General features: G+C 39.1%; 1 protein-coding gene across 1 annotated transcript; it reads right to left on the bottom strand.

The window, feature by feature from the left end:
* Positions 1–17,164: 17,164 nt before the first annotated feature.
* Positions 17,165–123,492, bottom strand: LOC124545681 (dnaJ homolog subfamily B member 13-like). The gene is made up of 6 exons (XM_047124627.1): positions 123,143–123,492; positions 107,995–108,219; positions 74,129–74,273; positions 50,230–50,404; positions 38,402–38,573; positions 17,165–17,423 (listed from the first exon to the last, which is right to left on the bottom strand). Exons 1-6 carry the CDS (start codon positions 123,490–123,492, stop codon positions 17,165–17,167), a joined length of 1,326 nt encoding a protein of 441 aa, XP_046980583.1.
* Between the last annotated feature and the right edge of the window lie 376 nt (positions 123,493–123,868).

The following is a 123,868-nucleotide window of genomic DNA, read 5'->3' as shown; positions in this document are numbered from 1 at the left end:
TATAGATTGAATTTAGTATATGAATTATTAATTTTAGATACTATACAGCTTTCTGAACTTTTTAATTAATTTAGATGGACAGAACAGTGCCTCTTGTACTATGAAATCTGTCTCACTTCCCTGTTTCTCCTACTTGTTTCATACCATTTTCTTGTCCTTGGGCTTGATATTTTGATTCCTTTTGTAATCCAGGACTTTGCTGATGATTCATTTATTAAACAAAGTACTGCATACTACAATGTAGTCCATTAAAATAAAATCATTAAAACAATGCTTGGTGTACTGACCAGAAAGATAGAAAAACACACACACATCCATAATTATTGTCTGTAGAAGAAATATGGGGGAGACAAATTGTAAGAACACATACTACAGTTTAGAAATGACATCATTTTCTGAAAAACCATTTAAATTAAGCATTTCTTTTCTGTTAACTCTAAATTTTTCTCAATAATTTCATGTTATTTGCGGTACAGACATATACAGTTTTGTAATCAAAGTGTTTATTAGTATTCACTTATTTTACTGAACTTCCGCTTACCCAAAGTTTATCCGTACCATTTTAACTATGACATCTTGTCACAAATTCCATGTTCTCTTGGACCAGTTGTAAATATCTGGTCCCATCAAAATAAGTTTTACCAATTCTATGATCAATGGGTAAGGAAGAGTGCAGCTCTTTGGTTGCAAACTGTTTGACTACAGAGCATACAATGCTGTATTAAGTCAAAGCAGATAATAGAGTATGTTGTGAAGTAGCAAAAAACTTCTGGTATTAGTAAAAATCCTGCCTGGAACAAAACTGCAGCAACTAAAGTAGGGAATTGATATTGGGCACTTGCTACTTCATTCTTTGTCTTCATATTTCCTCTTGGAGTCTCCTGAGTGTGGTGGCACAGTGGTTAGCTCACTGGACTTGCATTCTGGATGACGACAGTCCAAATCCGTGTCCGGCCATCCAGATTTTGATTTTCTGTGATTACTGTAAATTGCTCCAGGCAAATGCTGGGATGGTTCCTTTGAAAGGGCACAGGCAATTTCTTTCCTCGTCCTTGACATAATCCAAGCTTGAGCTCCGTCTCTAATGATTTCGATGTTGACAGGACATTAAACCCAAAATATATTTTTTCTTCTTCTCACACTTACAATAAAAAACTACAAATTAAAAAATTAAAGAATACTTATTAATTGTAACATTTTGTGTGAAGTATTTTGAAATTTTTTCCTTATCTCATTAGGACATCTTTTTTTGTGCTAATTAATTTTTATAAATAGTTAGTATGAAAAAGCATTTGAGCTTTTCTTGATTGTACTTTTTAATGGGCATTAGACCTCCAGTTTGTTGTTACAGAAAAATTGGTTTAAAATTTGTTTTTAATGTCAACAATACTTTATCTACACTGAAGCACCAAAGAAACTGGTGTAGGCATGAGTATTCAAATACAGAGATATGTAAACAGGCAGAATACGGCACTGCAGTCAGCAATGCCTGTATAAGACAACAAGTGTCTGGCATGGTTGTTAGATCGGTTACTGCTGCTACAATGGCAGGTTATGAAGATTTATGTGAGTTTGAACATGGTGTTATAGTCTGCACACAAGCAATGGGACAAAGCATCTTCGAGGTAGTGATGAAGAGTGGATCTTCCCATACGACCATTTTATAAGTGTACTGTGAGTATCAGGAATCTGGTAAAATGTCAGATCTCTGACATTGCGGCAGCCGGAGGAAGATCCTGTAAGAATGGGACTAATGATAACTGAAGAGAATCGTTCAACATGACAGAAGTGCAATCTTTCTGCAGGTTGATGCAGATTTCAATGCTGGGCCATCAACAAATGTCAACCTGCTACCATTCAACGAAACATCATCAATATAGGCTTTCAGAGCCGAAGGTCCACTCGTGTACCCTTGATGACTGCACAACACAAAGCTGTACACCTTGCCTGGGCCCATCAACACCAACATTGGACTGTTGATCATGTTGCCTAGTCAGGCGAGTCTCGTTTCAAATTGTATTGAGCGGATGGACATGTACGGGTATGGCGACAACCACATGAATGGACCTTGCATGTCAACGGGGGACTGTTCCAGCTGGTGGAGGCTCTGTAATGGTGTGGGGTGTATGCAGTTGGAGTGATACGGGTCCCGTGATATAATTAGATATGACTCTGACAGGTGACATGTACGTAAGCTTCCTGTCTGATCTCCTGCATCCATTCATTTCCATTGTGCATTTCGACAGACTTGGGCAATTGTAGCAGGACAATGCAACACCCCACATTTCCAGTCCAGAATTGCTACAGAGTGGCTCCAGGAACATTCTTCTGGGTTTAAACACTTCCGCTGGTCACCAAACTCCCCAGACATTAACATTATTGAGCATATCTAGGATGCCTTGCAACGTGCTGTTCAGAAGAGACGTCCATCCCCTCATACTCTTACGGATTTATGGACAGCCTTGCAGGGTTCATGGTGTGAGTTCCCTTTAGACATTAGTTGAGTCCATGCCACATCATGTGGCAGCACTTCTGTGTGCTCGCCGAGGACCTACATGATATTAGGCAGGTATACCAGCTTCTTTAGATCTTCAGTGTACATCTACAGGACTACTCTGCAGTTCACAATTAAGTGCCTGGATAGGGTTCATTGAACTGCCTTCAGACTATTGCAATACCCTTCAAACTATTTCAATGCCATTCCACTCTCAAACAGTGCACGGGAAAAATTAACAGTTGAATCTTTCTGTGCGAGCTCTGATTTCTTCTATTTTATTATGATGATCATTTCACCCTATACAGCTGGGCGTCAACAGAATATTTTTGCATTCAGAGGAGAAAGTTGGTGACTGAAATTTCATAAGAAGATCCTGCTGCAACAAATAAAGCCTTTGCTTTAATTATTGCCACCACAGTTCGTGTACCATATTTGTGGAACTCTCTCCCCTATTTCACATTAATACAAAATGAGCTGCCCTTCTTTCAACTTTTTCGATGTCCTCCGTCAATCCTGTCTTACGCGGATCCCACACTGTGCAGCAGTACTCCAGAAGAGGACAGACAAGTGTAGTACAGGTAGTCTCTTTAGTACACCCTTTACATTTTCTAAATTTTCTGCCCATAAACCTTAGTCTTTGGTTTGCTTTCCCCATAACATTAGCTATGTGATCATTCCAATTGAAGTTATTCGTAATTGTAATCCCCTAAGTTTCTATATGAATTCACAGCCATTAGATTTGTGTGATTTATCACGTAATTGAAATTTAGCAGATTTCTTTTGGTACTCATGTGAATGATTTACACTTTTCATTATTTAGAGACAACTGCCACTTTTTGCACCATACAGATATCTTGTCTAAATCATTTTGCAATTGGCTTTGATCATCTTATGACTTTACATGTAAATGACAGCATCATTGTTTAAGATGGCTACTCAGATTGTCTCCAAAATCGTTAATATAAATTGGGCAGAGCAGAGGGCCTATAACACTTCCTTGGAAAATTCCATATATTACTTCTGTTTTCTGTCTAAAATGAGTAATTCTTATTAAAACTATTTATAGTACTTTTGCTTTTACACATTGAACTTTGAGTACTGCTATCAGTCGCCTAAAAAATATAGTTTGTGACATTTCCGAAGCTCAGTTATCTTTTGTATGCTCCTCTACACTCAAAGGTATCCTGTTTATTAACAGTGTATGAACTACAGCTGATATTGACTGACTCTTCTTAAGAGCCCACTAGAGCAATTAATTAAATATAAGACCCACTGGAGCAGTGAGCTAAAACTTTAATTTTACTTTCTTTCTATAATTTGTTTTTAAACTTTGTAGTTGGCATGATGGTTTTGGTCTTGTTATTCTCCAGAGATCTCGTCATTAAGTAACATTTTGATGAATATGTGCTTTGTTATGAGTGTACCAAAGGCAGAGTAATTTGATTTGATATCATCTGTGATATTTGTGTCTTGTGAAGCTCCCCAGTTCTTTTTAACCATTTCATTTGGATTAATAATGTTGAGCAGTTTTTTCACTTGTTTATTTTTGTCCATTTTAAAAATGTGGCAATGGGATTTCAAGCACCACTTGTGCATAGTGCATAGTGTCAGTTAAACTTGGTATTAAGGTGAAGAGTTCATCCAACATCCATCTCCTTGTGAAGTACAGTATTTAAAAAAAAAATTCCACTCTTGATTTTCAGTGTCTGCAACTTTAGAGTCACTGTCAACAGCTGTGATCTCTGACCATATGCTTTAAGTAAAATAACTGTCTAGGAAAGTCACAATTTCATGCAATATGAATTTTTTGTACTGGTTTCCCATGATTCTTTTTTGCATTTTGAAGTTTGAGGACTCTTTGTTAGTCAGTGGTTCCCAGCCTTTAGGAGACCATTACCCCTGAGCACAATTAGATGTTAGCTATTTACTCCCCCTCTCCTCCCGCGACCATAATTAACATTAGCACCTAACCAAACTTTGGTATGAAAAAGAACTTTCTTTGGACACTCATTTTTAAAATGACGAAAGATGAATGATATTTAGTGTTTGTAGGCATTTTATTAAACAATGAACTAATAAGTCAATGAGAAAATTGATACTGCTTATTTTTAAGACCTATTTCTTCTGTAGAATGACTAGCTAACAAACCCAACATTGCCCTTTTACTCATTTTGACAATTTCGCACTATAAACAAAGCCTTATATGTACTTGTGCTGTAGACTCAGTGTGAGATGCTCCTGGACATTTTTTTGTATGCAGGGTGCAGCTGTTTCACATGCCTACAACACGATTTTATAAATGTCTCTCTGGCAATGCCTCTTCATAGCTCTATACATTGTTATTGTTTACACCTACAGCAGTTTGCACTTGTTGAAATATGTTAAAAATGCAGCTAGGTGTCAGGGATTTGCTTAAGCTGACTCGACTGTAGGAGAGTCTTAATAGTAGAAAACAAATGTATTACAACTTCATGCATGATGGTACAGTTCCTCATACATGTCAATGTTTATGACATCATATCTTCTAACCTACATGTCATACGATGATATACACTACTGGCCATTAAAATTGCTACACTGAGAAGAAATGCAGATGATAAACGTGTATTCATTGGACAAATATATTATACTAGAACTGACATGTGATTACATTTTCACGCAATTTGGGTGCGTAGATCCTGAGAAATCAGTACCTAGAACAACCACCTCTGGCCATAATAACGGCCTTGATATGCCTGGGCATTGAGTCAAACAGAGCTTGGATGGCATGTACAGGTACAGCTGCCCATGTAGCTTCAACACGATACCACAGTTCATCAAGAGTAGTGACTGACATATTGTGACGAGCCAGTTGCTTGGCCACCATTGACCAGATGTTTTCAATTGGTGAGAGATCTAGAGAATATGCTGGCCAGGGTAGCAGTCGAACATTTTCTGTATCCAGACAGGCAGGACCTGCAACATGCGATCATGCATTATCCTGCTGAAATGTAGGGTTTCGCAGGGATCGAATGAAGGGTAGAGCCATGGGTTGTAACACATCTGAAATGTAACGCCCACTGTTCAAAGTGCCGTCAATGCGAACAAGAGGTGACCAAGACATGTAACTAATGGCACCCCATACCATCACGCCGGGTGATACGCCAATATGGCGATGACGAATACACGCTTCCATTGTTCGTTCACTGCGATGTCACCAAACACGGATGCAACCATCATGATGCTGTAAGCAGAACCTGAATTCATCCGAAAAAATGACATTTTTCCATTCGTGCACCCAGATTTGTCATTGAGTACACCATCCAGGTGCTCCTGTCTGTGATGCAGTGTCAAGGGTAACCACAGCCATGGTCTCCGAGCTGATAGTCCATGCTGCTGCAAACATCGTCAAACTGTTCGTGCAGATGGTTGTTGTCTTGCAAACGTCCCCATCTGTTGACTCAGGGATCGAGACATGGCTGCACAATCTGTTACAGCCATGCGGATAAGATGCCTGTCATCTTGACTGCTAGTGATACGAGGCCGTTGGGATCCAACCCTCCTGAACCCACCGATTCCATATTCTGCTAGCAGTCATTGGATCTCGACCAACGCGAGTAGCAATGTCGTGATACGATAAATCACAATTGTGATAGGCTACAATCCGACCCTTATCAAAGTCGTAAACATGATGGTACGCATTTGTTCTCCTTACACGAGGCATCACAACAACGTTTCACCAGGCAACGCCGGTCAACTGCTGTTCATGTATGTGAAATCGGTTGGAAACTTTCCTCATGTCAGCACGTTGTAGGTGTCGCCACTGGCGCCAACCTTGTGTGAATGCTCTGGAGAGCTAATCATTTGCATATCACAGCATCATCTTCCTGTTGGTTAAATTTTGTGTCTGTAGCACGTCATCTTCATGGTATAGCAATTTTAATGGCCAGTAGTGTAACTTTGTAGCTCCGTTCAGTGGCGTATGTGGATACTGCCTGCAAAATGTGTTGTGAAGAGAGTTAGTAACAAAGAAAATTATGTGTGGTACAATGACATAGTTTTGATGGCACATTTAGGGGCATACATGGATACTGTCTACAAAATTTATTGGGTATAGAGTTAGTAGCACCAAAGTAATTCATTTAAATGTCATGCATGATGTGGCAGTTTTTCATACGTCTTATTGTTTATGGTGTATAACTCCTGAACTATGTTAGGTAGGTGGTTCTACCCAAACACTGACTGTTATGTGACAGTAACGGATATGTGTACCACGTTTGTTTGAAATCGCTCCAGTGATTTCGGAGATGTGGAACATATATACATGTTGTTGCTGTTGTTGTTGTGGTCTTCAGTCCTGAGGCTGGTGTGATTCAGCTCTCCGTGCTACTCTATCCTGTGCAAGCTTCTTCACCTCCCAGTACTTAGTGCAACCTACATCCTTCTGAATCTGCTTAGTGTATTCATCTCTTGGTCTCCCTCTACGATTTTTACCCTCCACGCTGCCCTCCAATGCTAAATTTGTGATCCCCTGATGCCTCAGAACATGTCCTACCAACCAGTCCCTTCTTCTTGTCAAGTTGTTCCACAAACTCCTCTTCTATCCAATTCTATTCAATACCTCCTCATTAGTTATGTGATCTACCCATCTAATCTTCAGCCTTCTTCTGTAGCACCACATTTTGAAAGCTTCTATTCTCTTCTTGTCCAAAGTACTTATCGTTCATGTTTCACTTCCATACATGGCTACACTCCACACAAATACTTTCAGAAACGACTTCCTGACACTTAAATCTATACTCAATGTTAACAAATTGCTTTTCTTCAGAAACGCTTTCCTTGCCATTGCCAATCTACATTTTATATCCTCTCTACTTCGACTATCATTAGTTATTTTGCTCCCCAAATAGCAAAACTCCTTTACTACTTTAAGTGTCTCATTTCCTAATCTAATTCCCTCAGCATCACCCGACTTAATTCGACTACATTCCATTATCCTCATTTTGCTTTTGTTGGTGTTAATCTTATATTCTCCTTTCAAGACACTGTCCATTCCGTTCAACTGCTCTTCCAAGTCCTTTGCTGTCTCTGACAGAATTACAATGCCATCGGCGAACCTCAAAGTTTTTATTTCTTCTCCATGGATTTTAATACCTATACCAAATTTTTCTTTTGTTTCCTTTACTGCTTGCTCAATATACAGATTGAATAACATCGGGGAGAGGCTACAACCCTGTCTCACTCCCTTCCTAACCACTGCTTCCCTTTCATGTCCCTCGACTCTTATAACTGCCATCTGGTTTCTGTACAAATTGCAAATAGCCTTTTGCTCCCTGTATTTTACCCCTGCCACCTTTAGAATTTGAAAGAGAGTATTCCAGTCAACATTGTCAAAAGCTTTCTCTAAGCCTACAAATGCTAGAAACGTAGTTTTGCCTTTTCTTAATCTTTCTTTTAAGATAAGTCGTAAGGTCAGTATTGCCTAACGTGTTCCAACATTTCTACGGAATCCAAACTGATCTTCCCCGAGGTCAGCTTCTACCAGTTTTTCCATTCGTCTGTAAAGAACTCGTGTTAGTATTTTGCAGCTGTACATACAGTTTTATAATACATATGGATGAAACAGTTCTGCACACACTATCATTTCTTTTTATTGTCATCTAGCATAGCATATTGGTTATGAATCAATGGTCCCTACTCATAAATGGAAACGCTTTTGCATGTGGTTAGGCATACTCTTTACAATACTGTCCAGGTAAGCCTGTGGGATATTGCTCCATTCCTGCACAGCAGCCTCTATGTGGTCTCTGGTGGGACAGGACGATTCCTAACCACTGGTTTTAGTATTGACAACACATTTTCAGTGCAGTTGAGATCTGGAGAATATGGGAGCCATTCCATCCAATCATTTGTATGCTCCATCCCAAAACATAAGTGAACTATCTTGATAAGAGTGGCAGTCTATGATACATTTGGGATGTAAATGTTGTCCCTGTTACATCCACACCAAATATCAGTACCGTCAGGATGGAGAATGATATGGGTCTCATCGCAAAAGACGCGCGTTGTATCCTGTTACTACCTAGCCCACAAAGACTGGTTTCCTGCTGATGTGACATGAGCCCCTCTCCAAACCCAGTTCAGAGGAGGAGCATTGAGAGGCTTTCTGGCACTTACTTCCTGCTCATGGAGCCTATTTCATAACATTTGTGTTGACACCTGCACTCCTGCAGCTGTTAAGAGGTGCCACTGTTGATGTGTTGCATTGTGTTAAGTGGCTGTTTTTTCCTTTCACTGCCAGCATTGTGATGGTATTCAACTGGCCCTGTCTCTAGAAACTTGTCAAATTCCAGAGACATTACTTTGATTCCCAGCAACATTTGCTGTGACGTCTGCCTCCCACGTTGGCTGTCCCCTTAGAGTGACAATACGGAGCCTCTGGTTGTGTGTTATTGTTGTCTGAACCATCTTGATGCAACACAACTCTTGTGATGATACACAGCACAAGTACTGCACTGCTTCCAGGAGGTAAGAACTGCATTACAAACAAACCAATTTAGTGATATCATAATGTGTTTCTGGATTGCAACATTCAGCTTTAAAGTTTCAGCAAGATGTAACATTTGTTTTGACCACTATAGTTTTGTGCTATCAACTAATTCATTTATTACTGTGAAGTGAATAATCAACAAATTTTTCATCTGTTGTGAGAACTATTTAGAACTAGGAGAAGACATGTAAGCATATGTGATGTGCATGTCCCAGTTTTGGTGTCATAATTGTAAGTTGTGTAGCATGTGTGTATTGGGTGGATTACATGAGAAAGATGATGTGCATACATTCATTGCACAACTTCTAAGCTCCACCACATCATGTCACGCATTAATGCTAGTATTTGAAAGTAATGTAATTAATAGTAACTTTAGTAATCAGTATAACAGTCATACAGAATAATGACAATGGAAATGATCTTCTGAAAATTAAATTAGTTTCATGACTGAAAGATAGCTGAACCCTTTGTTTTTACTCCTTGGGGAATTACATTTCACCCCCCAGGGGTAAGTACATCTGGTTGGGAAACACTGTTTTAAGTTTACACTGCTGTTCAACAGTGGTGCCTAGTGTCTTCAAGGTATAAGGAGGAGGAATACCAAGAAAAGCATCCTATATTCCATATTCCTATATTCCATATAAGCAAAGAAGGGAAAGCAGAAAGGTGGAAGGAGTATATAGAGGGTCTATACAAGGGCGATGTACTTGAGGACAATATTATGGAAAGGGAAGAGGATGTAGATGAAGATGAAATGGGAGATACGATACTGCGTGAAGAGTTTGACAGAGCACTGAAAGACCTGAGTCGAAACAAGGCCCCCGGAGTAGACAATATTCCATTGGAACTACTGACGGCCGTGGGAGAGCCAGTCCTGACAAAACTCTACCATCTGGTGAGCAAGATGTATGAAACAGGCGAAATACCCTCAGACTTCAAGAAGAATATAATAATTCCAATCCCAAAGAAAGCAGGTGTTGACAGATGTGAAAATTACCGAACTATCAGCTTTGTCACAGCTGCAAAATACTAACACGAATTCTTTACAGACGAATGGAAAAACTAGTAGAAGCCAACCTCGGGGAAGATCAGTTTGGATTCCGTAGAAACACTGGAACACGTGAGGCAATACTGACCTTACGACTTATTTTAGGAGAAAGATTAAGGAAAGGCAAACCTACGTTTCTAGCATTTGTAGACTTAGAGAAAGCTTTTGACAATGTTGACTGGAATACTCTCTTTCAAATTCTAAAGGTGGCAGGGGTAAAATACAGGGAGCGAAAGGCTATTTACAATTTGTACAGAAACCAGATGGCAGTTATAAGAGTCGAGGGACATGAAAGGGAAGCAGTGGTTGGGAAGGGAGTAAGACAGGGTTGTAGCCTCTCCCCGATGTTGTTCAATCTGTATATTGAGCAAGCAGTAAAGGAAACAAAAGAAAAATTCGGAGTAGGTATTAAAATTCATGGAGAAGAAATAAAAACTTTGAGGTTCGCCGATGACATTGTAATTCTGTCAGAGACAGCAAAGGACTTGGAAGAGCAGTTGAATGGAATGGACAGTGTCTTGAAAGGAGGATATAAGATGAACATCAACAAAAGCAAAACAAGGATAATGGAATGTAGTCGAATTAAGTCGGGTGATGCTGAGGGAATTAGATTAGGAAATGAGGCACTTAAAGTAGTAAAGGAGTTTTGCTATTTGGGGAGCAAAATAACTGATGATGGTCGAAGTAGAGAGGATATAAAATGTAGGCTGGCAATGGCAAGGAAAGCGCTTCTGAAGAAGAGAAATTTGTTAACATCCAGTATTGATTTAAGTGTCAGGAAGTCATTTCTGAAAGTATTCGTATGGAGTGTAGCCATGTATGGAAGTGAAACATGGACGATAAATAGTTTGGACAAGAAGAGAATAGAAGCTTTCGAAATGTGGTGCTACAGAAGAATGCTGAAGATTAGATGGGTAGATCACATAACTAATGAGGAAGTATTGAATAGGATTGGGGAGAAGAGAAGTTTGTGGCACAACTTGACCAGAAGAAGGGATCGGTTGGTAGGACATGTTCTGAGGCATCAAGGGATCACCAATTTAGTATTGGAGGGCAGCGTGGAGGGTAAAAATCGTAGGGGGAGACCAAGAGATGAATACACTAAGCAGATTCAGAAGGATGTAGGTTGCAGTAGGTACTGGGAGATGAAAAAGCTTGCGCAGGATAGAGTAGCATGGAGAGCTGCATCAAACCAGTCTCAGGACTGAAGACCACAACAACAACAATTCCATCTTCAGTGGAACTTTCCCACTGTTGTGCTGTAAATCACAAATGTAACTGAAGCTGTGCCTCTGATGTTCTCTTTATATAATTTTTTTGCAGCATATTTAGTTTCTTCTTCATTCTTAGTAATAAGTGGTAAATAATAAGTGATGGTGAAACATATAATGTTGATTTTTCTTCCAGAATATTTAGTTTAGATAAAACTTTACTTTATCTAAAACGAAGTTAAACACAATTAGTGGAGGAAATCATCTCCTTTTTCAACACTTGTACATATCTCACAAGACTCAGAGTGGAGTTTTACTTTTGACATTCTGATAATTTGGCAGAAGAGTTCTCTGGTCTTCTTGTCTATTCAGAACTCTTCTGTTGTATCAGAAACAGTCTGTCCTCAGTCACAAGTCTTCTTAAAGTACAAAAAGGTGACAACTGGGCTAGTCTACCAACAGATTCTTAATATCGTCTTTGGGTTCCATATCCGTTTCGCAAATGAACTACCCATCTTAAATTCTTATTGGTAAGTCACCAATGAGATGTTCAGTCTATTAGTATTAATATAATCAGTTTCAGACAGCTTTAAAATTTTGTGTATTTTCAACTAGCAAAGAGACATGTCTCTATAATTCAGGTGTGTCTATTCCGCTTTCTTATGCTGTGGGTGTGTCAGTACATTTTTCAGTTTTGTGGGATTGTTCCAGTTTGCCCAAATCTCTGTAGAACATACACGTATTCTCCTGCAGTGTTTATCTTCTTCTACCTTCCACACCTCTGCAGTAATTCCATCTTGACTTTGATGTTTGATTTGATTATCTCTGCTGTTTCCTGGATTGCTGGGAGCCCTGAATGTGGATTTGTCATGTATTTTTCAGAGGACATCATTACTTTGATGGGTCAAAGTTGAGTAGCTCTCAAAAGTAGACATCCAGAATTTCTCTTTAGTGTTCTTTTTCTGTGATGGAAACTTACAGTATCCAATCAAAAGTATCTAGACATCGCTGTAATAGATAATTGAGCACTAGATGTCATGAGGGGCGGACCCATAATTAAAAAGCAGGCAAGGACGATTGGGTTGTCATAGAGAAGCAGTAATAACACAATGGGTCAGTCAGGAGAGCTCAGTGACTCTGAATGAGGACTAGTCATTAGATTTCATCTGCATAATAATTCTAAATCTAGAATGAGATTTTCACTCTGCAGCGTAGTGTGCGCTGATATGAAACTTCGTGGCAGATTAAAACTGTGTGCCTGACCGAGACTCGAACTCGGGACCTTTGCCTTTCGCGGGCAAGTGCTCTACCATCTGAGCTACCGAAGCACGACTCGTGCCCGGTACTCACAGCTTTACTTCTGCCAGTATAGCACTTGCCTGCGAAAGGCAAAGGTCCCGAGTTCGAGTCTCGGTCGGGCACACAGTTTTAATCTGCCAGGAAGTTTCAATTCTAAATCTGCCTAAAGTGACTGATAATGATGATGTGACTGTGAAGGGGAAATGTGAAGAAACAATTACAGCTAAACCAAAACCAGGTGGACCTCATGTACTCGTGCAGAGGATGGTTGAAAAAAATTGGATGAAATCAGTGGAAGGAATTACTACTGAGTCTCAGAGTGATACAGCAGTATAGATATCACAAATGACTGTGAGTAGAGAGCTAAAAAGAAGAGGGTGCAATGGTCGAGCAGTTCTTCATAAGCCAGACATTTGTCATCAGTACTAAGCATTGCTTGGGGTGGTATGAAGAACAATGATAATGTACTTTTGATGTCTGGAAATGAGTGATTTGGAGTGATGAATCATGTTATACCTTATGGCAAATCTGATCAAAGGGTTTGGGTTTGGCGAACGCTTGGAAAACATTACCTGCCAGCATGTTTAGTGCCAACAGTGAAGTTTGAAGGAGGTGGTGTTACTGTATGGAAGTGTTTTTGTGTTTATGTTGTGGTCCCCTTATTGCGCTTGAAAAAATGTTAAATTACAAAGAATATAACCACATTTTATGGGGTAGTGTTCAGTAGAGGAACAGTTCAGAGGAATGATTTGTTGTATCAGCATGACAATGCATCCTTTCATAAAGTAGCATCTGTAAGGCTATAGTTCACGAACAAAAACTTTCCTGAAATGGACTAGCTTGTCAGGAGTTCTGTCCTGACCCCAACAGAACACCTTTTGGGTGAATTTGAATGTTGACTTTGCTCCAGACCCCAGTGTCCAACGTCACTACCTTCTCTGGTTCCTCCTTTTGAAAGAGAACAGACTGCAGTTTCTCCATGGACATTCAGGTGGTAAATTGAAAGTGTCTCCAGCAGAGGTCAAGCTGTCTTATAGACGAAGGGTGGGCACACAGTATATCATGTCCATTAACAGGTATTCAGATACTTTTTATCAGATAGTGTAGTGTTTGTAGCTGGTGACCGGATAGTTTCTCTTGGAAGGTCTCATAAAAATTTCTACTGGTGTTGTTGAGAAAGTCCAGTTCCATTTCAGTGTATCTGGATGTTTCATAATGAGTCCATGTGTCCTTCCTTCTCCATTATTTTGGAGGTTATTGTTTGCATCGCTAAACATGCCTTCCAGAACCATTCCTTTGAATACATAATTTGACTCTGTCATCTATATACAGTGACGTAGTAGGGGCTGGCCAGGTGAGTGGCAGCCAGGGAGCCAACTCCCAGCAGGGTGCACTTTCGAAGTTATCATGTATTTATCGCTAGTTGTGTTCTGCTACATAAGTTCGCATTCTGTTGCGATCCAGCTCATATGTCTACAGTAAGAGAAATTGATGGTCTGTTTGAGACATTCAGTGTCTACACATGGACCTCTGTTGTTTGTAGGAATGGTTTAACTGAGCTGGAACATCACTTTGATTTGTATTAGGTAACTGTCTGGATCAAAAAACTTTTCCATCCTTTTTTGCATGGTGTTTAGGCTTGTTGGTATATTGTTCCTAGAAAAGACCATGATCTATTTGGAATTCCCTCAGTATGGGACTAGCTGATTTCCAAGCTTTATTTTTATGTGTAGGTCTTGCAGAAAGTGCAAACATAATTTCAAATCAAAGACTATAGGTTATAAAGTTGCTCAGCATTTTAATTCATTTTTACTGTACTGGATGATCAGCTTATCTCTCTCCCCCCCCCACCCCCCCACCCCACCCCCACCCCCACCACCCATCTGTGCATTAAAATCACCCAATATCATCTTATATTTTGGGACTTTGCTCTTTGAAGAGTTCCCAGAAATTATCCACTTTTTGTGGATTTTTCTTATTATTAATTATGGGAGTGTGGATGTTGTTCAGGACATATTTTTGTTGATTTCACAGATAGTAGCTACATACATTCAGATGGAGAGTTAAAGATGCTTGATTTTTATTTTTTTATAATGTAACTGATTTTGTTGTTGTATAAAATTGTTTTGTATGAGTATTTATATTTTCGTTGATGCTTGTGGTGGTTGTATAACGCAATATAAGCAGCTGCACTGTACACAAAGTACCTAAAAAAGTACTTATTATATATTGGAAAAAGCTGTTATAGACTGTAGCTGAGATAATGACTAAACTCTTAAGATAACAGAAATTTCAATTGGAATTTTTTTAAAAAAAGGTGAGGATAGCAACTCTCACCACCAACTGATTAAGGTGCTACCTGACTGCTCCTTTACTGCCTCTTGAAATCTGCCTACCTCTTCATTGTCCTGTACTGCTTTCCCACTTACAGTTGTCACAAGCTCCCCCCCCCCCCCCCCCCCCCATGCACTGATCTGGAAAACTATTCATGAACAGTTGCAGGTGTGTGTGTGTGTGTGTGTGTGTGTGTGTGTGTGTGTGTGTCACTCAACATACACATAATTCTTCTGCTCTATTTTGTCTGACTAGGCTGCATCGAATTTGTGCCATTTTCATTACCTTTCTGTTAATTCTCCATCAGTCAATATCAACCATTATTGGCTTTCAGTTACTTGAGGTACATTGTTTATGAAACATTATTATAGCCTGGAGGACAGTAGTAATCTGCATAAGCTCTACTGCTAGAAACTGGAACAAAGTAAATTCACATTGCTACATTGCTTTTGTAGATTCAGTCCAACTGCCATGTGCATTGAAACTAATTACAGTTACTTTGCTTCATACCTAGTATACTTACCTAAGAAAAGAAAATATTCTCTTTACTTTTAGTTTCTGGAAGAAACATCAACAGGAAAAAAAAAAGAAAAATCAGGACACAGTTTAGCAGAGATCCTGATGTATGACTGGAATGGTTCCATGAGATGAGTGGTGAAGATCGTGAGAGTGATACTGCTGACTCAGAGAATGAGGGTTGTGTACATGAAAGTGGTCATGATTCAGTTATAGAACAAAAAGTGTCAGAAGAGATGAATTTTAATCACAGAAAGGAGTAACTCAATAGGGCATTTTTTTAGGAAAGCTGCAATAACTGAAAAGGGAAAAAACAAATGTATGACAGAGTTGTACTTCTATTACACATTAATCTGGACTCAAAAAGGAAGCCCTTATATCAAAGACAGAAACAGATATTCTGCAGTTATTGTTGGATGAAACATGGTAACTTACTGTTGCAACATCTAGTAATATTTATATCAATGATGTTTGTGATAACTTTTCTAGAGAAAGGAATGCTAAAGAAACAGATATTATAGAAATCAGAGCTTTCATTGTTTTGTTATATATGTGTGGATTTCTGAGATGTTCTAGAAATAATGATGTACTGAAGTTTTAGGGTAACTCAGAGGCCAATGAGGGACTTTAATCATGATATTCATGCATGAATGAAAACTGATTGTTCTCTCTTGAGATGTCTGAGGTTTAATAACATCTTTGGTAGAGGTGTTCACAGAGAGATTGACAAGTTTGCTGCTAACAGAGAGAAACTGGAACTGTTTACAAGTAACTGCGAACAATATTTCTCACACAGTGTATATCTTACTGTATATGTCTATGAAATGTGCTATGTATATTTAGATATAAATAAATCATTCATATACACTGTTAAAAGTATCCAAATGCACCCTTCATAAGTAACCATGTCATGAATTACCACACAAGTGATGGAGGATTAATTGGAAAGGGGTGGGGGAGGCAGTAGTTGCTGGAAAGCTAGTGAAATTCTGCGCTGTTATATGCTTTTGACTGGTGTGCATTAATGCCACTGGTGAATGGCTGCATATAATAATTTATATTTAACCTAAGTGAGGAACTGCTATACTGAAGGCAGTGACCTCAAGGTATTTGAGTTTCTTGTTCACATTAAATGTAAATGTTCAGTGTAATGGGCATGAATACATTTCTAGTGGTACAAAGTGATGTTTTGTCAGAGAGCATGGACCGTTTTTAAGAATTTGCATGTAGAGTCAAGTGATTCCTCTTCAAGTCGACTGATTCTTCAGAATAAGTGAAAATTTAGAAGGCTCGGAAAAGAATTTGGGATGGGGAGGGGGAGAGTATTTAGGATGTGCAGTCTAAGGGAAAATGGACTCAGATAAGAAGTAATACAGATATAATAAATTTTTTTGTCTTCTGAGGAAGAATAAAGCTGCAGGAATATCAAAAGATGTATAAAAACAGCATTTAAATATATGCTAATTATTCAGATTACTAATTAAGTTCAACCAACTGTAGTGTCATGCATGTGGAAGCTTCTTGCTATTTTTTCTGCCAACCACTTTAATTTCATTGTTATGAGTGATTGATTTGTGACTTACCAATTTTTGGAATCTGGACGCTCAGTTGTAGGAATTTTGTGTTGCTCTTGACATTGATACATCATTTATATAAAATAATAGATTCCAGTTATTTAATTTATTATTAATTATTTCCCAACAGCTCTTATATTTTACAGTATATACCCTCTATATTGTTGGAGGAAGCTTTTCCATAGGCCGCATACGTCTCATTTTGTCGTGCAGTATGAGTCTGTTAATATCTTCTGGTCCACCTTGGAGACCACCTTTAGTAATTGCATCCCATGCCTTGCGCAGGAGCACCTTACCAGGACGGGGTATATACTTTGGGAATTCAATGTCAAAATGGATCTGCAGATTTCCACGTTTGTCAGGATCTTCCATTAAAGGCATCCCCTCACTATCCACAATTTTGATGTAACCTGGTCTGTTAGAAATGAAAAGCATATCAGCTTGAGATCATGGTACGAGGTGCATTCAAGTTCTAAGGCCTCCGATTCTTTTTCTCCGGATTGGAAAGAGATAGAAACATGCGCATTGTTTTAAAATGGGGCAACGTTCTTTGTCAATATGTCCCAGAGATGGCAGCACTGTATGGCAGATGGAATTTTACCGCCAGCGGCGAGAATGAGAACTGTTTTAAATACTTAAAATGGCAACGTTTTCCTTACTTGAACAGCGTGCAATCATTCATTTTCTGAATTTGCGTGGTGTGAAACCAATTGAAATTCATTGACAGTTGAAGGAGACATGTGGTGATGGAGTTATGGATGTGTCGAAAGTGCCTTCGTGGGTGCGACAGTTTAATGAAGGCAGAACATCATGTGACAACAAACCGAAACAACCGCGGGCTTGCACAAGCCGGTCTGACAACATGATCGAGAAAGTGGAGAGAATTGTTTTGGGGGATCGCCGAATGACTGTTGAACAGATCCCCTCCAGAGTTGGCATTTCTGTGGGTTCTGTGCACACAATCCTGCATGACGACCTGAAAATGCGAAAAGTGTCATCCAGGTGGGTGCCACGAATGCTGACGGACGACCACATGGCTGCCCGTGTGGCATGTTGCCAAGCAATGTTGACGCGCAATGACAGCATGAATGGGACTTTCTTTTCATCGGTTGTGACAATGGATGAGACGTGGATGCCATTTTTCAATCCAGAAACAAAGCGCCAGTCAGCTCAATGGAAGCACACAGATTCACTGCCACCAAAAAAATTTCGGGTAACCGCCAGTGCTGAAAAAATGATGGTGTCCATGTTCTGGGACAGTGAGGGCGTAATCCTTACCCATTGCATTCCAAAGGGCACTACGGTAACAGGTGCATCCTACGAAAATGTTTTGAAGAACAAATTCCTTCCTGCACTGCAACAAAAACGTCCGGGAAGGGCTGCGCGTGTCCTGTTTCACCAAGACAACGCACCCACACATCGAGCTAACGTTACGCAACAGTTTCTTCATGATAACAACTTTGAAGTGATTCTTCATGCTCCCTACTCACCTGATCTGGCTCCTAGTGACTTTTGGCTTTTTCCAACAATGAAAGACACTATCCGTGGCCGCACATTCACCAGCTGTGCTGCTATTGCCTCAGTGATTTTCCAGTGGTCAAAACAGGCGCCTAAAGAAGCCTTCGCTGCTGCCATGGAATCATGACGTCAGCGTTGTGAAAAATGTGTACGTCTGCAGGGCGATTACGTCGAGAAGTAACGCCAGTTTCATCAATTTCGGGTGAGTAGTTAATTAGAAAAAAAATCGGAGGCCTTAGAACTTGAATGCACCTCGTACTGTGTCATGAGGATGACAAAATTTATGGCATAGTTATGTTTAAGTGTTTTTGTAGCCTGTCATGTGTATACTTTGATGTTGTTTTATTTTACCTAATACATCTCTTTCAGGAGTATATATTTTTTATATTCTTGAATGGAAGCGAAAACAATGAGAAGGGCATTAGGATGAAAAATTACTTCTCACCACAAGAGCAGGTTACAAACATATGAATGTATGAATGATATTTGCATCCTACATTATACCAAATGAATGATACAAAAATCATGCCTACATCCGTACTCTATAAACCAGTGCATGGCAGAGCTTATTTCCAGTTCTACCACTTATTGGACTTCTTGTCATTCCATTGGCATATGTAGTATGAGAAGAATGGTTGTATTTATGGATTCTTCATTCATTTCTTGGGTAGAACAGTTTCATATTTAAAGTCAGAAAACTAAACAAACTATGTTTCTGTTATATTAATAGTTGTTTATTTTGAACACTTTTTGTCTTATTGTGACATTGTCAGGAAACAACTGATTAGTGTCCACAAGAAATAATACTCTGAAGGAAACCTAACATGAGGAACAAAGATTTTTTTCAGTACACATAGGAACTTTGATCAAGATATTATGTGAGAAATGTCAAATCGAGCACTGATCTTTCATGTTATGCTTCAACCATGTCAAATTAAAATTAACAATATGGATAATGTGAAAGACAGACAATAATGAAAGCAAAAAATGTTAAAGTAAACAAATTGCAAAGGTATACTAGTAACGTCATGTTAAATAATGGAGTTTTTGCTGCTATCTCACTACAGTATTGTAGAATCTCAAAGGTTGGTGAGCAGGTGGTAAAACAAATATGCCGTTTGATGAAGGCTTCTGAGTTTTACCGATTTCTGCCAACTGATAACTGGTGTGGAACTCTTTAAGCTAAAGTGCTTGAAAATATTTGCTAGAATAGTAAGTCAAATGGGAACCAACTCTCACATGTAACACACCATTTCATCTCATTTAATTTCCTGTCAGTAACACCTTAGATGAGAGCTCTGTATCTTGTTTTGAAAAGTATTCAGCAGATTTTGGTGCCAAATATAGCAGAAGTATTGAGACAACTGAGTTAGTTATCAGAATACTGGCTTTCAAATTGCAGTGGAAAGAGCTGGTTGAGAGCACTGATGCCAGTTCCCATTTGGGTATTTTGAAGGTCTTTTTCTCCCCTTCTCCAAAATATGGTGTAAGAGATCTTTATCCAAACATTGAAATAGCTTTGAGGTCATTTATGATAATTCCATTGGCTTCAGCGTCTTATCATCTCAATTTCAGCAAATTAAAGATGGTACAAAGCTACTTAAGATCAAGTATAGGTGAAGAAGACTGTCAGATTGAGCTTTTGTGCTGACAGAATGTCACGACTGCTAAATTTTACTTCAGTGACATAATATATGAGTTTGCTTCACTCAAAGCAAAGAAATGAAGAGTAAAATTGTAATACAAACAGTTCTTAGAAAGAAATGTGCTATCAACACTTTTTTTTTTAATGGTTTCTGCGCTATTAATAATTTAAGGAGCAAATAAAATCTGTCCTTTGCTGTACATAATAATAAAATAAATGTACAGTAACTGTCATACACAATAAGACATACGTTTTCTTTTACTTTCAATTTTTTAGGATATTTATACAATTTGTAACTTATTTTTTGGAATTCCGGTCCCAGCTGCTGGAGATGGAGGTCATGTGTATGTGAGGTGTGCTTGCTTGTGTGAATGTTCATGTTTTATCTTTTCTGAAGAAGGCTTTGGCCAAATGCAAGATGTATAATAGTCTTTTCCTTCTGCTTCTCTGCACATGGTGAGTAGCACTCTATCCTTTTCTGAATTTATTGTTATTGCAACCTGCAGTTTCCATTGTTTTATATACTGGAATGACACACTTAATTTGTTGTGTGCAACATTTTTCATATATGTAGCTCATTTAAGTAATATTATTCAATAATGCTTTATTTTTATTAAATCAACGTTACAAGTTACAAAATTTCCAAAATCTGTATAGAAAAAATTGTAGAATGATAATTTTTCTGAGTAGAGGGGGGGGGGGGGGGGAGGGGACGACAGTTCTATTAGGGGTCCTGGGATTGTCTTGGTACGGCTCTGATTGGGGAAAAAAAGTCTGGGAGTGTGTAGGTGCTTGAAAGAATCATGTGAAGCTTAATTGTGGAGATGTGCTCAGTAGTAACTGATCATTCAGAACCAGTTGAGATATTGAGCTAAATATTTATTTATCTCAATTACTTCTAATTTCTAATAGGCTAAATTTCTTTCCCTTTGTTGGCTCTATGTAGTACTTCTGTGTGGACTTTATATCTATGACATTCCTTCAGCACATGTTCATAAAGAGTGGAGTCTGACTTACATAATCTCTAGCTGATATAGGCCTGCATGTTTGATCAATATACAATCTGTTACAGTCAATGCAAGTAATTTTATAAACACATCTATTAATAATATGTTCTATCATTGCTGCTGAATTAGATATGAGCTGTGGAGTCTCTTACATAAAACAAACTTTTAAAGTTGCAAGATTTGAGAGTTTTGGCTAACATCATTTATCTGTGTGACATAGAAGAATTATGGGCAAAGTTTAAACTGATTATAAACCACGCTCTGGGGAAATATGTGAAGTAAGTAGATAGATTAAGGACAGAAAGAACACACCGGAGTCTAATTACTAAATTCGGACATGCTGAGTAAACAAGATGGTTGCACTTTCAGATCAAAAGAGAATGTGGAAATGCTGACAGGCAAAAGTAGAAATCTGTGTGTCTATAAAAAAATTGTGTGTGTGTGTGTGTGTGTGTGTGTGTATGTGTGTGTGTGTGTGTGTGTGTGTGTGTGTGTATGTATGTGTGTGTGTGGGTGTGGGTGGTTTGGGAACTTATGGGCACCCAACGGTGAGGTTATCAGTGCCTTGACATCGATGAAAACAAACGAATGTGGATAAGAATGAAAACTGTCGTACACACATGCACACAAAATGACCACACAATGACTATCGCACAGGCACTCTCACATGCATTAAAACCAATGTGGAGGCAAGATAGCTAATCGATGTGCAAATCATGCAGCTACTTCCACCATCATACCTTAGTGAAGGATCTTGCTGAGAGTCTGAGAAAATTCTGGTCCTTTGTAAAATCACTAAGTAGGTGGAAGGCTTATATCCAGTCACTTGTCAACCAGTCTGGTGTGTCAACAAAGGACAGCAAAAAGAAGGCAAGAGGTTTTAAATTTTGTATTTAAAAAATCATTGCAGAATTGTATAGAAGTACCATCGTTTGACTGTTGCACAAATTCCAGTATGGAGGGCAGAGAAATAGGTATCTCTGGCATTGAGAAGCAACAGAAAGAGTTGAAAACAAATAAGTTGCCAGGTCTGGACAGAAACCCAAATCAGTTTTGCAAAGAGTACTCTGCAACACTGGCCCCTTATGTAGCCTGCATTTATCACAAATATCTCACCCAGGGTAAAGTCCCAAGTGACTGGAAACAGGTGCAGATGTAGAGGGTAAAAGAATGGACTTGCAAATTACAGACCCACATCCTTAATGTCAGTATCATGCGGAATTCTTGAGTATGTTTTAAGTTTAAAATAATAAACTTCCTTGAGACAGAAAAGCTCAAACTTCCTTGAGACAGAAAAGCTCCTGTCCAGTAATCAGCATGAATTTTGCTCGTGCAAAATACTGTTTGCCCCTTTCTCGCATGATATCCTGTGAACCATCGCTGAAGGGCAACAGGCAGATCCCATATTCATCGATTTACTTAAAGCATTTGACATGGTATCCTACTACAGATTGTTAACGGAGGTCCAAGCATACAGAATAGGTTCCCAGATATACAACCTGCCCAAATATTTTTTAACTAACAGAACCCAGTATATTGTCCTCAATGGTGAGTGTTCATCAGAGACAAGAGTGTCATTAGGAATGCCCCAGGAAGTGTGAATAAGACTGCTCTTGTTATCTATATATGCATATGATCTGACAGATAGGGTGAACAGAAAATTGCAAGTCTTTGTTGATAATAATACAGGAATGTATCATCATTGAGTGATTGTAGGAGGATACAGAATGACTTAGGCAGAATTTCTATTTAGTGTGATGAATGGTGGCTTGCTCTGAATACAGAAAAATAAGTTAATGCAAGTGAGTAGGGAAAACAAGTCTGTAATGTTCAATTATGGTATTAGTGGTGTGCTGTTTGAAACAGTTAGGTTGATTAAATATCTAGGAATAACACTGCAGAGCGTAATGAAATGGAACAAGCGTGTAAGGATGGTAGTGGAGAAAACGAATGGTCAACTTCGGTTTATTGGGAGAATTTTAGGGGAAGTGTAGCTCATCTGTGAAGGAGATATCATATAAAATAGTTGCACAATCTATTCTTGAGTGCTACTCAATTGTTTGGAATCTGCACCAGTTTGTTTTAAAGGAATACATTAAAGAAATTCAGAGGTGTGTTGCTAAATTTGTTACTGGTAGGTTTGATGAACATATGAGTATTACAGAGGTGTTTCACAAACTCAAATGGGAATCCCTGGAGGGAAGACGGCATTCTTTTAGTATGACACTAGTGAGAAAATTTAGAGAACAAGCATTTGCACCTGAATGTAGTATGTTTCTACTGACACTAAATGAATTTTTCATGGACTGCAAAGTTAAGACAAGAAAATTAGGGTTTGTATGGAGGAATATAGACAGTCATATTCCCTCGCTCAATTTGTTAGAGGAATAGGAAAGCAAATGACTAGTAGTGTACATGGCACCCTCCACCATACACCATATGATGGCTTGTGGAGTATGTACACAGATGTAGATGTAGATGTAGATGAAAGGGGTGCACTGCACTCTTGAGTGCCAACTAAAGGGCGGGGGGGGGGGGGGGGGGGGCTGAAGGCTGAGCACACGATCAATCACTACGTTAATTTTTGATTTGTACTTAAAGTTACTGTATTACTGTTTTATTTGGTGTATAAACATGAGCAACAGATTCAAACAACAGAAAATCTGGGATGTAATACAACAGTATAAAGTATGGTGGCTGCTACAAATTACATAGAGTTGTGCTGAGTGGCAGGCAGGCACACTGAAAGAAGTCTGCTTTATACTAAGTTCCTCATTGGATGTAGACAAAAAAAACACACATGCACACACATTCACAACATTCACGCATTTACATTATTATGAACACTCAAACTGCCATTGATTACATAATTACAAATATTCAGTCTGGCAGATATAATTGCCTTATAGAAGACATGAATTTATTGGATCACAACTCACAGACAGTAATAATAAAAGAAGTAGGGAAATTAGATTCACTCAGCTTTATCCCTTACAGGGATATGAGACGTTCTAACATAACAGACCTAAAGGTAAAACTACAAAATGAAAAGTGGCCAGATAGGTACTTATCTAATAGTGTTAATAATAAATATAACAGTTTCCTCGATATCTATTTAAAAATCATTGAAGAGTGTTTGCCAACCAAAACCAAACCAATAAAGAAAAAGTGAGGAAATCTGCCATGGCTAACAAAAGGTCTATTAGTATCCTGAAAAATGTTGAAACTTCTTCATGCAATTTGGAAAGCTCCAGATAGGCCTATTCATTTTGTTGATTATAGAGCCTATAAAAAGATTTACAATAAAACTTTAATAGCTGCAAAAAACTGTATAATGGAAATGTTATTAAACAAGCACCCAACAAAGTCAGAAGCCCTTGGAAGATATGAATAGAGAAACAGGAAAGTCATCAGGAGATAACAATAAAAGCTTAAGCCTACAAATCAATAATGTTGTAACAGAAGATCCAATAATCATTAGCAACACTTTCAACCAATATTTTACCAGCATTTGCCAACAACTTACACAGGGTAACAATAGTGATTCTCTGCAAGCCCAAAAACTAGTTTAGAATAAACAAAAGTCGCCCAGTAACTCATGTTACCTGTATCCTGCAACTGAACAAGAGATAATAAAAATTATAGAGAAACTAAAAAATAAAGCACCCACAGACATAAATGGCCTGTCAAATAAAATTTTGAAGCTAACTACTAGTGAAATTGCTAAACCCCTCTGTCACTTAGTCAACTTGTGTCAAAAAAGGAATCTTCCCAGATAGAATGAAGATTGCTAGAGTACTACCACTATTCGGAAAAGGTGATCACATGTGACCAGATAATTACATACCAGTTAGCCTCCTTCCCATTTTGTCAAAGATCCTAGAAAGAATAATATTTGTTAGGTTAGATAAAAACTGTATCATAAATGGTAGACAGTTTGGGCTCCAGAAGGAAAAATTTACAGTGTCACCTGCATTTGAACTTATTGATATAATCTCTGCAGGCCTAGATGAAGGCCAAATCCAAGTTGGTGCTTTTTGTGACTTATCTAAAGCTTTTGATCTTGTCTATCACCACATATTAATAATGAAGCTACACCACTATGGATTAGAGGAACTGCTCTTGATATCATAAAGTCATTTCTGCAGAACAGAAAACAAGCAGTGTAAGTGTCACACAATCAAGGGAAACAACTATCAGAACTAAAAGATATAAAACATGGGGTGCCACAGGGTAGTATTCTAGGACCCCCTCCTTTTCCTTACATACGTAAATGATTTACCTTGTAACGTAGAAAGTGAATTGATACTCTTCGCAGATGACACAACAAGCATAACTGTGAGACTGAGCTTACAGGAGGCCATAAGTAAAAGTAATCAAATAGTTGAAATGATCACCCACTGGCTTGAAGTGAATAGGTTAATTCTCAATTATGAGAAAACTAACACTGAAGGTGACCACTGAAGGTAAGAAACTAGCACTTCTGTAAATATTTTTGTTGTTTTTAAAATTAAATGACTAATTCTATGTTTTGGTGTTGTAAATGTGATAAAAACTACAGATTCCAAAAACAGTATCCAGACAATTTTTGAAACCTAGGTCTGGATTAGCTAGTCAGGCTAACTTCAACATTAGATGGGGGTGCCAAGGCAGTGCTTGCATCGTGGTGACATATCAGCTTGGGTGCTCTCTGGGGAGATTTATACAAATTCCTAGATTATCCTGTGTAAAGAAACATCTGAGATCAGTTCAGCATTTCTGCTTTTACTTTGCTACCATAGGTTTCTGTCTCATCCTTGAATGCCTGGGCACTAATTTTGGTGCCACCCACCGACAATTTTCACATATGAGTTTTTTGAGAGGTCTTTTGAAAAGATTCTGCTAAAGTAGTAATTGAAGCTTTCACACATTGCCATTTTGACAGTCAAACTTATTTCATTTCGCATTTCTTTATCTACAACCCTATGCTTTGTTTTACACCTGTTGTGCAGAAGTCACTGTTTCTGTAGATGTTTTTTTTTACGGAGGTTGTGCACCATGTGGTCTGTGTCCCTCCCATCATGAACTACTAGATATATATGGATCCAGTTCTTGGTCATCTGTTCTTCTAAACTTCAGCCACAATTCCTCTACATGCTCCTGCCCAGAGTTAAATGTTACACAGTTGCTCCCAGAGATGTGACACTATTTCTTCTTTATGTGGTTTACTAAAAATGTGCAACTTTAGTACTTATTTTAGTTCATCTTTGTACTTTGATGATAACTGTTGTTACAATTACCTCACAGTCGTAAATGCCAGTTTGAGTATGTGGCCTTTTGAAGAGATCAGGTCTATTTATTACCATCAGATCTAACACATTTCTGTCATGAGGAGATTTCCCAATTATCTAGGTTAGGCACTTATCAAAGAATGCTTTTAGTATTGTTTTTCAGGATGTCTTGTAGTGCCCACGACTTACAAAACTGTGATTATTCCAGTCAACTGTTGGATTATTAAAGTCTGCTCTATTCACTTCCCTTGATGATGCTAAGTTCCCTCCAGACAATTTTGCATGGTGCTTTAACTCCTGTATTTTTGGACTGATTTTCTTGTCTTAGCCAATATGGCACCTCTATTTCCCATTAGCCTATCCTATCAATATACACTTAGATTTACCCAAAAAATCTCACTGTTGTCAAGTTCAGGTCTTAGCTATCTTTATGTATCTAGTATTATTGGAGCTCTACAGCTCTTTAGGAGCATTTCAAACGCAGGCACTTTGTTATGAATGCTTCAGCAGTTGATGATTAGGATTTTATAATAGTCTGTTTGTGGGAGGCACTTCTTTGGATCTTGCATTAATATTTCAGGATCTCCTTCAGTTATTAGTACCTGGATTTCTTGGAGAAAAAAAGAAAAGGAATCCTGTGTGCACACCGTACTGTCTCACTTTGTAAGTAATTTGGTGGTCTGAGCAAGAAGTCTGCCTCTTAGGAAGATGAGACTGATAGCTCCCTCTTGAAACCAGGAATGACAGTAAATTATTGAGTAGGTTTCTATAGTCTGCCCTGATAGCCAAGTGTCAGTGCGGTGGTCTGTCACGCTAAAGGGCCCGGGTTTGATTCCTGGCTGGGTCAGAGATTTTCTCCACTCAGGGACTGGGTGTAGTGTTGTCCTCATTATCATTTCATCATCATCAGCTGAAGGCAGTGAGAAACCACCACTGGAATCACTTCCCTGGACACTCATGTGGTGGACCTCTCTGACAAGGCTTCCTCCATGACAAGACCTGCCATAAGGCAGAACGCAAACTTACTTTTCTTTCTTTTTCCTTTTTTTTCTTTTTCCTTTTTTTTCATTTTCCTTTTTTCTTTTTCCTTTTTTTCTTTTTCTTTTTTTCCTTTTAGGTTTGTATAGTATTACTATGTCTGTCTCTTAGGCAACAGGTTAGAACAGATGTTAAAATTGCCACATTATCTGGGTTTCAGAAATCAGAAAGCTGTTTAAAAAATCACTTTCAGTGATGGCAAGCAAAATATTTTTCTGCCTATGATTTCAATTAGCAACTGTCTTAAACAGTGATGGAAAAAAAATTGCCACATCAAGAAGGAGTTGTGCGACATAAACAAAAGTTGGTAGGTGCGTTTCTGTATTTTAAAGATGAAAGATGATGTCTATTAAAATTTTGTCCCAGTGACATGAGTGGCACTAGTAGTGTCACCATAAGGATGCTTTAAATACATGCTGTAATGGTCATAAGAATTATTTACCTTTGAGATTGGACATGGTGACCGGACGAAGTGGCCGAGCGGTTTCTTGGCGCTACAGTCTGGAACCGCGTGACTGCTACGGTCACAGGTTAGAATCCTGCCTCTGGCATGGATGTGTATGATGTCCTTAGTTTAGTTAGGTTTAAGTAGTTCTAAGTTCTAGGGGACTGATGACCTCAGCAGTTAAGTCCCATAGTGCCCAGAGCCATTTGAACCATTTGGACGTGGTGAGTTGATGTTAGTCCAGAATGCCTTTAAGGTGACAAAGATCCCATTATCAACACCTCACTGACTTTGAACAACGTCATATAATAGAGTTACAGGAAGCTGGCTGTTCCTTCCGTGATACTGCACAAAGACATGGTAGGAATGTAGCCACTATACATGACTGCTGGCAGCACTGGTCACAAGAATGTATCGTCACAAGAAGACCAGTTTCCAGATGACCACATGGGCCCACTGAGAGGGAAGGCCATTGTGTTTGGCATGTGACTCTCACACATTGTACTGCACCTGCAGCAATCTGAGGAGCAGTTGACACCATAGTGACACAATGAACTGTTCCAAATTGGTTACTTCAAGAACAGCTCTGAGCCAGATGCTATGTAGTGTGGATTATACTGACCCCAAACCATAGCCATTTGTGACTTCAATGGTGTCAAGTGAGAGCTCAATGGAGGGCATGGTGGAGGTATGTTGTATTGTCAGATGAAAGCTTGTTCTGCCTTGGTGCCAGTGATAGCCGTGTGGTGGTTAGAAGGTGGCCAGGTAACGGCCTACAACCAACCTGTTTGCGTGCTAAACATACTGTGCTGTGATTTGCAGTATGATTTCATATGACAGCAGCAGCACTCTCATTGTTATCCCATGCACTGTGACTTGAAATTTGTATGTCAATCTGGCAATTCAACCTGCTGTGCTGCCACTCATGAACAGCATTCCAGGGCTTGTTTCCAACAGGTTAATGCTTACCCAACATGCTTTACAGTGTGTCGACATGTTGCCTTGGCCTGCTCAATCACCAGATCTGTTTCCAGTCAAGCACATATGGGACATCACTGGATGACATCTCCAGCATCATTCACAAACAGCAATAACCATTCCTATACTGACCAACCAAATGCAACAGGCACGAAACTCTGTCCCACAAACTGACATCAGGCATCCGTACAGCACAATGCACACACATTTGCATGTTTGCATTCAACATTCTGGTGGTTACACAAGTTATTAAAGTACCAGCATTTCATATCTGCAATGGCTCTCTCACACTTACTTTACCCTGTGATCTTCCAATGTTAATCCCTGACGTATGTTATACCTAGACAAATGTATTCCCGAAATTTTGTTACTGTGCATTAATTATTTTTTGGTGTTGCAATTTTTTCCTGTCAGTGTAACACTACTTGTGTTGTTATGAATAATTGAGGAAGATTAGGACTTAACTTTCTGTAGGGGATGTCAATATTCCTAAAATCACAGAGGGACTATGTTACATTTCCCAATTACATGTTACAACTGGAGACTACTCAGCAGGATGTTGTTATCAAGAAAAACAAAATTATCATTCTATTGGTTGGCGTATAGAATATTAGATATCTTAATAAGTAGGCTAGAGAAGTCACAGAAAGACAAATACATAGGCTGAAGTTAGGTATAGGGGAATTAAAGAAATGCAGTGGCACGAAGAACAGAACTTTGGTCAGGTGAGTATAGAGTTATGAATACAAAATCAAATAAGGGTTATGCAGGACTACATCTAAAAATGAATAAGAAAATAGGGATGCAGATAAGGTACTATGAACAGCATGCGGAACACATTATCACAGTCAAGACAGACCCCCTTTCCAGTATCCAACACAGTACTGATGATGAAGATATTAAAATAAAATATAAGGTAAAAGAAATTATCCAGATCATTACAAGCGATGAAAATTTGTGATGGGGAATTGGTATCTGATAATAGAAAAGGGAAATGTACTAGGAGAACCTGGACGGGGGAAAAGGAAAAAAAAATAATTTTGCACAGAATACAGCTTCAGCATGGACAACACTTGGTTTAAGAATCATAAAACAAGTTTTGAAATGTATTAAGGTGGAATCAATTCACCTGCTATAAATACCATTACTAATACGTTTTTTAATCATTATTTTGCTCTCTTTTACTTATGTAATATGAGAGTGTGCTGAAAAGTAATGTCTCTGAACTTTTTATGTGAGAACTCTTAAAGCACCTTTAAACTAAAACAGATTTTATTTACATTCTTAAGATTCTACATCTGTATTCTTCATGTCTACATATTTATTTCCCAACATTGTTACCCTGGTGATGAACACATTTCTCCCAACAAGAGACTAGAATGTTTGACTTTGTTGATGGAGCCACATCCTCGCCTCTACTTGCACCGCTTCATCACTACCAAAGTGAAGTCTTTGAAGGTGTTCTTTAAGTTTTGGAAACAGGTGGAAATTGGATGGCATCAAGATGGACTGTATGAAAGTTGATCAATGACAGTGAACCAGTGAACCCAAGGCATTGGATTGTTGCAGATTTGTGAGTGGTTTCATATTATCATCCTGAATGAGAGGGTACCCCTTGTGTGTACAAACTCTTCGAATTTGATACTTGATTACAGAAGGTTTTTCTCACAAACCAACATAGTTACATTACACACGGCCATGTTACACGTTACAATTTGGAGCGCTCTAGTGGGAGAAGGTTCAAATATGTGGACTTGAAGAACAACGATGTACGAGGGTTGACTGAAAAGTAATGCCTAAACTTTCATAACTCTTCAACAGTTGGTGACATTGGTATGCAGCAGATACTGGCTTGTTCCATAGCCAATTTTCTACAGATTCAGTTGGCAGGAAGCCTTAATATTAAACAGTTGTGTTGTTACAGCGTAAAGTATGGAACCCTGCGCAGATGGTCGGTCAATGTGATCCAAAGGAGATCCATCAGAGAATGAAAGCAGTTCATGGTGATTGTGTTGATGTGAGTACTGTGAGTCGTTGGGCGAGTAAGTTAAAGGATGTCGAGGCAGTACCATCTGACCTGCCTGCCTGACAAAGAGTTGGACATCCTGTGAGAGCAACCACCAAGTTTCACAAGCAAAGTGTCGACAGACTGATTCAGGACAATCGTCGTATCACTCGGAGAGAAACTGCAAGCACAATCAGCATTTCACAAGAATGTGTGGGTCACATTATTGCTTTTCTATCAGAAGATCTGTGCATGATGGGTACCCTAGATGCTGACTCCTGAAATGAAAGTGCACAGACTTGAAATTTGCAGGAATTTCTCTCATGTTACGAGAATGAAGGTGACGCCTTTCTCCTTTCAACTGTGACAGGAGATGAAATGTGGGTACACCATTATGACAGAACTGTGAAACTGTGGTTGTAGAGACAGAGTGTTGACTTCTTCCATGACAGCTTCAGAAAACTTGGTATTTGTTGGCAGAAATGTATCCAATTGGCTGGTGATTATGTGGAAAAGTGAATACTGGTAATTAAAGACAAAGTTCCAAGGATTATTTCTACATTTGATTTATGAAAATATTCCCATCCAAAACCAGTTAATGAAGGTGGAGGCATTACTTTTCATTCAATGCTCTTAGAACTTTAATAACGTTTGTTTTATTTAAAAAGCTTTAAGAGTTTTCACATAAAAATTTTGAAGCTAACTTTTCATTAATCATTTATATATTCTGATAAGCCAAAACATTATGACCCCTACTTGATAGCATGTTGGTCCAGCTTTGGAATGCAATTCAGCAGTGATTCTACTTTGCATGGACTTGCCAGATCCTCGGTAGGCTGCTGGAATTATGTGGCACCAGCTGCCTTTGCTCCAGTCATGCAATTCTCATAAATTATGGGCTGGTGATTTGGAGGCACAGTGCAGGCACTAATAGTGTCCCAGGTGTATTCTATTGGCTTTAGATTAGGTGAATTTTGTGGCTAAGGCATCAACATGAATTCCCCATAATGCTCCTGGAACCACAGCAGCAAGATTCTGGCCATGTGACACTGACAGCTATCCTATTGGAAGATGTCATTGCCTATGGGAAGAGATCAAGCATGAAGTGATGGAGGTGGTACACAATAACGTTCGCATAGTCCACAGTTGTCATGATGCCTTTGATTACTACCATAAGGATCATAGAAGCCTAGGTGAATGTTCCCCTCATCAATTAATACTGACCCCAGTAGCTGGCATCCTTGGCATTGTACGTATTTTGAGCAACCATTACAACCGTTCTTTTAATTGAGAACAATATTATCAGGTTCATTCTAATATTGGAAATAATTAATAGCACTGAAAAAGTTTTAATTAAAATTATTGATATATAATCTCTCATCAGAATAATGCCCACAGCAAAGTAGCACCTCAGGGAAATCAAAGAGGGTTGAATGCGGCTACTTTTGTTTTTAAATTATACTATATAAACCATGCATGGGTACTGTTAGCTCTCGTCTTGTTTTCTGCACTCTTGAATAAGTCTACGTAGCTGCACCAATCGATACAGCTGGCATTTCCGTGTAATGTGCTACGGAAGGGATCAAGGCACTTCTGTTAAGCTGCAAGAAAAGTGACTATAGTTAATTTATATGGGACAGACTTTAGGTACATCTTTGCCATAATATCACAGATTAAGAATATCTGAGGAATTGCATGTGCGAGAGAAAGTAGCGCTCAGTATTAAACTCTACTACATGCTTCATAACTGATAATATGATCTGTAGACTATACGAAGAATGGAATTGGACACTTAGCTGTGTTAAAGTAAAAGCATACAAAGTTTGAATGACTGTATTGAAGTATAGTAATGGACCATAATCCCCTTGCTATAATATCCTTGAGTGACGAACTATAAAAATCATGGACATTTTAGTTGTCGTAATTGCTGAGAGTGATTATAGGCTCAACCCTCCTTTTCTCTATATACAAAACACAATCATTCAAGATCATTTAATAATTATTAAATGTTGTTAATAAAAAAAACTAAAGTGATTTCCACAATAGCATGTGTAATAGTCAGTGATAATCATAAGAAAGTGGCAAACTGTATCTCTGGATGGCAGACGGTTCGATTATGAAATATTACAAAGCATAAATTGTGATTTAAAAGCTATTTAGCATTTTATTTCCAATTCAATAGAAATAATACAAAATCAGAAACAGTGCGGATAAGTAGTAATGTTGGAAATAGGAAGTTGAAATAATAACTAACATCCAAAGATGTTTCGACAACAGCAGATTGATGGAGAGTGCTACACCATTCACCTAGATGACAGCATATCTGTATATGACCATCTATGTGGTGTAACAAGAAATTTAATTCATCAAACCAGGTGACACAATCCCACTGATCTGCAGTCCAATTCCAATGATCCTGTGCCCACTACAATCATAAGCAACGATGTCATTTGGTGCAACATTGGAACATGTAGGGTTCCCCTGTTGCAGAGATTTATGTTGAGCAATGTGTATTGAATCATAAGCTTCAAAATGCTGGTGCCTGCAGCAACACTGTACTCTGCCATCGGACATACAGCATACTACGGCCTATCGTGTTTTATAGACATGGTAAGCTTGGAACCTTCACATTTTGAGTTGAGATGTGGATGTCTAACACCTTGTTGCCTGCTCATAGTTTCACTGTTCTTCATACACTTTGTTATCAACAGTAGCTGATGAATAGCCAGCTTCCTCTGCTGTTTCTGAGATTCTTATTCCTCGGTCCATAACAATCTGCCCTTTGTCAAAGTCGCTTATATCAGCAGGTTTCCCCATTTGTGGTCTGTGTCATCGCTGGGGTGATTCCCCATTTGTCTCCTCTCTGCTTATATAGTTTCCTAGCTACATCATGTGCCTGCAGTGACACAAGTGGCATTCGGTGTCATGAAGGATACTTGTTGTAATGTTTTAGGTCATCAGGGACATCCTTATTTTTATGTAGTCTCTTTTGGAACAGCCCTTAATTGCTGTTAGGAATCTTATTTCTGCTGCTTGCATCTAGGTTTCATCTCTACACTTTATCATCAAAGTCCTGCTCCCATACAACAAAGCTGGGTCAGCCATTGTTTGAATGTAGTGAATTATGTGTGAAACACGGTGTAATAGCTGTGTTGAGGGTCTTAAGTACCACAATAAATTCTTTGGAAAAATATGAGCATGCAAGGAAAAATATTGCAGTGTTTGGGAGGAACCATGTTCATATACCTGCCCAATTCAGGTTTCTGCGAATTCCACAAATCACTTGATGCAAATGGTAGGTTGGTACCTTCTAAATGCCATGACTAATTTCGTGCTGCATCCTTGCCCAATCCAAGATTTTGCTCCAAGGAGATAGTGAGGCGCAGGGGAGGGCAGGTGTCTCCTCCCACTCCTGGAAAAAAAATCTTTGCAAACTGAAGTCACATCCAGCCCACAGACTGACCATGAGATGAGGGTTTTGCAAAATTCGTCATTAAAAAAAAAAAACAAGATTGTCTTACATTCACAGCTGAAGCTCTGGCAATTGAACTCAAATCCAGATTTTGAAGGATTGGGACAGTGGCACTAGCTGGACCAAGCACTAGGACAAATGTGGGGAGGGGAGTCGCAAGTAGGCAGTAAGTTTTGTCATACTGGCAACCCTGGGGAATGTACCCCATGTACATTGAGCTTTGTGGATATCTGTCATGTTTAAACTGTAGTTTGCCTAAACTGTGAATGGTAGCTGGAATGAACTGACTTTACAAATGGACAAATACTTAACAATGGTATACATTTTTACAGGAGACAAATTGTGAATAGCTTTCAATAACCTTTCAAATTGTCACAAAAATTATAAAGATTAAAAAATTCAAGAATGATGAGGTGTTTCCAGAAGCTACATACCTCTATGAAATTTCTTTATTTGCATCTATCAGTTTCACATAAGTATAGATGCATCTTCAGGTTTATAATGGTCATGTTTTCATAATGTAGATGGCCAATTATGGAGCCCCATCTTTCAGGAAGTTATTCACATTTAACAATCAAATCACTTTGGTGGGCTGTCAAATTGAGTACACCCAAAAGATGTTTATCAAAATGTACAAAGCATAACTGCTGAATGAGCCAGGCTGGGTAACATCCCATAGGATATATTACAGGATTTGGTTGACACCAGATGCATAAAACCAATGTAAGTAAAACTTAGTTCTGTGTGATGTGTGTAGTTCCATGATATTGGTAACAGGCCGATGTGTTGTAAGCAGCCTATGGAGGCTAACAATACTTCTCAATTTTGTTATGACAACCCACCAATGTGGTTTGACTCTTAACGTGAATAACTTCCCAATTGATGAGACTCTGTAACTGTCCATCATCATTATGAAAGTATAACCATTACGAACCTGAAGAACCTGATGTGAAACTGTAGTTGTGAATAAAGCACCTTCATACAGCTATGTGGCTTTTGGAAATTCTTTATCAGTCTTGACTTTTTCGGTTGTTATAATTCCTGTGACAATTTGAACGGTTATTGTGTGCTGAGAGTTTTCTATACTTATTCACAATGCCTCTGAGCTGTAGTTGCACTCCCCAGAAAGTTGTTTGTAGGAGATAAATTAATGCTAAAAACAAAACAAAAAATGTTTCCACTGGACACTTGAAATGTGGAATGACAAATGAAACATGAGCTGCAAAAATAGTGCTAATACAGCTACTGCTCTACAGCACTGTTGATTTTGAAGGTTAGCAACACATGATGACATGCCCTGTTAACATAAAATGGCACAATTTCTCCCAATTTAGCTGTAGGGAACTGATTTGACAGCATATTGCTGTCATTCAGCTTGCTTATATTGTCAACGCTGTAAGAACTGTAAATTTCACCAAATGATAATGGATGCCATGACTCTGTTGGGTAACGTAGATGTATGAGTTCACTGTTTATAACTGATTCATGCAAACAACACAATGCTAATTCTAAGTTAACTGTGATTCATGAAGGAGAGACCACAAATGACAGTGCAACAGGAAAAAAATGTTGGTGCCACAGAAGCTAATATTCTTAGGTGGATTCAAATTAAAAATAAATTAAAGAATGTCTGTTCTATGCAGCAAATTTTCAGGGGACAAGCAAGGAAAGTTTCATGAATGGGAGCAGTGGGTTGTTCATTATGTATATGAGAAACACAAGTTATGCTTCCCAATTACTTGAGAAACTGTATGAATGAAGATGCTGGAGGTAAAGTGGAATCTTTCAACTACATGCATTGCAAAATTCAAAGCAAGTACTGGCTAGTGGATGAGGATGAAGAGAGTGTAGCTTATGTTGTGACACAGAACAATGCTAGTTCAAGGACTTCACAAGGTTTGTGACAAAAAACTATTTGTGTATCAGCATCGTATAATCATTCTAAAAATACGTTTGGTAGGACATTTGGGCAATGCTCATCAGACACCTGTTTATTTTGATATGTCTTCGAGTGTGACAGGTTTTAAAAGTGTTCATATAAGAAGTTATAACAACAAAAAGATAGAGTAACAGTAATGCTGGGTGCACTATGAAATGGAAGGAAGCTGCCCCTATATGTGATTCTTTGCAGAAAAACTATACCAAAAGAAAACTGCAAGCAGGACTCCTCTTTAGGTGTCAAGAAAAGTGATGGGTGACAAATGACCTGAAACTATAATGAAGGTACCAAAAGAGTAGTGCATGTCCAATGCCATGAAGATTCAGATGATGGCATAATATGGGAGGAGTGTCAGATGACTACAATGATGATGATTACCACCACCATCACCCCTAGTACTACTACTACTGCTACTAGTACTAGAACAAGGGTGGTTCGAAAAGTTCTCGGAAGGGAACAGAAAAAAGTACTTCATCAATGAAACTTCTTTTATTTTTCAATGTAGTTTCCTCGTAGATTAATGCATTGGCTCCAATGATGTTCCAGTGCCTTGAACCCATAATGAAAATGAGTTTCCTCCAGGCCTGCAAAATAGTTGTCAACTCCAGCTATCAATTCTTTGTTTGAAGTGAATCTTCACTCACCAAGAAAAATTTTCAGTTTTGGGAAGAGATGGAAGTCTGTTGGAGCCATATCACATGAATAAGATGGGTCTGGCAACAATTCATACCTTAGTTCGTGTAATTTTGGCATGGCAACAGCACATGTGCGGGCGCGTGTCAAGAGTCGTGGCACACATCTTGCAGATAATTTTTTCATTTCTAATTCTTCAGTTAAAATGTGATATAGCCTTTCAGATGACATCTGGCAAGCATGATTAATTTCACACACTTTCAATCGGCGATCCTCCATGACCATTTTGTGCACTTTTGCAATGGTTTCTGGAGTAGTGACACATCTTGGCCGACCACTGCGTGGATCATCATCTTAACTCTCCCAACCAAATTTAAATTCACTTGTCCACTTGGCAACAGTTGACTATGAAGGAACAGAGTCCCCCAGTGTGTTCTGGAAATTGGCATGGATGTCCTTTGCTTTCATACTTTTCTTTACGAAGTACTTAATCACTGCTCGAATCTCGATTTTTTTTCCATCTTCACAAATCAATACACAGGAACAACAACAGAGCCACATCACTGCCATAGCTCTCTTCCAAGAGTACTGACATGGCACATGTTTACAGGCAACAGTCCAATGAATATCACGCCGACAACTCGTTGCATTAGCGTTGACCTCCTTGGTGATTCCGAGAACTTTTCAAACCACCGTCTTAGTAGTAGTAGTAGTAGTAGTAGTAGTAGTAGTAGTAGTAAAAAAAATAGTGCTACCAATCAGTATTGGCTTAGACAATAAGCAACAGGGGAAGTGAAAATAACAATCAATGTAAACAAATTCTTTTAGTTTTTACTTTATTCCTGCTTGTATCACCAAAGCAGTGGATAAACAATAAAAGGCACAATTTGGAATAGGTAAAATGTTAATTTCTTTAGGCACGTACTCAATACCAATAAAACAGTTTGTAATTTTGATTACTCAGAGAGAGTTAAAAAATACATTTCTCAAGGAGTCTCCATTTTTTCAATTAAAAAAAAAAAAAAAAGAAGAAGAAGAGGAGGAATGCGCGTGCGAGAGTGCAGCACTTATCTTCAGGGTTGTCATATAGTCGAGTAAATATGGTAATTCAGTATCAGTGTGAAGATAGCCAAAATATGTAATGATATTGACAGATAGTAAGTGTACCCAAAACCGCTTCTCCTGAACTTTCAAATTGATTTAAACATTCACTGTGCACATTTTAAGTATCAAGATTGTTTTGGGTGCCTAAAGTTGCTATGCAAAATGTTAATTACCTTTGAATATTAATTTAGTAAATTCCAGTACATACAGATATCCAGAATACATGTTCAGTTGAAGTGAAGAATACTGTGATTTGGTATTGTCTTGTAAGTAAAATACTGCTCCTCCAATGATAGACCACACAATATTTTTCATGAAGAATTATTTGACTGTACTTACTGTACAACATCAGTAATAGGAACATGAAGTGTTCGCCCATCTAGTGTGTTGACTGTGATTGTTAAGCCTATTAGGGCATCAAGCAGTGATATATGAGCCACCATGATGAGGTCAGTGCCCTCTCTTCTGAATCTCTCATGGGGACGATCTTCAGTCACAAACATTATGTCAGCTGAAATACATGTCTTATTTTAGTAATTTTAATACTATACTCTGAATGTAAATTTATATCAGTTTTTCAACAGCCTATATGCTATTTTATAAAAATGGTTCTGTATTGAATAGGCAGTTATGCTAAAAAAATTCAAGAATCATTTTGATACTTCTGTAAATATTTGTGCAGTTTCAACTATTACTGTCCAAGATGATGTCTGTCTATTAATTACAAACATATATAAATAACAAAGCCATAATGAAATAATAAACAAGATTTCCTATTACAAAGAAAAGGCTGTATTCTGCACAAACAGACAGTTTGCCCAGAATAAATAAACAAGGGAATGAAGTAGGCAAAATTATGTCCTTAGCAATCCAATGGCAAAGGTAAAGCAGTGCTGGTGAAAATAACCAGGATCCACTATGAAATAAATGGCAATAAAGAATACTTGTAAACAACAGAAGACAATAGTTTCAATAAGAGAGAAATTTGATAAGAAGCAGAAATACAGTGGTACTTTACAGACTGCAAACAAAAATGACTGAATAATAGTGTGACACTGTCATTTAGTGACATGTCATTAATGATAGTGTTATTAACTGGTTGTCCACCTATGAACACATCATCTTCCAGAGTTTACCCTCAACACAGAGGATGTTAGCTGCCTGCTGAAGACCACTGGCCAGGTGTCACCCTTGTAGCATGGGGAAGAACTGTCCATGAAATGCTTTTGAAATAGATCCATACTAGTAAGTAAGAGATTTTAGAATAAAATGTAAAAATAATGTTAAGCTAGGATAAGATTTTCTTTCTGCTTAAAGGAACAAAAGGTTCAAAGTAGATGTAAATAGGTAAGATATTTAACCAAGCAGACATAAAATGATAAAATTCAGGACAAATCTTATTAAAGTGGAGGGGAACTGGGAAGTAAAATTTTCTAGGTTTGAACAGGAAGTTTGAACAGCCAGCCTTACTCAATCATGTTGATTAGATTAGATTAGATTAGATTTACTTTCATTCCAATTGATCCGTAGTGAGGAGGTCCTCCAGGATGTGGAACATGTCAGAAAAACAACAATACATGACAAATATTTAAACTAAAACAAATAAGCTAATGTACCATTCCACAGGTCCCAAGTGGAATGATCGTCATTTTTTAATGAACACTAAGAGTCATTTTACAAATACTATTGCACTGAATTTAAAATAAAAAAGTTTTTTATTTATTTATAAGGTAAGAAACATGTAATACAACTACTGTAATACTTATTTACAATGAACACATTACTGCACTGAAATGGTGCAGAAGTTAGATTATACTTACACACACACACACACACACACACACACACACACACACACACACACACACAAATTTTCAGTGAACACATTACTGCACTGAAATTGTGCAGAAGATATGTTGTACTTATATACAAATCAGTTGGTTTTCCTCAGAAATTCATCAATGGAGTAGAAGGAGTTGGCCACCAATAAATCCTTTAGGCTTCTCTTAAACTGAATTTCATTGGTTGTTAAGCTTTTTATGGCTGCTGGCAAGTTATTGAAAATGTGTGTTCCTGAATAATGCACACCTTTTTGTACAAGACTAAGTGACTTTAAATCCTTGTGAAGATTATTCTTATTTCTAGTATTGATTCCATGAATTGAGCTATTGGTTTGAAAAAGTGATATATTTTTAATGACAAATTTCATTAAGGAATAAATATATTGGGAAGCTGTAGTTAGTATCCCTAGTTCCCTAAACAGGCTTCTGCAGGATGTTCTTGAGTTCACACCACATATAATTCTTACTGCACGTTTTTGTGCCCGGAAAACTTTAGCTTGGCTTGATGAATTACCCCAGAAAATAATCCCATATGACATTATGGAATGAAAGTAAGCATAGTATGCCAGCTTTTTCATTTTTATATCCCCTATGTCTGACAAAATTCGCATTGCAAACAGAGATTTGTTAAGACGCTTCAGCAGTTCTGTGGTGTGCTCCTCCCAGTTGAATTTATTATCAAGCTGTAATCCCAAGAATTTAACACCGTCCACTTCTTCTATCTTCTTGTCATCATATGTTAGACATATACTCTTGGGACACCCCTTACAAGTTCTGAACTGCATGTAGTGTGTTTTTTCAAAGTTTAGTGACAAAGAATTGGCTAGGAACCAGTGATTAATGTCTACAAATATTTTATTGGCTGATCTTTCTAAGACTACACTTGATTTGCTATTTATTGCAATGTTTGTATCATCAGCAAACAAAACAAACTTGGCATCTGGTAATGTTACTGATGAAAGGTCATTGATATACACAAGAAAAAGTAAGGGCCCCAAAATGGAACCTTGTGGGACCCCACATGTAATTAGTTCCCAGTTGGATGATGCCTGATAGCTTGATACATGTCTCTTTCCTAATAACACCCTTTGTTTCCTGCCAGAGATATAAGATTTGAACCATTTTGCAGCATTTCCTGTTACACTATAATATTCTAGTTTACTTAAAAGGATATTGTGATTTACACAGTCAAATGCCTTTGACAGATCACAAAATATACCAGTTGCCTGCAATTTTTTGTCTAATGAATTAAGTACATTTTCACTGTAAGTGTAGATAGCCTTCTCAATATCAGAACCTTTTAGAAACCCAAACTGTGACTTTGACAGTATGTTATTTGAGATAAGATGGTTATAAAGACGACTGTACATTACTTTTTCGAAAATTTTTGAGAATGCTGGCAACAGTGAAATTGGACGGAAATTTGATGCTATTTCTTTATCTCCCTTCTTAAACAGTGGCTTAACTTCAGCATATTTCAGCCATTCGGGAAATATTCCACTGATAAACGACTGGTTACACAGATAGCTTAATATGTTACTTAGCTCAGAATCACATTCTTTAATTAACTTTGTTGATATTTCATCATACCCACTAGATGTTTTTGATTTTAAAGATTTTATGATGGACATTATTTCTGTTGGGGTAGTGAGGGTCAAATTCATATTATGGAAGTTACTTGAAATGTCTGGTCTAAGGTAATCCATAGCAGCATCTACCGAACCTGACAACCCCATCTTTTCAGTATCAACAGCTGCTAGCTGGGAAGCATAAACATATCAGTGCTGTTACTCGGTCAGCAAGACAACAACCTTGACACTCTTGAGCAAGATTGTGAGTGAACCCAGCAGAAAATTGTTAGAAAAGTGTAGACCAAGCTGCCTTCATAATGTTATGTAAGAGACTCTGGGCAGGACAAAACATCATCTAGCAAGGGTCTGACTAAACAGTAAAGATACCACAACAAATTTGTTAAGAAAATGTAGTGGAACTGAAGACCACTGATATTTCAAAAAGAGCAGAACTGATGTGGTCTTTACAAATGATGTCACAGAGTGGACCCCTCTCCTCGAGGACATAAATACCTGTACTCCACCCCCACTAGCCTAGAGCACATGATCAGCAGGATTGATGGCGTTCAAGTCATTTGCACTCAATTCTCTGGTTCATTATGGTAACATTTTGTGAGTATGACACTGTTCTAGTGTTGGTCTCACACTTGCTGGTGAACTAGAAGATCAGCAATCTGTGGCCATGGATGATGAAGTCCAGTGTCCAGTACTGAAGTCAGTACAGCAACCAGCATTAATGGATAATCCATTAATGGATAATCTTGAGTACTGCTTTATTGCCTCCAGAGGTCCAGGGCAGAAGCTACCCTGAAACTCGAGCGTTGCATGAGTCTGATGGCCTACCATACTGGCAGGCCAGGCCATTCAGCATGACATCACAGTATTCAACATTGTGGTCCCCCTGACGGAACAATGCAGGCAATGATTTGGGAGGGATTGAATACTCCATGAAAAGGTGTGTGAATCAAACAAACATACTGCAGTCACTTCTATCTCCAAGCATGTCTACTGGTGAAGTGTGCCTACCTTGCCAGTGAGCAGCAAACCACTGCACCGATGCAACATCCTGGGCAGCCTTGAGTCCACTGTTGGATTCAGCAGATTTCTCTCTGAATTATGTAGCCAGTAGCTGTTGCAAAAGATGTGGAAATGACCTGTATTTGAGTGATAAATGGAATAATCTTGAGTACTGCTTTATTGCCTCTAACACCACCACACAGGTCCTTGGTCTGCATCCTGACAAAACAGTAGGGGCTTCCGACCTGCAGTTGGTGACCCCTACAGATTTGTGGTCAAAAGTTCTCCAGCCTATCACCAATACAAGTTGGAGGGAAATGACCCAGTACACCAGCATCAGGAACTCTCACAGAGGAAGAGTCAAAGAGAAGGCTTTGGTAGTTGTTCCCAAAAGAAAAAACTGTATTCTTTGCCATGTCCAAGTTAGTACTTAAAGACTTTGAAGTTACCATGTACAGACCAAGAGAACTGGCAGATTTATCACAATTCAAAGGTAATAGTGACCAAGAATATCTTGTTCCAACACTTTGCAGAACTTGTAATTTAACAGGACATAGTGCACAAGAAAATACAGTCACTTGGCAGATGATTGTTCAGAGTGTCATTGGTTAATGATTAGGAATCTGAATTAGATGTTATTGTTTTATTTTTGCAACTGTTGCTATTGAGCTATTACTGGAAGTAATACTAGCTTAATGTGTGTACAAGTGAGAAAGGTAAATTGCACAAGCATGGCACCTATATGATCAGCTTACAAAGCAAGTACCCAAATTGTTAGAGGTTAATGAACAACAGAAAGCACTTAATGAATAGCTGAGTTAGCAGTTACAAGCTTTATTGGTGGAACAGCAGTGACAGTCAGGACTGAACGAAGTTAAAACTGTGGTTAATGTTCTCCTTTCATCCATTGGTCCTTCAGCCACAAATCTAGTAACTCTCTTCTCTGTGAAAATAACAGAGGATGTTAATATGTTTATAGATGTTGTATTAGCCTTGGTCACATTGAGTAGCTGTACAGATGAAACATGCTTGCAGATGGCCTAGTTATCTATCACGAGTAAAGCAAAACCCTATATCTCATATCATGAACTGCTTAATAAGATACCCACATTCAGTGAGTTAGCAGAGGGTTAGAGATATAGAAGACAGGACAGTACATGTTTTTTTTAGAAAGAAATTGAATAGTTTAAAACACAAGGCGAATGAAGAAATGGAATCATTTTCTGACAGAATATGGAAAATCGGTGCACAGACTTGTGAGCTCACACACAAGCCAGATACAGATAGAGCTTTGCTTAAAGAAGCAGAAAACAGAGAATAGAGCATTGGACATGTTCCTCAGAGAGGTCCACCCAGATTGTTCACAGGCAAACAGCGCTTCGCATTACTACGCATTTAGGAGAAGTGGATAATGCAACTGGGATGTTTACTGAACAGAAGATATTCAGGTCTGGTGAAGAATGTCACAGTGGTGGTCTGCAGGGGCATTTAAAGGCACAGTGTCACCAGCCACAATGTTGCAATTGCTGACATTTCAGCTGTAAGGCTCAGAATTGTGAATTTAGAAAGCAGTGCAAGTACAATCCAAAAAAAAGCTAAACACCAACAGGAATGTTTCTTCCATCAAGAAGCATTCCCAGTAAATCTCAGTACCAGTAAAACATATGCAGAGATGGACTGTTGCTTGATAGCTTGGGTAAATAAAAGGCAGTAGATGTTTTTAGCAGATACTGGGTACACATATCGGTTGTGTGTCTGGACTTCATGAACAAGATGAGATTGAAAACACTGAAATTGAAATTGCACACAATAGGGAATAACAAACCATATTCACTGGGGACAGCACAGCTTAAGCTTACGGTCGGAAACACATGGTTTCTAATGTAAATGGAAGTATTGCCAACTCTGTAACATAGATTTTCCACAATATTCTGATAAGACTATCTGGTTAGGCATCATGCTAAAATCAACCTTTAGCAACAAACAGTTGACCTCGAGAGGAATTTGTTTCCAATGAGTGCAACAGTTGCAAATGTTTCTGTGTCACAAGATACACCCACTGCTAAGGTGGCACCAACTTAACTAAGTGTGTATACATTACAAACTGTTCTGCATGATGATTAACTGGGATAATGACAGATGTTGATGTTTCACAACAAGCTTTATATTTAACAGAACCTCTATCAAGTAGTGACATGCTGAATGAACAGCTCTGTTTTATATGAAAATGCAGCACATGCTAGGGAAATAAATGGCCAGGTTATGGTGCCAGTAAGCATGGATAATTCCTGAATGAATATAGGGATCGGTTGTATCTACTCTACAGGTATTTAATTACGAAGATATTGATGGGTCAGACATAGTACACGAGGTCAAGCAAACTGTCAGCTCACCTGCGTTATGTAACAAGGTTAGTCACTTAAAGGGTGATGATCGATCAGTTATGGAGTCATTGTTATTTTGGTATAGAGATTTGTTTAAATCAGATGGTCCTTTACCAGCCACACCCATAACACAGTACCATTTTCCAATAGGTAGTCAGGTACAAGTGCACAGTAAACAGTTTAGGTTACCACAACATCTACAGCAGTTAATAGAACAGTTCAGAGATCAACAGCTTAAAGAAGGCATATTAGAGCACAATGATGGTACTTGGTCAGCGAGTATAGTAATCGTGCAAAAGAAGTCACCTGATGGAACAAGAAAAAAATAGATTCTCTTGTGTTATAGATTTTAGATGAATGTAAGTAACTGATGCATATCCAGTTCTTAATATCTGAAACTTTGGATAACCTGGGACAGCATAAACTTTTTTCTATGATAGATTTAAGGAATAAGTCTCACAAGATTGAAGTATGTTCAGATTATATGCCAAAAACAGCTTTTACAACATCATCCAGTCACTACCAGTACTGCAGAATGCCTTTTGGGTTAAAAAATGTAGATGCAGCATCTCAGCACTTAGATGAAATCCTGCAAGGGTTAAAACTGAAGAAAATGCATCATCTATTTCGATGATGTTTTTTCAAAAGATCTAGATGAACATGTAGAGCATCTAGGTGCAGTACTGAATATAATGAAAGCAGCTCACGTCAAATTAAGCATTGACAAATGTCATTTTGCCCAATCACAAGTTACTCACCTGGAGCATATTATTAGCCAAGAGGGAGTGAGAATGGATTCTTGTCTCCCATCGACTGTATGCATCAAAAAATCTCTACTAGTCATTTGTCTGTACTTGTCTTTAGTCTGTACCTGTTCTTATATGCTCTCACCCCATGACCTAAAAACTGTTGTGATGTCACTCTGTAATCTAATAAACTGTGAATTTCTAGTACTCGTATTTTTCATTGTCTTCCAAGTCACAACACAAATGGCAACAAGTCTGTTTCTCACATGTGTTCATCCTTGCAGTTGTTTTCTCTAACCTCATCTGCCATATAATACAACTGCCAATGAGTCAAATTACAGTGTGTTTCACTACAGAACTTTCTTGTGCTTCAAAGGCAATGGCAGCTTCCTTATGGCTGCCTTCAACCATTTCGTGGATACTTTGACAGTATGTGCTTCACTGTTCCTCGGTGTAGCATCACAGTGTTCCTCTGCCTGATGACTCTGCCGCCTATTGGCAAGCCTTTGCCATGTGTTTAGCATATTTCTGGTTTGGTAAGCCCCTACCTAAGCTCTGCCAACACTTCATTGTCTTTCAAGTAACAGACATGGACACTGGTAATGCCTTGTTTTTGTTATGGCCTCTTTTTCCAGGAATGGCCTCCCTCCTCTTGTTATGTTTGTTGCTCTCTTTTTCAGGACCTGGCCTCCCTTTCTTTGTTCATTGGTACCCTTTTTAGCACACGGCCTCTTTCTCTCTGTTGTTGTGTCAATAAGCACTCCATTTGGGACTGGCTTCAGTCATTCATCAATCACGTACGTACCCATGTTACAGACACTTGCCTCGAGTTTTTCTTCATGCCATGATCTGCCTGCTCCATGCTCAGGGAAACATTCCTTCCCCTAACACCCAATGAAGATGTTTGTCAGTGTAACTCCATTCTTGACTGCTGAACTATTGTCTTGTCTCTCTCACTTTGTGCAACATGAGAGAGCTGCATGTGGACACCAGAGCAGCTGTTTCGCTCTTCAACTTGCAACTATACACATGGATGGGCTCCCTATTGTTAGTGCCAATCAAATGCCATCTAGTAAGCTACACAAACAGCATTTTTCTGTTCTTGGTTGGAGCCTGCCACAATCTACTTTCAGCACCTCACACTGCTTTTCCTCGCTTGGCTGGCACCTACATTGCCTTGGGACAAAATTCTTATTGCCTTTGCTGTACCTTCTTGGACACTTTTGGATGTTGGTCATTTGATGCCCTCCATGTTTCCTTATGTTGTTAGTTGCCTATCTACCGCAGTATAGGCGACTCTCACAGCACTGTTATACATTTCTTCTGTTGAAGGCCTCCCTTGCACAGTGTTTCTTCATTTCATATCCTCTCATGACTTTGCTTCTGCAATGGCATCCACTGACATCACACTTCACTGTGGCAGCACACTGCTAAGGCTGCACCCACCCATCTTCCTGCCAGATGGCCCACCCACATGTGGAGGATGCCTTCTACTCTGGTGCAGGTGCCACCTGCACCTACATGGGCACCTCTTACCTTCTGAAAGTGCCTCCTGCATCAACGTGGGTGCATTCCACACTGATCCAGGTGACTCAGCCAGTAGTATGTCCTTGTTACTATTCTGTACTAACTAGTCTGTATGCATCAACAAGTCTGCACTCATCAGTCATCATTTGTCTGTACCTGTCCGCCTATACTCATCTGTAATCTGTATCTGTTTTGTACGCTGCCACTCTGCGACCTGAAACTGTTATGCTGTTGCTCCATGAGCTAATAAACTGCAGATTTCTTGTAACCTTGTTTTTCAGTGTCACAACAGACAGAAGATGGCATGAATTAATAGTGCTGTAGTAGCATTTCAAAGTTACATATGTTGTGTGGCCACAAAAATTGTTCTTATGCATTGATATGTATGTCAAGAGGCAATCTGCTAAAAAATGTGAAGAGGCATAAAATTCAAAATTTTCGAAGTCCTAAATCTGGGATACTAAGTTTGCTGATACACCAGAGACAGTCCTGGTTTACAGGTATTTAATGACTAGTAACATACAAGAACTACAAGGAAGAATGGGAGGAGGAGAGTATAATGGACATTATTAAGTATTTCAAAGAAAGTGAATGATGAGCTTAAGAGGACAGCTATTTCACATTCATCAATAATTTCCCAACATTGCCCAAACAGCCTTTACTAAGAGCCCTCATGCACATTTCTTCTAGTGTTTTTGCAATTTTTATCCCATTTGTCTCTGATAAGAGTTGTCTTGCACATTTTCTTCGATGCTTCTATACATATCTGTAATTTCATTTTTGCATTGTGTAGAAGGAGTCAGGTGAAACAAATAAGATTCATTACATGTTTCCTGTGATACTCAGCATCACTGGGGAACTTCACTGTCTTTTGAATTACAAACAGAATATTTTTCAAAAAGAAATTTTATGGGCCCATTCAATACAATAGTCCCATATTAGTCTGATGCAATATTTGGTTTAACAACATGATTTTGTAAGAACAGCAAAACCCAAAGAATAACCATTATTCCAGCAGTAATGGGGCAGCATTGCTGTACAGCAATAGCAGGCAGAAAGTGTGATGCAAGCCAGCACACAAAACGCCTCAAGTCATGCCATGAAGCCTTCGCAAAACAATTATACGGTGCCTGTTGTTATTTCTGACTGCATTAGAGTTTAAAGGCAGTGCTAATACATCCCAGGACAGTATCATTTTCAAGATATTTTCACAGAACAGCCTGGTGATGTTTCCATACCCTAACATGATAGTATCTAATGTATTTTACTATACCTTGGGATTAAAAACAATGAGAACCTGTATCATCAAGCAATTTTCAATCTTGTAAATATATATTTGTCACTTCTTCATTGCTCAGCTTTCCCTATCTTGTGTGCCAACTCATGTCACACTGTCTGTTTGCTATTGCTATGCAGTCTTGCCACTCAGTTGCTGCTAGACTGCTAGTTAAAACACATTGTTAAGCTGAATATCACACTAGACTAATTTGGGACAGAGTTATTAACTAGGCACATAAAATTCCACTTTAAAAATTATTAACAAGAAATAAACTAAACTCTTCTATGGACACTGAGTGTCACATGGAACACACAATGAGCGAGTTTGTTTGAGGTAACCCCACCTGCATATAGTAGAAATAAAATTTGCAGCTATCTGCTGAACACTAGAGCAAATGAATCTGATGCCTCTTAGAGGAAATACCCAAAATAAACTATATTCTCTGGCTTCCATAGCCACTAGATCTGAATATTATCAAGGCATTGTGGTCTGTGTTGAAAAAGCAATTCAGGGTCTGTTATCCATCTTCAGGATCACTGGAAGAAATGGATAGCTTTTTTGTGAAGAATGATGTGTAATCCAGTAGCATACCATTTAGGCTGCATATGTATTTTCCTCCAGAATGATTCAGACTATTTTAGATACCAATGCTATCTATAAACAATATTCTCATTTTGTTAACACTAATTTGATCAATCCCTGTAAATAATTTAAGTTTTGTTCATGGGATCCTTGGATGTAAATAACCATCCATATCAGGATAGATATTTATTTTAGTTTGTTGCTTTTTTGTTTGTGCTGTCTTAGAGTGCTTTGTTATGAAGTATAACATGATTGATGATCGTGTTGTGGAATACCCTATAGGTATTTTAAATATTCTGGCTGCAGATGTCAATAGATAATACAGATCATACATTTTTATTGTCATGCTAGCAATGACTTCTTCTCCTTTCTATACATTTCCCTTCTGTTCAAAGCAAATGATCATGTTGTCATGCCACATAAATCAAAACTGAAGTACAGAATGAGAACTTGTGTTAGTTATTAAAACTCATCCAAGAAGAATAATTACTATGAAAGGAAACAAAAAAATATATAATTATGAAAGTAATTTATAGATACATTAAGCACTATCACAAGGTGATGTTTCAAAGTGAAAACTCATAGAAGAGTGTAATAAATGCATTTGTGCTCCTTAAAACAGTTCAGGCACCTGTAATTTCAGCAGAACTGCTTTAAGGTACAAGTGACACAAGCAGATATATGGGGCACCAGACTGCACAATTTGTTATATCTCTTGTGTGTCAAAATGTTCTCCAACTGGCCCTAGGTTTCAGCTATCTAAAGTAATTAACCACGAAAATGTCTTTGACAATATTTATGTTACTGTACAGATCAGTTCTTCGTGGAATAGTATAGTCAATGAGACAAAATTAAGAAAAACATTTTAAAATGATGTCATAGTTGCTTTTAGCTGTTACTGTTTTTATTTTACTATTGCAATTTCAGCATTTGTTCAATTTTCAAGCATAAGTTTTTTAAGATACAAGTTGATATTGTTATATCTGCCCAACATCAAACTGCTCTCAGAAATCTTATTAATGGAAATGGCACAAATGTCGAAACTGCAATAGTAAAATAAAAACAGTAACAGCTAAAAACAAATGTGACATAATTTTAAAAATTTGCTGAAGCTGTGGATTCATGTTACAAGAAAGTAATAAAAAATTGCTCTAGTTTCTCTACAATGATTAGAGACTGAGTGAACACTATGAGACAAAGTGGAAGCTACAGGTGCATACCTGGAATAATAGTATGCCCCTGATTCCCTGCTTCAGGGAAGCAGAATTCACTTCCTGGTAGAATCCCTCGCTGTATATTTACTCTCAGCACTTGTTCCTGTGCTTCTGTAGTAATCTGGTCCTCTCGAAGTACAAGTCTGGTCATTTTCAGTTTCTTTATTCCCCCATGGAATACCTGTTCCAAGATGACAATGAACGAGACCATGAAACACCTTTATGCTTCCCACAAAAGTGTGATACAAATTTGTGGTATATTCATTTAATTCAATAATTTCTTATGTTCCATAGATTTCATCATGTAAGAGAACCTTGAGGGATGCTGAACAAGCTAAGATACACACAGAATGTAAAACTGGTATATTAGTAATTAAATATTCATCAAGTGGTATAAATATTTGTACTTACTCAGTCCAAAGTTAACACAGTAAACGTACCAGCAAAAGCAATACATGGGGGGCAGAGGAAGAATAGCTGCTGTTTCCTCAGATGTATAAAATAGCCAGTATTTATATGTTATTGTTTGCTTAGCATCTTAATGATCACCTTAATATCTGTTATTTTTGGGAAATTGTGATATAAACATACTAAAAACTGTTTATCATAGGCTTCTGTTTATCATAGGCTTGCCCACTCAATAATAGCATGTGGGATCCGTTTCTTGGAGATTACTCACAAAAACCTTTGATAATGCAAAAAATAATATTAAAAATAATGAAGAGAGTACCAAAATAATCTTCCACAAACCCATTTTCAAAGAGTTAATATACTGTCAGTAGTTTCTTTCAACAAAAAGAAAGCCCCTGAATCTCTTTACAACAAATGGAAATATCTATAGCCATGTCACAAGAACAAAAGCTAACATTCATCTGGTGATACAAAGATTAAGTAGAAGTCATAACAGGGTGAGAAATATGGGCAGCCTAGTTTGCAACAAACAACCCATATCAATTAGAAACGAAGGAAATATCTTAAGGAAGAAAGTGACAGATTTACTAATTAAGCATAATTCTTATTCTGTTGATGAGTACCTGAAGGCAAACTTACATTAAATACTTGATCTTGTTCTCTACCTCCCATTACTCAACAGTTCTTACAATTACTTTTATGCTTGCTCGAACAGTCCACAGGTGTATTGCTGGTCCATAGTGTCCAATGGTCACAATATTTTGGCAATCAGACATGTCACCATTGTCAGGTGCACTGACGAACTGAGCTCCTGAGGGTGGGCAGCCATCTTAAATCCCCTCCCCTTGTGAGGCGTTCTCTCTGCGGTCTGCACCCATGCGTCAGCGGTCGATGAGACACTGGCATCAGCATCTGCAATGGCGTTGGTGTAATTGCCTCGTCTGCCCTAGTTGCCCCGTTCGTTTCCTTTGTTGAGCATCTTTTTAATTAGACTCAGTGCTGGTTCCTGCGCCCTGCTGAGGTTGTAGCCGCAGTCTCAGTTGATGAATCCATCCCTGGTATGAATTTCAATAGCCTCTCTAACGACGCTGTCCCAGTATTTAGATGTCTATGCCAGTACCCTGGTATGTTGGTAGTCCATTTCATGATTTTCGGACAAACAGTGCTCTGCGACTGCCGACTTGTTGGGATACCAAAGTTGAGTGTGTCTCTGATGTTCTCGACAATGATCTTTGATGGTGCACACTGTCTGTCCAATATGTCTTCCCACACTGACATGGAATCTGGACTTCCACAAACTGAGATCATCTTTGACACTTCCCAATAATGCTTGCGTTTTATTTGGTGGTAAAAAGGCAGTTCATACTCGATGTTTCCTCAATATTCATCCTATTTTCCCCGACAGTGTGCCAGTATATGGTATATAGGCAGTGGCTATCTCTTTCTCCGTGACTTCCTCTGTCTCCACATGCTGTACTGTAGAGGTGGGGCGGTGAGCGCGTCTGATCCGCCATTTGGAGTACCCGTTTTTCCGGAATACAGTTTTGAGGTGTTCCAGTTCTTGGAGCAGACTCTTTACATCAGAGATGGTGCGCACCCTGTGCACCAGTGTTTTTAGCACCCCATTCCTCTGCGCCTGGTGGTGGCAGCTATCTGCTTGCAAATACAGGTTGGTGTGTGTTTTCTTCCTGTATACCTCGTGGCCCAAGAAGCCATTCGCTCTTCTTTTGACCATGATGTCCAGGAATGGTAATCTTTCCTCTGCTTCAGTCTCCATAGAGAATTTGATGTTTAGATGTACAGAGTTCAGGTGTGTAAGGAAGTCTAGGAGCTTGTCCCTTCCATGGGGCCAGATCATGAACATGTCATCCACATGACGTAGAAAACAAGTAGGTTTCCATTTGGACAATGCCAAAGCTTCCTCCTCAAAGTGCTCCATATAGAAATTCATGACCACAGGCAAGAGTGGTCTCCCCATTGCGATTCCTTCTGTTTGTTCATAGTATTCTCCATTAAAGAGAAAATATGTGGAGGTCAGAACATGCCAGAAAATGTCGTTCGTCTTCTTGTCAAAATTCTGTGCAATAAGCTCAACTGACTCTCGAAGAGGCACCCTGATGAATAATGAAACAACATCAAAACTCACCAGGATATCTGAGTCTTTCAGCTTGAAGTTGTCAAGAAGTTGTCAAGATGTTTTACGAAATCCACAGAATTATGAATGTGATGAGGGCATTTACCCACATAAGGGCTTGGTAATTCTGCCAGATATTTGGCCAGCAAATATGTAGGTGCCCTAATGTTGCTGACAATTGGGCATAACAGCATCCTTTCTTTGTGGACTTTAGGGAGTCCATAAAGTCTTGGCAGTACAGGTCCTTGAGGTGTCAATTTCTTGGCGACACCCTCTGCTAAATCTATGTCCTTGAGAAGAGCTCTAGTCTTGTTCTCCACCTTCTTTGTAGGGTCAGCATTGATCTTCCTGTAAGATTCATCATTTATCAGCCTCTGCATCTTCTCAATGTAGTCCTTATGGGAAATTGCTTTTGTCAGCCCCTAAGACAACTAAATACTGGGAAAGCAACGTTAGAGAGGCTATTGAAATTCATATCAGGGACAGACTCATCAACCGAGATTGCAAATACAACCTCAGCAGGGCATGGGAACCAGCATTTAGTCTAATTAAAAAGATGCTCAGCAAAGGAAATGAAGGGGCAACGAGGGCAGACAAGGCAATTACACCAATGCCACCACAGACGTCGACGCCAGCGTCTCACCAACTGCTGACACGCGGGTGCGAACCACAGAGAGAATGCCTCACGAGGGGAGGGGACTTACTGCCGCCCACCCTCAGGAGCTCAGTTCGTCAGTGCACCTGATGATGGTGACATGTCTGATCACCGAAATATTGTGCCCGTTGGACACTATGGACCGGCAATACACCTGTGGACTGTTTGAGCAAGAAATACGCTGGGAAAAACTGAAGAATCACACTTTTATGCTAGTCTGTCAGGTAAGACAGAATTTCTATTTATCAATGTCTCATAGAGTTGTACAGAAATAATATCCTTTTACTAATGTGTAATAAGATCTATTAAGATACTGTCATGTATCCTCCATACAGTTCAGTGTATTAAAATAGACACTGAGTCTTGTCATTCATGCTATTGTAGCCATTATTTTATTTTGTACAATATTTGTGTTGAATTTTCATATATATTGTCATCTACTTAGCCGATTAAGAAAAATATTAGGTTATTGCTGTCATTACTAAACATCTACTGTTGTTCACAAATATAATATGTAAAAATGCAACTACCATCAGTCCCATGTCTCTGTGAATATGACACAGTATAAGATTTCTGGGCTACAAATAAACAAACAAATCATAGATTTCCAAGATGTTTAAAGAAGCTTCTGCAAGATGACTGATTTCCTACTTTATGTAGAACTCTAACTGCTCACTTTAGCTTAATAATACAAGATTACAGTGACTGATCTGAAAAATATGCCATACCCCTGACTTTTCAGCCAACATAAAGTGAGGTACGTCTAAGTACAAAACTGCTTGTCTAAACTTCTTGGTTAGTTTATCTTTTTCATGTTCTGTTCTTGAATGTTATCCAGCTAGATCCCAAGTAATTTTCACATATCACTTTATTTAGTATGTGAAAGCCTCCAAAATATCACAGAATATAAAAGGATAGTTTTGTAATTTAGTACTGCTGGAACTTTACTTGTGAGGTCATATACATCGGTCACTGAAAAGTCTTTTTTATAAAAGCCATACTAAGAGCCAGTTGACACATACACTGCTGAAAATGAGGCAGTGCACTAATTGGCCATCTTCCCAGAAGTTGTTGAAAAAGGAAAACTGGAAGTGGTAAAGTAGGTCTTTACTTGGCAATGATTTCCTTATTTGAGTTTTTACAGATTTTTTAGAGTAATGCAACTCAGTATGTTGTCAGTATGTAGTGTTTTATACAACATTTCATTTATGTATTGTCAGAAGTGCCCCAGGGAGATGTGATAGCACCACTCCTGTTCTGTGTACATATATGATCCGACAGGTAGGGTGAGCAGCAATCTCTGACTGTTTACTGACAATACTGTAGTGTACAGAAGAGTGTCATCATTGATGGACTGTAGGAGGACTATATGATGACTTTGACATAAATGATATTTGGTTTGATAAATATTAGCTTGATATAAAATTGGAAAATGTAAACTTACGGAGATGAGTAGGAAAAAACAATGCTGGGATATTTGGATACAATGCTAGTGATGTACTGCTTCACACAGCTATGTGTCAATTAAATATCTAGGTGTAACATTTCAAAGAGGTATGAAATGGAATGAGCAAATAAGGTCAGCCATATGGAAGGTGACTATTTGACTTTGGAAGAATTCTATGGAAGTGTAGCCCACCTACAAAGGAAACACTATATAGAACACTTGTGCAACCCATTGTAGAGTACTGCTCAGTTGTTTGAGTCACCCCCCAGGTTAGATTAAAGGAAGAACTTGAAGCAATTCAGGGCATGCTGCTAGATTTGTTACTGGTAGGTTTGATCAACTTGCAAGTTATGTAAATGCTCCATGAATTCAAGTGGGAGATCCTGGAGGAAAGACAACAATCTTTTAGTGAAACACTATTGAGAAAGTTTAGAGAAGTGGCATTCGTGACTGACTGAAGAACAACTGTACTGCTATCAAAGTACATCTTGCATAAGGACCATAAAGATCAGATAAGAAAAATTAAAGCTCCTACAGAGGCATATAGACAGTTGTTTTACCCTTGGCCTAATTGTGACTGGAATGTCTGACCCCGGTAGCTGAGTGGTCAGCGCGACAGACTGTCAATCCTAAGGGCCCGGGTTCGATTCCCGGCTGGGTCGGAGATTTTCTCCGCTCAGGGACTGGGTGTTGTGTTGTCCTAATCATCATCATTTCATCCCCATCAACGTGCAAGTCGCCGAAGTGGCGACAAATGGAAAGACTTGCACCAGGCGAGCGGTCTATCCAACGGGAGGTCCTCGTCACACACCATTTATTTATTTATTTTTTGTGACTGGAATGGGAAAGAGACTGACTGGCAGTGGTACAAGATACCCTCTGCCGTGCACTGTGTGGCACCTTATGGACTATGTATGTAGATGTAAATGTTTAAAATGAGTCTGACTGTCAAGTCACATGCAGAAGAGTAATTTCAATTGGTGGACTAGATTAATAAATATTTGTTTCCAGCAGCCACTAGATCCAGAAATATATCTCATAATCATTCAAATATATCCTAAACTTGATAAAATGCAAAGACCCCAAGCACATGGCTGTAGTAAATTGCGACTTTTAATTTGTCTAATGTCAGATGGCAAAACTGCACTTACTAGTGGTAAGGAAAACAGTGTTGTAAACTAATGCTGAATACTTTCTCAGACAACTGCCTCAGACTAGTCTAACAGCACACTTATGAAAGAAACACAATAGGACCTAATCTCTTTGAGAGCATCATCAGTGAGAGAGGGATTAGTGAGCAGGTACTATTACCGGGATGACAAAAAGGTCATCAAGGGAGCTATGAGAGTATTTGTGTTTGGGCAAACTAATAGGCTGCCAGTCTTTGCACCAATTTAAAATGTTATTGAGATCTGACTAAACTTTCATGCTGCTTCTTTCAGACTGTACTTCATTACAAATAACTACATAGGTTGGAACTTAAATAGTGACAACACTGCTGTGAAGACACTATGCGAAGGAATCTAAAGTTGTCGCTGATAGCACACGTTGTTGACATACCTACCTTACCTCCGAGCAAATGGATTCGCTCATCTCGTGTCACTGGCATGCGCACAATTGAGGGAAACACAGTCACTTGTGAGCGAGTGGTCTAACATAACGGAGACACTACGTTTTCAACACAGGAACAACGGAGTTGGATCAAGACTGAATGTACCAGAGGTCGTACAGCACGACAGTGTCATCAAGGTCTTCAAGAGGCATGCGGGGAACTGGCATTGCTGTACGGAACAGTGGTGCATTAGGTAAAAGCCTTCAACGAAGGTCAGCAAACTGGGGCAGACATGCATCGGGCAGGTTGTTCTAGCATCTCTGAAGAAGTAGTGCATGCTGTTGCCACATTAGTGAACAGTGATCGATGGCATACAATGAGTGAGCTCACCCACGAAACCGGATTAGCACATACGACTGTGCTTCGCATCCTGAAAGAACACTTGGGCATGCAAAAAATTGCATCACGATGGGTTCTGCATGACTTGATGGAAATGCAGAAATGGATGTGTTACAATGTTGCTCAGATGCACTTGGAGCGCCATGGGCATGAAGGAGAGGCTTTCTTATGCCGTATTGTAACACTGGATGAGACATGGGCCACATTGTATGAGCCAAAACTTAAATGCCAATCCAGAAAATGGCGTCATTGTGGGTCGCCATGAAAGTTGAAAGTGCATCAGATCCCCAGTATGGTGAAAGTTAGGGTGATTCTCGTGTACGACTGTGATGGTGTTATTCTAACACATTACATTCCTCCATGGCAGACCATCAATGCACAGTATTATTGATCATTTTTGGAGCATCATCTATGACCAGCTTTGTGAAAGAAGTGATGACACTTTCTGCACAACCCACCCATCATTTTCCACGACAATGCAAGGGCGTATACTGCGCAAGCTGTGGCCACTCTGTTTGGTTGATGGGACTCAGAAGTACTGTACCATCCACCGCACTCCCCGCACTTAAGTGCTTGTGACTTCCAGTTGATTCCAGAGATGAAGGAACCACTTAGTGACATTCGCTTCAGAACTGTTCCAGAGATTCAACAGGCAGTAGACTGCTCCATTCACACCATTAACAGAACAGGCTCTGCAAATGGTATACTATGCCTTCCACATCACTGGCAACAGGTTCTACACAACGCTGGTGATTAAGTTCAAACCCTTGTATATCATCTGCAGGAAGTCTGAATTTATCATTAATATTATCTGCAAGGTCAATAGTATACAACAATTTCTGTAGCACTGTCTGTAATTACATCTATAAGTACATCCGACGATAACTTTCCATCAAAGATGGAAATGGCTTCTAACAGCCGTGTACCGCAAGTCTCTAGAGGAACGGAGGGTTCCAAATGATTGGAAAAGAGCACAGATAGTCCCAGTCTTCAAGAAGGGTCGTCGAGCAGATGCGCAAAACTATAGACCTATATCTCTTACGTCGATCTCTTGTAGAATTTTAGAACATGTTTTTTGCTCGCGTATCATGTCATTTCTGGAAACCCAGAATCTACTATGTAGGAATCAACATGGATTCCGGAAACAGCGATCGTGTGAGACCCAACTCGCCTTATTTGTTCATGAGACCCAGAAAATATTAGATACAGGCTCCCAGGTAGATGCTATTTTTCTTGACTTCCGGAAGGCGTTCGATACAGTTCCGCACTGTCGCCTGATAAACAAAGTAAGAGCCTACGGAATATCAGACCAGCTGTGTGGCTGGATTGAAGAGTTTTTAGCAAACAGAACACAGCATGTTGTTATCAATGGAGAGACGTCTACAGACGTTAAAGTAACCTCTGGCGTCCCACAGGGGAGTGATATGGGACCATTGCTTTTCACAATATATATAAATGACTTAGTAGATAGTGTCGGAAGTTCCATGCGGCTTTTCGCGGATGATGCTGTAGTATACAGAGAAGTTGCTGCATTAGAAAATTGTAGCGAAATACAGGAAGATCTGCAGCGGATAGGCACTTGGTGCAGGGAGTGGCAACTGACCCTTAACATAGACAAATGTAATGTATTGCGAATACATAGAAAGAAGGATCCTTTATTGTATGATTATATGATAGCGGAAGAAACACTGGTAGCAGTTACTTCTGTAAAATATCTGGGAGTATGCGTACGGAACGATTTGAAGTGGAATGATCATATAAAACTAATTGTTGGTAAGGCGGGTACCAGGTTGAGATTCATTGGGAGAGTGCTTAGAAAATGTAGTCCATCAACAAAGGAGGTGGCTTACAAAACACTCGTTCGACCTATACTTGAGTATTGCTCATCAGTGTGGGATCCGTACCAGGTCGGGTTGACGGAGGAGATAGAGAAGATCCAAAGAAGAGCGGCGTGTTTCGTCACTGGGTTATTTGGTAACCGTGATAGCGTTACGGAGATGTTTAATAAACTCAAGTGGCAGACTCTGCAAGAGAGGCGCTCTGCATCGCGGTGTAGCTTGCTCGCCAGGTTTCGAGAGGGTGCGTTTCTGGATGAGGTATCGAATATATTGCTTCCCCCTACTTATACTTCCCGAGGAGATCACGAATGTAAAAGTAGAGAGATTAGAGCGCGCACGGAGGCTTTCAGACAGTCGTTCTTCCCGCGAACCATACGCGACTGGAACAGGAAAGGGAGGTAATGACAGTGGCACGTAAAGTGCCCTCCGCCACACACCGTTGGGTGGTTTGCGGAGTATCAATGTAGATGTAGATGTAGACATGGTGCATCCTTCTTACCAAAACTTCCTCAATACAGTCACAAATTTTGGATGATACTCATTGTGTCTAATGTTTTATTGGAATTCAGGAAATACTGCATCTATCTGACTGCTTTGATCCTTGTCTTTCAGGATGTCATGTGAGAAAACTGTGTGTTGGGTTTCAGATGATCTACGTTTCCAGAATCCATGCCGGTTGGCATGTAGGAGGTCACTCTGTTCAAGATACATTATGTTTGAGCTCAAAATACACTCTAAGATTCTACAACAAATGGATATCATGAATATTGGATAGCTGTTTTGTGGATCACATCTGTTACCCTTCTTGTAGACAGGTGTGAGACATCTACTGCATATTATATCTAAGATGATAGATAAGTCAGCAGAAAATTCAGTATAGAGACTGACAGGGATTCCAATCAAGTGCTGGTGTCTTGTTTAATTTCAGTTGCTTCTCAATGCCTTTGACACTAATATATACATCACTCATTTTACAGTGGTTTCAGGATTTAATTGGGGCAGTACTTCTGTCTCTTCCTTTGTAAAGGAATATTTGAAAACAGAGTTCAACAGCACTTCCAGTTCTGATTTTTTACCATCAATTTCATTTCCTGTTTCATCCATGAGTGTCTGAACATTAACTTTAGTGCCATTGATAGCCTTTACACATGATCAGAATTCCTTTGGTTTTAGTGGCAGATCTTTAAATATCTCCTATTACAATCAGTGAAGGTTTCATACTTTCCCCTCCAAACAGCCAAACATGTTTTATTCAGCACTTCTTTATATATAGCCCTATGCCAGTACATTGACTATAGAGGTTGTGTCACTATTACCTCCTAGAATAATTCCAAATGTATGATAGTAGTTGAAAAGTTTGTGGGACAAATGTTGCATGTGACAAAGGGGGCCACAATATGACATTGGTTTTTTGTTGCTAGGTTGGGTCATGGTCAGAGATATGAAGGTCAACTATATACAGAAGGTGTTCGAAGTGATGACCATTGGTATCAATGCAGTGCTACAATCTTCTTATCATGGATTGAGTGGTATTCCCCATCACATCAGCACGTATTGAGGCACATGCTCTGACAATTCTCTCACGCATATCTTCAGGTGTAGTTGTAACATCTTTATAAACAATGTCTTTTACAAATCCCCACAAGAAAAAATCCAGAGGTGTCAAGTCTGGAGAACAAGCCAGCCACCACACATCTTCTCCTCATCCAATCCAACGATCTGGGAATTGTCTCTGCAACTCATTTCTAGCTTTCATTGTAAAATATGCTGGACACCCCTCATACCACATTCTGTTTCTTGTTCGTAAAGTTATTTCTTCCAATAACAGACCTAATGTTTCTTGCCAGAATGTGGTGTACTTCCTACCATGAAGACTTCCTTGGATGAAATAGGGGCTTATAATTCTGTCCTCCAGAATCCTACACCATACATTCACCAACCACAGTTTTTGGTGTTCAGCTTGCCACAGCCAACATGGATTTTCAGTTGCCCAATAATGCATGTTATGCAAATTAACATTTCTGTTGTCTGTGAATATAGCCTCGTCAGTAAATAAAATCAAATTAATAAATGTGTCATCCCTCTGAATCTGAAGTTGAGCCCATCGGCAGAATTCAATGTGACGAATACAATCCGTATCAGTTAATCCTTGGTGGAGACTGATATGGTAAGGATGATATTTATGGCAATGCAGAACACGAGCAACGCTACTCTGGCTGAGGCCAGTTTCCCTTGCGATTTGACGTGAACTAACACAAGGATCTCAAACCACAGTGGCAAGAGTACCAATTTACATCTCGCAGTTAGTAACTTTCCTTTGCCAGATTTGTTTCTGATGTGTTAAAGATCCAGTTGTTCTCAATTTATCATACACATATGTAAATGTATGATGCGTAGGGTGAGTACACTGAGGATATCTTTCAGTGTATAAGTCTCTTGCTCCCACTGAATTTCATTGGCATTTTCCATAAATGAGAAGCATATCGAATTGTTCTTTGGAGGAATACATCATTCACATTTGCTTGATTTGATGATACTAGCCTTACTGTTTATATTAGTGTTGTATTGTGAAACTGTCGAATATGTTTACATGTCAATGGCACATTAGATGGATATGGCATATTTGGCGAATATTTACTATTTGCACAATATACAAGAGAGAATTGTCAGAGCTTGTGCTTCAATAAGTGCTGAAGTGATAAGGAATACCAATCAGTCCATGATAAGAAGATTGCAGAACTGCATTGATACCAATGGTCATCACTTTAAACATCTTCTGTAAATGGACATTCATGCCACCTTTTTGACCTTGGCTGACCTTCAAAGACCTTAATGTTACACATCATTGGATTCATCTTGATAGCTTCTATCAGAAAAAGTTAGGGGTTTGGTAATTGCCACCAGGTCAGACATGCAGCAAATAATTGTGCCCCTTAGGAAACGGCAGCAGTGGATGAGATGGATCATCTTTGTCTCAGTGTTGTATGCCTGAAGGCATCTTTTAACATGCTGAAGAATTCATTTTGGTAGCCATTGAGAGAACTGGATGAAACCAACTGCAGAATGTGGTATACTTTTGAATGAACAACACGTATTGTCTGTGTTCCAGTCATACTTGGCTCCTTCCCATGACTGGAAGAGAAGGCCAGCCTTTCTCAGAGAGTTTTAACAAAGCTCATAGTCTGGAATATTGTTCCCAGGGCTGACCAGAGCCATTGTTTCTTAGTCAAGTGGAAGGCTTGAACTAGAGGCTTCAAAGATTCTCTGACAAGCTAGGTTTTGACTTCTTGGATATGTGCCATAGGGTTGAGAGTAGCAGGGTTCTCCAAAGTGGGTCAGATGCACTACACATGAGAGGCTATTGCCCAATTAACTTACACTTTGCTGGGTGCACACAAGTTTTTGGTTAGCTTAGACAACTATCCCTCCATTTTAGATAATGATAGCTTTAAGGCACTTTGTAGTATTAGTGTAAGACCCAAAGAAATGACCCCCACAGATGAAACAATTGAAAAATCCCAACAAATCCAGAAGTTGAAGCAGTACTGAAAAGCACTGTATCTCCTATAATACTAGATGCAGAGAGATGTCTATAATCAAAATTGACAGCAGTAAAACTTTTTGAGCAAATCTAAGAATATGTCAGAAGGATAAGGTAATGAGAAACACTGGTGCTGTATTTGTCACAGTAGACAAGAAACTGAAATCCACATGTATAGAAATTGAAGCTGCATGGAAGATTATTTGGGCAAGACTCAGTATCAACATGGGTGGCAATAAAATTCCCTTTGTCAACTGCCAGACTCACTGCCAGATGTAACTGAAAACTAGAGAAACCATCTCACACTAATGCATATGTTTCCCAGTAATATTGTCATTGTCGAAGGAGACTCAATCATCCAAAAATTGATTCAGATATTTAGCTTCGTAAGTAGTTAGTGGGACAAGACATATTTAGGAATAATGTTAAATGTTTTCTTCAAAAAATATTTGGAACAGAATGTTTGGAAGCCTTAGTGGCTTCCAAACATTCTGATGGAACTATATGTACAGGAATTATGTCCAAGTTTAATGAATAGCTGGCCACACACTAGACAGATATGTATCTAGTAGAATAGTTCATGCTGCAAGGGAGCCTTCATAGTATATGGGGTGAGTCACTAACTATTGCCACCAAGAATAACTCCAAAAGTGTGATAGGAGCTGAAAAGTTTGGGGGACAAAAGTTGCATGGGACAACTGGGGCCACAATATGACATTGGTTTTTTGTTGCTAGGTGTGGTCACTTCAGTCAACTTTGTTTTTCTAAATGGGATGCTATAGTTTGGATTTTAGACATTGCAGATTTCCCTACAAGTGAAGTGTGTCTCACTGGCTGTTTTAGTTTCAGTGGAAGACAGCAGCTCAAAGTTGTCCATGAACCATGGACCTTGCCGTTGGTGGGGAGGCTTGTGTGCCTCAGCAATACAGGTAGGCGTATGGTAGGTGCAACCACAATGGAGGGGTATCTGTTGAGAGACCAGGCAAATGTGTGGTTCCTGAAGAGGGGCAGCAGCCTTTTCAGTAGTTGCAGGGGCAACAGTCTGGATGATTGACTCATCTGGCCTTGTAACATTAACCAAAATGGCCTTGCAGTGCTGGTACTGCGAACAGCTGAGAGCAAGGGGAAACTACAACCGTAATTTTTCCCAAGGGCATGCAGATTTACTATATGGTTAAATGATGATGGCGTCCTCTTGGGTAAAATATTCCGGAGGTAAAATAGTCCCCCATTCAGATATCTGGGCGGGGACTACTCAATAGGACATCATTATCAGGAAAAAGAAAACTGGCATTCTACGGATCGGAGCTGGAATGTCAGATCCCTTAATCGGGCAGGTAGGTTAGAAAATTTAAAAAGGGAAATGGATAGGCTAAAGTTAGATGTAATGGGAATTAGTGAAGTTCGGTGGCAGGAGGAACAAGACTTTTGGTCAGGTGAATACAGGGTTATAAATACAAAATCAAATAGGGGTAATGCAGGAGTAGGTTTAATAATGAATAAAAAAATAGGAGTGTGGGTAAGCTACTACAAACAGCATAGTGAACGCATTATTGTGGCCAAGATAGACACGAACCCCACGCCTACTACAGTAGTACAAGTTTATATGCCAACTAGCTCTGCAGATGATGAAGAAGCTGATGAAATGTATGATGAGATAAATAAATTATTCAGATAGTGAAGGGAGACACAAATTTAATAGTCATGGGTGACTGGAATTCGGTAGTAGGAAAAGGGAGAGAAGGAAACGTAGTAGGTGAATATGGATTGAGGGTAAGAAATGAAAGAGGAAGCTGCCTGGTAGAATTTTGCACAGAGCATAATTTAATCATAACTAATGCTTGGTTCAAGAAACTTGAAAGAAGGTTGTATACATGGAAGAAGCCTGGAGATACTAGAAGGTATCAGATAGATTATATAATGGTAAGACAGAGATTTAGGAACCAGGTTTTAAATTGTAAGACATTACCAGGGGTAGATGTGGACTCTGCCTACAATCTATTGGTTATGAACTGTAGATTAAAACTGAAGAAACTGCAAAAATGTGTGAATGTAAGTAGATGGGACCTGGATAAACTGACTAAACCAGAGGTTGTACAGAGTTTCAGGGAGAGCATAAGAGAACAATTGATAGGAATGGGGAAAAGAAATACAGTAGAAGAAGAATGGGTAGCTTTGAGGGATGAAGTAGTGAAAGCAGCAAAGGATCAATTTAATTGATGAAAGGAGAAAATATAAAAATGCAGTAAGTGACGCAGGCAAAAAGGAATACAAATGTCTCAAAAATGATATCGACAGGAAGTGCAAAATGGCTAATCAGGTATGGCTAGAGGACAAATGTAAGGATGTAGAGGCTTATCTCACTAGAGGTAAGGTAGATACTGCCTACATGAAAATTAAAGAGACCTATGGAGAAAAGAGAACCATTTGTATGAATATCAATCGCTCAGATGGAAACCCAATTCTGAGCAAAGAAGGGAAAGCAGAAAGGTGGAAGGAGTATAAAGAGGGTCTATACAAGGGCGATGTACTTGAGGACAATATTATGGAAATGGAAGAGGATGTAGATGAAGATGAAATGGGAGATATGATACTGCGTGAAGAGTTGGACAGAGCACTGAAAGACCTGAGACGAAACAAGGCCCCGGGAGTGGACAACATTCCAACAAGACTCCGGGAGTGGACAACATTCCATTAGAACTACTGACAGCCTTGGGGGAGCCAGTCCTGACAAAACTCTATCATCTGGTGAGCAAGATGTATGAGACAGACGAAATTCCCTCAGATGTCAAGAAGAATATAATAATTCCAATCCCAAAGAAAGCAGGTGTTGACAGATGTGAAAATTACTAAACTATCAGTTTAATGAGTCACAGCTGCAAAATACTAACACAAATTCTTTACAGATAAATGGAAAAACTGATAGAAGCCGACCTTGGGGAAGATCAGTTTGAATTCCGTACAAATGTTGGAACATGTGAGGCAATACTGACCCTACAACTTATCTTAGAAAATAGATTAAGGAAAGGCAAACCTACATTTCTAGCATTTGTAGACTTAGAGAAAGCTTTTGACAGTGTTGACTGGAATACTCTCTCTCAAATTCTGAAGGTGGCAGGGGTAAAATACAGGGAGCGAAAGGCTATTTACAATTTGTACAGAAACCAGATGGTAGTTATAAGAGTCGGGGGACATGAAAGGGAAACAGTGGTTGGGAATGGAGTGAGACAGGGTTGTAGCCTCTCCCCGATGTTATTCAATCTGTATATTGAGCAAGCAATAAAGGAAACAAAGGAAAAGTTCGGTGTAGGTATTAAAATCCATGGAGAAGAAATAAAAACTTCGAGGTTCGCCGATGACATTGTAATTCCGTCAGAGACAGCAAAGGACTTGGAAGAGCAGTTGAATGGAATGGACAGTGTCTTGAAAGGAGGGTATAAGATGAACGTCAACAAAAGAAAAACGAGGATAATGGAATGTAGTCGAATTAAGTCGGGTGATGCTGAGGGAATTAGATTAGGAAATGAGACACTTAAAAGTAGTAAAGGAGTTTTGCTATTTGGGGAGCAAAATAACTGATGATTGTCGAAGGATAGAGGATATTAAATGTAGACTGGCAATGGCAAGGAAAGTGTTTCTAAAGAAGAGACTTTTGTTAACATCGAGTATAGATTTAAGTGTCAGGAAGTCATTTCTGAAAGTATTTGTATGGAGTGTAGCCATGTATGGAAGTGCAACATGGACGATAAATAGTTTAGACAAGAAGAGAATAGAAGCTTTCAAAATGTGGTGCTACAGAAGAATGCTGAAGATTAGATGGGTAGATCACATAACTAATGAGGAGGTATTGAATAGAATTGGAGAGAAGAGGAGTTTGCGGCACAACTTGACCAGAAGAAGGGATCGGTTGTTAGGACATGTTCTGAGGCATCAAGGGATCACCAATTTAGTACTGGAGGGCAGTGTGGAGGGTAAAAATCATAGAGGGAGACCAAGAGATGAATATACTAAGCAGATTCAGACGGATGTAGGTTGCAGTAGGTACTGGGAGATGAAGAAGCTCGCACAGGATAGAGTAGCTTGGAGAGCTGCATCAAACCAGTTTCAGGACTGAAGACCACATCAACAACAACAGGTAATACCCCAAGTTATCCCAGCTCCCTTCCTTGTACAGGAACCCAGACCTATCACTGTCACACTGTTTATAATCAAGTGGACAAGTGATGATAAATCCTGTACTTTCTGCAGAGGACACATTGTCCCTGAGAGAGGATAGTAACTAAGGTATCTTTGGTCTCTCTGGTACGTGACACCAAACACACTCACTCAAAGCAGTTTCTCACTGCTTGCCAATCAGGCAGCTTCATTCACATTGTGGCTGTGGGCACATCCAATCATCATAGCTCCATCCTGCCATTATAGTTTTTTTCCATATCAGTGCCTCTTACAGTGCTGACTCCAGTTGTTCCAAGTGACTTCCAGACTCAAGGACAAATGCTAGACCAGAGGAACAACTGGTATTTTCCTACCCTACAATTGGTATTGTGAGAAAATGAAGTAATTACTTTAGACAGCTTACAACTATTGTACAACTGACACATACACACCACTTCACCTGTGTGCTGTTATAGAGGGGAAATGGGGTGTCGGTGGGGGGGGGGGGGGGCAAATATTTTGACTGGTAAGATTAGCCTGAATGACTCTTCAAGATCTAACACTTAATGTATACTGTAGACTGAAAACAGAACAGTCTTCTCTGACTTTTCCTAATGCAGAACAGAGGAGCAGTTTTCCAGATATAGCCATTTTATCCTTTAACTTGAAGGATAATGATATTTATGACAAACAAAACTTTCTCTCCTCCTGATATGAATAAATTATGACATATGTCATATCACTGAAGCCTTCTTGTCTTACTTGAATCATTTCATTTCTTCCTATTAAATATTTTTTACTGATTGATTTAGAATTTTATCATGCATCTGGTAGTTCCTTTTCAAATTAAAATTCATTTTGCTCATGATAGACCATATTACCACTACAATCCAACAGAATTAGTTCTTCACACCATCATCTGCATAAAAAATCCTTGCAGTAGTTTGGTAGACGTGGTCATAAGTACCTAGTAAGGTGGAGCAGTGGTTAGTCCAATGGACTCACATTTGGAAGGACAACAGTTCAAATACGTGTGTGATAATCCTGATTTAGGTTTTCTGTGATTTTCCTAAACTGGGCCAGGTAAATGCCAGGATGGTTCCTTCAGAAGGGCATAGCCAATATCCTTCCCCTCCACACAACAATCTGAGCTTGTGCTCCATCTTTATTGAGCACTGTCAAAAGAACATTAAACCGTAATCTTATTTCCTTCCTTCTTCCATGGTCATAAGTCAGCATGAAGTTGCATACTTACTAAGCAAGAATCAGCTCACATGAACATATGTCTCACTTATTGACTCACAGTTAAAGTGACTTCCAGACTCAAGGACAAATGCTAAACCAGAGGAACAACTGGTATTTTCCGACCCTACAATTAGTATTGTGAGAAAATGAAGTAATTACTTTAGATAGCTTACAACTATTGTACAAAAATAAGTAAATTTTTTTAACTACAACAGTAATCAAACTGACACATAGGTATGAATATGAGTTCAAATGATGCAATTCATGCTGCTTTAAAGTAATATTTATTCATTGATAAACAAAAAATCTCACACTGCTAGTAGTTTTATTGTAATCAGCACCAACTGTCAGATCTTCAAAGACTTGATGGGTTAATTGTACCGAAGGCTCCTGAACTTGGAATAATGTTCAGTTATGTATGCCAAAAATATCCTGGATTGAATGTTACTGTAATGTTGATCAATTAGAGAGTGATACACATTTAGTTTCTAAGACCAACTACAAAACCTGACAGGAAAAGAACATACAAAAAGATAACAAAATTAACACTCCAAAGAGTTCACTCCTATTTCCAGAGTCGACATACTTCTGCATAGAATGCAAAATGGTCCACTATAGGGAGTCTGACCACAGCACTGTATATGAACAGTCCTTGAGATCACTGTGTGCAAAAGTTGGTGGAGAACCAGCCTGGAGGCCTTGGGAGGTTTGATCAGGTTGATATGCTCCTGCAAACAATGCAAAAACTGATTCTGCGTTGCACTCTTAAGAGAGTAGGAGTCAAAGGACTCTCCAGGCAGGCACAGTGTCATGCTGTAAACAAGCTCTGCCTCAGGTGAGTCTATGTCAAGTTTATAGGTGACTTGTAGGCTGAGCATAACTATGGGAAGTGCTGATGTCCATGAACTTGCCTGGCACAGGAGCACTGCCTTCATTGTTCAAATGCCATCTTTCAATCATGCTGTTGCTGTCTGGATGATAACTTGCTCTTTTATGGTGTATATAGCCACAAAATTTCACCAGCTGGGCAAACAAGTCTGATGCAAACTGTGGGCCCCTGTTGCTGGTGGTGTGCGATGGACATTTGTAACATGCTAGGTACTGTAACACACTAGCTGTGTCAATACAAACATGAAGGGTAGAGTTTCGGCCAATATGTTATCAGTCAGAAGTGTCTCTGGGCATCATTTATACCTCTCCATCAGAGTCAGTAAATATCACTGGCCAACTGACAGGGGTGGCGATCCCGCAATAACAAGGTGAACAGGAGTGAAAGGTGAGTACGCATCTGGAAAATCACCTATCGGCACATGCACATGGTGGGAAGTCTTACAGGGTTGGCATGTTTGTGTCCACTCACAGCAGTACTGTTCCATTTCTGGCCACACAAAACACTGTGACACCAACTTGAACATTGGTCACACTCTGGGATGACAGTTGCTGTGCAGACTGTTGAACACCTGCCTTAGGAATACAACTGGTCCAAAGAGGTAAGATTGTCTGTGTACCAATTCACAGTATAGATGAATTTCTTCTCCAGGAATGTTGAATAGTTACAACTTTAGGTCTGTAGTGTCATCATGCAGCAGGTTTCATAACTTGGGATCCTCTTGTTGAGCCTTAGCAAGTTCTGTAACATCCAGAGGCTGTGATATTCTGGCTACTTGAGACAAACAGTCTACCACAAAATTGTTAATGCCGAAAATGTGATGAACATCAGTGCTGAATTGGCAAATAAATTCCTAGTGGTTGTACTGATGCAGAGAGCAGGTGGTAATGTTCCTCTTGAATGTGTAAGTGGCAAAGGCTGGAACGTTTTATTTTGTTTTTGATTTGAACATAGCTGCTCTAATTTCTGATCTTTGCTTTCTTGCAATATAATTTTATGTAAGTAACTGTTATACATCATGACAATTGTCATCTTGGTTAATATATTTTTTCCATGCTAAATTTTCTATGTATTGGTTTATAGGGTTTATCAAAAGGTTCATTCTGATGGATATACCCTTAGTAGGTGTCAAAACCTAGGTCAATGCACCTAAGTTATCTGCAACTCGTTGGTTGTATAATCCTACATTGAAACTAGTATACGGTTGCTGAGTAACAGCCATGTTTAAAACTGTAAGAATTCTACTGGCCCAGGTGTCTAAGGCTGTGTCAAAGTACAAAGGCGTAAGAAGAAAATTGTTAAACACAGGTGTAGCTATCAATTTTAATAAACTTTTGCCAAGTTATGTTAAATCATATTTTGACATGAGACGGTGCATGAAGGATCCAAAAACTACAGACCCTTGGCTGCATAATCCTATGTTGAAACTAGTATATGGTTGCTGAGTAGCAGCCATGTTTAAAACTGGTTGATGGCTTACGATTGATGTATATGACAAGTTCCCTTGATTTGATCTGCAATCTGAAATGTTTGTCGGCATCATAAATAGCCAAGAGCTCTCAATAATAGGTACTCAATTTCTGTTGTGTTGGTGATAACTTTGTGAGAAAAATACACAAGTGGCTACCATGCATTGTCTACCCATTGTTGAAGAGTTGTGCCAATAGCTCACCAACTGGTATCCACCACTACTGCTAGAGGAACCTCAAGTTTGGGGTATGTCAAAAGTACTGTTTTTGTCAAGCATTGTTTCATCACTTTGAACACTGAGTGCATCTCCTTGGCTCACTGCACTGGGGAACTGGTCTTGACTTTCGGCGCAGCCAGTGCTGTGATCAATGGTTTCTTTTGTTTCACCACCCGTGGTAAATGCTGATGGCAAAAATTAAACAAGAATCTATGAAGTTCTTTAGTTGTAGTCAGTCTAGTAAGCTACAAAATGGCTCCAAGCTTTCATTTCAGTGAAAATGTGCCTGCGGTGGATATTTGGTGTCCGAGAAATTCAATGCCTGGCCATTCACACATGCATTTGGCCATGTTAAACAACTCACTGTAACATTCTAAATGCTGGAAAACCTTCCTGAGATGATGGTCCATGCATGACAAAAACACAAGCACATCATCTAAGAACACAAAGCAAAACAAGAGCCCATGAAAGATGGAGTCGATAAATCACTGCCAGGTTTGCACAGCATTGCAGAGTCCAAATTTCATGATTTTGCTATCAAATAACCCACATGGCATGATGCTTATGGTCTTTGGTATATCCTCTGCTGCGGCAGGAATCTGAGTCTAGGCCTTTGCACAATTGATACAATGAATATTGTCACCTAGTGCAATGCATAGTTGTAGTCCGTCAACAATCACATGGGATAGCAATCAGATATGGTTTGAGCATGCAGTGTATGATAATCATCATGTGAATGGCAGGCTCCTCCCTTTTTTAGGAACTACATGCACAGCAGATGCCCGTGGGCTATTTGAAGGTCTGATGTTGAATTAAGCCTTGGTGATGGCAAGGCATCATGGTGCTAACCTTCTAAGCCAACAAGACACAGGCAGGTCATCTGTCGTTTATATGCCATGTAAAGTGTCATGTAAGACTTGTTGTGGTGTCCCTGGAGGTCCCACCAAGGTCAGAAACTCTGGGAGTAATGAGTGGTATACTTTGTCAATGACCTGTATTACCTTGACATCATGTTCTCTAGTGTTACGATGGTACCCAGTGGCTGCCAGACCTGTAACACTGTCCTCTAATTGAATGTTGTCCAGACCTGGTTAGAGTTCGTAGTGTGCAAAAACATACTGTAAAATCCCACAAAAACTGACAGTGTAGTCCTAAGTTTAAATCTTCTCATTGTCTACCATATACTGCAATGGCAGATTTGCTTGCTGTGAACAGACAACATGCTGTTGGTGGGCTACAACAATGCACTGGCGTCGTCAGAATACTCAGGTTGAAGCCAAGCAGATACTCTGCCAGTTATGAACACATGTTGTTATGCTGTCAGCCAGTCAGTGGCACCAATTACTGACCACTGCTGTCTGTGTGGATATTTGCAAAGTACGTTAGGAGGCTGATCTGTTTATTACCAAGACTAGTGATTACACAAAGAGTGGAAGAAGCTAAACTTAGTTGTTTGAGAAGCTCAGTAATATGCTTCTTTCAGTTTAAGTTGTCATCAATGTGAACACCCAAAAATTTGGAGAAAACTACCCTGTTAACTGAGCCCTGTTCATATGCTACATCAATTGTCGGTATGACTCTATTTGGTGTACAGAACTGGATATAGTGAGTTTTTTCAAAACTAAGAGAGAGTCCATTTTCTGAGAACCACTTAATAATTCTTTGAAAGGCATCCTTAACAATATCTTCAGCTGCTTTTTCTGGAATGGGATTTGTAATAAGACTCGTGTCATCTGCAAAAAGTACTAGTTCCACTTGCTGAACATTAAGTGGGAGGTCATTCACATGAATAAGGAACAGCAGAGGACTTAAAATTGAACCCTGTGGGACTCCCTTTGTGATAACTCCCCATTTACTACAATTTCCCACCCTACCAACGTATTTGTGCTATTCAGCATAACTTTTTGCTTTCTGTTCATTAAGTATGATTCAAACCAGCTGTGTGTATAGCCTTCAATTGCATAAAACCTTAGTTTTTCTAAGAGTGTGACATGATCCACACAGTCAAATCCCTTGGAGAGCTCACAAAAAATACCAACTGGTGATAATTTGTTATTTAGGGCTAGTACTATTTGATGGGTAAATGTGTAGATAGCATTCTCATTAGAGTAACCCATCCGGAATCCGAGATGTGACATGCTGAGTAAATTATTTTCATTTAAGTGTGAGACTACTCTTGAATACATAACTTTTTCGAATATTTTAGAAAATGAAGTGAGCAATGAGATTGATCTACAATTATTTAAGTCATTCTTGTCCCTTTTCTTATGAAGAGGTGCCGCATCGTGGTACTATGTGGCATTGACACAGCACTATCCTGGCTCAGAGTGATAGCTTCATGAGTGTGGTCTGCCAATTCTGCAATAGCATCCAGATGCACCTTTGTTTGCATAGCAATAATCACCTTTATTTGCAATATCAGTTGGCTGCACCATAAGGTGTTTACTCCCATACTTGAAATAATGTTCAGTTGTGTGTACCAAATATATACCTGATGCAACTTTATTGTAATGTGAATCAATTAGAGAGCTAGAAAGGCTTAGTTGCTAAGAGCAACTCCAAAATCTGACAACAAAAGAACATTAAAAAATTATAAAATGAACACTACAAAGAGTAAACAGAAGCAGATAAAACACAGGAAAACACAGTGGCAAATGCAGAATCCAGTGATTGCCATGACTCAGTTGTTAACATACATCACAACTTCACAGACACTATACCACTTCACTCAACAGCTTCACTGGATGGTGCAAATGATGTTAACTTGCATGACTATGAGAATCAATGTATGTGGCGGTGGCTACAAACTTAAAATGATCCTAGTACAAATTAGGTACAATCTAACAGTAAAAATAATATTTTTTTAAATTAAATTTTTTGTGAAAGTGAGTAATTTATCTCACATTTTTGACATGGCAGTAGAATAATAATTATTGCATGCTGAAGGACTTGTAACATCAACATAGAACCTGCCAATATTTTAACTGCAACAGGGGCAATTATTAAAACAAATTTTATGAATTACAACAATCTGTTTCAATGACTGATGTCTGTGGTTGGACTAAATATCCTTTTGTTTTGCAGCTAACAGTACTGTACAATTTTGGCTTTGTAGTCATTTTAAGTGAGTTTCAAGTACACACCAGGTATAACATAGTGTGAATACAAAATACAAAACAATCTGTGGTTACATATTGGGGTCATTGAATAAAAATGTTGTGGGAAGATCACTATGCACTAAAATTTCACACAAGTTAAGTAGAATTAAAAATGGTAGACATAGAATAAGGGGAATATCATATAATAAAACATTTTACTATGTTACAGCACTTTGTGCTAAGGCTATGACACCAACCATTTCCTGAAAAGCAGTTCAGTTCAGTAAGATGTTGTGAAATAAATAAGGATACCACCTGGTGATCTTACATATGACATAGCCAAAAATAACATTAGTTTGGACATTAGATATTTTAATACCCCTGCCAGAGGTTTGGTGGCACTACAGCTTGTGACTGATGAGAGCCACCACAGGTGTGAGCATCGAGTTACATAGGCCCAGTTGCTCGCAGCAATGGGGCTAGGCAAACAGCTGTGAATCAGTCTTCTTTAGTATGTGCCCTATCTGCTATGGGCATTGAATTTCTAGTCATTGTTATTGGTGTTTATTCAGTGTTCCACTCACAACAAACGTGGCTTTGTTTATGGATTCCTCATCTGTCTAGGGAACAAACATAAAGCATACTATTGAAAAACTAATTAGCAATGAGACAATATTACCATATTTCCCTGTGCCACTACAAAATTGTTTAGCCTGTGAAAAAATTAAATGTTAGTAAGATTGTAGTTATTACTAAATTATGTTAATGTAGTTTATTGTATCACACAGAAATAGCAGAGTGTTTCACATTTTAATAAAAGATTTTTTGTATTTATGTAGGTTGAAGTAACTTACTTCTTCCAGAGTCAGATGTAGAGGCCTGTATATGGTGTCTTCTTTCTTCTTATAACCGCAGAGCTCAGGCGTCCTGTATATTGGCTTTGGGAATGTGACAGCATCTAGTAAGTCAGCAAAAGGACTATCTGTACCAAAAAATTCCCTGTGAAGATACAATTTATAGTGAAGTTTCTTAAAGCAGTGAACGACCTTTTCTGGCAATTGGGACTCCACAGATCCAACATATATGTAAGTCTTTCTATTAACATGATTTTAGTTTATACTATTTTCTTTCCTGTCCATTTCATCATTCCCTTCCTCAGGTTTCTTTCCTCCATTTTTTCCATTATTACTTTGCTTCTGTCTCCCTATCACCGTTCACATTTTTTATATGATATTTATTACTTTCTTCATAAATTGTCAGAATATAGTATATATAACTAAGAACTTTCATGTTCTTTTATTGTATGAATTTTTCATGTTACAACTTAAGAATTTTGAACCATTTTGTATCTTCATCTGCCAAATTGAAAATTTTGGTTTTGCTACTTTATTTTTTCTGAATACTTTTGCTATAGACAAAAGAGTGACTTTTGAAGGATATTATAAAACTACAAATTTCAATAAATGAAAGTCTTCCAAAAGGTTGCTAAATTGAATGACAAAACTGGATAATTAGTACTTCTACATTAACCTAATAATATCACCTTCTTTTCTGTCTGCAGCGAATAATTTACCACCACCTTTGCAAAAATCTCCAGACTCATGGATGGGGTGGTTGAGTTTTAAGCTGCTGTTCAAAATTCATCAACTGTATAAAAATAATGACCCTCATGAAGTGCTTACACTTATATTAAAGCAAAATACTGAATAAGAGTGTGATTATGAAAAGCAAAATACTGAGTCTTTCAACAAAAGAATATAAAACATGTTTGAATAAATTACACTACAGAGAATGCTGCAACCAGGCAAAAGCTTTTTAAAAAGTTTTTGATATTTTTCAGCCACAGTCATGCAATATTTTTTGTAAGAAAAAACAACCATTTGACTGTGTATTACTGTATTTATCTAGTGTACTAGCTAGGTTTCAACTTTTGTGCCATTATTGAGTACAATGCTAAAAGTTCTTTGACCATTAACATGTTATATCTGGCAAAGTCAGTCCAAAGCAGACTTCAATAAACTTAAGGTAGTTATACATACAGATTTGCGCTGCCCATGTAAAAAATGTCTTTAGGAAGTTTAAGATATTTCCACTGTTTCTTGTGTGACCATACAGGATTGCATATACCTGCATGACCACATATCATGAGTGACTACTGTGAACTGGCACTGCATATCAAGTGTGGTGAGGGGCTGTATCAGATGGAGTGACTGAGGGAAGAAAGAGTTCAAAGAGTGACAGAGAATGCTTCAAGGAAGAACGGCTGGGAGAGAGAAACAGTAAGTGCACAAGATGAAAATGTAGCATTGGTGAGCCCACTCTGATACAAACAGAGGAAATTGAGTGAGAGGCACAGTGCTATAGAGGACTGGTCTGGGAAGGAGGAGATAAAACAGAGAAAGACAGACACTTTGGAGAGGAGGGTGCAAGTGTAGAAACAGTGAAGCAAGGCATTGGGGACAGAGCTGGGGATGGTTGTGGGACATTTGATAGTGAAACCAGGGGTATTGTGGGATCAAAGAACTTGTTATAAGGACAATACCTGTCTATGCAGTTCAGAGGATCTGGTATTGGGGTAGGGAGCAGGGAGGATCTGGATGACACAAATTGTGAAGTAACAATTGAAGTCAAGTAAGCTGTGCTTGCAGCCTGTCCCACCAGTGGATAGTCAACTCTGCTCTTGGCCACAGGTTAACATATCAGTTAGTGGACAGTTATTTCATGGCAATGTGCTATACAGATGTTACAGTATCTACATCTACATCTACATGACTACTCTGCAATTCACATTTAAGTGCTTGGCAGAGGGTTCATCGAACCACAATCATACTATCTCTCTACCATTCCACTCCCGAACAGCGCGCGGGAAAAACGAACACCTAAACCTTTCTGTTCGAGCTCTGATTTCTCTTATTTTATTTTGATGATCATTCCTACCTTTGTAGGTTGGGCTCAACAAAATATTTTCGCATTCGGAAGAGAAAGTTGGTGACTGAAATTTCGTAGTAGATCTCGCCGCGATGAAAAACGTCTTCGCTTTAATGACTTCCATCCCAATTCGCGTATCATATCTGCCACACTCTCTCCCCTATTACGTGATAATACGAAACGAGCTGCCTTTTTTTGCACCCTTTTGATGTCCTCCATCAGTCCCACCTGCTAAGGATCCCACACCATGCAGCAATATTCTAACAGAGGACGAACGAGTGTAGTGTAAGCTGTCTCTTTAGTGGGCTTGTTGCATCTTCTGAGTGTCCTGCCAATGAAACGCAACCTTTGGCTCGCCTTCCCCACAATATTATCTATGTGGTCTTTCCAACTGAAGTTGTTCGTAACTTTAACACCCAGGTACTTAGTTGAATTGACAGCCTTGAGAATTGTACTATTTATTGAGTAGTCGAATTCCAACAGATTTCTTTTGGAACTCATGTGGATCACCTCACACTTTTCGTTATTTAGCGTCAACTGCCACCTGCCACACCATACAGCAATCTTTTCTAAATCGCTTTGGAACTGATACTGGTCTTCGGATGACATTACTAGACAGTAAATTACAGCATCATCTGCGAACAAGCTAAGAGAAGAGCTCAGATTGTCACCCAGGTCATTTATATATATCAGGAACAGCAGAGGTCCCAGGACGCTTCCCTGGGGAACACCTGATATCACTTCAGTTTTACTCGATGATTTGCCTCTATTACTATGAACTGCGACCTTCCTGACAGGAAATCACGAATTCAGTTGCACAACTGAGACGATACCCCATAGGCCCGCAGCTTGATTAGAAGTCGCTTGTGAAGAACGCTGTCAAAAGCTTTCCGGAAATCTAGAAATACGGAATCAACTTGAGATCCCCTGTTGATAGCGGCCATTACTTCGTGCGAATAAAGAGCTAGCTGCGTTGCACAAGAACGATGTTTTATGAAACCATGCTGATTATGTATCAATAGATCGTTCCCTTCGAGGTGATTCATAATGTTTGAATACAGTATATGCTCCAAAACCCTACTGAAAACTGACTTCAATGATATAGGTCTGTAGTTCGATGGATTACTCCTAATACCCTTCTTAAACACTGGTGCGACCTGCGCAATTTTCCAATCTGTAGGTACAGATCTATCGGTGAGCGAGCAGATGTATATGATTGCTAAATAGGGAGCTATTGTATCAGTGTAATCTGAAAGGAACCTAATCGGTATACAATCTGGACCTGAAGACTTGCCCGTATCAAGCGATTTGAGTTGTGTCGCAACCCCTAAGGTATCTACTTCTAAGAACCTCATGGTAGCAGCTGTTCGTGTTTCAAATTCTGGAATATTCCATTCGTCTTCCCTGGTGAAGGAATTTCGGAAAACTGCGTTCAATAACTCCGATTTAGCGGCACAGTACCGTCGGCGCTGCGCAGTGAAGGTATTGACTGCGTCTTGCCGCTTGTGTACTTTACATACGACCAAAATTTCTTCGGATTTTCTACCAAATTTCAAGACAATTTTTTCGTTGTGGAACCTATTAAAGGCATCTCGCATTGAAGTCCGTGCCAAATTTCGCGCGTCTGTAAATTTTAGCCAATCTTCGGGATTTCGCGTTCTTCTGAACTTCGCATGCTTTTTCCGTTGCCTCTGCAACAGCGTTCGGACCTATTTCGTGTACCATGTGGGATCAGTTCCATCTCTTACCAATTTATGAGGTATGAATCTTTCAATTGCTGTTGCTACTATATCTTTGAATTTGAGTCACATCTCGTCTACATTTGCATAGCCAGTTGGGAAGGAATGGAGATTGTCTCTTAGGAAGGCTTCTAGTGACACTTTATCTGCTTTTTTAAATAAAATTATTTTGGTTTTTTTTCTGGTGGATTTGGAAGAAATGGTACTGAGACTAGCTACAACAACCTTGTGATCACTAATCCCTGTATCAGTCATGATGCTCTCTATCAGCTCTGGATTGTTTGTGGCTAAGAGATCAAGTGTGTTTTCGCAACCATTTACAATTCGCGTGGGTTCGTGGACTAACTGCTCGAAATAATTTTCGGAGAAAGCATTTAGGACAATCTCGGAAGATGTTTTCTGCCTACCACCGGTTTTGAACAAGTATTTTTGCCAACATATTGAGGGAAGGTTGAAGTCCCCACCAACTATAACCATATGAGTGGGGTATTTATTTGTTACGAGACTCAAATTTTCTCTGAACTGTTCAGCAACTATATCATCAAAGTCTGGGAGTCGGTAGAAGGAGCCAATTATTAACTTAGTTCGGCTGCTAAGTATAACCTCCACCCATACCAATTCGCATGGAGTATCTACTTCGACTTCACTACAAGATAAACCACCACTGACAGACACAAACACTCCACCACCAATTCTGCCTAATCTATCTTTCCTGAACACTGTCTGAGACTTCGTAAGAATTTCTGCAGAACTTACTTCAGGCTTTAGCCAGCTTTCTGTACCTATAACGATTTCAGCTTCTGTGCTTTCTATTAGTGCTTGAAGCTCAGGGACTTTCCCAGCACAACTACAACAATTTACAACTGCAATTCCGACTGTTCCTTGATCCAAGCACGTCTTGTATTTGCCATGCACCCTTTGAGATTGCAACCCACCCCGTACTTGCCCGAGGCCTTCTAACCTAAAAAAACCGCCCAGTCCACACCACACAGCCTCTGCTACCCGTGTAGCTGCCAACTGAGTGTAGTGAACTCCTGACCTATTCAGCGGAACTCGAAACCCCACCACCCTATGGCACAAGTCAAGGAATCTGCAGCCAACACGGTCACAAAACCGTCTGAGCCTCTGATTCAGACCCTCCAACCAGCTCTGCACCAAAGGTCCACAGTCAGTTCTGTCAACGATGCTGCAGATGGTGAGCTCTGCCTTCATCTCGTAAGCAAGACCGGCAGCCTTCACCAAATCAGCTAGCCGCTGGAATCCAGAGAGAATTTCCTCAGATCCAAAGCGACACATGTCATTAGTGCCGACATGTGCCACCACCTGCAACTGGCTGCACCCTGTGCTCTTCATGGCATCTGGAATGACCCTTTCCACATCAGGAATTACTCCACCCGGAATGCACACGGAGTGCACACTGGATTTCTTCCCCTCCTTAGCCGCCATATCCCTAAGGGGCCCCATTACGCGCCTAACATTGGAGCTCCCAACTACCAATAAGCTCACCCTCTGTGACTGCCCGGACCTTGAAGGCTGAGAATCATCCTCTGAAACAGGGCAGGCAGCTGCATCTGGCTCAGCCAGAGACAGTGCCTGAAACCTGTTTGTCAGACGCACCGGGGAGGCTTTCTGATCAGCCTCCGGGGATGTCTTTCGGGCAGCAACCGGGGCAACCACAGTGGCAGACCGATCTGGGAACAGACGGGACGAGGTTGACATCCCCGTGATACCCAAGTCCGGCTTCCCACAGTGGTGCCCATTGGCAACAGCCTCAAGCTGCATGACTGAAGTCAGTGCTGCTTGCAGCTGTGAGCGAAGGGATGCCAACTCAGCCCTCATCCGAACACAGCAATCACAGCTGGTATATTATAAGAATGCTTTGATAGGTGGTTCTGCCTCTGACAGGGTACCGCATACCTGTTTGTGATGACATTATTACTATGGGACTCCAATTATCTACACTCCACCTCCAAAACTAAAACTCTTACCCTCTAATAACTGGCACCACTTACAAAAGTTTTCAAATTTCTGACATCCTACTCCTGTCTCATAGTGCCTACTAATTTATATCCTATCCCTAGTGACCTGTCCCACACTCCCACTTAATCATTTCCCAATTACCTGAGAACACAAAGTTGTAACAACAACCCAGAACCAGGAAGGAACTGAAGTGTGATACACATGCCTCTGATAATGAACAGAGCTCAGGTTAACAAGTGTGTTTAATAATTTATGTGCGCAAGAACATCCACATGACACACACTGTCATTACATACATATCCATTCAGATATCTATTGACATTATGTAACTGTGCATTCTATTACAGTCTATATATATTATGATGTGTGATAGAAGAAAACGGATGGAATATACTACTATAAATATTATTGTTGTGTTTATTAATTGTGAAAGTAGTGTTTATCTTCTAACTTTATTTACAATGAGCTGCAGGGCAGTTTTACCATGAAAAATATTATTTTCCTCTCTGCTGGTAGTATATGCTAAAATCCTAAGATGGTGTACTGAAGTACCACTTACTAAGTGCACGTGTGTGTGTGTGTGTGTGTGTGTGTGTGTGTGTGTGGGCGCGCACGCGCTTGTGGGTGCGCGTGTGTGTGTGTGTGTGTGTGTGTGTGTGTGTGTGTGTGTGTGTGTGTGCATGTGTGTGTGTTTGTGCATGTGTTGTATTTTGTCAAAGGATTTCTTCTGAAAGCTAAAAAAGTTTTCATTCTCTTTTGGGAGCCTGACAATTCTCAGTGCTTTGCTTCTGCTGTTTGGTGAGTGGTTTCCTTTGCTCCTAACTCACATTCTACCAGAACTTTGCTCATTATATTTACATGTATTGTAATAATTTTCTTTTTTGTAATAGACATATGGAGATGGGAGACTATATCGCAGTAATGAAATTTGTATGTGTACGTGCTGTACAGTATTCTAGAATGGACTAAAATGGATAACTTTCCTGTGTAAAATTGAGTTTGTTTATGATATAGGCCATATCTCTTTGGACAGGAAAATACCAGCAACATTGAAACCATTGCAGATGGAGCAGAAGCTTAGTTTAACAAAAAAAAAGGGGGGGGGGGGAATAGGCTGTGGGATTGTAGTGATACATATAGTTTTTAATCAGATTTTAGCTTGCAGTTGTGTGTTTGGAGTTATGGGAAGAAGTGGCTATAATTAAAAAATGTAGTGTTAGTGAACTTAGTGCAAAGAGTTAAAAGCAACATCTTTATGTGTATGTAGGATATGATGGTCCTACAATTTGCCACAGTGCGATTCTTCTGTTACGTTCCCTGAACCACAGAAATGAGACCACATCAAAGGTGCAGTTGACAGTTAAATGTCAGTTGGTTGCTTTATGTTTAAGGCACTCAACTTCAGTCCCAATATTTCTTGGGTGGGTGAGCTGAAGTGAATAAGAGTATTCTTTTTGATATGGTGAAGTAACAGCTTTTAGTCTGAGATAAAATACATCTCAATTAAAATTCCAATAATACAGTGAAAATATATAAAACAGTTATTTAGACTAATGTGTCTTAATTCTTGGTAGAAATAGTAAAATGACAGTATTTAAAACTGATGTAAAGATATGCACGGTTGGTGGACTACTGACTCAGACACACATTAAAATCTATGCCCCAATAATGATGCAAAATTGCAGAACTCATTCTATACCCATCCTGTCACCACTCGAAGTAGAAACAAGCCTTTGGATAATTGCAGGGATGATATCTTATCAGAAAATTTGGTGCGATGAACTGAAATGTGACTTATATATAAAGTAGTAGGCTACAAGCACTATATACTTGAGGGCCTTTCATTGGAGGAGGGGCCCATGTGTCAACAGGGAGTGCTCTATTCAATATGTGGAGAGACATAGTTCAGCATGTCTCTTTGGCTTGAAGTAAGTATTCTACAGTGATGTTGATTTGATAAACCATAGCTTGAGACACTCATTCTTCTACTGACACATGACATGTTTCCTCATCTGTAATAACATTTGTTGTAGGCAATGGGAGTGAGATACACAAGTTGTCCCAAAAAATGGTTTACATTGTTTGAACTTTAATAACTGAATAGGCATTTATGATAATGTGATCCAGTTGTGATTATATTATGCTCTCATGACTAGATTGTGTAGCCATTCATTTATTTTTCTTTTGTTTACTTTAAGTTGCCAGCAATTGCAAGTAAATAATAAGATGAATGGAAACACACCCTTGGTGCAAAGAAAGTGGATCTTAAAGTGTTTTGGTAAAGTGAAAATACAAATTACTCAGTGCTCATCCTTTTTCATGTGATGTATCTGGAAGCTGATTTCCCCTGTTTCCCACATGACATGGTACTCAATATAATATATCACTTTTCTCAGTGTTTTCAACAGAAAGAGAGCATCTTGGATGCTATTCAATTCAATTCAATTTTTATTATCACATAACATGCCTTATACAATCAAAGATTGTGACATAGGTGACTTGTCAGTTATACACCATATATAATAATACTAAAAATAGACAATAAACTAATAATATATATGGTGTAACATCTTCAAAGAGGTATTTTAATTACAATTATAATGCATTGTTGCCATTCACAAAATCTTCTACACTATAGTGACATTTATCTTTCAGATATTTTTCCAGATCTCTTTTGATACCTTTTACATTTGGGTCATCCATATCTTTCCATATTTTATTTACAAATTTCATGCCCATATAGTATGGGGTTTTTTCATACAATTTTAAACGGTGGGTAGGTAACATGTAGCTCGTTCTATATCTAGTATCATATTGATGCAAGAAGAAGTTGCCCTCAAAAGTTGTGGGTTTCTTTCGTGAAAGTGAGAGTTTCATAGATGTATATGCTTGGAATGCTCATTAGATCTGTTGTTGTTGTTGTAGTCTTCAGTCCTGAGACTGGTTTGATGCAGCTCTCCATGCTACTCTACCCTGTGCAAGCTTCTTCATCTCCCAGTACCTACTGCAGCCTACATCCTTCTGAATCTGCGTAGTGTATTCATCCCTTGGTCTCGACTTCACGATTTTCACCCTCCACGCTGCCCTCCAGTCCTAAATTGGTGATCCCTTGATGCCTCAGAACATGTCCTAACAACCGATCCCTTCTTCTGGTCAAGTTGTGCCACAAACTCCTCTTCTCCCCAATTCTATTCAATACCTCCTCATTAGTTATGTGATCTACCCATCTAACATTCAGCATTCTTCTGTAGCACCACATTTCGAAAGCTTCTATTCTCTTCTTGTCTAAACTATTTATCATCCATGTTGCACTTCCATACATGGCTACAACTCCATACAAATACTTTCAGAAACGACTTCCTGACATTTAAATCTATACTCCATGTTAACAAATTTTTCTGCTTCAGAAACACTTTCCTTGCCATTGCCAGTCTACATTTTATATCCTCTCTACTTCGACCATCATCAGTTATTTTGCTCCTCAAATAGCAAAACTCCTTTACTACTTTGAGTGTCTCATTCACTAATCTAATTCCCTCAGCATCACCCGACTTAATTCGACTACATTCCATTATCCTCGTTTTGCTTTTGTTGATGTTCATCTTATACCCTCCTTTCAAGACACTGTCCAATCCATTCAACTGCTCTTCAAGTCCTTTGCTGTCTCTGACAGAATTACAATGTCATCGGTGAACCTCAAAGTTTTTATTTCTTCTCCATGGATTTTAATTCCTACCCTTTTCTTTTGTTTCCTTTACTACTTGGTCAATATACAGATTGAATAACATTGGGGATAGGCTACAACCCTGTCTCACTCCCTTCCCAACCACTGCTTCCCTTTCATGCCCTTCGACTCTTATAACTGCCATCTGGTTTCTGTACAAATTGTAAATAGCCTTTCGCTCCCTGTATTTTTACCCCTGCCACCTTCAGAATTTGAAAGAGAGTATTCCAGTCAACATTGTAAAAAGATTTCTCTAAGTCTACAAATGCTAGAAATGTAGGTTTCCCTTTCCTTAATCTTTCTTCTAAGATAAGTCGTAGGGTCAGTATTGCCTCACGTGTTCCAACATTTCTACGGAATCCAAACTGATCTTCGCCGAGGTCGGCTTCTATCAGTTTTTCCATTCGTGTATAAAGAATTCGCGTTAGTATTTTGCAACTGTGACTTATTAAACTGATAGTTCAGTAATTTTCACATCTGTCAACACCTGCTTTCTTTGGGATTGGAATTATTATATTCTTCTTGAAGTCTGAGGGAATTTCGCCTGTCTCATACATCTTGCTCACCAGATGGTAGAGTTTTGTCAGGACTAGCTCTCCCAAGGCTGTCAGTAGTTCTAATGGAATGTTGTCTACTCCCAGGGCCTTGTTTCGACTTAGGTCTTTCAGTGCTCTGTCAAACTCTTCACGCAGTATCATAACTCTCATTTCATCTTCCACTACCTCCTCTTCAATTTCCATAATATTGTCCTCAAGAACATCGCCCCTGTATAGACCCTCTATATACTCCTTCCATCTTTCTGCTTTCCCTTCTTTGCTTAGAACTGGGTTTCCATCTGAGCCTTTGATATTCATGCAGGTGGTTCTCTTTTATCCAAAGGTCTCTTTAATTTTCCTGTGGGCAGTATCTATCCTACCCCTCATGAGACAAGCCTCTACATCTTTACATTTGTCCTCTAGCAATCCCTGCTTAGCCATTTTGCGCTTCCTGTCGACCTCATTTTTGAGATGTTTCTATTCCTTTTTGCCTGCTTCACTTACTGCATTTTTATATGTTATCCTTTCATCAATTAAATTCACTATCTCTTCTCTTACCCAAGGATTTCCACTAGCCCTCGTCTTTTTACCTACTTGATCCTCTGCTGCTTTCACTATTTCATTCCTCAAAGCTACCCATTCTTCTTCTTCTGTATTTCTTTCCCCCATTCCTGTCAATTGTTCCCTTATGCTCTCTCTGAAACTCTGTACAACCTCTGGTTTAGTCAGTTTATCCAGGTCCCATCCCCTTAAATTCCCACCTTTTTGCAGTTTCTTCAGTTTTAATCTACAGTTCATAACCAAAAGATTGTGGTCAGAGTCCACAACTGCCCCTGGAAATGTCTTACTATTTAAAATCTGGTTCCGAAATCTCCAGGGTTCTTCCATGTATACAACCTTCTTTCATGATTCTTGAACCAAGTGTTAGCTATGATGAAGTTATGCTCTGTGCAAAATTCTACCAGACGGCTTCCTCTTGCATTTCTTAGTACCAATCCATATTCACCTACTATGTTTCCTTTTGTTTCCTTTTCTTCCTTTTCCTACTGTCGAATTCCACTCACCCATGACTATTAAATTTTCGTCTCCCTTCACTACCTGAATAATTTCTTTTATCTCATCATACATATCATCAATTTCTTCATTATCTGCAGAGCTAGTTGGCATATAAACTTGTACTACTGCAGTAGGCGTGGGCTTCGTGTCTATCTTGGCCACAATAATGCATTCACTATGCTGTTTGTAGTAGCTTACCCGCACTCCTATTTTTTTTGTTAATTATTAAACCCACTCCTGCATTACCCCTATTTGATTTTGTATTTGTAACCCTGTATTCACCTGACCAAAAGTCTTGTTCCTCCTGCCACCGAACTTTACTATTTCTGACTACATCTAACTTTAGCATATCCTTTTCCCTTTTTAAATTTTCTAACCTACTTGTCCGATTAAGGGATCTGACATTCCAGCTCCGATCCGTAGAATGCCAGTTTTCTTTTTCGTGATAACGACTTCCTCTTGAGTAGTCCCCGCCCGGAGATCCGAATGGGGGACTATTTTACCTCTGGAATATTTTACCCACGAGGACGATATCATCATTTAATCATACAGTAAAGCTGCATGCCCTTGGGAAAAATCACGGCTGTAGTTTCCCTTTGCTTTCAGCCGTTCACAGTACCAGCACAGCAAGGCCATTTTGGTTATTGTTACAAGGCCAGGTCAGTCAATCATCCAGACTGTTGCCTCTGCAACTACTGAAAAGGCTGCTGCCCCTCTTCATGAACCACACGTTTGTCTGGCCTCTCAACATATACCCCTCCGTTGTGGTTGCACCTACGGTACAGCTATCTGTATCATTGAGGCACCACGCAAGCCTCCCCAGCAATGGCAAGGTCCATGGTTCATGCGGGGGGGATTTGATCTAGTTTTACAAATAAAGGTTTACAATGTTGCTTTGGTTTTTCTCCCACCATTGTTCAGATGGTTCTTTTTTGTAGTCTAAAAGCTCCAAGTAAATTTGTTTTTTCAGACCCGCAGAAAATTATACTATACCTAATGACTGAAATAAAATATGCATTATATATACACTTTTTCTTACAGCTAAATCAGTAATACTATACAAGATATTCATAGTATATACAAGGCTATTCAGTCGACCCAGTATGTTGTCCACATGGTGACTCCATAACAGGTTTTTATTGACTAATACGCCAAGGAATTTGACACAGTCTGCAGTCTCTAATTTTTTGTCCATATACCTTATTTCACTTAAAGACTGTGCAGATTGTTTTGTGGTGAAATGAACAGTTTCTGTTTTTGTAAAATTTAATGTCAAGTTAATATAATAGAAGGAAACATTCCACGTGGGAAAAATTATATGTAAAAACAAAGATGAGGTGACTTACCGAACGAAAGCGCTGGCAGGTCGATAGACACACAAACAAACACAAACATACACACAAAATTCAAGCTTTCGCAACAAACTGTTGCCTCATCAGGAAAGAGGGAAGGAGAGGGGAAGACGAAAGGAAGTGGGTTTTAAGGGAGAGGGTAAGGAGTCATTCCAATCCCGGGAGCGGAAAGACTTACCTTAGGGGGAAAAAAGGACAGGTATACACTCGCACACACGCACATATCCATCCACACATACAGACACAAGCAGACATATTTAAAGACCAATGTCTTTAAATATGTCTGCTTGTGTCTGTATGTGTGGATGGATATGTGCGTGTGTCCGAGTGTATACCTGTCCTTTTTTCCCCCTAAGGTAAGTCTTTCTGCTCCCGGGATTGGAATGACTCCTTACCCTCTCCCTTAAAACCCACTTCCTTTCGTCTTCCCCTCTCCTTCCCTCTTTCCTGATGAGGCAACAGTTTGTTGCGAAAGCTTGAATTTTGTGTGTATGTTTGTGTTTGTTTGTGTGTCTATCGACCTGCCAGCACTTTCGTTCGGTAAGTCACCTCATCTTTGTTTTTATTTATAATTAATGTCAAGTTATTGTTTTTGACCCACACATCCACTTCACCAAGTGTTTGTTCAATATGACGAATTAGGTCTACCTCATTTTTACAACAGACTACAGGTTTTGAGTCATCTGCATAGAGGATAGTATCAGACTGGACCTGACATGGCATATCATTAATATAATACAGAAAAAGTAGTGGCCCTAATATTGAACCTTGGGGAGCACCTAATTGAGTGTGTTTCCAGCCAGAGAGAAATTTGTTGCCATTGATGTTAATAAGTACTCTTTGTTTTCTGTTTGCCTAGTATGGTGACATCCAGCTAAGAGATTTGCCTTGAAACCCATAGCGTGCCAATTTTTGGAGAAGCAGGTCATGATTTTCTGTGTCGGAGGCTTTGGACAGGTCATAAAAGATGCCTGACATACACATTCTATTCATTTATTGCATGGATTGTTGCTGGAATTTTCTGAAACCATGTTGATTGCCTAAGATAATGCTGTTAGATGAATTGTGATTTTCGATCTGATCACATGCAGCTCTTTCAAATATTTTTGAGAAAATTGGTAACAGTGAGATTGGCCTATAGTTGCCCAATTCATCTTGTTTGCCTTTTTTATGTATGAGCCGAACTTCTGCATATTTTAATCGATCTGGGAAACATCCCTCATAAAAAATTGGTTAATTATGAAAGAGAGTGGATATGCAATACAGTGATGGGCTATTTTTATTATTTCAGTGGGGACCTCATCCTATCCCGCAGATTTTGAATTTTTTAGGGACATTATGATTTTGATGACATCTGAGATGGAAACATGAGAAAACTTAAGACATGGGCAATTGCTGTCTGTCATATTGGGCTTTGTTTTTGGTGGTGAACAGTCACCAAATTTGTTACAGTTTATGAAAAAGTCATTGAATGATTCACAAATGGCACTGGGTTCTTTAACAGCTCTACCATTTATCACTATTTTAGAAGGGTATTTTCTCTCTGCCTCACTGCCAACTTTGCTTCTTATAAAAGACCAAACACCTTTTGATTTGTTTTTTGCATTTGAAATGAAGTCATTATTCGCAGTACGTTTTGCTAGTTTAACTATTTTGTCGATTCTTTTTTTTCTTTTTTTTTTATGTGCCTACATACTTAAGAAATTGAGGGCTTTGATTTACTTTAGCCTCCATATGCAGTTTCCTCTTAGTAGCACTAGACACTCTAATTCCTTTTGTTACCCAGGATCTACTTTTTTGGGACCTGGTCCTCACTGTTACAAAAGGGAAGCATTCATTGAATATACCCAAGAAATCAGTTAAAAAGTTATCATAATTGTCACTTGTGGATGTCTGCCGAGTACAGCTACTGCATGGCCTGCAAAGCACCTAATGAATTAGAACAGGTGATGAATATTTTTGTCACTTTTCATTTTTATTCATTGTTCGGACATCATAAATATGCTCTGACTCCAAACACATGTGTGGTTCATGGTAGCCAGTTGTACACAAACTCTAAATGTCCACAGTTAACAGCAGTAGAAGCAGGTGATTGTGAATGTATACTGTGATTTTAAGCATTTTACACCATGAGGAGTTGCAACTAGATGTCTAGCTGTGGCTCTGCATCCTCTTCATGTAGACTGCTGATAGGGCTAAGCTCTTATAACTCTCAGTAGCCAACCTGATGCCATTACGGTGCAGTGAATAAGGCATTTTTGGGTATGAAGGAATGCTGACCCATATATAATACAGCCATAATGTAACAGGGCCAAACAAAATCCCAGTAAAATATCAAGTAACATGATCTTTCTGCCTCTCCAGTTCTTCTCATTCTGACATTGTAAAATTTTCAGACTTTGAAGGTTCCAGATGAGGCAGTCAAGAATGGTAGCCCTCAGTTTTAGCCTTAGCAGGCGCAATTAAGAAAGATGGTGGTCAAAATAAACGCATGCAGTTTTCTCACATGAAAACTGAAACCTGCTTTCTTCTTCCATCTACGTAGCCATGTAAGAGTCAACTGCAGTTGATGGGCTATGGCTGCAACAGTAGAAGATAAAAGAAAAGAAAAAAATTGCTCACAAACAGGTAATGCCATATCGAACTTCGGACTGTGGATAATATGCCACATTAGGAGGATGTGCTTGAGAGCTGATGCTTGACTCATATAACAAATCGTGCTTTTCAAGAGAGAAGAAGACTAGTTTGGGAAGGTGACTGAGGAAGCTCTATTCGTACAGCTAAACTACAATATGATGATATCTGTTAAACAAGAATGATCAGTCAATTCTGAAGAAGGCCCCTATAAGATGTTTTGCTTAAGAATGCGAGTATTATGCTGGAGAATGTGCATAAGCAATGAAGATTATGGTGCTACTCTAGGCAGAACCCACAGTATCATATCAGCCCAATACCAGCACAACATCCAGTTCCACCTTAGCTGCGGGGATGAGGAGTAGCCTATCAGAAGGATGAGTTGAGCACATGAAGTGAAATACAGTGCCATGTGCTCTCATAACTTTACAGAGTGAGGGTATTCAATCTAGCTGCTCCTCTCTGCCCTTCACTCTCATATTTAGATGCATGTTTAAAAAGTCTTTTACTGTTGAATCTTGTCCAATATTCATTACTTTTGTGAACTTCCTTGTTTTTTAAACATTTGTAACCAATACATATACATGTTGTGCTGGTGTAAGCTGTTGCCAGCGCACCAGTCGGCAAAGATGAGGTGAAGATCTTATACAACAGACCCTAAAAAAATTGAGCTCGGCTATGTGTGCTATCAGAATGATGTCTTCCATTGGAGATTTAACTACTATGAAGTCCGCATACTATGGGTATTTTCACTCTGTTATGTGTTACGGAATTATCTCCTAGGGAAATTTAGCTTTGGCAAAGAAAATTTGTGGCCCAGAACAGGCCTATTACAATTATGTGCAGAGTACCCCCTAGGACATCATGCCATTATCTTTTCAAAAAGCTTCAAATAATGACCACTGTATCCCAGTACATATATTCGCTGATGTGTTTTGTAATTAAGAACCCTGCACAATTTCCATCAAATAAGAACTATCACAAATATAATACAAGAGGGAAATAAAATCCTCATTTGTGAACTTAAGAACCTGACAGTTGTTCAGAGAGGTGTCAAATGGTCAGGAACAAAAATTTTTAACCATCTCCCTGACCAGATAAAATGTTTAAGAGAAAATGAATCTCTTTTTAAAACAAAACTAAAGGAATATTTGTTAAATATGTCTGTTTGTACATTAGCAGAGTTTTATGATGCAAAAAGGGAAATAGCATTTAGACAGAATTATCCATCTTGTTAACAAAGAAATGTGCTTGCAATTTTTCTCCAAATTAAAACATGAAATTTTGTATTAACACTCAAAGAAATCTGCTGTTATATGTACAATATCTGTTTTTCCGCTAAACTTTGTATTAACTATATGCAGTTATGTAGAACATTTTTTTATATATTTAATGAAGACTGTTTTGTATCTTTTTGTATGTTTGTTGTTTTGTATGTTTGACTCATTCCACATCTCATGTGACGTGCTCACAATACGAGATCTACGGAACATGAAATAAATAAATAAAAATGCACTGGATTGAGTGCGCCTATCATGAGAGAGGCCAAAGACACATCAACAAGCAGCACACTTCCAATGTGTTGACAGTATGTATTAAGGCCACTGTTGCTAGGGCCCCACTCATTCAATCATTCAGTTTGGCATCTGCCAGTTTACTCGCAGAGTAGATTTAGTATGTCACAGTACATAGCGACCAGATTAGTGACTATAGCAGGACTAGTTTACCTCAATCAGAATTCTACTTCAGTAGCATTGAGACAGTACATTAGTCTGCAAGAGGCCTATAACTGATCAGCTTGTACCACAAAACATGGACACTATTCAAGTTAAGAAAAACTTTCCAGTTTTTGTAAATAAAGAACCGTATTAATCCACATGTGCATTTGTGTTGTTGACAGAGGATACCAGCCACTCATAACAACTCCTCTCCCTTGCTTCTTTGTGATGCAAGACTCTACAGTGGCAAATGATGATAATTCAGTGAAGATAGAAGATAATCCACTTGGTCTAAGGGGTGATCATGTTCAAGTCTTTCTATTTGCTAATTTGTTGATGTGTTCTTGCATGTATTTCAGGAGGAGAGTCACAGAACTAATCAAATTTCTCTTTTCAGAGGCTTTGCTTGCTTTTTGATATAACATATTTGTGTAAACCACGAATTCCCAACCCTCTCCATACCCTGCCCCTGCACTCAGCCATAGACAGCCAATGTGATGGATGTAACATAAGTTTTTCAATTTCAGAACCAACAAATCACTTCCTTACTGATGACAGTTCAACAACTACTGGCTGTGCAAACTGCATTGGCTGCAGGACCACAACCGACCAACCAACCATCCCAACAAGTGCCCCCGACCAGTATACAATGTTCTGGTAGTTTAAGGAAACAGAGAAGGAATGGATTGAATACCTGACTCAGTTCCAAGAACATTGTCAAGTTCATCATGTTCAAGGTACTGTAGAGTTACAATATTTCCTTTTGACTGCGGGGTCCCCAGTGTTCAGGTTAATACAAAAAATATTCCCAATCAAGTCTCCCGACAAACTCATCAATGACCAAGTAATTGCTGCATTAACTCAATACTATAAACCAGCAACTCCAAGTAGCTGCAGCTAAATATCAGTTCTTTCATTTACAGGAAAAGCTGGAACAGACATACCACCTTAAAAAGTAACAGACGTACCACCAGTGGTATACAGAATTAAAAAGTAACAGACGTACCACCAGTGGTATACAGAATTAAAAAATATGACTAGGAAGTGCAAATTTAAGTGTAGTTGTGGCAACTTCTACAGTGATTTAATGACATGTGATGCAATAATATTCAGTGTCCCAGATAGAAGAATACGGGGACATATCTTAAAGTGCTCTGATCCATCACTTCCCCAAGTATTGCAAATCTTAGAACAATATGATTTGGGTGTCATAGAGGCCGATAAATTTGACCAGGCCCCAGTTTGCTGGGTCAAGTCACCCCTCATTCATGACCGCCCCAAGCAGCCACAACAACAAGCACATACACAGCCACATGGACAGCTACATATACATGTAGACAGACCTGTGAATTTAATGAAGTCTTGCCCTTGATATTTAGCTCACCATAAAAGAGAGGACTGCCATAAAGTGATGCAATGTGTTACAGGTGTGGGGAAAAAAGGCCATGTCCAAGCAAATTGTTTGCAATGGTACAAAAACATCAGTTTTGTCTGCACCCAGAAAAAACAATCTCATGCACATGCAGTGAATGCTGTGTTTTCAAAACCTACAACAGGTTCTGACAAAAGTAAGATTAAGGTTGTGCCTCCTTCTTGCCCTAGTGCTGTGCAACGATATTCTAACAAATTATTTGCCTCATTACAAATTGCTGGCCATTGAGTGACCTTTCAGTTAGACACAGATGCCTTAGTAACTTTACTTAATCACGCCATGTACAAACAGTTAGGCTTACCACGCCTTCTAAATCTAGCAAGCACCTCAAGGCTTACAAAGGACAGGAAATTCCAGTGTAGTTTGCTTGCCACTTACAAATCTCACACTAGGACAGTGAATTTACCATGTTGAATTCAAGAGGCAGTGAGAAAATATTTGGTTTTGATGCCTTTGATTTGTATGGACTTAGCATTCAAGACAATGTACTTTCAGTACCTGCTTTTGCACCAAAAGACAGTGCTTGCTTAAAGAATTTCCTGTACTATTTTCCGAAGGAATGGGAAAAGCTAATAGTTTTGTAGCACATGTTACACACTTAAAGACAAAGCACAGCCTAAGTTTTGTAGTGCTTTGAAAATTTCCACATAACTTCCAGAACCACTCATCCTTCTACCATCTTGGACACATGTTTGCGTGTGCAGGCTGTAAAGGAGTCACAAGCACAAAGTAGACACAACGGTCGAACGGCATCAACAAGTGTTTGCCACTTGCGCCACGGAAGCTGTATTGGAAGAGCAAGAAGTAATCATGTAGTATTCCTTGCTGTTTTGGTGTCTGTGATTATTGATAAAGAAAAATGAACAACTGATAATAGACATTTAATTGTAATTCATGTCTTGGACTCAGGGAAGTCAAGATGCATGTTCATATTTTCATATGATTTTTAAACCAACTCTTATGTCTCAACGTACTTAATTATTTCTAAAGCTTGAGATATGAGGAAGATGACAAAGATATTTATATGTCCAAGAAGAGAATTTTGTTCTGCATAGCAGTTCTAGTACATTGTTAATCAACAAGTACACTGACACTAAAGTTCATGTATGTGATCAATAGATTACAAAAATAAGAAGATATTATTTTCTGTCATCCAAAAAAGCATTAGAACATGGTGACCAGTCAAAAGGACTCAAAACAATGGGAATTTTGAGAGGAATTTGAAGCAGAAGATATGATGTGTTGCCATAGCAACCAGGTATAACAAGACAATAGAACTGTTTCATGGAATTGGATTCGGTTTAAAAGCTCAAATGGTGAAAAGTAATAAATGCAATAAAAGAGAAGACACTAGAAAGATATTATGGTAAAAGAAAAGAGAGAAGATTCTGAGATATTAGACTAAGAAGAAATACAACAAGAATAATTCACTGAAGAAGATTCAGTGTGGGGAGTAAGCGGCACGGGGATGCAGATGTGGAAACCAGCATAAGTCCTACGACAACAGCACCAGCCACTGATCACCAGTGCTGATTCCACATACACTCACCAACACTGAAGCTGAAACCAGCAATCGATGCTGCCGGTGCCAGTGTTGTTCACCAGCACTGATTACCCATCCGCTCACCAGTGCAGCTAGAATTCTATGCCAGGTGAGCATGAAAAACTTTATTACTCTAGTAAGAAGTGTTACAAAATACTATGGGGTGAACTTTTACTGTGTAATTGGTATAACTGAAATTAGTGTTAAGTGCTCACAAGAGCCAAAGTCTATAGAAGCATGGACAGTCAGTATACAACAAGTTGGAGAGACATCAGAACCAGCCATGGCTATGAGAATTACTAATGAAGGGCCTGACTGGTCTGAGTTAGTAAATCAATCAATGCTCAGAATATTAAGTTAGACTCAGTAAATGCTCAATTAAATGAAGCTTTAAATGCTCAGAGTCTGCAGTTAAATGCTAAATTAGATGCTCAGAGTACAACTTTAAGTGATAAATTAGATGCTCAGAGCACAACTTTAAATGCTAAATTTGACATTCAGAATGAAACTTTAGGATTGTTAAGTGCCAAGGGAGATTCACAAAGTAAAGAATTTAGTAGTCTATTTGAAGGCATGGGAAATTTGAAGACTGAATTTGATGCTTTATATACTAAAGCAGAGAATTTTAAGACAGATTTAAAGAATGAATTGACTAGTTCTGTGCACACTCTCATAAATCAACTGGTCACTGACTTTAATCAGGGGCAGAATGAAACTTTAAATATTCAAATGACAAATATAGGTTTGTTGCCCATCAAAATAGACACTCAAAGCAAAGAATCTAGTAGTCAATGTGAAGGCATAGTTACTTTGGAGACTGAATGTGACATCAAATATAATAATAATAATGTAGAATCTGAATTTAGTGAAAAATTAAAATTTTGTAAAAATGTATGAAATGTTAAATTTAATTCTGTGAGATAGGAAATGAATACTTTGAAAGAGAGCACAGGTCAACCTAAGGAAGTAATTTTGATTATTCAATCAAAAATTCCAGGTGTTGCTACATGACCTGTCAGTTCATGAGCAAATAATGTAGAACAAAATTTCAAAGAAAAAATAATCAATCTTTACATTAAAGATGTAAGTAGTCTGGCAGAACCTTTTGAGCTAATTATAGATTGAGAAATTACTGAGAGTATAATCTCTGGAAACGTTGCGACTGTTGCTTTTTCCTAACCTAATGATACCAACAAGGTTACAGACAACTTGTGTGAAGAATTCAAACTTGTCCAGGACAGATTAGAACATAGAATAACTTTACCTAATGCTGTGTTACTGAAGAAAGTTTCTTGTGGGGAGACTTTCACACAGAATTTAACAAGAAGTATTGGTCCATAAGTAATCGAGTGAGGTTAATGTCAGATCCATGGGATGTGGGCAGAGCCACATCTGTCCCTCAAGGATGTTAACATTCTGTGTTAACGGGCGGAGTGTAAACTATTCTGTAATCTATTCTTGAATTCTTAAACTATCCTATAATGTTAGTAATCATGAAACCAGATATGACTACAAGATTAGGACCAATTTAAGAGAATCACACATGAACAGCGATCTCTAGACATGAAATGATACAAATAAAATATTATTTGAGTGAAAGGTCTAAAATGATGGTACTATTTAAACTGAGTTATGTCTAGAAGATGTAAACTGAACAGAGTATTTTGTGTGTGTATAAAATATAGTGTAAAGTGATTAACTGAACAACTATTTGATTGTAGCGTATAATTTTCTATTTTTATAGAACATTTTATACCTTTTCTGAGATAGGAGGTAAAGGGGAGGATTTGTATTGGTTCTGGAAGGGATAGGTGTTATAGATTAAAGCATGATTTACACCAGCTAATAAATCATGGCTAAGACAGAACACACATCACACCTTCCCGACAACCCTCACAGACAAGTGTGACTGATTCTTCACCATTTGCCATTCCATAGGGGTTGCTAAAATTTTCTTTGGGGACTTCAAAGGCAAAGGCGATAATGTCTGTTCTGTTGGAGAAGTTTAACATCATACCTCCTCCAGCTTCTCACTCAAGCACCGGTGAAATAGGGATCCTGGCAAAGGGGGTGGGAAGAGTTTCCAGTCTTTGGGGCTATCCTCTTTCTCTTCTTTGATCTTAGCAACGACTTCTGTTTTTTCCTTTCTTGCTTCTCTTTTGAGTACCTGCCTATTTTTTCCCTCTTTCCATATTCATCTACTTCTATCGCTGAAGTGCTTCTCATTTTCCATGGGTTCCAAAAACCTATAACTTATTTGTGTCAATCCCCTTCTTGGTACCCCTGTCCACACAGTATTGGTCAGCCTTTCTTAGGTCTGCCTTTTATATTCAATAAATGCTGGGTGCGTCCCCCTTATCCTTCCCATGTAGACCTCATAATATATTTTTCCCATGTTGAATGTGACAACTATGATGATTTTGTATCACATATATACAAAGTATAGAAAAACTATGATGATTTTACAAAGAGTATACATAAGAAGGAGGCATCAGTAATGAAGGAGGATGCAAGCCAGATTGGAGTTAATTATGATGCTTAATTACGTAGACTTAGTGTAGCAAATACTCCGATGGAGTGAAGAGTCAGAGAGTAGTGGGACGTGATCATTAGGTGTAGACATAGTATCTACTGTGAGTTGAATAATATGGGTAGACATAGTATCTACTAAAGATTACAGAAGTTGAAAAGTAGAGGAGGACCCTAGGGTATTAAATGAAGTATTAAGAAGTGAGTGTGAAGTGTGAAATAGACTTTTATTTTTTCCAGGAAATATTTAATTATAGTGTACATAAAGATGTATACTAGGACAATGAACCATGAGGTCTCCATGGGAAGGATAAGGGGGGTGCACCAAGCATTTATTGAATATAAAAGGCAGATAGGTAGACCTAAGAAAGGCTGACCAATACTGTGCGGACAGGGGTACCACAAAGGGGATTGACCTGTACCATAGGAGAATAGGAATTAAGAGGGGAGTACCTAATGAAATGGAAGGAGGAAGTGCACTCATAGGGTCAACCAGGTGTAAGGTATAAATGCTGATATTAGGGGAAAAGGACAATATCGTGACAGAAGTCACACATTTATTGTTATATCCTAGCCAGTAATGCCACCCGAGCCCACTGTCAAAAGGGTGGCAGCATCAAAGTCCGGACGCCATCCGCATAAGCAGCGCCAGCGAGACAGGAAATCGCCGCAAGTCTGCGCGCGCCACCGCTGGCTTCTGGTTTCTTAAGCGCTGGAGTCGCGAGCGCTAGGACAGTTCTGTATTCGCCGCTCAGTTGTATACTCGCCACCGAATTGTGTACTTGCTAGTCAGTTGTGTGTTCATCGCAGCAGAGTTGTTGTTTGTCGTCAGCCGACGCTGACCTAGCCGCTCCGACTCGAACTAGGCAGATCTCTGTAGACACGGAGTTCACTACTGTGTTTCTGTATCTTCGTTATTAAAGATAAGTACCGACTTTTATTTAATCAGAGTGTTTGGGTTTTCATCTTTCTGTTCACTGTTCCAGCGGACCGGTCGGCTCGCTATTAAAAGTGTGGCGGTGACTTCGTAAGCCGTTTCTACAGCGAGTTGTTTGTCACTACGAACACCGCCACAAAATTTATTAGGAAATATTCTGGTAAGTTTGAATTCTATATTCCACTAGCATTATTATGTTTTATGTGAGTTTACAAGTTTCGAGAAGAACGAGGCTATTATGTACTAAAGAAGAAGTACAAAGAATTAGAATAAAGAGTAAAATACTCAAGTGTCATGAACACCTGGAGCTTACAGTTGGAAACCCAAAGGTCCCACGACTCCTAGATATAAAAGAATTGACTCCAACATGGAATGAAATACACCCATTTTATAATCAAAGTAAAATGAAAAAAGAAAAGCTAAATAGTAAATAAAAGGGTTATGCACAGTTAGTAAAAAAATGGAATTATGAATTGTTATTCTATGTAATACTAATGTACATAATAAGTATGTATAAAATATCGTGTGTTCGAGCTGAGGGGATGGATATGTAGTGCTTCGAGAATTTTTGCATTAATTCCAGAACCACTCGTCCTTCTATCATCTTGAACACACGATATAAGTGTGAGAGAATGTACATAGTGCGTGACACGTTTGTGTGTGCAGGCTGGAAAGGAGTCATGAGCAAGAAGTAATCATGTAGTAACCCTTGCAGTTTTAGTGTCTGTAATTGTTGTTACAGAATACTGAACAATTGATTATAGACACTTAATTGTATTTCATGTGCTGGACTCACTAGAAGTAAGACATGTTCATAATTATGTGGCTGCAAAAACTATGCTAAAAATGTTTTAATCAAATCTAATGCTAGATGAATTGGTTGACTTGCAAACCGAATATTTATGTGAGAAGTGGTGAATTTGTTCCTTGTGGAAGTTGAAATATACCAAGGCTACACTAAAAGTATTTTGCGAGTATCCACTTATTCAAGAGCAGAGAGAAAGAGAAAGAGTCTTATAAATTCCCGTAACCAGCACTTTCTTCAGAGGAGGTGGTTTTGGAGATTGACGTAGTTGGTTATCCAGAGAAGATCGGCTGTGCATATCAAGTAAGTCAACTGATGTGAGACAGGTGTGGATTTTGCTTGCAATCCTAAGTCATACCGCTTCTTATCGTCGCATAGTGTTAGAGTTTTTCTGGGTCCATCCCGTTCCAATTGCTTTAAGAGACAAAGTAGCCAGTAAATTGAAAGAATTGCAAGGTAATGGTGTATTTGCTCCCATTCAAGCTAGACAATGGGTAAGTCCTCTCATTTTGTTGCCTAAGCCTTCTGGACGCATTTGCATTTGTGTTGACTGCAAGTTGCAGTCAACCCATAGACAATAGTTGACACTTATCTGTTACCTTGCCATGCGGAACTCATGGACAACCGTGGTGCAGGTCATTACTTTTCTAAGATAGATTTGCGTGATGCTTACTTGCAAATTCCATTGGGTGAAGAACTCACAGAAAGTGTTTGTTGTAAATACACACTTAGGACTGTTCAAGTATTTGCATTTGCCCTTCGGCAGTGCATCTGCACCCATTATTTTTCAATGTTACTTGGAACAGCTGACTGCAAAAGTGCCATTTTGTTCAAACTGCCTTGATGATATCGTCATCTCAGGTCGTACACCAGAGGAACAAATTGCCAATTTGCACACTCTTTTTCAAGCATTGTCAGAAGCAGGACTCAAGAGTCATCTTGAAAGTGTGACTTTTCACAGACTGTACTACAGTACTTGGGTCAAGTGATCAACAGTCAGGATGTGCACCCTCCTCCAATCTCATTTGCCTTCTATCTGTGACCTACCTGTTCCTTGCAATGTGTCTCAACTGCAGTCAGTATTAGGCAATATGATGTACTACATTTGGTTTATACCGAATGCTGCCCAGATCATGGCTCCATTGCATTGCTTGTGTCGCAAAAATGTATCTTCTGTGTGGACTAAAGACTGTTAAGATGCATTTCATGAACTCAAAAATTCTTTGCTTGGTGGCAGATGTTTAGTGCATTTTGATCCTGTCAAGCCAATAGTTTTGCAAGTCAACATATATTTCCATGGAATCGGTGCTGTGCTTTTGCACATAATTGGTGCACAAGACAGACCTATTGCTTTTGCCTCAGAGATGTTAACTCGAACTCATTGCAGTTATTCTCAAATAGAAAAAAGAGGCTCTTGCTATGCGTTTGGGATAACAAAATTTCACTAATATCTGTTTGCTCACAAGTTCTTTTTAGCCCTTGCAGTTCTTGTTTCATCCTCAAAGCTGGTTCCTACATCCAATGCTAAAAAATTGCAATGCTGGGCTTTGTTGCTTTCACAGTATCAGTATGAAACTGTGTACAGACCTATGACAAAGCATGGCAATGCAGACACCCTATCTCACCTGCCAATTCATCCAGACTCCAATTTTGATGCATCTGCTGCATCTTGTTGCCAGATCAATGTGCAGGACTCTGAATTGCTGGAATCTTTCCCCTTGCATTACGGAAAAATTGCACAGGCCACAGAAGCAGACTCAGATCTCAAGATTGTGTTGCATTACATTCGCACATCTTGGACTCGTTCATTGAACAGTATCCAGAACTCAGTTGTACGCTGATATTTTGCATGTTGGCATAAACTTTCAGTTCAACAGGGTGTGATTCTAGTTCAAAATGGCAGTGGACAATCACATGTGTTTACTCCCAAAGTGTTGCAAAAGTATGTGTTGCGATTGCTTCAGCAAGGATATTGGGGAACTGTTTGCACTAACAGTTAGCATGCCGGCACTATATTTGCGAGGGCATGGATGCCCACATTGAACAGATGACATCACAGTGTTGCACATGCGCAGAAAACCAATTGCCTCTGCCACAGACTTTCTCAGCTTGGTCTAAGACTCAATCCCCATTGCAAAGAGTGCACATAGACTTTGCAGGACTATTTTGGAACACTTGTTGGCTCATAATGGTAAACTCTTTTAGTAAGTTCTCATTTGCAGTGACTATGAATTCTACCATGTCACACAGCTCCATTCAAGTGTTGTCCTCCAAATTTTGCATAGAAGGTTTGCCAGAAGTACTTGTGTCGGAAAATCGACCACAGTTCACATCACACGATTTTGAATAGTTTTGTGAATGAAATGGCATTCATCACCTAGCAAGTGCTCTGTTTCACCACAAGTCCAATGGAGAAGCAGAATGCTTTGTACACACTTTTAAACAACAGATGACCAAGCTTTGCACCACCCACACGTGGGAACAGGTGCTACAACTCTTTCTTGCCTCCTATTGCTCCCACCCTTGAGATGGACAATCACTTCTGCATGGCCACCTCCATCAGGAGTTGATACACTTGCTACACCCACCGCAGCATCTGTCGCCATCAATGGTCTGCAAGTATCACTTCGCACCATGCGATCTTGTTCTTTTCAGGGTTTATGGTAACCATGGGTGCTGGAAAAAAGGCACGATCCAGAAACACATTGGATCTCTTATGTACTTGATTGCAGATCCTGATGATTTGCAGCGCTGCCACCAGAACCATACTTATGCACGTCATTTGCCCTGTGATTCTGCTGTTTTTCTTCCCCCAGATTCACGGCCTCACAGGACCGTACAGCCATTGCAGCCATCTGCTGGCACCACCGGGGCACCCCAGGAGGAGCAGATGGACAATGCGCCCCCCCACCCCCCCCATCCCTATACGTCGATCTGACGGATGTGGGCCCCGTTGTCACCATTGCCATCACCCTCATTGTCCCAGGGCACACCTTCAGGCCTGGACCTGTGTCCTGGCAGCAGTTTTACGGAGGATGTTCCTGTTCCTTGCAAGCCATATGGTGGGGTACGGTTGGGAGCATGCCATCCTCCAGTCAAGGCTCCTGGCTCATCTCTATATCTAGTGCCCTGCTTCCCTTCCCATTGTTGTTCACATCCTCCCTACACGACAACAGTGTCACATTTCAGGGACAGGAATGTGCTGGCGTCAGCTGTCACCAGCACACTGCTTGGCAAAGGTGGAGCAAATATCACTGGATCAAGCACGCCCATCATGAGAGAGACCAGAGACACACCCACAAGCACCATGCCGCCAACACCCTCTCGACAGCATGTATTTAGGCTGCCACCACTGACCAGAGGGCCCAATTCACTCAATCATCCAGTTTGGCATCTGCCAACTTACTCGTAGAGCAACTTTAATTCGCCATGGGCTACAACAGTACATAGCAAACAGATTAGTGACTATAGCAGGACTAGTTTACCTCAATCAGAATTGTACTTCACTAGTAGTGAGACATACATCAGTCTGCAAGAGGATTATTACTGATGAGCCTGTACCACAAAACATGGATTCTATTCAAGTTAAGTAAAAGATTCCAGTCCATGTTAGTAAAGAACCGTATTAATCCACATGTGCATTTGTGTTGATGACAGAGGATACCAGCCACTGATAATAACACAGCTTCTTCGCGATACAAGACTCTACACTTAACCTTGTGAATGTAAATGCACTATCCAGTCTCATTAATGTGACCACTTATCAAAAGCCTGAACGACCACATTTTGCAGTGAGGACCACTGCAACACATGCAGAAAGAAAGTCAGTGAGGTTGTGAAAGGTACCGACAGGGATGTGGAGCTATGCCAACTCCAGTGCCGTGGTCAGCTCCAGTAGGGTTCTTGGCTGACGATCCATTGTGACAACAGCCAGAACGCGGTGGTCCCACACATTCTTGACTGGGTTTAAATCCAAGAGTTTGATGGCAAGAGAAGTACAGTAAACTCAGTCTGCTGCTCTTCAAACCATGTGCATACAATGTAAGCTGTTTGATACATTGCATTATCCTGCTGGTAGGTGCCTTAGACCAAGGAAAAACAAATTGCATGTAGGGATGGACATGGTTCCCAAGGATAGATGCATGCTTGTGTTGATCCAGTGTGCCTTCCAGAATCATGAGATCACCCATGGAATGCCACAAAAACAATCCCCAGACCATAACGCTCCCTTCTGCATCCTGTACTCTTCCGATGATAGTTGCAGGATGTTTACTTGTGGACGTTTCTTGCCATACACACCACATGCCATCTGTCATCTGAAAAGGCCATCTCTTGCCACTCAGTGAGGTCCAGTTGCAATATTGGCGTAGTCAGCACAGATGCATCAACTGCTGAGGCCCACACGCAGCAACATTCGCTGGATGGTCATTGAGGAGGCACTGTTGGTAGTCCCTAGCTTCATCTGGGCAGTCAGTTGGTCAACAGCTGCATGTCTATTCACCTGTACACATTCCCACAGCTCCTGTTCATCCCTGTGATCTATGACCTGTGGTGCATCACAGTTGTCTTAGCACTAGTTTTTGATAATACCATTTTGCCATGCATGGTATACTTTAACCACAGCACCAGGTGAGCAGTTTACAAACATAGACACTTTGGAAATACTTCCACCCTTCACCCAAAAGCCAATAATCGTGCTGTTTTAGACTTCACATAAATCTCTCTGTTCCCACACTATAACAACGAATGCACTGTTTTCCACATCCCCCCAACACGCTTAATATACCCTCCACTGCTAGTGCTACCACCTGCCATAGTTAGTAGTTACTGATGTTGAAAATAGGTGGTGGTCACATTTATGTGACTGGACCATGTATTTTAAGAGTAAAGGAGACCATTCACCAAGGAGCAGAAGTGTTGAGATGCCAACAAGCATGCACAAAAAAGAAAGAAAACTTGCATATGTGTGTGTGCATGTGTATATGTTTTCTGTATGTATCTGTACTCTAGCTCACAGTATTGCTCCAAAATGGCCAGATTTCTTTCTTTTTTGAGTGTGTATGTCAATGAATAAGTGTTCCTGCTTTTTGGTGAGTGATCTCTTTCACTCCTAAAGTATTCTCTTTCTTAATATTTTGACTAATACATAATGTTTTATACAGTTACTAAATCATTATTATTATTCGTGGTAAATGATAACAGCCAGACAGTTGCAGGATAAGGATTTCAATAAATCTTTATCCTGAAATTTTAAACATGGTTGAAGCAGCAACTGTTAAAAATTTTCACGGTAAATGATAACAGCCAAACAGTTGCATGATAAGAATTTCAATAAATCTTTATCCTGCAACTGTTTGGCTGTTATCATTTATCGTGAAGAATTTTAACAGTTGCTGCTTCAACCATGTTTAAAATTTTGCGTTATTATTATTATTACTAATGAGCTGAGCCAAAACTTTGTAATAAATCACTACATTTACAACTCCAAAAACTATTAAAAACATGAACTATCACATAAACATATACAACAGTTCTGTTGGAAGCAATAAATAAATGAATTCACCCCTATCAGCACTTGCTTTCTTTGGAATGAAATGCAGTGAGGAGAAAAGAAAGACTATGGTGGTAACCAGAGGGACAGAGATCGCAAGTGACAGTTTAACATCAAAGACAGGATACTGACATTGAGGATAACTTCAAATATCTAAGTAGTGTTATAATGAAGAATGCAAGAATTGAGGCAGAAGTCAGCAAAAGGATACAACAGAGTAATGCATTTTATAGTCCACAAAAAATACTGTGGCTGGTAGATGTACAGTCAGTAAGACATGTGTGGAGAGAATGGTAGTGGTGGGGGTATGGGCTGGCACTGTAGGGGAAATGCTGAGCACTGGAGGGGAAGTGCCGTTCTAAACTGAAACTCACATTTTTTGTAAATATTAAGTGGAGCCCCTCCATGCCCACACTTTCATGGTGACCGTTCAAAAAGATCTGTCACATCTGCTTTCGTTAGTGTATAAAAACAATTCCACTGAAAATGCAGTGATTTATTTTCGCTTGGCTTGTTAACTATTTGTGACTTACAGAGAAGCATCGTGAGTGGTGATTTTTGAGTAAAACCCACAAATTTTCCTGGTTGCCATGTTAAAATGTGCTTCTTTTGCAAAAACACAATGGAGTTTACAAAATGACGTCTCACTAACATGTTGAACAGACACAGTTGTGAGAGAATTCTGAAACAGTTTATGAAGAGATGACCTGAGGAAAAGTAAGGGTAGTAGCTTACAGAAAAGCACACCCTCGGTACAAAATAAACATGTAATGACTTCAATTATGTTGCTTCCAAACCCATAGCCTTTTGTTTCACCAGCTATTGACGGCCCTAAAAAATTAAATTCTTTCTTTAAAGAAGTCTCTAGTTAGCAGAATAATGTGGTAGATAAGGAAGTTTCGCATAATAAACATCTGAAAAAATTCTCTCCTCTTTGCATACTGTCATTTGCCAAAATCTCAAATTGTTTTTGAAATATGAGGAATACTGTGGATATTTCACCCTGGTCTTATCACTGGCACAACACGAATGCAAATGAGTGTGCTACATCACATAATTTTCTCGAGATTGGTGACAGATTGAGACCTCTACCCAAGTATAAAGAAAAATTTGGTATATTAGCCAAATTTCATATGAAGCAGCATATTATGTAATTTGCACTGAATGCAAAATCTTAGCAACCCCTATTTGTAGTTTTCAAACTTTTTTGTATTTCTTGCAGTGTCTTACTTCCATGCAGATATCACAATAACTATGATCATTAATGAAATGATGGTCACATCATCATGAACCTGACATATAAAGCTATAAGTAATGCAAAAATGATTTTTTTACTGAATTGTCTCTGTAAAATCATTTGAGAATGCTTGTAGGGCATGCACCTTGATTCTGTCATTGTCAATCAACCAAAATGTGGCAAACACTGTTGGCCTCCCCTTCTGGGCAAATGAATGAACTCGCTCAGTGCTTTGGACATAAATTCGTCACTGCTCATCAGCCACCATATCCTGCACAGACTCTACTAGTGTGTGAGGATGTTAGTATGTAGAAGGGAGGTGCCAATGAAGTGTAAGAATGTGCTGTACAAGGCATACTTCACCACCATGCTGATATATGCATTGAGGACGTGGACAGTGACAAGAAGAAAGGGGAGTAGAATCCAATCCAGTGAAATGAAATTTGAAAGAATTATGTTAGGGAAAATGAGGAGAGATGGATTGAGAAATGAGAATGTTGGGACTGAAATTGGAGAGCTGAGAGAATTGAGAGGAAAAGGTTAAAATGGTTTGGACATGTAAAGACAGTAGAAGATGGAAGAATACCAAAACAAGTTGGGGGAGATGAAGTCAGAGGGCAAGAGGGAGACTTAGAGCAAAATGGGTTGACTCAAAAGACAAGTTTAAGAAGACAGAATCTGGCCTGGAACAAAACGGTTATAGAAGAGGGATGATGGAAACACAGTGGAAAGTGAAGAAGTACCATAAATACCCCAAGCCAGCCTGATGCTGGATAATGGAGAAACAAAGATAATGATGACAACCTATTTGGAATTAGAAGACATTTAGCCTGTCTAATGTATCTTGCATACCAGGTAGAGCACTTGGGTCATTCATTTGTCTACTCAAGAAGTTTTGACTTCAATATTTTAGTGCTCTTTGAAATTCTTCTTACAGTATTGTATCTCCCACTCACTTTATATATTCAAAGTTTCCTTTATAAAACACAGTCTTCAAGAATTGGGTGTATACAGGGTGTGCAGTGAAAAGAGTGGCTACATATGACAGTAAAAATGGCTCTAATCTGGCTGAGCATTCTGTCAAATAGAGCTTGGATGATATACAAGGGTTTGTTATGAGGGTGGTTTGAAAAGTTCACAGAATCACCATGAGAGGTCAGCACTAGTGCAAATTGTTCACATTATATTCATTGGACTGTTGCCTGTAAACACATGTCAGTGCTCTTGGAAGAGAGCTGTGGTGGTGACATGGCTCTGTTGTTGTTCCCATGTAGTGATTTGCAAAGATGGAAAAAAATCGAGATTTGAACAGTGATTAAGTACTTCGTAAAGAAAGGTATGAAGGCAAAGGACATTCATGTTGCTTTCCAGAATACACTGGGGGCTCTGCTCCTTCATATTCAACTGTTGCCAAGTGAACAAATGAATTTCAATTTGGTCAGAAGAGCTTAGATGATGATCTGTGCAGTGGTCAGCCAAGATGTGACACTACTCCAGAAATCATTGCAAAAGTACACAAAATGGTCATGGAGGATCGCCAATTGAAAGTGTGTGAAATTGCTCATGCTTGCCATATGTCATCTGAAAGGCTATATCACATTTTAACTGAAGAATTAGAAATGAAAAAAATTATCTGCAAGATTGGTGCTGTGACTCTTGATACTGGATCAAAAACGCATGAGAATGGGCATATCAGAACAATGTTTGTCTCGTTTTAGGAGAAATGAACAAGAATTTTTGCACCAGTTTGTGACCACAGGTGAAACTTGGGTGCACTACTATACCCCAGAGACGAAACAACAGTCAAAACAGTGGAAACATGCTGATTCTCTGCCACTAAAGAAAGCAAAAAGACAATTCCTTTGGTGGGAAAGGTTATGGCAATAGTGTTCTGGGATGCAAAGGGGATTCTGTTTGTAGATTATCTCCCCACTGGGCAAACAATTACTGGAGAATACTATGCTAACCTCTTGGACAAATTGCATCAAAAGGTATGTGAAAAAAGGCCAGGTTTAGCAAAGAAGAAAGTCATCCTCCATCAAGACAATGCACACCTGCACACGTGCCATCGCCATGGCAAAATTACGTGAATTAAGGTATGAATTGTTGCCACACCCACCTTATTCACCTGATATGGGTACACAAGACTTCCATCTCTTGCCAAAACTGAAAATTTTTGTTGGTGGATGAAGATTCATTTCAAATGACAAATTTGAAGCCTGAATTGACAACTATTTTGCAGACCTGGAGGAAACTCATTTTTGAGATGTGATCAAGATGCTGTTACATCGCTGGACCAAGTGCATTAATCTACAAGGAGACTACATTGAAAAATAAAAAACGTTTGAGTGATGTAAGTGCTTTTTTTCTATTCCGTTCCAAGAAATTTTCATCTCTATAAACTGGTCCCTTCTTTTAGTCAAACTCCAGCATACATTTCATTTTCCCCCAGTTTGATTAGGTACCTCATTATAAGTTACTCAATCTACCAATCTTATCTTTAGTATTCTTCTGTAGTATCACATTTCAAAAGCTTCTATTTTCTTCTTGTCTCATCTATTATCACCCAATTTCACTTCTGCACAAGACTACACTGCACACAGATACTTTCAGAGAAGACTCTCTAGTACTTAAATTCATATTTGAACAACTTTCTCCTTTTCAGAAACCATTTTCTAGTTATTGCCAGTCTGCATTTTATGTCATCCCTACTTCTGCCACTGCCAGTTATTTTGTTGCCCAAATAGCAAAATTCATCAACTACTTTTAGTGCCTCATTTCTTAATTTCATTCCCTCAGTACGAACTGATTTTATAAAATATGTTTCATTGCGGATCAAACGAAAAGTGGCACAAATGTGCCAAAACTGGCGTAGTCATTAACAGTAATATGATCTGATTAAGATAGTATTATATTCCTCAGAAAGTAATTAATGTAAAAATATCTACATGTAAATAAAGTGTTAAAAGAACTTAAATGTACTTAGCTTAAGAAAAGATTGATAGAATATTGCTTGTACCGGTATGTTCTCATTGGATCACCATGATAGTGATAAGCTTTAATATACTCTTCAGGCCCAGGGACTCCTTCACGAAGGCCTTTAATGCCATAATGGTCATACACAGCTCGTCGTTGGGGATCTCGAAGAACATCATATGCCTCTGCTATCTGATAAAAGATTCGTTCTGTGTCAGCATCAGCACCTGGCTCCTCTGGGTGATATCGCAGTATCAGTCGATGGAAACTGCACACAATATAAAACACCTGACTGCTGGATAAATTTTGAAAATGGTGATTATATTAATAGTTACTAATTTTGAAACCAGATTACAACAACAAGAGAAATTACAATTTTATTTATTATATTCAATTTCTATCCACCTGTAAAAAAAAAAAAAAAAAAAAAAAAAAAAAAAAAAAAAAAAAAAAAAAAAAAAAAAAAGAAGCAGGATACAGTTCACCGACAAGAAATAAAATCAAAAAGAAAAGAGATGTATAGAGTCACGTGAGAGTTTCGAAAGCCCTGATTTGTTAGTCAAACACCTGTTCTACGACATTCCATAAATTAATTTATTAACTATAATGTAATACTGTGATGTTAACAGCTACCCTGTTGGTCTTTTTAAATTATCAATTGTATCGTACTGTGCTTGTCACATTGTCTATTGCTGAAATGACCTAATGGAAATAAACATATTGTTGGTGGTAGTGTTGGTGGTGGTGGTGGTGATGGTGGTGTTGTTGTGTTGGGATGACAGTGCTACACATGGCACAATTTGTTCAGTGAGATGATGTGGAGTCAGCTATCAGTTGGTCAGAGCAACCAACTGGCGGACATGCAAAACTCAATATACTTATCATTTCTTGTAATTTCCTATGTACAAGAAATTGAACATTTGTATCAACATGCATAGCAATCCACATATAATATTCCTGCAGGAGATACAAATCAAAAGATGTTTCCATGCAGACACATGTATTGTGGTCTTATCCCATGTATCAACAGGGTCAACCTGTTATGTCAGATCTAATAATAATAATAATAATAATAGCTTTATTCAACATCGAATGGTACAATGCACATGTACAAAAGAAACAGTAATGATTAAAGTTATTTGTACACTACACAAGACACATTCTTCTGAATACGTCAGTTATGATTAAAGTTATTTGTACGATACACAAGACACATTCTTCTGAATACGTCATTAATTTACAACAAAATTATAATAAGATGCTTACTGAATTCTATTCACATAATTTCACAAAGCATTTGTTGTTCTTCATATAAGTATGGTACTCTTCTAATGTGTAGAAAGGGTGTTTTACTAAAAATTTCTTAAGCTGATGTTTCAGTTTAATTGTAGGAAGTGCATTAGCTAATTTTATACCTACGTACTGAGGCCCCTTTTCGTAAAATGGTGTTCTATGGCTGCCAATGTAAAATCTTTCTTTATTTCTAGTATTGTACTGGTGAAAATCTGAATAAGTGTTTGTGTGCAGTCTTTCCACAAGCAATATGGCTTTTAGAATGTATGTGTTTATAACAGTTAACACCTCTGTTTTTGGAAACAAGTTGCGACAAGATTCCCTATATTTTGCTCCACAGATTATTCTCACACCCCTTTTTTGAAGAATGAGTAGCTTATCTAGATTAGCTTTGGTTGTTGCCCCCCAAATTTCAATACCGTAGTTCAAGTGAGAGGAGAAAAGAGCTTGGTATGCAGTCTTTAGGACTACGGTGTCTCTACAGAACTTGCTATAGTACTGATTGCAAATATATTTTTGACAACTTAGTTGCTAGGGAGTCAATATGTGTGTCCCATTTCAGGTTGCTTTGGATCGTTATGCCAAGGAATTTTACACTAGAATCTTTCTTTACCAATTCATTGCCCATGTACAATTTAATTTCATTATTCAAACTACTTTTGTTAAACTCCATCAAACAGGTTTTACTGGTGCTTACATTTAAGTGGCTTTCATTAAAAAACTGAACAAATTCTTTTTCACATTATTACACTCGGCCTCTAGTTCATTACATGATCTTTTTTTACATGCAATGGATGTGTCATCGGCATACAAAACAATTTTGGAATTTATAGTACAGTATTTAATATCATTTACATAGATCAAGAACAAAAGGGGGCCCAACACTGAGCTCTGAGGCTCACCATATTTTATGCAAGTGATCTCTGATTTGTAGACACCACTTTCCGTTTTAAGTAGAACAAACTGTTTTCTATTGCTCATATAACACTTTATTAGGTCATAAGCAGCACCTCTAATGCCGATGTTCCATAGCTTGTATAATAGGATGTCAACGTTCACACAATCAAAGGCTTTTTCCAGGTCTAGGTATACACCTGCCACATGTTCCCCTAACACCTCTTCAATTAGCTGAGCAGCTGCAGTGCTAGTTGATTTACCCTTTAGGAATCCATTTTGATTTTCAAACATCAGGTTGTGTTTGTTAAGAAAGTTTATAATCCTGTTGTATATAACTTTCTCAACTATTTTGGAAAAGACAGGAAGGATTGAGACTGGTCTGTAGTTTACTCTTTTGGTATTGTCACCTTTCTTAAAAATGGGTGTTACCTGTGCTATTTTTAGTCTGTCTGGAAAGGTGTCTGATTCTATTATATTGTTGACTGCTGCAGACAGAGGTACAGACACATTTTGGCTACAGGCTTTTAAAACATTAGTATTTAGGCCATCATGCCCAGCTGAATTAGAGGGTTTTAGAGAGCTAATGATGCCCATTATTTCTGCACAGTTTTTGGGGGCTAGATATATACTATGGTCACATGTATTACCTTTAAAACTGTAGTGGATGTTTTTATGTTTGTTATTTATGGCTTCCCCTATGGAAGAAAAATATTCATTAAAAATATTTGCAACTTCCAGTTGGTCTTTTATGAGCATGTTGTGGTTAATAGTAAAATCCACACAGGATTTGTCATTGCAGGTTCTAAAACTGTTTATGACTGCCCAGATGCCAGCAGTTACGTTGTGTGAGTTTTGAAGCTTATTTGCAACATAGTTGCTCCTGGTCTGTGTGAGTAAGTCCTTATAGTGTGCTTGATATATTTTGAAGGATTCCTTTAGCTCAGGAATCTCTCTATTATTCAGCATTGCACTGTGTAGTAGTTTTAATTTTTCCCTCACTTCAGTGACATTTCTATTTACCCAAATATGTTTGTTTATATTTTTTGTTTGTTTCATTTTTGTGATTTCAACTGGGCATGTGGTATCAAAGCAGTAATAGAAGTCAGCAGCAAAGCTATCATATGAAAAGCTATTATTTTCAAACCATTTTATTTGTGCTAGCATGCAGTTTAGTCCATTTATGTTGTCATTCTACATTATTCTTTTAGTTACAAACTGTTGTTTTATGGTGGCAGTGGGGGCCTCATGGAGTTCCAATTTAAGCTGTACTGCATGATGATCTGAGATGGCTAGTTTTAGAACTGATGCGCTGTGGGATAGGTGGGTCATGTTTGTTATTATGTTGTCAAGACATGTTTTACTATTGCCAGTTTCTCTAGTGGGCTCCCGAATGAGTGGGGTCAGGTTAAATTCATCACACAGACGATGTAAATTTTGGTGCTGACATCATTTGTTAATAGATCTATATTTATATCCCCTGTAACTATAATACTTACATGACCATTTGGCCCAGAGAATGTTGTGTCTATATATACAAGCAAGTCAGAAAGATTTACAAAAAAGGTATCTGTAATTGCTGCAGGTGGCCTGTAAACACCGATAACTGTTATGTTATCTCTACCCCATTTTAGGTTTATTGCAGCAAATTATGAGACTCCTTCCAAGCTGAAGGCACTCACATCAATTACATTAAAATTGCTTTCATTTACAGTGAAAATTGCTACACCTCCCCCAGTCTTGTCTTTTCTACTGAAGGCTGTGCAGAATTTCATACACAGTGGTTAACTAATGCTAATCAGAGCTTCATTGTACCAATGTTCAGTTACAACTAATATATCGGGTTTGTCAATCTGTGAAATTACATCTAGATCATTATGCTTATTTTTCTACCAAGATTCTGGTGTATGATTTTAAGGCCGAGATTTACCTGCTGGACCTTAGAGGATAATTTTGGACTAGCAATGAGGCCAGCAGGCTTCACAAGTTTCCCTGGCTTGCCAGCGGTGGCTGATGTTGTGGCAGATTTTGTTGAGGTGGGTTGTACCACCCTATGGCAATGGCCTTCTTTTCATCACTTTGTGAACAATGTCGCCTGACTTCCTCAATAATTTTGCTACTAACGATCTTTTTGCCTCTTTTGTTCATGTGCAAACCATGAGATGTGTGCAGCTCCCTTTCTAGAGAGCTGACATCTACTAGACACACATTCTGAAATTTAATACATAGAGCTTTAATCCTGTCATTTGTTTTATGAACTTCCTGGTTCACAATAGACTGTTTCATTAGTGGTAGTGGGTGAGCAGATGCCCCTCCTGACACCACTAGATCCCCTGTGATGGAATTTGTGTACTTCAGCTTTCTGCATCTAATGATATTGCATGTTCAAGTGTTTGAACATTTTCTAAAAGTTTGTGAATCATGTAACTGAGATGGAATCCAAGTAAGAGCCTAGTATTCACCTTGTTGAATGTGGAAAACTGCCTGAAAACCACTTCCAGGCTGGCCGGCACACCAGCCCTCACTGTTCATCTCATGGGAAGAGTCAATCCAGAGCCGGCGCACATCCCCATCCCTGAGCAGGTTCTGTCTGAGAAGGTTGTCTGTACTAAGTGTATGACGTTGTCTATTACTGTAATGACCGAATGACAATAAAGTTATTATTACTATTGATATTATTATTATTATTACTGTCATTGTTGTTGTTGAGTAGTTAGCAAGGGTATGCTTCATATTGGAAAATTTCTTACCAGAGGTGTTCATGAGTTTTGCTACTGGGTACTTAGGCCCCAAATCAGTGGCTGCTTGTAGGTAAACATTCTGGGTGTTCACAAATTTTTAAATACAGATAAATATCAGAGTGTGAAATTAATAGCACCTGCTGTATAGCAGTTATGCTTATCAACATATTTATACAACTTCAGCCGCTGTCAGTAATATAGTAATAATATGCATAACTTGTCTGAAAAGAGGAAGAATTGTTTTTGTGGAATTTTGTTGTGTTGCACATAATTAAGTACACTTTATAGCAAGAATGAAATAATGTTTAAGCTTTTGCTACTGTCCATTTCACAATTTTGTGTAAGTGGGAGTTTTTGTGCTTTTTTTATATTTGTTTTTTTGAACACATGTACAAGATCCCTAATTCATGTATTAGTTAATGAATTAACTCCTGGGCTGAAAATCAGACATTCTTACTGTGCACTCTTACTTACATTTGTTATACACTTCTTAGTTTCACATTTACATGTAGTCATGCTTATTTGATTTCGCACTTTCTCAGACAATGGATCTGGTCGGGGAGGCCTTACTTTCTTTGTGGCTAATTTTTCCTGGTAATTTTGTTTTCTGTTAGTGCTCAATACAGGTTCAACAGAGTTGATGTTGACACTGCACAGGAAAGCCAGTTCCTGCACAGTAAACCACCAACTCCAAACACAAACTGCCATTTGTGGAAATTATTAAATTCAAGCAGTACTATCCATCACTTGACTAGTATACAAATGAGGGGCTGAGAGCTGTAAGGATCAAAAGCACACCTCCTTTGACCCCCCCCCCCCCCCCTCTCGCCCTCCCATGTTGTTGTTGTTGTAGTCTTCAGTCCTGAGACTGGTTTGATGCAGCTCTCCATGCTACTCTATCCTGTGCAAGCTTCTTCATCTCTCAGTACCTACTGTAGCCTACATCCTTCTGAATCTGCTTAGTGTATTCATCTCTTGGTCTCCCTCTACGATTTTTACCCTCCACACTGCCTTCCAGTACTAAATTGGTGATCCCTTGATGCCTCAGAACATGTCCTACCAACCGATCCCTTCTTTTAGTCAAGTTGTGCCACAAACTCCTCTTCTCCCCGATTCTATTCGATACCTTCTCATTAGTTATGTGATCTACCCATCTAATCTTCAGCATTCTTCTGTAGCACCACATTTCGAAAGCTTCTATTCTCTTCTTGTCTAAACTATTTATCATCCACATTTCACTTCCATACATGGCTACACACCATACAAATACTTTCAGAAACGATTCTTGAGTTTCTCCCGGCGTATTTGATAATCAAAATATCCACGGGTATGCTGCCAGTCTATAGTGTCCAACGGGCACAATATTTCGGCGATCAAACATGTCGCCATCATCAGGTGAACTGACGGACTGAGCTCCTGTGAACGTGCCGGCACGGAGATCCGTACGCTATGGCTGCTCAGAGGCGCGCTCCCTCCGCCGTCCGCGCCCAGCGCCACGGTCGTGCGGTGGAACAGATTGCGACGGCGTCTGAGATGACGTCGGTGTGATGGCTCTGTCCGCCGTGGTCGTCACAACTATACGTCTGCTCGATTTACTCTTGATTAACCCGATTGCTGGTTCCCAAGCCTTGCTAAGATTATAGCCACAGTCACGGTTTATGAGGTCGTCATTGGTGCGAATTTCGATGGCCTCTCTAACAATGCTGTCCCAGTATCTCGACGTCTGTACCAGAATCCTCGTGCGGTCATACTCCATGGCGTGATTTTCCGACAAACAATGTTCAGCGACTGCCGACTTGCTCGGATACATCAGTCGAGTGTGCCTCTGGTGTTCACGGCATCGATCATTGACGGTACGCATCGTCTGACCAATATACGACTTGCCACATTGACACGGAATCTGGTACACGCCGGCCTTCCTCAAACCGAGGTCATCTTTGGCGCTCCCCACCAGTGCACGAGTTTTATTTGGAGGAGAAAACACAGTTCCAACCCGGTGTTTCTTCAGAATGCGGACGATTTTTCCCGAGAGTGCGCCTGTGTATGGAATAAATGCAGTGCCTACCTCCTCCCTCGTGACTTCATCCATCTCAACAGGTTGTGCTGCAGTGGTTGGGTGGAGAGCACGTTGAATCTGCCATTCTGAGTACCCATTTTTTCGAAATACAGTTCTCAGATGTTCCAATTCCTGGGGTAGACTCTCTGCGTCAGAGATAGTGCGCGCCCTATGTACTAGAGTTTTAAGTACCCCATTCCTCTGTGAAGGGTGGTGGCAGCTGTCTGCATGCAAATACAGATCAGTGTGCGTAGCCTTCCGATACACCCCATGACCTAGGGTGCCGTCAGCCCTTCTCTTGACCAAGACGTCAAGGAAAGGTAATTTACCCTCCGTTTCAGTCTCCATAGTGAATTTGATGTTGGGGTGTATGGAGTTTAGATGTGTAAGGAAGTCAAGGAGTTTATCCATACCATGTGGCCAGATGACGAACGTGTCGTCAACGTAACGGAAAAAGCAAGTAGGTTTCCATACGGATGACGACAGGGCTTCCTCCTCGAAGTTCTCCATGTACAAATTCGCTACCACCGGTGAGAGTGAGCTATCCATGGCGACTCCCTCCGTTTGTTCGTAGTATTCTCCATTAAAAAGAAAATACGTGGAAGTCAAGACATGCCTAAAAAGTTCAGTGGTCTTCTCGTCAAACTTCTGACTAATAGTTGTGACGACCACGACGGACAGAGCCATCACACTGACGTCATCTCAGACACCGTCGCAATCTGTTCCACCGCGCGACCGTGGCACTGGCCGCGGACGGCGGAGGGAGCGCGCCGCGGGCGGAGGGTATTTAAATCGGCCGCCGCCGTGACCGAACCCAGTTCCCTCTGAGCAGCCATAGCGTACGAATCTCCATGCCAGCACGTTCACAGGAGCTCAGTCCGTCAGTTCACCTGATGATGGCGACATGTTTGATCACCGAAATATTGTGCCCGTTGGACACTATAGACCGGCAGCATACCCGTGGATATTTTGACTTTCAGAAACGACTTCCTGACATTTAAATCTATACTCCATGTTAACAAATTTTTCTGCTTCAGAAACACTTTCCTTGCCATTGCCAGTCTACATTTTATATCCTCTCTACTTCGACTATCATCAGTTATTTTGCTCCCCAAATAGCAAAACTCCTTTACTACTTTTAAGTGTCTCATTTCCTAATCTAATTCCCTCAGCATCACCCGACTTAATTCGACTACATTCCATTATCCTCGTTTTGCTTTTGTTGACGTTCATCTTATACCCTCCTTTCAAGACACTGTCCATTCCGTTCAACTGCTCTTCCAAGTCCTTTGCTGTCTCTGACGGAATTACAATGTCATCGGCGAACCTCGAAGTTTTTATTTCTTCTCCATGGATTTTAATACCTACACCAAACTTTTCTTTTGTTTCCTTTATTGCTTGCTCAATATACAGATTGAATAACATCGGGGAGAGGCTACAACCCTGTCTCACTCCATTCCCAACCATTGCTTCCCTTTCATACCCCTCGACTCTTATAACTGCCATCTGCTTTCTGTACAAATTGTAAATAGCCTTTCGCTCCCTGTATTTTACCCCTGCCACATTCAGAGCTCGAAAGAGAGTATTCCAAACAACATTGTCAAATGCTTTCTCTAAGTCTACAAATGCTAGAAATGTAGGTTTGCCTTTCCTTAATCTATTTTCTAAGATAAGTCGTAAGGTCAGTATTGCCTCACGTGTTCCAACATTTCTACGGAATCCAAACTGATCTTCCTGAGGTCGGCTTCTATCAGTTTTTCCATTCATCTGTAAAGAATTTGCGTTAGTATTTCGCAGCTGTGACTTATTAAACTGATAGTTCGGTAATTTTCACATCTGTCAACACCTGCTTTCTTTGGGATTGGAATTATTATATTCTTCTTGAAGTCTGAGGGTATTTCTCATACATCTTGCTCACCAGATGGTAGAGTTTTGTCAGCACTGGCTCTCCCAAGACTGTCAGTAGTTCTAATGGAATGTTGTCTACTCCTGGGGCCTTGTTTCGACTCAGGTCTTTCAGTGCTCTGTCAAACTCTTCACGCAGTATCATATGTCCCATTTTATCTACATCTACATCCTATTCTATTTCCATAATATTGTCCTCAAGTACATCGCCCTTGTATACACCCTCGATATACTCCTTCCACCTTTGTGCTTTCCCTTCTTTGCTTAGAACTGGGTTTCCATCAAAGCTCTTGATATTCATGCAAGTGGTTCTCCTTTCTCCAAAGGTCTCTTTAATTTTCCTGTAGGCAGTACCTATCTTACCCCTAATGAGATAAGCCTCTACATCCTTGCATTTGTCCTCTAGCCATCCCTGCTTAGCCATTTTACACTTCCTGTCAACCTCATTTTTGAGACATTTGTATTCCTTTTTGCCTGCTTCACTTACTGCATTTTTATATTTTCTCCTTTCATCAATTAAATTCAATACTTCTTCTGTTACCCAAGGGTTTCTACTAGCCCTCGTCTTTTTACCTATTTGATCCTCTGCTGCCTTCACTATGTCATCCCTCAAAGCTACCCATTCTTCTTCTACTGTATTTCTTTTCCCCATTGCTGTCAGTTGTTCCCTTATGCTCTCCCTGAAACTTTGTACAACATCTGGTTCTTTCAGTTTATCCAGGTCCCATCTCCTTAAATTCCCACCTTTTTGCAGTTTCTTCAGTTTTAATCTACAGTTCATAACTAATAGATTGTGGTCAGAGTCCTCATCTGCCCCTGGAAATGTCTTACAATTTATAACCTGGTTCCTAAATCTCTGTCTTACCATTATATAATCTATCTGATACCTTCTAGTATCTCCAGGCTTCTTCCATGTATACAACCTTCTTTCAAGTTTGTTGAACCAAGCGTTAGTTATGATTAAGTTATGCTCTGTGCAAAATTCTACCAGGCGGCTTCGTCTTTCATTTCTTACCCCCAATCCATATTCACCTACTACGTTTCCTTCTCTCCCTTTTCCTACTACTGAATTCCAGTCACCCATGACTATTAAATTTGCGTCTCCCTTCACTATCTGAATAATTTATTTATCTCATCATACATTTCATCAATTTCTTCATCATCTGCAGAGCTAGTTGGCATATAAACTTGTACTACTGTAGTAGGCATGGGCTTCGTGTCTATCTTGGCCACAATAATGCGTTCACTATGCTATTTGTAGTAGCTTACCTGTACTCCTATTTTTTAATTCATTATTAAACCTACTCCTGCATTACCCCTAATTGATTTTGTATTTGTAACTCTGTATTCACCTGACCAAAAGTCTTGTTCCTCCTGCCACTGAACTTCACTAAGTCCCACTATATCTAACTTTAACCTATCCATTTCCTTTTTTAAATTTTCTAACCTACCTGCCCGATTAAGGGATCTGACATTCCACACTCGGATTCGTAGAACGCCATTTTTCTTTCTTCCCCCGCCCCCATATTTAAGTGAATATTCCAGAGAAACCAGTGAGGCAGCTTTTCGTGAATGTTCATATATATGGACAATTTGGGCCTACAGTACAGATAAACCTGACCATCCGTAAGGTCAACAGCTGTCAGAAGCAGGAATAAATGCTACAGTCACAATCGACAATGCTGTGCTTTATGGTTCTCAGCACCTCAGATGGATTACTGTATGATAAAATCCAAAACTGAATGTACTATATGTCATTCAGAATCCTACAAAATAGGTTTTTCTATTAGTATAACTATAACATATACTGATGACTTATCAAATTTTACTATACAGTGAGTGAATTGGCATATCTGTGGAGTGTGCTACCACCTAGTGGGAGTCATGCCATGTGAATGTGGATAAAACTCTGCTACAGTGTGCTGCCACCCGGTGGCACTGACACGAACTTGTAGTTGAGTGGTAAGGGCTAGCAGTGCATGCCACAAACCGTGCACATTATTTATCAAATCTGTATGTGTTTGGCCAATAAGGCAATTATGTCATGCCAGTTGCGCATGTGCAGAAGCTCCTTAAAATGTTCATACGTGAAAGTGTGCTCACGACCCAGATGACAAGTTTCACTGAGTCTAGAGGAGCAATGGTGCACAGGGCAGTAGATTTGGTACCATATATTTCAAGTTACTGCATCAACACTATGTTTAACAGTGTTCAAAGAACAATAACTGATAGATCCACAAGGTGTCAAAAGTTAGGGTGTTCATGTGCTCTCACACAATAAATAGCTGTCATTGCCCCAACAGACTGTGTGGTAAGTAAAATGGGCCTGTCTGTCACCCGACAGGTCCTAAACATGTACAATTTGTTACTCAGTTGCACTAAATCGGAATATGTGTAGGAATGCTTAATGGTATTTTTACTATTTGGGTTTGATGAGTGACTATGGTGTCAGCAGATAAATGTGCAAAATTAGTCACTGTAACATCCTTGCCTTTGGGCTGTGTGTATAGAGGGTGTTTCAAAATTCCTGTTACAAACTTCTAGGGATTGTTGAGGGAACTTAGCAGACAAACTTCTGACATAGAACATTTGCCTGAAAATGGACTGTTTCGATGTAAACTAAGTTTGAAGATTGGTTTACTTTAAAATCCCCCAGTTCACGGTATGCACACAGTGAAGACAATGCACTCTGACGTGTATGCCCTACTTCCTTGGATTACAGGAGCTTCTCCATGTGGCAACTCTGTTATTTGTTGCACAAGAGATATCTGTGATTCTTTCTTTCGTACACATAGTCCACAAACACCTCAATCAACCATCCTATTTGGGAATGTACCAGTTTCTCACAGCCATTGCTGTAGTTGGACAAACATAGTAGTGCCCATGTGATGGACTGAGGTGACCCATAAAATGTTCTTGATGCACATGTTGTATTGCACCATCGTTATGTATTTAACCATGAGGTGGGAGACATATGAGTAATCTGATTTTCTAACTTACTGAATATCCATAGGGTGCATTTCTAGACATCAGTTCCTTATCAAAACTTTATCTACTAAGCCACTTCTACATCCCGTAGAAGTCTGTAACAGGCATTGTGAAAAGTGCCCAGTTAATAGAATCTGAGGTGAGAAATATTATTGATAAATAAAAAATAATAAAATAAAATGTCTGGTGGTTTTGCTGGAATGCCAGTCGAGGTAATCAAATACAGTTCCAGCAGTACAGATTCTCATCATACTGACATCATTACTACTTCCTTCCACTATCATCAATAAAACTACACTACAAAAGTTATAGTACATCTGACACAAATAATAGCAGACCAGTGTCTCTATTGACAGGTTTTTCTAAAGTAACTGAAAGTTAATGTATGAAAGGATAGCTGATTTCCTGAAAAAAGTAAAATATTGACTAATGCTCAAAATGGCCTTAGGTAGTACAGATCACCAGAAACAACAGTCTTCCACTTCATGAAATTGGTCCTAAATGCCTTGGAAATAACATATTACACTGTGGGATATTCTTGGATTCATCTAAAAAATTTGATCAATCAGCCATGATTTACTGCTTATAAAAATAGATTGTTTTGGCTCCAGGGGATGGTCTTCAAATGGTTCAAGTCCTATCTCTCTGATGATCAACTGAGAGAACAAATATGTCATCAAGGCAAGGCATATCATTAAGATTAAACAAAACATTGCTACAGAGTGCTCCAGGGTTCTGTGTTAGCCCCTCTGTTGTTTCTGGTATATATAAATGATTTCACTGGCCATTTTATTCCAGCAGATACAGTGGTTTTTGCTGATGACACAAACGTTTTTATAAAAGCTTGTATTGATGATGGTTTATGGTGGAAAGTCTCTAAGACAATAAATGAGGTAGAAAAATGGTTTATGGATAACACTTTGATTATAAATAAGGAAAAGATGGTACAGACGAATTTCAGTAATATCATAAGTAAACTCAGAAACAGCATTAAGAGTTGAATTGTGGAACTGAGCTATTGCACAAGCTCCATCCAAAAAATTTCTAGGTATGTGGATGGATTAGCATTTGGGATGGGAAAAGCATTTAGAACAACGATTGCCAATACAGACATTATAGGGCGACACCTTGGGCTACATTTGAAGAGGCAGTGAGGCAGAAAGGGAGAGGGGTGCAATGCATAAGGCATCACACAAAACAACTTTCTGTACCTAAGCAAGTACTGTGGATAAGGCCATTGTAGCAGGAGCCAAAGTTTGTTTTCTGATTACCAGGCATCTTCATGCCATTGTATATGAACGAATACAAAACACCTGCAGCAGACTGTTTTCATTCATACTTTTGTATGAGGCCAAAATAAAGTAAAAGAGATGGTTTTAAACAATATAACTTAATGAATTCAAAACTGTCACAAAGGCATTCCACTTGGAACCTGTGGAATGGTACATTAGCTTATTTGTTTTAGTTGTAAACATTTGTCATGTATTGTTGTTTTTCTGACATGTTCTCCATCCTGGAGGACCTCCTATGGATCAACTGGAATGAAAGTAAATCTAATGTAATCTAATAGCAGATGAAAGCTTTCTGTGTAAAAGTATTCGGTAATCAGTTTTATCTGTTGTATTATACATGTTTCTTGGAAGTAACTAAGTCTAATTTGGGTGAATCCTTTAGCCACTTTTCCCCGTGAGTAGTGTGGCCAATTTTCCTGATCGAACACCATAGTGATCAACACAAAAATCTATTAAACTGAATTAAATAGCAAGGAACTACATTTGTAGGCCAAAAGACATTGTTTAAACACGGACAGTGTAAAAATTATTACCCTCATACAAGTGAGGTAACAAGAATAAAGCAAATGATTTATCTTGCATCAGACGACTCAAAACCAAAAAAGTTTTTACTAAAGATTAACGAACAAAATTCCTCTGTTAACCTGACTGACAGCACTGGTGATGTACTAATATATCAGGTCTAATCTGACCACTTTTCAGCAGGCAGCAGTGCTGGTCAGGAGAAAAAAAGTATTCAACATCCACTTCTCCTGTCCCGACCACTTTACCACAACTTCCACTGCCAGTCTTATTATATATCAATTAGATAGTTGAATTAATTAATATCAGTAATTGCAATATGAGACACAATCACAAATGTTTACTAAAAGTTTTGAATATCTTTTTTTCTCATTGCATTGTATTTCAACTTGATTTCATATAACTTGCAACAAACAAGCATCTCATTTGAAGATGACCATCTCTATAATGCACATTCATGAATCCATGTTACTTCCATTTGACATACACATCATAGCAGCTGATCAGTGCTAGTTAAGGATGCTCATGAGGTGTCAGCTTTGGATGACAAACAGTAAAATATTCTCCCTCTCACTTCTGTTAACCCCGGAATGGTCGCACTGCATACCACTCTGTCTCTGACATAAGCAACCAACTTTACTTCGCTCATGGTCAAATTAAGCATGCGAATTTAGAGTCTTGGTCAGTGGATTTAGTCATTTAATTCAGTATTCCCTAATCACCTTACTTTGTGTGCCCAAGACAATGTACTCTCTGCACCGATGACTTGTGCTCCTCCTCCTGTTCGAATTGTGATTGCCAAATATTAGCATGGCTTTCTGATCTGCCACAGCAGCAAACGTTTCATGTTTTCCTTGGGCACTGTTCATACTAAGTCAACATAAGATAGTAAGAAGTATACTGTGATGATATATTTCTAGGAAGGTTCATGACAGTGGATGATAAATCGGCACAACATGGGTGATAAAACTGTGGTGTGAACACAAGTCTCATTACTTCAGCTGCAAATATCAGCTCAAGTTAGGAAACACTGTAGTGGTTTATTGGTTCAGGCATAGGATGAGAAATAGGAAATATGGCGTACAGCCCTACAATCTTACCAACATGCAGCACAGCTCGGCTGTTGTTTCTCGAGAGCTGTCTCAACATGAACCAAAATTCAGGGAGTTTTATTGAATGAATCCCGAAAACTTCCGCTATTTCTCCAGATGAAAAACTTCTAATTACTATAAGGTAAATAGAAATAAATGTAAACAGCAGTATTAATGAAATTGAGTAGTTTTATTTTTATAATGGTTTATAATGTCTTACAAATTGTACCAATTAGTTTCACTTTCTTATGGCAGTGGGGTAATCCGATTGAATCCTGAAGTTGTTGCAATATTGCTCACGTTAGACTGAGTTTGTAAGATGTCATGATGGGATGACGAACTCCAAGTAGAAGGACTGTAACCAACTGAAACACTGGATTCCACATTCTCTCATTCGTCCTCTTCCAACAACTTATGTAAAAGAGACATTGTTTGTATTTTGAAAATCCTCCTCTGATGCATGCTAAGGTTTTTCAGATCAGGTAAAAGAGAAAGAAGGAACTGCTGTTCAGCATCTTGGTCACTTTTATCAGCAGATTTTTTCATCTTCATCCATTCTATAAAACCATCATCGACTTGGTCTTTTCCCTTTCGTTTTTTGTGTGTTTCTCTTGAGCTTTTATGAGCTGGTTTTTCAAGTAATTGCATGGAAGAAGCTTCGTCAGGCATTTCCTCTTCAACAAATGTGTCACTTTCAACATTTTGAGTAATATTGGGCTCCTTGACTGCTGTATCTTCAACACGAAGTGTGCTGGACATATTTCCTCCTTTCAAATACAGTTGCAGAAAAACTAAATGCTCAGTCAATTCTTTGAATTCTGGCTAGCATCAGACTTTGATGGTCTGAGTGAATGCACATATGCTGTTCTGAAATTCTTCTGTCATTCTCAACAGTTCTTTTCTGAAACAAGTTTTTAAAAAGTAGACATCATTAGGATTTATTTACAAATGTGCTTTAATAAAATGAAGGTACATTGTTGTTTATACATATGAAAACACTGTGAGACTTATGCAACTATTTATGATTTAAAACCTTCAATTTAGTTAATATATATGTTAAAGTTCTTATTTTGGTTTTATTGTAGTGTCAAACTTGTTGAAAATGACACAAAATTTTTGTAACTTTGACAGGTGT

The sequence above is a fragment of the Schistocerca americana genome, chromosome 8 (assembly GCF_021461395.2).
Source record: "Schistocerca americana isolate TAMUIC-IGC-003095 chromosome 8, iqSchAmer2.1, whole genome shotgun sequence".
Lineage (NCBI taxonomy): Eukaryota > Metazoa > Arthropoda > Insecta > Orthoptera > Acrididae > Schistocerca > Schistocerca americana.
The sequence above is the reverse complement of the archived record's forward strand: the minus strand, read 5'-3'. Positions and strand labels throughout refer to the sequence as shown.

Excerpts from the sequence above, each read along its gene's own strand:
- LOC124545681 (XM_047124627.1), bottom strand. The coding sequence starts at position 123,492 with ATGTCCAGCACACTTCGTGTTGAAGATACAGCAGTCAAGGAGCCCAAT. Across the intron at positions 50,405-74,128 it reads TACATCTGACTCTGGAAGAA|GTATTCCATGGGGGAATAAA; the intron begins GTAAGTTACTTC and ends ATCTTGGAACAG. Across the intron at positions 38,574-50,229 it reads GGGGCATACTATTATTCCAG|CTGACATAATGTTTGTGACT; the intron begins GTATGCACCTGT and ends CATGTATTTCAG.